This window comes from Aulonocara sp. 'chitande type north' Nkhata Bay, linkage group LG15 (genome assembly GCF_057382095.1).
Source record: "Aulonocara sp. 'chitande type north' Nkhata Bay isolate Kocher_YH1m ecotype deep benthic linkage group LG15, A_spYH_male_GT1.1, whole genome shotgun sequence".
Classification (NCBI taxonomy): Eukaryota; Metazoa; Chordata; class Actinopteri; order Cichliformes; family Cichlidae; genus Aulonocara; species Aulonocara sp. 'chitande type north' Nkhata Bay.
In genome coordinates, this window is record NC_141358.1 from 30,459,735 (window position 1) to 30,579,203 (window position 119,469).

At 40.5% G+C, this 119,469-nt stretch overlaps 5 protein-coding genes and 2 long non-coding RNA genes across 12 annotated transcripts; 4 read left to right on the top strand and 3 right to left on the bottom strand.

The window, feature by feature from the left end:
* Nucleotides 1–7,224: 7,224 nt before the first annotated feature.
* On the top strand, nt 7,225–10,781 carry LOC147313360 (uncharacterized). Its single transcript, XR_015124924.1, has 3 exons — nt 7,225–7,444; nt 8,570–8,704; nt 9,988–10,781. It is a non-coding gene; the product is annotated as an uncharacterized LOC147313360 (long non-coding RNA).
* Nucleotides 10,782–28,651: 17,870 nt separating this feature from the next.
* On the top strand, nt 28,652–31,774 carry LOC147313361 (uncharacterized). The gene is made up of 4 exons (XR_015124925.1): nt 28,652–29,443; nt 29,820–29,972; nt 30,334–30,423; nt 30,999–31,774. It is a non-coding gene; the product is annotated as an uncharacterized LOC147313361 (long non-coding RNA).
* Nucleotides 31,775–46,541: 14,767 nt separating this feature from the next.
* Nucleotides 46,542–50,510, top strand: rpl7l1 (ribosomal protein L7-like 1). The gene is made up of 6 exons (XM_086262843.1): nt 46,542–46,787; nt 47,399–47,507; nt 47,641–47,801; nt 47,879–48,016; nt 48,107–48,216; nt 49,865–50,510. The coding sequence occupies exons 1-6, from the start codon at nt 46,663–46,665 to the stop codon at nt 50,071–50,073; spliced, it is 852 nt and encodes a 283-aa protein (XP_086118969.1). The 5' UTR covers nt 46,542–46,662; the 3' UTR covers nt 50,074–50,510.
* A 2,410-nt stretch (nt 50,511–52,920) lies between these two features.
* slc5a6a (solute carrier family 5 member 6a) lies at nt 52,921–76,713 on the top strand. Of its 4 annotated transcripts, none has more exons than XM_086262846.1 (18): nt 52,921–53,051; nt 61,099–61,200; nt 62,614–62,856; nt 62,965–63,186; nt 63,819–63,884; nt 64,898–64,949; nt 65,050–65,117; nt 65,358–65,512; nt 65,827–65,967; nt 66,074–66,203; nt 66,327–66,415; nt 69,366–69,478; nt 70,193–70,260; nt 70,517–70,603; nt 70,819–70,988; nt 71,173–71,276; nt 72,938–73,059; nt 73,145–76,713. In XM_086262846.1, the coding sequence occupies exons 3-18, from the start codon at nt 62,731–62,733 to the stop codon at nt 73,352–73,354; spliced, it is 1,923 nt and encodes a 640-aa protein (XP_086118972.1). In that variant the 5' UTR covers nt 52,921–53,051; nt 61,099–61,200; nt 62,614–62,730; the 3' UTR covers nt 73,355–76,713. The 4 variants fall into 4 exon arrangements, with proteins under 4 accessions (XP_086118972.1, XP_086118970.1, XP_086118973.1 ...); XM_086262844.1 differs by lacking the exon at nt 52,921–53,051 and adding an exon at nt 53,709–53,833; XM_086262847.1 differs by lacking the exon at nt 52,921–53,051 and adding an exon at nt 54,097–54,120.
* Nucleotides 76,714–85,819: 9,106 nt separating this feature from the next.
* On the bottom strand, nt 85,820–90,038 carry tcf23 (transcription factor 23). The gene is made up of 4 exons (XM_086262849.1): nt 87,904–90,038; nt 87,118–87,273; nt 86,829–86,990; nt 85,820–86,366 (listed from the first exon to the last, which is right to left on the bottom strand). Exons 1-4 carry the CDS (start codon nt 88,069–88,071, stop codon nt 86,238–86,240), a joined length of 615 nt encoding a protein of 204 aa, XP_086118975.1. The 5' UTR covers nt 88,072–90,038; the 3' UTR covers nt 85,820–86,237.
* A 135-nt stretch (nt 90,039–90,173) lies between these two features.
* On the bottom strand, nt 90,174–99,638 carry ephx1 (epoxide hydrolase 1, microsomal (xenobiotic)). The gene is made up of 9 exons (XM_086262848.1): nt 99,424–99,638; nt 94,921–95,112; nt 94,634–94,814; nt 94,343–94,561; nt 93,435–93,564; nt 93,007–93,221; nt 92,718–92,826; nt 92,179–92,301; nt 90,174–91,977 (listed from the first exon to the last, which is right to left on the bottom strand). The coding sequence occupies exons 2-9, from the start codon at nt 95,101–95,103 to the stop codon at nt 91,767–91,769; spliced, it is 1,371 nt and encodes a 456-aa protein (XP_086118974.1). The 5' UTR covers nt 95,104–95,112; nt 99,424–99,638; the 3' UTR covers nt 90,174–91,766.
* A 951-nt stretch (nt 99,639–100,589) lies between these two features.
* On the bottom strand, nt 100,590–119,223 carry lbr (lamin B receptor). Of its 3 annotated transcripts, none has more exons than XM_086262853.1 (14): nt 119,067–119,223; nt 114,306–114,480; nt 113,599–113,814; nt 107,655–107,738; nt 106,719–106,905; nt 106,323–106,519; nt 106,143–106,197; nt 105,708–105,902; nt 105,504–105,607; nt 104,483–104,608; nt 104,194–104,362; nt 104,012–104,092; nt 103,474–103,596; nt 100,590–102,495 (listed from the first exon to the last, which is right to left on the bottom strand). In XM_086262853.1, exons 2-14 carry the CDS (start codon nt 114,474–114,476, stop codon nt 102,335–102,337), a joined length of 1,869 nt encoding a protein of 622 aa, XP_086118979.1. In that variant the 5' UTR covers nt 114,477–114,480; nt 119,067–119,223; the 3' UTR covers nt 100,590–102,334. The 3 variants fall into 3 exon arrangements, with proteins under 3 accessions (XP_086118979.1, XP_086118977.1, XP_086118978.1); XM_086262851.1 differs by lacking the exon at nt 119,067–119,223 and adding an exon at nt 117,490–117,605; XM_086262852.1 differs by lacking the exons at nt 107,655–107,738; nt 119,067–119,223 and adding an exon at nt 117,490–117,607.
* Nucleotides 119,224–119,469: the final 246 nt, after the last annotated feature.

Here is a 119,469-nt window from a genome sequence, read left to right on the forward strand (position 1 = left end):
AACAATACAACATTTGTAATTTATTTTATCAATTTTCCTTCTGACGATGCTGTCTGTGTTGAGCGCTCAGTGAATCTGCATTCGACTACTCCGCCTAGGCTCGACAGTGCAGCCTAGGCGGAGTAGTCGAATGCAGATTCACTGAGCCTCAACACAGACAGCATAGTCAGAAGGAAGAGCGCAGGGCAAGTTAGCGAGACAGAAGTTAAGCTCTCCTTGTAACAGGCAAATTGAACCTCATTCAGATCTGGCGTTTGGAATTATTTTGGTTTTCATGTGACGTATGACCCTGAAGGTAAGCGAGTCATGGACTAAAGTAAAACAGTATGTTGGATGTGCCATGCAATGCTCAATTACATTGGTGTGAACTAGTGTGTTAGCGCAGTTAGCTCGTTAACGTGTTGGCCGTCTAGCCCCATGCACGGAGCTATCGGCGGTAGCTCGTTAACGGAGATTTGCCGTGTTGTGGCGTTAAGGTCATTTCAACGAGATTAACCTGAAAGCACTAGTGGGAACACAACGAATATGACTGCACATTTACGCCGACATCATCCTAGTGCAAAGACAAAAACAACAAGCATGCTACTAACTTTAGCCGAGTCATTTAGACAGCTGTTAGCACATGATTCTCCTTATGCTGCTGAGAATATGGCCCAGAAGAAGCGGATAGTATAGCTTTTATTTTGGAAAGAGACATTTCTCTGTAATAAACTCTCTTTTCCAAAGATGAGTGATTCCTCAATCAGATACAGGGCTCGCAATATCGCTAGCCCGACGTCCTGGAGCTAGCGATTTTTTCAGTCGGGCTACCAAAATCTATCTCTTCCCTGCCCGTCGGGCTATTGTAGGAAAAATATATGTCAATGCTTTTGCATTCTTTCAGAAATGTAGCTGGGTAATTATGTCATTGGCATCGGTGAGCCACTGTCAATATGTGACATATTGAAATCGCGTTTGAATTTGCGCTTGTTTTTTTGCTTTCACTTTGCAATCGTGCGAACTGTGTATAGAGAGTGACAGCACTGATCTGTGAGTGATGATAATTTGTGCACCAATTCCTCTGACATCGTCTTATTAATCGTTAGCTTACTATGCAAACATGACAAGTGAAATCTCCCGCAGCAAGCTTAAACATGTGAGAGGTTGATCGCGCAGAGAATCGCTGAGCTTATGTGAGTGCGTGTGTAAAAGCATTTCAGTTCTGCTGAGCCAAATAAGACAGGTCAGGGTGAAGAAGTGACAGCCAAAGAAAAGCTTACCACAAAACGGAGAAGTTATGACAAATCAGACTATAAGGCAAAAAGAAAGTGCAGCTTTATGGTTTCATGGACAAAAGAATTTCTGTGGCTGCAATATGATGAGCTAAATAACCAGGGCTGCACATAAGTGGTCCGCAGGTGCGCATTCGCTGTCAAAATAAAAAACACGCACAAGGGTGAGGGTTAAATTTAAAAACTGTACTTTTGAGTTAAAATATATATTTATAATTTTAATAAATGACAAATAAAAAATGCATGAACATTTTTTTTGTATCGAAAAAATATCGAACCGTGACACCAAAGAACCGAACCGAACCGTGAATTTTGTGTATCGTTGCACCCCTAATATATATGTGTATATATATATATGTATATATATATATATGTGTATATATATATATATATATATATATATATATATATATATATATATATATATATATATATATATATATATATATATATATGTATGTGTGTGTATATATATATATATATATATATATATATATATATATATATATATATATGTATGTGTGTGTATATATATATATATGTGTGTGTATATATATATATATATATACCCAAGTCATTTAGACAGCCATTAGCACATGATTCTCCTTATGGGGACCTGATATGTTTAATATGCTGCTGAGAATATAGCCCAGAAGAAGCGGATAGTATAGCTTTTATTTTGGAAAGAGACATTTCTCTGTAATAAACTCTCTTTTCTAAAGATGAGATATTTGTCGATCAGATAGATTTATTTTTTTATTACTTTGTTGTTTCAGCAACATTAAATTTAAAAACTGTACTTTTGAGTTAAAATATATATTTATAATTTTAATAAATGACAAATTAAAAAGGCATGAACTTTTTTTTTAATCGAAGAAATATCGAACCGTGACACCAAAGTATCGAACCGAACCGTGAATTTTATATATCGTTGCACCCCTAATATATATTGTTATTGTGGAAACAGTAGTCAGTCAGCTTTTTATTTCTCATATTTGGATTCAGCACATAAAAATCCATAAGAAATAACACCGTTTATCTCAAAACCAGATAACCTCTTAAAACGTGTTGACAACTAAAGTCTGATGCTTTGCCTCATTTGCCCTCATAAGTAGAAACACTCTGTTCTTAATCGTATTTAGTAATTGTTTTTTGAAAAGTATATACTTACAAATTTTATATTTTATCATTTTATATTAAAACTGTGAACATAACACTGAGGCAGGATTCATTATTTTCATCAAAAGAAAACCACTGAGTAGAAAACAAACTTCAGAGAGAAGCATTTCAATACAGGTGATTAAAAGAAGGTGTGCATGAATAACAGGGATGTGCCAGAGTGTCATTTCAAATAGAAACCTGTAAATCTATTCCAAAAAGAATTATTGTGAAAAATAAAAAGGTATGCAGACAATCAAAAATGCAGCTAATCCCATTTATAATCCTACTGTGTGCAAAGACAATCCCTTCAAACTTCAAAAGAAGGCAGAGCAGCAAAAACCAAGTGCCCACAGTGACACTTCCACACAAAGAGCTGCTTTTCAGCTGTAAAAAGAAAAAAGACATCTGATTATCATTTCAAATAACTTAACTGACTAAGGTGAATCTTTTCTCTAATTAGACTTGAAAGCTGATCTAAACTTGGGGGGGGGGGGGGGGGGGGGACTGTAAGACAGATAAAGCCATTTGAAAAGTAGTCAAACTGGTTTTATCCTGCTGGGTGCCACTTACCTGAACACTCTGTCATCTCAATTTCTAGGCAATGCCCAATCCTCCTCAAGTCTAACTGCTTTGTTTTCAGCTCTTAAACAGTACAAACTTCACTATAAAAGCCTCTGCTGTACACTGTTATATAAGAACAAGGTGCCAGTCAAAGAGAATTAGTCCAGCAGTCTGTGGCCTTTCTTCCAGTGGGCTTTAAAATCTGATTTGTAGGTTCACAATTTATATACTACTGATTTCAAGACTCTCTCTGAGCTCTGAAGCAGGCAGATGAAACTATGCAGCATATGAAAGACTTGCCAGTGTGATGGTGTGGGAACACAGCCTCAGCCGTAGCAGACGGTGAAAAAAGGGTGCGAAACTCCTGGAGCTGCAAGCTCTGCAGAGTCACAGAGCACAGAGAAAAGTGGCATCTAGACATTATGGCACCTATCCATGTTTCACTGTCTGGTCTACATAGTGTGTGTGTGTGTGTGTGTGTGTGTGTGTGTGTGTGTGTGTGTGTGTGTGCGCGCGCGCGCATGTGTGTGTTCTTGCTTTATTTGTGTCCTTGTGAGAACCAACTTTTGACATTCAAAGTCAGGATAATTTTAAGCGTATTCTTATAAAAAACTGACATCCTTTTTTAGTAAAATACATGACAGAATTTATTAATAGACTCATTTAGATCATCAGATTCATTCACATGATATCACATGACTGTTGAAGAATCTTTATTAATGTAAAAGAAATATCACTTAAAGCACTTGTGGGAACACATCGGTCATAAGAACATTTTCAGCTGCATGCTTTATCTTCAAGGCAGCAGCAAAAAAAACTAATTAAAAACTTGTATTCATCTCTATGTAATTGAGTTACGAGATCACACAGTAATGAAGGACTATATAAGAAAGGTAATTGAAATACTTTAATAACCATAGCCACAAGGGTTCTTCGTGGTTTTCATCACAGTTAAAGATCTCATGCTGGCAGGGGTCACAAATCATATGCAGATATTTGATAATGAGCTTTAAAAGCAGGTTGATCATAACAAGGGCATCCATGCTATCACTTACAGTTTATGTATGGATTTATCTTTGTTTCTGTGAGTTACTGAATAGATGGAGTTTATATGAAAATGTGTTGTCTGTCAAAATGGAAAAAAAGGAACTAAATTATAAAGTATTGCCATATGTTATATACTGTGCTTTTATAAACTAAGGCTACGTTCACACTGCAGGTCTTAATGCTCAATTCCGATTTTTTGATCAAATCCGATTTTTTTGTCTGCTCGTTCACACTACAAATAAAATGCGACAGCAAACGCTCTCTAGTGTGAACGCTCAAAGCGGCCCGCATGCGCAAAAGAAGATGTCACACACAACGCGCTCTGTTTAGACCCAGAGCAACAATATTGTTTGACTGATGGCCCTTAATATAAAGACTTCGGACTTCACGTTTCCCAATTTTTGCTTTAAGTTATTTTGTTATTTACATAATAATGTAGATAACCTAATAATGATCCTTATCGCCGTTTAAGAGAGGAGCGGTGCTTCAAAGGATAGCTGTAGATTTCTGTCAGAATCTGCAGATTATACAGTACAAATAAAATGTTTATGTTGTCTTCCCAACAGTTTCACTGACATCTACACTGGATGGCCAGGAAGCGTTCGCGATGTCTTCTCGGGCGCTTCTCTGGCGCTGATAATTGGCTTCAGTCTTGTGTCGGTGACGTAAAAGGCGGATTTAATGCGACTTGACCGTTCAAACAGCAGTCGCTTTCTAAAACATCGGATATGTATCGGATTCAGTACCACATACGAAAGTGACCCAGATCGGATTTGAAAATATCGGATTTGCGCCGTTCACACTGTCATAGCATGATCGGATATGGGTCGCATAGGATCAAAAAAATCGGATTTGATGCGCTTTCGCCTGCAGTGTGAACGTAGCCTAAGATCTGTTCTGACTAGATAAATAATAATGCCAAAATATATTATTTACTTGCATTTTTTCACTTTTCTTACAAATTGGTCTTCTTATTACTGCAAAACAGGAGACCCAGTACGGTCAAAAACAGATTTCTGACAGTGCCCTATGCTCTGAGCTAAATCTACAAGAACAGAAAGACACCCACAGTGTTGGTACACTACAAAGTGTTGATGTTTGCAACTGTCACAGTTTGCCTAAACAACAAATAATAAAAATATGGATAATACAAAACTAATTCTAAACGTGCTGCCTGTGACAGAAGAGTTATAAAGAGAAACGTTTTAAGGATACATTCCCTGAATACATGTGTGCCTGCACATTCACTCATACACAATGTATTAGTTTAAATCTGTGAATAATTGGGGGTAATCTAACTCAGCTCTGCATGTGCTTCTGAAGTGTAAATGGACTGGTTATTATATAGTGGCTTTCTACTCTACCTACAACATGCTTCATTCACCCAAGCATGTTCTTTTAGGTATTTTGTATGTAGCATTCAAATTCTGATGGGTGTCTTTAGGGCCTGCTATGTTACTGGGATATTTGGCATGAAGTCTGACACAGACAGGGATCAAACCACTAACCTTCCAATTAATAGTTGCTCTATATCCTGAGGTCTGAGCTTGGAAAGGAAAGTGTCTGGACTTCTTTAAGTTTCCTTGAAGCATTTCACCTCTCATCTGAGAAGCTTCTTCAGTTCTAAAAGCAACTGGTGGAGAGTTCCAGATTTTAAGCCCTATGGGAGTGTCCCCAAGAGAGTCATGAACCCCCTGTTGATCCTCCACCTAATCACACGAACCAAGGTGTAAAAGCAGGTGTGGGTCACAATCAGCCAAGGTTTCAGGTGAACCCACTGTGAAACCTAGCCCCACCCTATCATGTGATTTATGGAGGTCAAATGGCCCAGGATGTGACTGGGAGTTAAGGCGTCTGAGAAGGATCTCAAAACTGGATTACCTCCTGAGCTACAGCCACCTGGGAAAATACGTTGGGTAGGTTGAACAGTTGTGGAGCAGGCCGAAGACCAGAGTAGACTGGGAGGCAGACTCTTCAGACACCTACTATGAAACAAGCTCCCAAAGTGGAATAAGTGGACAAACACCCTCCCTACTTTCAAGATTAAACTTCAAACGTTCCTTTTTGATAAAGCTTACAGTTGGGGCTGGGTCAGGAGACCCTGAACTGCTGCTGGGAGTTTCCTATGCATGATGCCCTGACCATTTCTTCTTCATTCATCCTTTCCCTTTCCGAATGCTTGTCTCTCCCCTGACTCCCAACCAGTGAGAGCAGATCACTGTCCCTCCCTGAGCCTCGTTCTGCCAAAGGTTTCTTCCCATTAAAAGGGAGTTTTCCTTCCCACTGTCGCCAAGTGCTTGTGTGCGTGATTGCTGCGGTTTCTTTCTTTACCTTACAATATTAAGCAGCTTTAGAGTTCTGCTCAACCAATTGGTAGAGCACATTTTCAGTCCCTATATCTAACTGAGGCTTTCACTGAAATTGCCATACCTTGTTGAGTCTTTTCTACCAATTGGTTTACATCTGTAATGCCAAAAAAGAATCCACCAGAAGGCACTGTGAATGGAAACTGTTGGCTCTTCTTATACCTCTCCAACCAGGAAGTCAGAAACAAAAAACCATCCAACATATTTTGAGTTTTTTTGATGAAACTAAGATAGGAAGATATAATTTTTTTTTATATATGATAGTGTTAGAGGACTTACTAAACAGATGTATGTCACTTGACAGCATTAAAAAAGTGAAATTAAATGTTTAAGATTTTTTTTTTTAAAAGTGCTCAACCAAACGGTTGATTTGTTCCTTTATGGTGCTACTGCTAACATAACCTAAATGTTACTAAAATTGATTATTTGCCATAAAATCAGGCCACTAGACCCATTTTGTTTATCCATTGCTATTCATAAATCACATCAAGTGTTAGCACAGCAAGAATATGCTGAAATAATTTCCTCAGTAACTCATTTTTGTAACTTTCTGAGTTAATGTTAGTAAATATTGTAAAAATCAAGAATAACACGTGGAAATCACAAATATCACAACTGATTACCTTTTAACCAAATTACAGTAGTTTTAAATTAATATTACTAAATTGTCAAAATTATAATTACTATATGTACTATATGGACGCGAAACAATTATATGGCTAAAAATCACATGGTCCTGTGGCATGATACTCATGATACCATCCATCTTCAACCACAGTGTGTTTGAGGTCATGGTTTCATACACTGTAAAAAAAATCCGTAAAAATACAGTACAATCTACTGTATAAACGTGAAGGAATTTTCCGTATTAGTCATTTACAGGTATTTTTCTGTATTTCTCAACTACTGCAATGCATTGTGGGAAAAAGAACCTGAAAAGGAGGGAAAAGTAAGCGCAAGAGCAGCCATTAGGCTTCTTTCAGGCTTCATCTGGATTTTGGATTCTGAAGTTGGAGAAACTGCCTTCAAATTTCTGTGGTAAGTATTAAAACTCATGTTTCGTTTTATTAAAATAATGTTTTTCAAAAGACTCCGTGTTTTTATTTAGAAAGAATTGTTAATTTATTTGTTAACTGGTTTCGGCTGTCTCCAGACAAGTCAGGAATATTTTGCTGACTCATTTTTTAAAATAATTGTTATTTAGGTTTAACATGACTTAAGCTTTATTTTAATTAATGTTAAAATAATTTTTACTGTGATACCACCAGTTTTGCCCTTCAGTGGCTGAACCAGTTTTCATAAATATTATAGTTAGCTGTCTGTGTCTCTCTGGGTATTACACAGCTGTGACTGCTAACTAGCTAATTAGCAAAAGTCAGCGATGTGGATAACTGGGAAAGTGAGAACTTCATGGTTCTAGAAATTATTCTAGGACTCTAATAAGTACTGTATCAATACCTGTGTTTTACAGTTGGCTCTACTGTACACTTTAAAGGGTTTCAGGCAAAGTTACACTAACCCTAGTTTAAGCCTCAGACCTTCCTGGCTGACGCTAGCAAATGCTAATGTTAGCCTCTGATTTGGGCTGCTAAAGTAAAGACTTTTAGCTAGCTGACCAGCATAGATTATTTCGGTGGTTAACAGACTGTAGTGGTAAAATTATTGAAAGTATAGTTTCACCTCAGCACATTTACAATTACAGTATGTCTATTTTGTAGCACATAGAAATGTTTAGTTAATATTTACAGACAGACACATTTTCCCTGTAACTGTGTTTTTACTCCAACATTTGTTGAAAATGTAATTTATGAAATGCTGAGCAGCATTTCTTGTATGTGGAATATTTTTGTCACCCCACTGTGCTAATGTGATTAAATACTAAAAATTATTACTAAAAAAATTCAATAATAAATCAATAATAACTATTTCTTGATTGAACTATAATGTAAGCGCAGTGCTGGTGTGCAGGGGCTCTATATGCCTTGTCTATATCAAGCTTTTAGCCAAATATAAGCAGAGATATTTGTATCTTTCTTAAAAATCCAGATCCTTACAGATTATTTGAGAAATGGATCAACAGCTATCACTACTTGAAGCACTTTAAGTCCTGCAGTGGAAAAATATCCCTTATTTCACCTTTGATCACACACTTTGGTTTTCCAGTGCAGAGCAATGGCCAAGAAAAGGAAAGACTTCCCCGAGTGAAAAAAAAGATGAAGATACAAGCTGGTGATGATCCAGAGCAGCTGGTCTCAGGAAATGAAGAAAAACCCTGATCACCTTCTCTACAAACACAAGGTGAGTTTAATGTTGTGGTTGATTTAGTTTTTCAAGGTATGTATGTTACTTTAATTATAAACTGCTTTTGTTGCAACAGAATGGTGTTATGTGTATGCAACTCTACGTGAATTATAATCCTTTGTAGGGCTGCGTGATATGACCAAAGTCTCATATCCCAATATAAGACGTATCTCTCCTGATAACGATATATATCACAAAATAGTGCATTTTCTGTAAATTCTGTGATTCTCGGGCAACTCGACTTATGTGAAATGTTTTCAGTTGGGCGTCGTGTACCAGGAGTCGAGTGTTTTGACCGATGCATGAAACTATACATTTTTAGACATGAGTTTAAATGGCCGCCATTTTCTTTCTGAGTATTTATTAGACGGCGTGCTGCAAGGAAAAGCCTGTTCTAACGTTTGAGTCTAAGGATTATTTTGAGCACCTGACGACTCTTTTTTGCTTTTCATTCGTAAACTCTCTCGAAACTCTTTCATGTGATTCTTGTGTAGGTGGTTAAAGAGGTTTGTCGTGTTCGAGTGGTGGTGGGGACCAGTTTGTGGCATAATTTGCATAGTACAGTTTTCTGGGGCGTGTCAGACTTTTCATAACCAAATCATGTCCATGCTACAGAGGTAGCCCCTCATTTAACAATAAGGTCCTCGATTTCTTTTGACTGGTCCTTCTGGTTCTGCCTCATCCTTGCTGGCCATGCTGGTATTCTCTGTGCCTTCATCTGCGTGGTGACTGTAAGCGCCATTTATAGTTACTTGATGTTTTTATTTGAGGTCATTTGTTTGATGCATATTCTGAAATTTTATGTTTGAGAATAATGTATATCATTTCAGTTTAGTTTGAAAAGTCTCAACAGAAACTTGAGCTTTATTGTGAAAGGTTTATGTGGAAAATAAACAAGCGGACGGCGGAGCCACACGATGGTTTTATCCTCATTGTTGGTAACGAGAGTACGCGTAAAAACAGTCACTTGTCCGTCCATAGTGTGGTTGTTTTAAGTATAAGAGAAGGAGAGAACTTTAAGAAATAATATAGCAACTACAGTGACCATCAAAACCATGAAAAAAATATTGCCGTAAACAGTTTATTTTGCAACACCACAAAACAAAGAATAGTGTATAATATGAAACGATAGACATTTTTATATCGTAATCTGATATATATCGTCATATCGCACAGCCCTAATCCTTTTTTTGTTTATGTTGTTTATGCTCTAGGTAAAAAAAAATTATAAAAATACAAACTTTTTAAAAATGTCTTGTTGTTTCTCTTTTTTTCCTCAGAATAAATTGCGACTAGTCTCAATGGCTGACACGGAGGAGCAACACAGCGACACGTTAACTCCGACTGCTGCAGTTCCTGTATGAACTGAGCAACTCTTAAAATCCAAGGAAAAGCTGAGTGTATTTTACTTAAAGCTCAGATGGACCTTGATGTACTAACATGCAGGCTGCATTCAGGACTTTGTCACACTGTTATATGAAGAGCGGTAACAAGACTTTGTAGTAATTTGTCTTACTATTGTCTTATTTGTTGTGATTTAGGGTCTGTGCGCACAAGCAGAGGTTTTTGTTTGTAACTGTAACCTCGTTTTCAGAGCCTTGTCTAACATTTAATGGTCATGAAATATGTCAGACTTTTTCCTCTACTTAACCAGCTTAGAGAATTTGAACACCGTGGAGAAAAAGGTGTGCATTAAGGATTTTGAACTATGATGTTTAAGTGTTGTCACTGCTGAGGATTCGTGGACACAGATCCTTATTCACTATGCTGCTGTTTACAGTTTAACTTTTCATCAGAACAAGCACTTCTAATTATACTTTGCTCCTCACTGACAAAACAAGTCCCGTAAATACACTTTTATCTTTAAGTTTGGGACAGTAATCTGTCTTAATTTATTATGTGTTGTAGTTATCATATGGGGAAAAGTCCTGTGGTTATCCATCAGTCCTGTTCGAATAAACCCAAAGTTCAGGAACATCTTCTTTAGATCTGTTCAGTTGTATTCATGTGGCACCACTTAAACAGTCAACAAATTTTGACTCAAGTATGTTATATTGTAAGGTAAAGAGCAGAGGTGTGGACTCGAGTCACATGACTTGGACTCGAGTCAGACTCGAGTCATTAATTTTATGACTTTAGACTTGACTTGAAAAAATGTTCTAAGACTTGTGACTTGACTTGGACTTTTACACCAATGACTTGGGACTTGAATTGGACTTGAACCGGTTTACTTGAAAAGACTTGATATTTCACCCCAAATATAAAATTTAACACGCATATTATATAGAGATTGAAAATGTGACGTCATTCACGGGTAGAACCGCAAAGGATTCTGGGAACTCGTGGCAAGAAGTACTAGCGCACGCAGGCTTTCAATTAAAATCAGTTACACAGAGATAAAAAGAAACACAAAAATGTCAAGAAGCTGTTGTATTATTAACTGCAATAGCCGGTCGCATGACAGCCACGGGAAGCCGACGGGTAAAGAGATCGGTTGTTATCGGATTACGACGTTTAAGAGAAATTGTTCGAGCCATGTTTCCGAAGTGACAAACAGGCGACGGATGGCCTGGATAGCAGCCATTCAAAGATCAAATATAACGTCCCAGAACACTCCAGCTCACAGGTTAGTCTGCTCCAAGCATTTCCACAAAGGTCAGTCTGCTGTTGTAGTTAATACGTCATTTTCATAACATCCATCCATCCATCCATCCATCTTCATCCGCTTATCCGAGGTCGGGTCGCGGGGGTAGCAGCCTAAGCAAAGAGGTCCAGACCTCCCTCTCCCCAGCCACCTCCTCCAGCTTGTCCGGGGGAATACCAAGGCGTTCCCAGGCCAGCCGAGAGATATAATCTCTCCAGCGTGTCCTGGGTCTGCCCCGGGGCCTCCTCCCGGTGGGACATGCCTGGAACACCTCGCCCAGGAGGCGCCCAGGGGGCATCCTTGCCAGATGCCCGAACCACCTCAGCTGGCTCCTTTCGATGTGGAGCAGCAGCTGCTCTACTCTAAGCCCCTCCCGGATGGCCGAACTTCTCACCCTATCTCTAAGGGAGAGGCCAGCCACCCTTCGGAGGAAGCTCATTTCCGCCGCTTGTATCCGCGATCTCGTTCTTTCGGTCACTACCCACAGCTCGTGGCCATAGGTGAGGGTAGGGACGTAGATCGACCGGTAAATTGAGAGCTTCGCTTTTACACTCAGCTCCCTCTTCACCACGACGGACCGGTGCAGCGTCCGCATTACTGCAGCCGCAGCCCCAATCCGTCTGTCGATCTCCAGCTCCCTTCTCCCATCACTCGCGAACAAGACCCCGAGATACTTGAACTCCTCCACTTGGGGCAGGAACTCATCCCCGACCCGGAGTGGGCACTCCACCCTTTTCCGGCTGAGAACCATGGCCTCAGATTTGGAGGTGCTGATCCTCATTCCCGCTGCGTTACACTCGGCTGCGAACCGCTCCAGTGCGAGCTGGAGGCCCTCACCCGATGAAGCCAACAGAACCACATCATCCGCAAAAATCAGAGATGAGATTCTGAGGCCACCAAAGCGAAAGCCCTCCGCCACTTGGCTGCGCCTAGAAATCCTGTCCATAAAAATTATGAACAGAACCGGAGACAAAGGGCAGCCCTGGCGGAGCCCATCACCCACCGGGAACAAGTCCGACTTATTGCCGGCAATGCGAACCAAGCTCTTGCAACGGTTGTATAGGGATTGAATGGCCCGTAGCAATGGGCCAGACACCCCATACTCGCGCAACACCTCCCACAGGACGCCCCGAGGGACACGGTCGAATGCCTTCTCCAGGTCCACAAAACACATGTAGACTGGTTGGGCAAACTCCCATGCACCCTCAAGTATCCTCGAGAGGACAAAGAGCTGGTCCAGTGTTCCGCGACCAGGACGAAAACCGCATTGTTCCTCCTGTATCCGAGGTTCGACTAGCGGACGAACCCTCCTCTCCAGCACCCTGGCATAGACTTTCCCGGGGAGGCTGAGGAGTGTGATCCCCCTGTAGTTGGAACACACCCTCCGGTCCCCCTTCTTGAAGATGGGGACCACCACCCCGGTCTGCCAGTCCACAGGTACTGCCCCTGATCTCCACGCAACATTGCAGAGACGTGTCAACCAAGACAGCCCTACAACGTCCAGAGCCTTCAGGAACTCGGGGCGGACCTCATCGACACCAGGGGCTCTGCCACCAAGGAGTTGTTTAACTGCCTCAGTGACCTCGCCCCCGGAAATCGGTGGGTCACACCCCTCATCCCCAGACTCTGCTTCCTCCCCGGAAGACGTGTCAGTGGGATTAAGGAGGTCCTCGAAGTATTCCTTCCACCGCCCGACAATTTTCTCAGTCGACGTCAACAGCGCTCCGCCAGCACTATACACAGTGCAGGTAGAGCACCGCTTTCCCCTCCTGAGACGCCTGACGGTTTGCCAGAATCTCTTCGAGGCAGTCCGAAAGTCTTTTTCCATGGCCTCTCCGAACTCCTCCCACACCCGAGTTTTTGCTTCAGCCACTGCCCGAGCCGCATTCCGCTTGGCCTGTCGATACCTGTCGGCTGCCTCCGGAGTCCCACAGGCTAACCAAGCCCGATAGGCCTCCTTCTTCAGCCTGGTGGCTCCCTTCACCTCTGGTGTCCACCATTTGGTTCGGGGATTACCACCACGGCAGGCACCAACCACCTTGCGGCCGCAGCTCAATGCAGCAGCTTCGGCAATGGAGACGCTGAACATGGTCCATTCGGACTCAATGTCCCCAGTCTCCCTCGGGATGCTGTTGAAGCTCTGCCGGAGGTGTGCGTTGAAGATCTCGCGGACTGGGGCCTCTGCTAGACGTTCCCAGCACACCCTCACTACGCGTTTAGGTGCACCAGGTCTGTCCAGCGTCCTCCCCCGCCACCTGATCCAACTCACCACCAGGTGGTGATCAGTTGACAGCTCAGCCCCTCTCTTTACCCGAGTGTCCAGAACATATGGTCGCAGGTCTGGTGATACGATTACAAAATCGATCATCGACCTACGGCCTAGAGCATCCTGGTGCCACGTGCACTTATGGACACTCTTATGTTCGAACAGGGTGTTCGTTATGGCCAAACTGTGATTAGCACAGAAGTCCAATAACAAAGCACCGCTCGGGTTCAGATCAGGGAGGCCGTTCCTCCCAATCACGCCCCTCCAGGTCTCGCTGTCGTTACCCACGTGAGCATTGAAGTCTCCCAGCAGGACAACAGAGTCTCCAGGTGGAGCACCTTCCAGCACCCCCCCCAGGGACTCTAAGAAGGCTGGGTACTCCGAACTGCCACTCGGCGCATAAGCGCAGATGACAGTCAGGACCCGTTCCCCGACCCTAAGGCGCAGGGAACAAACCCTCTCGTCCACCGGGAAAAACCCCAACGTACCGGCAGCAAGCCGAGGGGATATAAGAATACCCACCCCAGCCCGCCGCCTCTCACCAGGGGCAACTCCAGACTGAGACAGAGTCCAGCCCCTCTCCAGGAGACTGGTTCCAGAGCCCAGACAATGCGTAGAGGTGAGCCCAACTATATCTAGCCGGTACCTCTCAACCTCACGCACCAACTCAGGCTCCTTCCCCACCAGAGAGGTGACATTCCATGTCCCTATTGCCAGTCTTGGCAGCCGGGGGTCGGTCCGCCAGGGCCTCCGCTCCTGGCCGCCACCCGGCTCACAATGCACCCGACCCCTATGGCGCCTCCTGCGGGTGGTGGGCCTGCGGGAGGATGGGCCCATGTCTCCTCTTCGGGCTGTGCCCGGCCGGGCCCCATGGACTAAGGCCCGGCCACCAGACGCTCGCCCTCGGGCACCCTCCCCGGGCCTGGCTCCAGGGCGGGGCCCCGGTAACCCTATCCCGGGCAGGGTAAACTGTTCCCTCGATATTCTTTTCATGGGGGTCTTCTGAATCGCTCTTTGTCTGGTCCCTCACCCAGGACCAGTTTGCCATGGGAGACCCTACCAGGGGGCAAAAGCCCCCAGACAACATAGCCCCTGGGATCCCTGGGACACACAAACCCCTCCACCACGATAAGGTAGCGATTCAAGGAGGTGATATAGGATATAGGTTACAAGCAAGTCTGGCGCTGAACAGAAATTGTCGTGCTATGCTCCTTTGTTTATTGTGCATAAATAGTGAATTGTCCTGACACAATATTGCGTTTCGCTTCTGTTATTATGGTACATTGACAAAAACATATACTTTTATTCACAGGATAAAACAGGTTTTTTGTATCACTAATTGCCCAGTACGATTACAGCATACAGTATTATTGTCACTGCTACATTTCTGTGATGCGTACCAGAAATTATTTCCACTACTAATTAATTACCGTTGAGCTCAAAGGTCCTATTAATAAACGGTTAACGAATGTGTATTTATGAAGACGATTTGTGAGACTGGTAAACTTATATGATACGTACGATGGTCTTTCGTTCTACACGGTGCGTTTCAAGGTCCTGTACCCATCCGGCGGTAAACTGTACCTGGGCTTGTTGCAGTGACCGGAAGTTACTAAACTTCATGAGTGTATGCACTCACTCCAAGAACCGTATGCTTATAAATATGCATATAAATATGAGATAGCTGACTTCATCTAACTAGCAAATGTTTTCCAGGCTACGTTGGTGATGCAGTTTTTTTTTAATGTGTGTGATATTTTTGTCATGCGATTTTAAAGCCGGTCCTACAACCGCATCCAAGAATAACATGCAGCTTATCTCAGAACTGTCGGTGAAAATTATTCTTGGAGCTAGGTTTAATTGAGCTGCATTCTAAAGAGGTGCAATTTCACAATTTGTGTATATTTTCTAAGTTCACTATTTTGTCATGTGTTGAGAAAAACACAGATTTAAAAATTACATGGTCTAATATTTACATTTAGCATAACTGCAACATGCTTTTTTTCGTTTTTTTTAATGACTCGAAAGGACTTGAAATTCAAAATTTCAGACTTGTGACTTGACTCGGACTTTTACACCAGTGACTTGAGACTCGACTCTGACTTGCCTGACATTACTTGAGACTTGACTTGAGACTTGAGGATAAAGACTTGAGACTTACTTGAGACTTGCAAAACAATGACTTGGTCCCACCTCTGGTAAAGAGCCCAAAGAGTTAATCTCAGACAAATGTTCACACAAATGTGAATTACATTCACTTCATTAATGAAGTGAATGCAATTCAGTAATCAAAGGTGTTTGGCTATAACTGACTACATGTGTATACTGTATCATAAGTGGACAGAGATGGATGTAAACCACACCTTAACCATTTGGCTGAGGCAAAACTACCACAAGGCAGTGATTCTAACTAAAAGGTACTCTGGATATTATTAAATGTGAACATGTCGTTAAATATGACATTTTTTGTTTGTCAGGTGTCCTGTTTGAAGAAAACACTTGGTAGCCACTTGAATGAATGTAAATAAACACATTTACATGAGGGCAACCTGATTTCAAGGAAATAAAAATGCTCAAATTTGAAAGCTTGTGAGTTATTTTGTTCATGTATCAGCTGTTTAGTAGTTTTATGACAAGATGGATGCTGTCATTATATTTAAGTATAGTGTTTGAGTTAAGGAGAATAAAAGAATATTTAACATTAATTGTACCAATGTTGTTGTGTACGAAGCACAAATTAATTTAAGTTTTAATTTATGAATTTTTGAGTACATGGTGTACTAGGTTGTAATTGCATAGAAATGTACGTTTAAGGATATAAAGAACTATATTTAATGAGTTACAGTGAAAAGAAGTGCTTGGAAATAGTAATATAAACAGAAATTTCAATTTTTCTATTAACGGAAAATATCAGTTAATGATACAGAAAATATACTGTGAATAAATGGAATTTTCTGTTTTATAGCTGAAGGAAATGTCCGTAAATAGTACAGAGAGTATACTGTAAATCTACAGAATTTTCCGTTTTATCATTTACAGAAAGGTCCGTCAAACCTCCGTAAAAAAACAGAAAATGTACTGGCAGAAAATTACCAGGACATTTTCTGTTTTTCTACGGAATATTTTTTTACAGTGTATGAAGCCAACAAGGCTGGCACTCTCCACCAATATATTGCCAACAAACCAGATGAGTGGGGCTTTAAATTGTTCTGCCAAGCAAGTTCATCTGGCATCATCCACGACTTGCTGTGTATCAAAGGGGATCTACATTCTTCAATGCTCCCCTCAGTGAAAAAGAACAGAAGCTACCTCTAGGGGCCAAAGTTGTAAAAAAAACTGTGTGCAAACCCATAAAAGAACCTCAGCTCTTCACAAGTTTCAGCTTGGTCCAGAACTTGCACACCTCCTTGGGTGTCAGGTCCATTGGTACTGTATGACCAAACAGCACCGTGGAGCTCCCCTGATGGCAGACAAAGACCTGATGAAGAAGGGCCATGGAGCCTGTTATTACAGGTCTGATGAAGGTCTGAGTGCAATAAAATGGTTTGACAAGAAATGTGTCAACCTTCTAAACAATGCCTGTGGGTTCATGCCTCTTTCATCAGTCAAACGGTAGAGCAAAGAGTCCAATGCAAAGATCACCATTCCATGCCCATCACTCATCCCTGTATATAATTAGCATATGGGAGAAATGACGCTTTCTGATATGCTATTACACCTGTATAAGGCAAGTTATAAGTTACAAGTTAAGGAGATGGCATATTCCACTGTTCGGCTACATCCTTGACTTGAATACCTGGTCTACAAGAGAGACTGTGCCCTACTGGACCAGTAACCGATGGCTCTCAAAAGGTTTCCACCTGGCTGTGTCTGAACCAAGTTAACAAGCCAGCACCTAGAGTTGGACAACCATGATTCAACTCTCCAAGACTACAGAATAAATGCTACACCCTAACACCCCAACGATCAAAACCACAAGCAGCTGTGCTTGATTTGCACTGTTTTAGGTTTTTATTTTTAAAACAAACATGATTTTGCACAGTAGAATTCAATCACAAGTGGCCTGAATGTGAGTATTTTGTGCTGTTACACATTTTTCACATTTGCAGATTTAAAAAATATGCATTTTGTTGTTTGATAGAATACTTTCTTTTGATGGAATGAAAACAGCAATGTTCACTGGCATGCTACTAGAAATAAACTGTATCCAATGCCCTGGATAGTTTTTGTTATTAATTTAATTATAATTTGGCCCTTTATTTGATTTTTTCAACTGTATTATCTAATGTACTTGTATTTGCATGACATTTCATACTTTTACCATTAAGTGACATCTCAACCATTTGGTAGAGATTAACATTTTAAAAACTACAGGGTCTATTGAAAAAAAATTATTGATTGTGGTTATTACTCACACAAATCAATAAGAAATGCAAGCAAAAATGTTTCCATTGTTTATTTTCTTGGTGTGGATCTCAAAGGGTTAAGGCAACTGCTGTTGTGAATTTGGGCTATATAAAAAGAACTGATTTTAACTGAGTTTACACACAGAAAAGTTTGAATTATTAGCATTGGTATTTCCAAATATAGCATTACAGTAAGGATGAGGATGTTTTCAGAGAGAACTAAAATCATGTAGGAGAACAGTTTCTGTGTAGATATATGTTTTCTCAGTGTCTTCTGTCTCACAAACAGGAATGATTGGATTAAATGCTGGGACTCTTTTGCCAACTGCCATAATACTGTGCTGTATTTACAGAATTGATATCATGCGATGACAACAGGACAGTCAGGTATTTTGAACATCCTTTGCTGTGACAGTTAGTGACACAACTGGTGCCTCAGCCATGTGTATGAGGCAGCTGCTGCACATGGAAGTAGGTCAGGACAGTAATTCCTTATGAGAGGAGAAAGCAGAAAAACTGCCAAACATGTCACTCTCTGTTACACAGCAATGAAAAGACTAAGGACTGAGGGTAGAGAGGAGAAGGGAGGGGGACAGAAACAGAGAAGGAGAAAAAAGAGAGAAACAGAAGGGAAATGGAGAAGATGGGAGAAAACAATGATGGAGCAGAAGGCAAGAGGCAAGAGAGCAAGCCAGTGAGGGAGTGGGAGGAGAATGCGAGGATCAGAGTGAGAGGAAAGAGAATATGACTGTACGAGAAGAAACCATTGCAGAAGAGTGATAGGTTAAGAAAGCGAGAATAAATAGAGCGGTGGGGGAGAGCACGGGCCAATGCTGAGCCGTGCAGCACGACATTAGGATTAATCGAGACTGTGGAAAAGAGGAAGCAGATGGACAGCTGTGCTGACTGGACTGATTCCTTTGTCAGAGAAAGAAGAAGATGAAAGATCTTTTTCAAACCTGGCCAGCACGCACACGCACACACACCACAGTAGGCGAGCCATCTGGAATAGTGTCATTAGCCAATCACAGAGATAGAGACGGAGACAAAGCAGATAGGAGGAGAAGCAGAGAGGTGAGAAGGGAAAGAGCAGTACTGTGTGTGTCTGAGTGGGTGTGTAATACAAGGGCACAGAGGCAGCTTATACAGCAAACAAAGATATAACCAGTGAGAGAAGTTAGTTCAAGCTGATTTTTCCAACTCATAAGCCAATAATGATTTGAGTTTTTAATTATGGGTTATGGGTTTTTTGGGGGTTTTTTTTGGCATATCCAGAGCTTTTGCTAGAAAAGTCCAGTGGTCTGAGATCTGTTATAGTGGAAATACAAGTGTTATCAATAACATTTACAATTACTTTGTTCTATTCAGATATTCCAATAATTCAATGAGAGCTTGATCCATGAACAAACCCTGAGGTACCCCTGAGCAAGGTACCGTCCCTACACGCTGCTTCCCGGGCAACCAATGGCTGCCCACTGCTTCACTGAGTGAATGAGTTAAATGCAGAGAGGAATTTCCCCACGGGGATCAATAAAGTATAAAGTATACATTAAAGACACAGAAACAGAAGCACAAATGCACATAGTGTGTGAGTATGTATGAGTTTTTGGACTGCAATGGACTGTGGACTGTGATGGTCACTATATTTGGTTGAGAAGGAGCCATGCTAAGTTATCAACTAATGCTAACAAGTGTGGTTAGCAAGCTGCAGCCATAAAATGTATAATACACAGACATACGTCTCTGATCATTACTATTAAATAATAAAATACAAGAATTCACTCCCTGGAGGGCAAACTTCTTGGATGCTCTGTAAAACACAGCAGGCCATGTTATCTGTGAGACACTTCTACTAAAATGTTCCAAAAAGACCAGGAGTACAAACAAACCATTAAACAGCAGTCGAGATATTTCACAACCAGAACGTAATGGCATAGTAGCTCATGCCAGCTCAAACTAACACATAAACTAATAAGAAATCCACAAATGTGTCCGTTACCCTAAGAAAATGTGGGGGAAGACCCATTAGGTCAGACCTTCCCAAAGTGTGGGGCCCACCCCCTAGGGGGGGCGCAGAGCCATTGCAGGGGGGCACGGCATGAAAAGGGAAAAAAAAACAAAAAAAACAAAGCTTGGACACTGCTAGCACGGGCTCCCACACAAACGCAAAGCAGGAGATGAAGCATTGCTGAATATGTTTCCAAACCAACTTCATTCTAAGCCAAAGACTAGAAAATATGGTGAAGCATATCTGCCCTTTGGCTTCACCTGCACAAGTGCCAAGGTAGGTCTCCCCGGCAGAATTGGTTTTCCCTTCGTCAGGAGCACGCACTGGGCTCTCCAAATCAGGGACAAACAGTATCCTACATTCTTGATTTTTAGTTCACAAACACTTCTTGTAATAACTAACTACTCCTGACATTTTAGAGATGTTAGCTCTTTATACAGTAAAGTTACAGCAGGATAAAAAAAATAATATCAGGCTGTTCCTGCCACAATTTGTTCCCCCTGTCTAAATGCCGGTATGGGAAACAGTATGTTTATGTTTTTAAACCCATTTTGCACAGAGAGGCATTTTTTTAAAAAGGTATTGATAGCAATGTTGAATATTATTACACAGGAAAAAAAAACAATTACATGCAAAATAATTACACTGTGATGCCTCTGCCTTTCTAAATGGAGGGACAGTAATTGCATGTGTATGTGTAAAAGCGTGTAAAACCTGACGATAGAGACAAAATACTGTTAATCTGACTATCTGCTATTCTGCAATTCATCTCATGTAAACAATAACGTGGCGCACAGCGTGACTTGAAAGAAGGCACACTGTTAGCCTTTGCAGTAATTTCCATAGCTTAGTACTGCAAAATCAACGGTAAAAAACTCTAAAGGATGTTAGCAGTTTAGTACTGTAATTTGCATGTAATTGTGGGAAAATTCCATGCGATTACATTATTTTTACGGTAACTCACCGTACTCATGGAAACAGCTGTAAAATACAGCAAATGTAACAATTGGTGATGTTACTGAGATTATACTATTACACCATCCAGATTTCTGTTGTTTTCTACTGTAGATCTAAGAGTAATTACTTAAATCCTCATTCAGAGTGTATTACTATAAAATGTGATTCACTGTGAAAGTAGTATAACATATAAACTACAATATACAGCATCATTTTTAACTTAAGGAGTAAGTTGCAGCCACACTAAAATTTAATTCCTTGAACTGAATGGAACCTCATATATTAATAAATGTATTTGTTTAGTCAAACAATGTGAAACATTAGTAATACTATTAGTTAATAGTATACTTGTACGGTTAGTATTGTGATAGTCGAGTATATTTTAATTATACTCTTGTAGACATTATGACATTATGCTAGTACAATTATGGTGAACAAAAAGTACATCTAAAAGTTAATTTCAAGAATACTGTTATGTACTAAAATGGGGGCCAATATAGTCCCAAGAAGCATTATTAGTATATGTACTAGGTAAGGTATACTTGGGAAATATAATTGAAGTATACTTATTTTTTGTATGGCCAGTAGGGCTGGGCGATATATCGAGTTTTTTAAAAATATCGATATATTTTTATACGAGATATAAGATGTGACAATATCTTTTATATCGATATAGTCTATGTTACGTTATAATTGTGGAGCCACAAGTTTGCCTCTCTTTCGTCCGCTTTTGTCTTTACACAACGTTACTCGGCCTCGCCTCTCCTTCACTGAACACAGCTCCCCCTCCTCCCCCATTGCTTCACCTGCAGGCAGCAACAAGATGGACACGGCAAATCTCCCTTAACGTGTTACTGCGCATCGCCCCGTGCGTGGGGCTGGACGGCGTCAACGTGTTAACGAGCTAACCACGCTAATGAGCTAACCACGCTAACGCCATGCACGGCCTGAAATCCTTTCATTTTCTCAAAAATCGACAGCGCGCCCTATGTATGAATCTGGTTGTGCTTGATGACCGCGAACCGATTTTATGTGGAACACGGCGCTCAGCAATCTGTCAAAAGATGTTTTAGTACGACTTTGCTAAGCTACGGAGCTGCACCGGCTTGATGGATTGTTGGAGCATTACGGGTACCGAGGAGCCTTGCGGACAGTGTTGCCAACTCCTCAGTAAGGAAAATCGCTATTGGTTGTCCTAAAAGTCGCTAGAAGTCGCTAAATGACGTCATCGCTTAATTTGCATAATTGGTCATGCTAATCTAATTGTAACCTATGTTGTTGGAGAGAGAAATAACATTGTGGAAGAGACATAAAGTGAGTAAAAAACGTCCTAAATGCATTTAGAGTTTATTTAGAACTACAAATTAAATTTCTTTTAGCAATTATTGTTTTTTTAATCTCACAATTCCAACCCTGCTCCTTTACCCGGGCTTGGACCGGCAAAAGTGACCCGAAATAGGCACTCTGGTGGAGTTACTTTGTGTGTGTGTGTCTATAAGTAGTTTTAAACCTTGTGATCCACAAAACAGCATAAGAGTAAAAGAAGAACTGACTGCGTTACAGCACCCGCTGCTTGTTGAGAGTAAAAGCAATACGCGCTTTCACGTCTTTTTTTAGCGACTTTTTTTCTAAAAAAAAGTCGCTAAGGGGTCTGAAAACTCGCTAAATATAGCAACAAAGTCGCTAAGTTGGCAACACTGCTCGCGGAGTGATACGTACTGTGCTTCAACGTAATATTACCGTATTGTGTGACAGGTGCGATAGCCGACACCACACCTTCACCTGATGTACAATGTGACGTATGACGCACACGTCGGGTATTCACTTTCTAAACAACAATGGGGATAGAAAATATTGCTCGAGGTGGTTAATGCTCCTTTCGCTGGTTGCCAACCACCATTAAATAAGAAACAAGAAGAAAATATTGATCTGCTTCTTCTAGTTTTACACGTTTAAGACGCAATTCAGACTCAAACAAAGCTGCAAAGCAGGAGAACAACATGACCATCAACTATTCTGTGCCACAGATCCAGTTCACTGCAGCACAGAGTGATGATGAGACCGTTAACATGTGCAACTTAGAAGTGGTCAGAGGTAACTGGATGTTCAATCGGATTAAATGAAAGGTTGAATGGATTATATCTGAAGATCATATGCTATTCGTGATAACTCTGCTAGACTCCAAATTGCTCATCCATGCAGGAGTATCTCAAAATTAAATGAAACCACTTAACACTTTTTCCCTAAAAAGGACTGACATGGGACACATTAAAGTTGGATCGGAACCAGTTAATCAGTCTGAAGGTAAGTGTGTTTTTCACTCATTCGAGAGAAGTCCGAAATGCGTTCTTATTACTGTTTGTTTTGACTTTTAAGCTACCCTACCAGGATATTTTCATTCAAATGCTAAGACAAAATGTCAATAGCTATGAATGTGGAGACTCAAAAGACTAGTTAGGTAATAGTTGCCGATGGATTTATGAGACTTGATAGAAACTTGGACGTTTGCAACAGGTGAATCGGTGAACTACCGAGGTTGCGCCCAAATGCTTAAAGCTGTTAGCTGGTCAGTGTTTTCAGGTGTGCTTGTACTACCTGTACGGTGCGGAGTGCTGACTAAGTCATGTTAAACCCATTAAAGCGTCGAGCTCAAATATCTTTTCATTTTTGTGCACTGTTCTCTTGTAGGAACACATTTTCTGTTTATTGAAGCCTTTTGTGAATAATTTTGATCATGTAAAAACTGGGAATTGGTCCCTATTGACAATACTCTTATTTTTTTGCATTGCATATGTCATTCAGGAAAGGTAATTGGTCACTTGTGGCGGACCACCAGGTGGCTCCACTCACACCCAAGTTGAAGGGAAGTGTTGGGGTGGAGATTTTGACGCTCAATATATGTGAAGTTCTGAGAGAGTTAATAAAGTTGGAGTGAGACACTGAGACCTCTCCTGTCGTTATTACATTACCTCCACACACTGAACTTTTTCCAACTATGTGTATTTCTAAATTTTGTGGCTTCAGTGCACGCAAATTTATATTGTTCAGTTTGCATGTTAAAAGCTTGCCAAGCACCCCAAGGCTGATTATGCTTGGTAAGAAGTCATTTATGAAATAGAGCTGATTAGACCATATTAAAATTTCTGTTTGGCACAGGAGCTTTTCGTGGACACGGGTATCCAGTCTCTGTTTTGTTAGCTCAAATTTCTGTAATTTCCTTTATAAACCAAGGTTGTTGGACATGTGTCTCAGTGAATCCAGCAAAGTAACAATATCAAATTTCACATTACATATTATTGATCAACATAGTAGTCTAGCTACACCAACAGCAAAAATACTGAAGTCAATACTGTAAAGTTTAACAGCAGCACAAACTATAAACTCCAAAATAACCATACAGTTGATTCATCTCCGGTAATTTAATTGGTCTGACTCTTTGCTAGGTGTGTTTAATGTAATTCCCAATTATGTACAATTATAATATGTTAAAACGGACTTATGTACATAAGGCCATTAATAATTAACTGTACATAGCTATTTGCTTTATGACTATCTAGACAGTGTGAAGAAGTGAAGTATTGAAATTATTTTATGTTGCATAATGACAACATGTTGCCCCTATACATTTAAGGACAAAGTTCAATGACCGCCACCTGCTGGATGGTGAGTGCAGAGGGGCGTGTAATTGTTGAGCTGGACAAAGAGAACATCTTTGCTGATGCAATGTCAGTCTTCTTTGGTTCATTCTATGTATTGAACCTGGAATACCAGGAGTCAGCGTGTGCAAGGTTTTTTGTAAGGATAAACCCTGAAGAGGGAACAAAATGTACCTCCAAGGTTGGGATGAGCAGAAAGACTGCACTCAGAAAAATAAAGGTGCCAACTGGAACCAAAAGTGGTTCTTTAGACTGATGCCATAGAGGAACCTTTTTTGGTGCCACAAAGAACCTTTCAAACAATGGTTCTTTGAAGAACCATTTCTTTCAGTGGTTCATTGAAGAACCTTTAAAGGTGTCCCAAAGAACCATCAAGAAATGGTTCTTTGGGACACCTTTAATGGTTTTTCAAAGAACCTTTTTAAAAATGGTTCTTAAAGAACCATTTTTAAAAAGATCCTTCAAATGGTTCTTTAAAAAAAACATTTTAAATCTTTCAAAATAAAATGTATCACAAATTGAATTTGAGTAGGGTAAAATAAATACGAGCACAGCATAGACATATATTAATGGTTTATTGTCATTTTGTAGTTACCAAAAGACAAAAAGGCATTTTAACACTCAGCACAACATCACTACTAATACATGTCACATATTAGTGTTTTAAACAGTAATAATTAAACATTTTTACTATACTATAAATAAATATATATAAATACTGTATCTATAGATAACACAATTAATACATGTATTGTTTAATTAATAAAACATCAGAAAGTGATAAAACACATTAGAAATAGCAATAGCTTCATAACAGACCAATAAATCAACACATTTTCATCAGCAGATGCTTGCATGTTCAATAAAAATATTTCAACAAGTTTATGATTAAAATGATCAATGAACTTCAGCCTTACGCCATGTAATGTACGTTTCATGTTGTACTCATGGTCCTTTGTTAGTCCAGTTTAGGATAATGTCTCTGACGTATGTATCATATCAAATATATGTCATATCAAAACAAGCCCACACCTGCAGTTGTTTCAGTTTTTCACTGGTGTTTCCTGTCAGCTGGTCAACCTCACTCAGGCGGACATCCATATCAGCCAACCAAACGACAAGTTCCTCCCTTTGTGCTTCAAATCCCTCCCACTCTGAGACAAGGAGCTGAAAGAGAGAGAAAAGAGTCAATTATAAAGAAGAGAGAAAAGTGAAACCCTCCTCAGAAGGTCTGACTCGCATACCTGCAGTTGACCTGTGATGGACCAGTTGGATGTTCACGTCATCCCTCGCCAATGCCAACAGCCGAGTCTGCAGGGTGCCCTGGAAGAGCTGAGTTAATGTTCGACTCCTCCTGGTCAGGCTCTCCAGCTGGATGAGCCGAGGTCTCCCCTCTTGCCGCTGCCTCTGAACACAGAAACACAAATTGCATCTGAAGCAGGAGGTGCAGATTTTTTGTGTTATTCTTTTCTAAATCCAGGCTAGATCACGTGGAGGTATTTGGAAAACTTTTTTGGCCAGTGGACGACTGTTGTCTTGCAGAAAGTCAAATCAAACATATGCGATACACAATCAATTCAGAAGAACACATTATAAAAAACAAGTCCAGTTCTTGCCTGATTTCAAATGAATTCTGCATCAAAACAGGGTAAAACGAGTGTTTGCAGCAAATATGAGCACAAAGCCTCACTTTGTACAAGCCTGCTATTAAAGTTCTCCTCTATGCAGACGACTTTCCTGTTTTCAAGGCACAACTTGGATCTGCTGTACGAATCTTATGGATACACACTAAATGAAACAATAGCGTGCATGACTCCAGATTCTGATCCCTCATCCTAATATGGTCCCAACATAGCAACAGCAATAAAGCAAATGTTGAGGCTTCAAAATACAAAGTCCATAAACCAATGGCTGACATGGGTTTTATCATAAGGGTGATAAATATACAGATTTCAGTCTGTCTTAGAGATTTGATGTTCATTTAACTGCAGATGCACTACACGTACCTGCTCCATGGTTTTTCACAACATTTTGCACATCACTATTTAATACAGGAAATAGGTGAACTAAAACAAGTCATCTTTCTTTGTGAGAGGACCATGTTAATGAAACAAACCTCAATGACATCATAGGGATCTCTAAAGATGCTCCTGCTGCTTCTCTTCTTCCTCATCCTAAGCTTCCTTCTCCTTGTCCTCGCCTTCCATCCAATTGTAATTCAACCTAATTGTGTTTCTCCCCCTCCTCTTCCTCATTTTGTTGGAGCTGTGAACACAATGTGAATCTGGATTAATTTGTGCAAACAAGAAAAATCTACAGCTTTTTGGTCAGAGGTGCTCTTGTGATTTAAGCCGGGTAGAGTAGATTTATGTGTTGATGCTACCTGCTTCAGCTCTGGCTGCTGAGTGATATTTACACCCTGGCTGGATTACAAACTTTAACCATGTGCTGAACTTTGGCCCGGCGTTGATACCTCTTGTTAGTATAACGACCTCTTCTTAGCTTGTATGTATGATGTATGATGGTGGATAAATGAAATATACAAAGAAAATTTAACTATATTACAAAAGAACATCTATCTTGGAAACATCAAATGACCGGAGCATAACTTGTCAACTAGTCCAAAAATAAGTTATGCAGGAACAGTCAAAGACACACCTTCTCATGTCACATTTCTATTCATTTCTATATTAGACAATAAAGAGTTATCTAATCTAATTATTCATTCAAAACACTTATGCATAGCTGTATTTTATACAGCTCATACAGAATTCAAAGTACAGGTTCATGTGAGTATTTAATGTACGGCTCAGATCTACAGAATTTCAGAGTTTCTAGAGCAGACACAGAGCTCACATCACAACAGGCTTCAGGCGCCATTTTAGTGACTTTAACAATATATTACATTTTAATTTCGGTCTAGCTGACATTAGGTTATGTACGCAGCACGCAATTGAACCACATATTTTAGAACCTTTCGCTTCACATGGGACCACTGTGAAGCGAAAGGTTGTTCACATTAACCCTCATGTCACAACTTTCCTCCAGTGGCTTACTGAATTTGAGTGGAGAACTTCAAATTAGGTAACTGTTTTTGCCATTTTTAGTGAATTTCTTGTATAATTTAAGTGACCAATGTGTTGTTACCCATGTCTCCACAGATGATCCATGGCTCATGCTTTCTGGACATTTACACAAGACGAGCAACAACGAAGACAAGCTCTCTTGCCATCTTGCAAGACGCTGTCTCTGTCCAATAGGTTTTTTGAGTGCAACAGTTTTGATTTTTTTCCCTTCTTTTACCCGTTTGTTAAAAATTATTTCAGCTACTTACACTTTAATTGTCACATGTATTGGCTCACCCTACAAATCAATGAACTCAGTTCACAAAGCAAGATCAGGGTTCAGTGCAGGTCAGTCAAGTTCCTTCACACCACACACGCTCATCCATGTCCTTGTGGACCCTGTTTTGTGCATTGATTTGGTGGTGTGAGCCAGTATTTTGGACAAAGTGTATATAAAGGCAGAAGTGTGGGGCTTGATATTGTATTCATTACAATTCAGTTTATTTGTATGGTGCCAACGAAATGAATGCCAAGGCACTTCACATTGTAGGTTTAAGACCCTACAAAATATAACTAAGAAAACCCAACACTTGAGCATGTTGTCTGCCATGATATGGATATGACATAATATCATTATTGTTTGTACAACCATATGAGAAAATAATGGATTACATGGTTTAGTAAAAACAAGTGCTTCCTCAATGAAAATATGTTTTCAGTTCTTTTCAGTTTTTGATTTTGGAAATGTGTATTTCAGCAGGGAAAAATCAGAATTGAAATAAAGTGGTGTAAAGCACATGAATTATATTTTGTGTGTGTGTCTATCTACCTATCCATCCATCCATGCATCCATCTAGCCATCCAATTTTTTTGGAACCCTCCAGTCTCTTACAGTATGTTACTGTTAATTGAAATTACAGTAAATTACGACCTGTTAAACAGTAAATGACCGCCTGTTGCACTGAAAAAAAGGGACTGGCCATCTCTTGGATTTATGTAAGCATCTTGCATGTATTTAACACAATTGCCTCATGTTTTAAAGATAAATGTAACTATATAGTGTAAAAACTACATGATATGCAGAAAGGGTGTATTAAATTGTTCATATCATGTTCAGGTGAAGTAAGTCAATAAGATAGCAACGTTAAATCTCGTGAAACCACGCGTGATTTCATCTCGCGGGCTTTGGATCGTGGTTTAAAAAATGCATCCATCTCAGTCAAGTCAAGCAGCCAACTCTACGTTTTTTGGTATGTCTTGATTTTTTGAATTAATGTTTACCATATTTCAGCCAAATGTAGTTAAACGTCTAAAGTGCCGCCATGTAACATGCTAAAAAAGAGCCGTTAGCTTATTTGCTGTTTTATCTGTTGTCAAAGAATTGGCGCTTTTTCATTTGAATTTGTCTTTGGCACAAGAGCCGTAATATCACATTAAACCTAATTGCGAGGCACTCATAACATAATTTGGTTTTCTGTGTGAATAGATTTGTCAACTGACTCTTCAGTTACATTGTGTATTTACTGCACCGTGGTGTTAGTGAGATTTTGGACATTGAACAGCTTTAGCTAATATCATCAGCGGTATTATGCTAGCTTACATCCCTACCCCTCCTGCCCTCACCTGCTGTCCTTTTGTTTTTGTTTTTGTTTTTGTTGATGCACATTGAGAGACCACATCTATTCTGCATTTCACCAGGAGTCAGCTGATGGATTGTGGGTTCAAGGTGTTATGGTAAGAAAGTATATTCTATTTTCGCTTAAGGTTTCTGTAACTTAATTATAATAGGTTTTTTATAATTATTAGGTGCATGCATACTCAAATAGACCACCCTATTAATACAACTGAGAAATCCAAAATCTGCCATAGGTTTAACTTATACCTGTATGTATTGTCAGAAAGGTGATTACTGGACTCACATTAATGCACACTTGAACTAAAATGAGGTTGTAACTTGTGGGTTCTTGGGTTGCAAATCAGAAATAAACATCTTTGGATTTTTTTAATCCCATAAGATCTGGAAACACAGTTTTTATTCAACAAAACATTACTGATTATTAACCAAGCACAGTGCCTGCTGTTATTTCAAAATAATTTTATGTCATTTCAGATGAAATGCAGCATTCCAGTGCATCCCAACCATGCCTTTACAGTCAAGGTTTCTGACGGAGCTGAGTTTCTCTCTGACAGTCTGCTGAAAGTGTTTGCAAAGTGATCGGGGGAACAGGGCACAAAGCTAAAGGATGTAGCTGCCATAATGACAGTAAGAACTTTAAAATTCTTTAACTACAAAGTGTATATGTATTGCATTAGGTCAGTAAAAGATTTTTATGCTGCATCCATTGAAACAGTCAACTATTACCTGTGAGTACTGATTCCACCGAAAGGATGCCATAATTTTCGTCATGCATTTACTGGCCCACTGAGAAAAATTGATCTTTTTAAAAAAATAAATGTTCTGGAAACTATATATCCATAAAGTTGATGTCAAACAGGAACTTTTGATATTGCTTTGTAGATGCTGGTGTTGCATGTTGACTGGTTTAAGTTTTTGTCTGGGATCATTTTCTTCTGTGCTACTGAAAAGTTCACAAATCTCTGTTTTCTTTGTTATAATACTTTAGGATGACATTAATGCTCGAAGGGAGTCCCTCATCAAAGTGCTCCGCATCTGTGTGAAAGACAATTGCAACATCTTGGTGCAGGAGTTCATGGTGAGTGTTTTATGAGTAGATTGTGGCTTTGCAACATTTAAAAATGCATTTAGTTATCCACTTGATCCTCATTGGACTGGTTAGGACCAGTAGTCCTCTTTAATAATTTGAAGTTCACATGAGGCCTAGTAGTGAACTCGGCCACCGGCCCTTGAGGCCCCACCCCTGTATTAGGGGTCACATCAGTGTGAAAAAACTTTAAATTTGTCATTCTAGTGAACAAAGGAAAATCCCACCAATATTTACATTAGCTTTTGTTTGAAAAAAAAAAAAAAGACCAACAGCTAACCAAATTGTGGGGCTGAAAGTCTAAATTCTAACATCTTCTGAGTGACAAAACCTGGATTTCTGATGGGCCGGTGTCTTTCTAACAAAAACTAATGTAAAATTATGTTTTTCACCCTCTCTTAGAAACTCTGTTAGACCATGAATGGCAGCATGGCAGGCCACTCTTTGGCTATAGCTATTTACTATGTTGCTTGCATTGGTTTAAATTACTCTAACATTAGAACTGGTAGATTCAAAAGAGATGAGTTTAAAAGGGAATCTTAAAAAAATGTTTTGTGTTTAACCAGGACTTGACTGAGGCCACTGCACAGATTGAGAAAACCACAATGAACATCTGTCTCCAGAGGATGCACCAGGCAATGACTTTTCTGATGTTGGCATCATCATCGAGGGTATAGTAGTTCTTCAAGATCTGGATAACGTGACCTTTGCAGTAGCCATGCTGTTTGGACCTTTTTTATTCCTTCAATATGAGTTACCCATCACAACTCTGCTACACTTTTGAGGTGATTCAAAGGGTGGTAATGGAGTTGGAAGCAACTCAGCTCTCAAGAAAAGTTCACAACTAAGACAAAACTGCTCCTGCAACGAAAGCTCACTGTTATGCATGTGAGGTGACCAGCTCTAGGTGAGAAGACATTTAAATCTCACACTTGTTCTGCTGCATTTTTGAAGCTCAATTCCAGGAACAGATCGCAGGGTTCATTTTTATATACACTGCAACTGCCATGAGGACGAGCCGTTTTTTTGTTGTTGTTGTTGTTTGTTTTTCCTTTTGCTCTGTACAAGTTCTGTTTGGCAGCATTTTTAAATTTCTCTTTGTATTTTTTCTTTCTTTTACTAGTGAAGAGATGTAGCATGAACAGTTATGCAGTCTAAATAGCCCATATGGGCCGTGTGAAATGGTATTTTCAGTTTCATTCAGTTGAAGTAAGGAACGTTGAATATTTCTAAGTGTGCTGTTTTGAACCAAGATGTCACAGTATGATCAGTGCTGTAATTTTTGACAGTCACTGTATCAATGTTATTTTTGCATCTCTTGAATAAAGGTTTTGACCTGCAAGTGCTAATTTCTTTAGTTATTGGGGTAAAATGGGTAATGTTAATAGGAAGGTGTTTGCCAATTCAGTAACCTAATTTAATGTTAATGGAAACTAACATTACCTCAAATTGTTTAGTTATAATTGTTGTTTAACTGAATCTTGACGTCAGAGGCCTTAAATAGAATGTTTTGATTTGTTCTTTCCCAACATTTTTCAAAAGAAAGAGTCTAATTTCTTTGCTGTGATTGATTCCAGAGAACACGGAAGAACTGACATTATTTAACTGTTGATTTATGTAGATTCAGTAGTGGAGTAATGTCAGTTTAATTCTTTACCTACTGTCAATGCAGTGAAATTAGACATTTTGTTTTGAAAGGTTACTGGTGGATGCCAGCAACCATCTTGGAAGAGGACAATATAATCTGTTATAAGGCCTCCATTTGAAAATTGTGTATTTGATACTAGAATATAATAGCAAAATGTAATTTGAAGATAACATGTAGTATTTAAGTGACCAAGTAGTATTGGGTAAAAGTTATTGAATGGTGTTGGGATAAAGTGAGAAAATTGTGAAGGATTAAAATATTTCAAGAGCTCAAATTACTTCATCAAAACATGTTTAAGTCACATTTTATCAACACAAATTGCACAGGTTTATTGAACATGAATAAATTGTGTTAATTTAACTCAATTGTTTAAGTTGCTGCCAAAGCAAAACATCTGTGTGCAACAAATGTCCACCATTGAATTAAGTAAATCCAACAACATATTTTTTTCAGTGTGGGACACAGTATCCTCTAGCAGAGATGAATATTTTTGGTACTGATGATGCGTGATAACGGTAAGTTACTGGTTAATATATTGCAGTTTATTACCTTGCAGCGGGCTTACAGTGACATATCGTGAATAAACGGTAGTATACCAATTTCTTAATCACAGTATGATGTTACTTTGTTGACGTAATTTATGACATAACGGTATCTCACTGGCGTCACTGTCGCCAGTGAGATACCGTAAAAAAGGCTACAGTGCGTTACCATAATTTGTCCAAGAGTATTATACCATACCAGCAAAAAACGGTATCATCCTGCAGAACGGTAAGCTACCGTAACACAGCGTCACGGTATGAGCTGGCAACAGTGACGCCAGTATGTTACCGTAAAGTGGCGATGAAAAGTCTAACAGTGCACATAGCTTTAACATTGCATGAAGAACTCTGTATTCCTTGTCCACACATAAACGCAAAGAAGGTTTAAAAAATCTCCGTTTTCAGTGATTCGAAACGCCGTTTACGTGTGGACGAAACAGCTGCGTTTTCAAAAATACCCGTGTAGGTGCGGACGCAGCGTAAAAGAGTTAGTCGTTTATTTTATTACTACCTGCAGATTACTTGTATTTGCTTAATTGTTTACTAAATGTTTGAGGTGTGAAATAAACCGCAATGGAGCAAAATATGGGTGTGTGTGGTTGGAGGATGTGTTAGTGCGTGCGTGTGTGCGCGCGAGGGGGGCGCGAACATTTTTCCTGTAAAACAAAGGGGGGCCTAGCGAAAAAGGTTTGGGAACCACTGCATTAGGTGTACACTCTAGGAGGAAAAGTGATTCTTGTGAATTGTGGAAGGCCAAATGTGTCGCCACGGCGTGAGCTCACCGGACCTTGAGCTAAAAATAAAATCTTTTACATTCAGATATTAGGCTTCATTAGGTTGATGACTAATAATACTGCAAGGGTGCTAGATACAGTAGCTATCCATATAGTATTTGTCAAGATGATTAAGTGTGGAAAACGTGATGGCCCAATTACTGCTAAAAATAATCAACATACATCAGCCACTTGCAATTCCTTAAACTGCAATCTAGTAATTTAAATAGTAGCTTTTTTTTCTGCTTTATATATAATGTTACAGCAGTGCAGCAGGGGATATTGATATTAAACATGGCAAACAGTTTTTAAAAATGTGCTACTATTTGTGCAAATCCCTGTGAGCCAAAATCTCATACACTTTGTTCAACTCTGTGTATGATGTCAAAGAACGTGGCTATCCATTATTTGTTACCACTTAGAGACATCTCACTTTAAGTGACTCAAGTAAATACAAAAATGAATTTATGGATCTACAAAGACGCATGATGGGTCCACTCTAAACAGCATTGGTCACAAAGGTAAAGTCCAAGGACAGTCTGGGTAAGTCAGAGTGAAAAATAGATAAATAATAGAGTCAATAAAGAAAGTAAAGAGTAGCAGCAGCCTTCTTCTTCAAATTCCAAATAATTAGTATAATTTTGGCAGTACTTTCCATAACTGCAAAATTCAGCTGTTGTTCTCGTTTATCGACACAAATCAATGGGGGAAAAAACATGCCCAAAATGGCTACTGTAAAAATATAAAAATGGAACACTGTAAAGTTGGAAAAGAAGTGACAGACCAAGGAAAACAATTAAAGAGAAGCTGGAAGGAAGGGTTGAGGGAAGAGCAAACACACAGTGCTGATGATGGCTGGCTGGTAAATGCCTCCCTCTCTCTCCACGCAGCCATCTGAAGCTGTTTACAGCCACTCAACCCACAGCACATGGCCATTCGTTTTGTATGGCGAGCTTCCAGTCGAAGCGTTTCTTAACAATGGCCCAATGCCATCAGATTAAACCTAACAGTGATCAGATGGCATTTTTATGGAGGAGCCCATCATTTGAGGTGGCTTCCGAAAGCATCGCTGTCAATAACTGGCTGCTGAAAGAGGAATGGATGCACCGAGTGCTTATTGATGAAACGACTTGACTTTACAGAGTCAATACGCTACAAATGGCGACAGTAAGTAATTGCCTTCTGGAGCACACTCCCTCAACATCAAAGCCATGGAGCTCATGAATTTATAAGGTAGTGCTCAGGTTTCTGACAAACCGCCCAACATACATGAACATGAATGATGCTCTCCCCGTGTCGGGAGGCAGGTCATAAGGGAGCAGTAAAGTTTTTAATTTGTAGTCTAAAACCACGCTAAACATCATTATTGCAGGAAAATGCCAGAAGGGGCTATGACTGCACCAACGGGAGAAACTCTGAGGATAGTATCTTGTTAGTAAAAGCTTCAAATGAGGTCTACAGTCAGAGTCAAATGTCACCACTGCAACGTATGAGGTTTAAAATAACTTGCACTGAAAGCAAGCGCCAAGGGAAAAATTACTCCAACAGTGCATTTGGTTTGTGTCGCTATCACTAAAAGAGGAGTGAAGGAATGCAGCTCTTATACACATATATGAAATATGTAGCAATATTAATATTCTGCCCTACGCTATCATCTCTTTTTCATATATTTAGGTAGCACCATTCAGTGAATGTCAGAATTTGAACAAAGATCTTCAGGGACACTGCAGCAAGGTCAGGACTGGCGCTGAGAAAGGCAGATAATGTGAAAAACAGCCAGAGCTCCGAAGCTCCGACTTCCTTTTTTTACCCGCAGCTAAACACAACATGGATATGAAGACACACAGAAAAATGACAAGCAACATGGAAAGGAAAGGAAAAGGAAGCCATGTTTTTTAATGTGCTGTTTTGCAGTTTAAGGAATTAAAAATGATCATGTAACCAGACACATTATAAGACAAAGGCGTGGCCCTCAAATCAAAAGATGTGCATGTTAGGTTAACTGGTGATTCTGAATTGACCAACAATGTGACATAAACATAAAGTATTTGAAAAAGATACACTATATGAATGCAAAGATAAACAGCACTGACTTGTAGTTTAAAGTGCTTTGAGTGGTCAGTGACACTAAAAAAGTGTCATGTAAAAGCAGGTATATTACAAAGGGGTGTCTGGGTTAGGTGACTAGCGGTAACCACGGAAAGTCAGTGAATGAAAAAACTTCTGTTAACACAAAGTGGAGTGTCTGAATCAACTGGATTACTGAGAGCGGAGGATACTGTTGATTGACACATCACACTGTGACAAAAACCTGAAAAGTTGTATTGACGTATATTTTTGGATGCTTATTATAGTCATTGGTATGGAATTTCTAATCTAGACATCAATGAGAAAGCTCACAAGTGAATTTATTAGCATTAGCATGATAGAAAGGTTGCATATGATTGCATTTGTAGGCAATATACCCTACCACGCTAGCTACCAAGTTAACAAGCTTCGTATATTAAAACGTACAACAGAAATGTTGATGTGTGGATGAGGTTGTAGCAGGTAAACAGATTGCTGTAATTAAGCTTAGTATTTCTAGTTTTTCTTAAATTCTTGGATGTTAAAATTTGTAGTTTTCTGCTTGAACTGGCAGTGGGGGGTGGAAAAGATGCATGTATATTTGCTAAAAATTAATGTGTCTTAAATCATTGGTGCTTTTTCATTCTTATTCTCTTCTAACTGCAGTTCGGACTTAAACTCCTAAGATGTCAGCGCATGCATTCTCTGATAAGATGATTTGGGTGCTAACACCAGGTCTTCTGGGCAGGTTTCATATGGACAGATGTTGACCATAATGACACTCGAGCAAGCATGGTCAACCTAATTGCCTATTCCCCTATTGAACACCGGCTCAAATGATGAGTCGAATCAACCATTGCCTATTTAAACAAGGACCCTAATTGTTCCCTGCAGGCTAATGGCTCATCACACATTAGACTCCTGAGCTCTGCTACCTCCCAGGTTAAAAGTCTGGGACCACTGAGTCTGCGGGGCACAGTAATGAATACATATCATCACCAAGGTAATGGGAAGCCCTGTGTTCAACGTGGGTCTCCAGCATCCCCTACTGGAAGTTGGTGTTTAGTGCTTCACACCCTGGTTTCAGGGGATTTGAACACTTTTCATAGGTTGTAAAATGAGATGCTGTGACCATGGCAGAAGCACCTGGCGGCCTTTTGCACTGCAGTCTGAGTTTCAGCTTTGTGCCTTGTTTTGTGAGCAGAAAGGTTTCCGTACATGTGCAAAACAGGAGCATTTCAGTTTAAGATTTTACTAACCCTGCTGATACTGGCAACTCCAGGAATTTTCAATAGATAATACATTTCAAATAAGGTCTCATAGATTCATTTTGGCATTATAGTTTATTTTTTGTTTGGTCCAAATAGGTACAAATTTTAACCTAATGTAAGAGGTTAACAAATTAGCATTTAAAACGTTTTAACTCCTGCTCTTTTGAATCTCCATTAATAAAAAATATTTTTTAAAACCGGCTTACCTGAGCTAGTCTTATTTTGACACCCTGCATTACTTGTTGTTTTTTATTTATTATTTCCTGTTACCCCTTCATTAATATAATATATATTATTTTAGAAACTGACGGTTTGAACATCAGATGGCTGCAGCTGCTCTGCTCACAGGCAGAAAAGTGTACCTGTGATGACTACAATAGTGATATCCATTCTCACTGACATCATATATAGCCAAGAGTAAAACGAAACTGTAGATCAGTCTGGCTCATGGTAATTAGTCATACATTCAACATCTCAAAATGTGGCCATAGTTGTGAACGTTTTACTTACATTTTGTAATTACAGTTAACTTACCTGAACACTATTGTTATATCATAAAGCTTATTATCATTATTTCTTAAAAACTATTCCAGTAACAGATTAGCAAGCTTCTGTGTGGTTGGTGCTTGCTTACACAGCCGTTAGCACAGATTGCTGCATAAATAAAAAGGAAAATCAGGCCATGCTGCATATTATGTAATAAATGTGTCCATCAAATACCTCATTATAGTTTGACTCATTCTTGTGAAATCATTCAGTGCTATCCACCATGCTGACGCCTCATATCTTCAAAAGGCACATGTGACGAACAGCCTGATTGTCCCATCTGCTGCGTGTGCATGAAGGAAATATGCAAAAAGAGAGCCCGAATGTATATAGCTGTGTGTGTATGTGCAAGTGCGTGTGCACATACACAAAACGTGCTGTACCTGTGTGTATGTGATTTAACACCAGGGAAGGCCTTTTTGCATCGTGTCAAAGCTGTTTGCTTGCACCGCCTGTCACTGTGCTGTCTCTGGCAGTCATACACAAACATCTCTGAGCTCAGTGACTCATCCTACTGCCAAGAAATGGAAAAGATCATATTTTCAATATCCTTTTTTTAAGTTGGCTCTAAAAGTGAGTGAGTCCCTATAGGCTCCTATTTTAAGATACTTTAGCATAGAAAAAACACATTTACCACCACAAATGTATTTATTTATTTAGTCTCTATTCAGGATAAAACCATTTGATGTTAACTTACCTGCCATTTTGAATGTGTGACATCACATAAATGGCAGACCTATAGATATCTTTACAATGGCTTTGGTTGCCCAATTTTGAATGGGCAATTTTTAGTACCATTTCTCTAGTATCTAGCAAGTATTTGCTGACAAGTCGGTATCTTCCATGGAAACCACAGGTGATACAACAATCTGGGAATGGGCAAAGCAATTACAAGCAGGTTTTTGGTGCAGCACTATGGAATTACATCTATGTTGAAAATTCAACAATTAAATTAAATTAAATTAAATTTCTCTTGCATAATTTTAAAAACCCACGCACGTAGAACTCAGAAGCCACGCACACAAAGAAACCATCGTGTACGCAAGAGTGACAACGGACAACTGTTGTTTAACAGCATCCTATTGGCTAACAACTTCTCAAACATATTTTCAGGAGATGGCTGCCCCTCCCTAAGCCTGGTTCTGCCAGAGGTTTCTTCCTGTGAAAAGGTTTTTCCTTCCCACTGTTGCCAAGTTCTTGCTGATGGGTGTCATCTGATTGTTGAGGTTTTCTCTCTGTTATCTTTATATAACAGTATAAAGCCCATTGAGATGAACTGAATTTGGACAAGAAAAAAGACAAAGAGTATAACAAGAAATCAAGGTCACCTGACCAGGTGGCTGAATTGCGCCTGTTCACATTGTCATGGCTTAAAAAGATGTTTGAATAGAACAAAACCACTGTTAATGTGAACAGTAGCAACTGTGATTTTCTTTTTATCACAAGTCAAAATATCTGCTCTATATTGTTTTGAAAATTTATTCTGCACATATAAATATGGGGTACTTTTCATATGGATTATATTGAATATAACTGTTTTAAATGTTAAGTGGTGAGAATTGTATTATCAGTTATTAAGCAGGACTTCATAAACCACTGTTAACAGCACCTATTGTCCGTACAATGTCATTCAAACTTCACATTTTCATTCATTGTTCCATAAGTCATGTTGCCACTGATTGTCAATCGAGTTAATGTGTAATTTAGCTTAGCTCAGCCTTTTCGCTTGGTTTCCTTCCTTAAGATTGACTTCCAGTTGCTCTCAGGCTTCAGCGAGCAGTACATGGATCAACCCAAGGTGTCATGGTCCCGGGTGTCCCAGTCTTTATATTTTTGATGATTAATATTCTGTGATTTAGTGGTTTTTCATGGTTTAGTCTTTTGTATTTCTAGGTCCATTAGTTATTCATTAGTATTTTGGTGATTTCTAGTCTTTAGGGTTTGTTACTGCGCCTCCCCTGTGTTCCTTGTGTTGCATCTAGTTATCCTGGTTTCTATGTTCGTGTATTTCCTGTTTTACTTTGACAGTCCCATGTCCTGTGTTAGAGTATTCTGTTTTGCTTCCTCCCTGTCTCGTGTGTGTGATTAGTCCCAGCTGTGTTTCCCTCCTGTTCCTCATTCCCGCGTTACCCTCTTGTGTATTTAGTTCTCTGTCTTCCTCTGTCTGTTGTCGGCTTGTCTGCGTTTTTCACCCCGTGTTTCCAGGTTTCTAGTTTTATGCAGTGTTTTGTATTTAGTTTTTCCAGTATAGGTTTCATTAGCTCCATTCTAGTCTTTCTTTGCTTTTTGTTTGTACTTTTGCTCAGCCAAATAAAAGGCTTATTATTTGTTCATCACCTCACTCTGCCTCCATTGTCTGCTTTTGGGTCCATATTATCCTCACTCCACCCCGTCTGCCTCTGCAGATGTGACACAAGGGTCAAATACATCTTAGGTCCTGGGTCATCTCTTTGTTATATTATATCCTATAGCCCAAAGATATCATTTTCAGATAAGGTTCATCTACTTTAGAGAGCTTTCTAGGCCTGACACTTATGGACAGCTTTGTGGCTTTGGCTCAGGAGGTAGAGCAGGTCATCTACTGGTGTTTCAGACTCTGGTTGTTCTAGTCTGTATCCCAAAGTATCCTTGGCCAAGATACAGAACTCCCAAGTTCTCCAGTTCTTTCACTGCAAACCACTTAGGTGTAGAAACACATGAATGGGTGAATAAGACATGTTGTATGAAGCACTTTGAGTGCTGAAATAGAAAACTATACAATAATAATTCCATTTACCACAACTTTTTAGGACACTCAGCACACCATGCAGATATATAGCCAGTTTTTAGCTTAGGAATCACCTGGAGTAGATTTTTATATACCATTCAAACTCTACTTAATTATATATCTTTGTGACAAGCTGTTAGTTTAAAAGTGCCTAAAGACACTATTTAAAATGGGTTCTTTGCATTCTTTGCTCAAGACCACTTTAAAAATACAACAAAGTCTGGTTCCTTTGAAGCAAATTACAAACTGAGGGTGGCTCGAGACTTTCACACAGTAATGCATGTGCATCTATGCCTGTGAGAGGGAGAGCACAAAAAATAATCAATAAAAAATAATGTGTTATGCTTCACACACTCCTGACTTCAAAGGGACTTTAAAATCAATTAGCCTTGTCATAACCACCTCCGCCTCCCATCTATCGCTCTCTGTCCCCCACCCTAGAACCCCCACCCCAAACCACTCTGAATATATGCACAGACCTTAACCTGAATATTGTGATAAAGTACAAACACAGCCAGATGCAGGCTCAGCAGTGGTAGAGCCGCTTCTCTTTGAAGTCTGATTAAAGTGACTATTGTGCTGCATAATGAGACTTGCGCTGACCTTTGTGGAATAATTTGGCTTTATTAATTCAAAAACAAAAATTATCTGAGACTTTGTAGTGTGTGTAGGGGGTGTGCATACATAGTGTGTCTGGGATTTGAATAACACAGTAAATGCATATTGCCATGGGAACCATCTGACAGTTTACCTAGGGCAGCTTCTCTGTCCTTACAAAAGGTAATATGATACGGTGGGACTGCACTCCATTTGTCCAACCATTTCAAACTGTCCCATTTACTTGACATATTCAGAATATGTGATGTGCGACACATCATAGTTCATAATTTGAAAAAACTCCTTATTCCTGGTCAACAAATATTGGTGATTACTCTCTTTCAAAGCTGGAGTAGTCAAAATGTTCCTGCTAAAAAAAGATAAATGTGTGCGCACAGACCCACAGAGCATTATAGTATCACATCTTCATGTCCCCTTAGTGACTTTTAGCTCAGTGTTTTTGCAAAGAGCTGTGCATACATAACGATGAAGCATGCTAAAATGACTAATTGCTGCTGTTAAAAAATATTTTTTCTTGTATTCCGTCTTAATCTCAATCATATGAGCTTTAGTGGCAAATACAAGTTAGAAAAATGTGCACACGTCCACATCAAAAAAGTGAAGTGGGCCAAAAAGCATGAAAGTAAAAAACTAAGCATCTCACTACAGTTTTACCTTTTTATTGCATATACTGCATGAACTGCCACAGTTCGTGCAGAAATCCCAGCTTAGCAGAGAATGTTGATGACTACTCAGGTTTTTACCCTTTATCTCCAGCTGGGGTTCTAGGTTTGATCAAGTCAGCTAAGGCAAAGAAGGCCTAAGAACCTAAGAAGTACAAAGAACTACTTTTGTCTTCTCTGTGACTGCTGCTACGCAGCACAAACTCAGGCAGTAGCAATCCACATCATCAGATGAGCCATATGCATTTCTGCGTTCTGATTAAAGAACAGAGTGTTTAACACCTACAGATTACCAATCTACCACAATGCCAGTCACTTAAGGGTTGGTGGCATTCCCTTAAGTGACTGGAATTTATTTATTTATTTTTTTGTAATAATACACCATTGCTGTATACATCTGACTCTGATTTTTCAAAGGGACAGTCCAAAAAAAATTTGGACTGACTGAATTTTAAAGGTGAATCAATGCAACCAAATTTTATGTATATATGTGGTTATGTTGTGTATTGCTTTAGCTCACCAGTTGCCCAAGAGATCATACATAAGATTAAGTGTAGTAGCCTGGGTTCAATTCCAACCTGAGTCTCTTTGTTGTGTGGCTTCCCTTGAATTCCTTCTTCTTCATTATTCTCATCAGATTAAGGCAAAAAATAAAAAATGTTGGTGTATTAACAGCATATATCAGCAATTAGTTTTTGAGTGTGTATAGGATGAAAAATAACTTTCAAAATTAACTGTGCAAACCAGCAAAAGTGAAGATCAGAAAAACAATCAACCACCTTAAGAACAGAAAGATACCAGAGACAGAAAAGAACCAACATCTTCTGAGCATGTCTCTGTATGTGAACACAATACAACTCCAGCATGGATACTGACTTACACAACACCTCGTGGAAAAAGCAGTTGTTGCTAATATTGCTATTGTTTTTCCATTGAATAATACAATGCCAAAATCCCAATTCCAGTTTACGGAGCCGTGGCTCAGGCAACAGACTGGGTTATCTACCAATCAGAAGGTCTGTGATTCGCTTCCCTGCTCCTCCAGCACTATCAGAGGTTAGCAGGCGTTCTGGCAAAGATTTGTTGAGAGCACTGGTCTTAAAGGCTGATGAGGCTCCACCTAGAGGTGGAAACCGAGAGCTAATAGAAAAACAGCCACTCACATGGACCATGACACAATCCTTCATACCCTCTCCATGACACGCTGGATAGTCGGAACACTTTCAGCCTCAAACTCTCCCTGTGACACTTGGACTATTTTCACTATTTTCACTTTCACATATCTTGTTTACATTGTATACAGCATAACTTTAGAGTACATATTTAACATGTTGCATCTTCAACAGAGTACCTTATTTTTATTTTTCTATCTTTCATATTTATAATTTAATTCAGTGTATGTAGCAAAGCAAATTCTGATGCTGATCTGAATCAAAAGCATTGTAGGGCAGGCAGAACTTTGTAAATTTTATGTAGATTTTTTTAAAAGTAAGTAAGTGTCTTTTGTCGAAGAAAATAAATAAATAAAGAGGAATGACCTCCGTGATCAGGTTATAGCCGCATCAAACTTTCTGAGCAGTGCCAGAGAGAAGGTGTTGTGTTACTCATACTTGCCCAATAAAGCTGATACAGATGTGTGCAGAATATCTCTGTTGTTGCTGTACTTTATAAAAAAAAAATTTAAAAAAAACTAAGCAGTAGGGGAGACCGGGGATAGTTGTAACATTTTTGACATTTCTGTCTGTAAATTGGAGCTCTGTTAAGGTAGTGGATTCAAAATGTAATGCAAAGTATTTACATGTCTCTGCTATTAAATAGTGCAGCTATTTTCTCTGCAGCACAATTACCCATTGCATGGTATGGTCTCAAACACAAAGAGTGAAATGTTACAATTAACCCCATAGTCTGGGTTAGTTGTAACATATCCTGGGGTGAAATGTAACACAATGAAATAAGGGTACTAACAAAACATTAACATGTAATCTTTGTTTATTCAACACATGAATGCACTTAGAGCCATTTATGTAGCTGTGTGTGTGTGTGTGTGTGTGTGTGTGACAGAATGCCGAAATCTAGCTTTTGAACATATTCCAACCCCCCAAAAAAGACAAATTATGGAATTTTCTGCAACTGAATATTTCATTAATTTTGGTTGGTCTTCCTAGAGTTTGGCCTCATTGGCTCAGTGGGCATTATAACCTACAACTCTTGCACAAATTTTGAACATAACAATGAAGCTGAAAAAATGTAGTTGTTCACCAGCATCGCAATTCCATTACTTTTTATCATGGCTTACCTTGGTGTGGTTTTCAAAGTGCTTCAGAAAGATGAGGAAATCTGTTTCTTGCACCCATTTCCACTACCAGTACTTCCTACTGGTCCATCTCTGACACAGAGGTCTGCATAATGTATGTGTGGGAACACAAACAGTGGAGGAATTGTGTTGCCAATGGCATTAACCACATATACAAATGCGACCAGTGAACCTCTCTCTGCTGATGTCGTTGCCCCAACTTGTTTAATATAAGTTAAAGTAATAGTGTGGTAAGTTTTAACATCTGCGTTATTGTTACAACTGACCCAGACTGTTGCTGTTACAACTGACCCAGACTCCTATAGCCATGAACTAGCTAACATTACAGCCAACGGCTAAAACATTAGCACTGAAGACCTACACAGAATATATCCCCATAGACATACAAATAACATAATTTAAGTTTGATGAGTTTCGCTGCAAAGCAGATAATGCTATTAGAAATTGAAATAAATGGGAAAAACGTACTTTTTGGCATACAAATTACTTTTTTTCGTGTTAAATTGTCTGTGTTCGACAAAATGTGCTGATTTTCCACATGTGATAGCAGAACTGAGTTGGGCATGCACAGGATGAGTCACATCATTTGAAACTTAGCCCTGATTGGAGAAATTGAAAGTGTTACAACTGACCCATGTTGCAACTATCCCCGGTCTCCCCTATTCAGGTCACTTTAAGCAATGCTTAAGATGGCTCACTAGATGGAGCAACACGCTCAGACCTGAAACTGCACATATTCAAAAAGTAGTTCAGTTCAGTTATTTCAGTCAATTATCAGGGAGAAATTAAACTGAAGGAAATCACAGTGCTGACACAGTCATACGAGTTTTGAACACAAAAAAGTGTGTCTTAATGTGTGAGCCAAGGTTATTATAGTTAACTTAAACTAAATAAAAACATTTAGTTTTTATTTTTATTTTAGTTCAATCAAACTTAAAGAAGTTCACTTTTGAACCTATATAAAAAGGTTTGGTTAACTAATTGATCCACAGTCAATACAGAACATAATAAAGTAACCTCTATCATCTTCTTGATGTCACTTTGAGACACAGTGAGTCTCTCTGCTACCATAGTTACTCTACCTGTACAGGGACTGTCCAGCACATAACAGCAGGGTACAAGATTCTAACATGCACGGCATACATGGAAGACCATATACAAGTGGCTGGCACACTGTATAAAATACAGGAACATCTATGTTGAGTATGGGATATACATGGACAAAATGGGATATACCCCACAGGGTGGTTGACAATGACCAGGCTAAGATCCTGCAGACTTACTGATACAGAATAAAAAAATATTTTATTCAAAGACATTTTTGGTAAAAAAAAATGTAGGCCCTACTGTAGACCCATCGCCCACAGGAGGCATAGTAGGAGTCTGTTGCAATGTATGCCAGGTAGCAGCCAAGAGCAGTGACTCTGCCAGACAGATCTCCAGCTACCCAGAATGGTTCTTGGGATATGGAATGTCACCTCTCTGAATGGGAATAGCCTGAGCTAGTATGTGAGGTTGAGCGAAACTGACTATAGTCAAGCTCGACTCAGTGCACGACTTGGGCTCTGGAACCAGTCCCCCGGAGAGGGGCTGGACTCTGTTCCAGTCTGAAGTTGGCCATGCTGAGAGGTGGTGGGCTGGGGTGGGTATCCTTGTATCCCCTTGGCCTGACGCCTATATTTTGGAGTTTTCATCATTCGACAATAGGGTCATTTCCCATTTCCCATTCAGGTCCTGAATGCCGTTTATACTTATGCCATATTTTTTAAGTGATTTCATGGACTTTGCTACAGTGAAAGAATTAGGAAAATAATTTGTGTCATCTTTTCATTTGATTTTATGTGATGTGTTATGTGTTAAGTGTTCATCCTTCTTAGAGTATTTGTACAACCTTTCCACAGTATAGCAGCTTTAGAGTTTAAAGCCCGAAAATGTGACACGTAGTGCTAAAATGCATCTTAAAGCACGTGTTTTGGATGCCTACACCACAGCTCTGTCTTGTCCTAGGTCTGAAGCAGTTTTTCTGAACAGTTTAACCCTGGAGAACCCATGGGGTCAAATTTGACCCCATGGTTTCCCTAGTAAACCAATGGGGTCGGATCTGACCCCATGGGTTCTCCAGGGTTAAAATATTTTCTGAAAACTGATTATTCAAACTGATATCAAGGCATTTGGAAAGATGTACTGTATGTCTCTTTACAAGTGATATAAAGAGAATATCCTCTTTTTAGAGTGTCTTTGAATTCAACCTATGTAGGTTAATTATTCTCATTTCCACGTGATATCCTTTTGTTCCTAAGACATTACCAGGTCCATATCAGTATAGATATCCTTCTCTTTTTTTTGAGCAGTGTATAAAACACTGAAACCAAAATGGTGTGTGGGAACAGAGAGGCATGGCTGAATAAGAGACAGTGTATGCTTTATTCACACTGACTAAATAACTCAAACGATTAATATATGAAAATTCAAAAGAACTTTATTTTAGACTTTCATGCAAGGAAGGCAAACCTTAAGTGGTCCTGATAAAAATATTTGTGTAACCCTAGGTCATGCTTGGTGTTAAAAAAATCTTTTACTGTCAGATTTGCATAGATGCAAAGTGAGACAAATGTTTGTGTGGGTTCTCAGCCATCCAGGTGATGGCAGCATTGAGAGAGATCTTGACGAAGGAAACTGGACTTATAAGAAGACTTATCTCATCCAAGAGGCTTCTTCGGTTCTAAAAACAAAAGGTGGAGAGTCCCGGGAATTTAAACCCTAGTGGGGATTGTCCCATTTGGAGGCGGGTGCCTTCCTTCTTGCAACCAATCTGCAGCGGCACAACACGCCAAGTTACAAAAATTAAACCCGGAAAAGAGTAAGATGTGGGCGGATCGATCGAAATGCCGACAGCATCGATACTAGCATGATGGAATGGATGCTTTAGCTTCGTATTTTGAGGCATGTCTGTGCAAACGGCCGTGGCGTCGTCATCACCCCCAAAGTGTGGCTTGTGCCATCTTGTGGCATCACCTTAAAAATGTCAGATCTACACATGATGCCATCACCCCCAAACATCGGCAGTGGGAAACGCTGTGGCAGGTCGAGGCACCATCTGCTGACGTCATTTGTCCGCGACGAGGAATCTACGATGGCCGAATCAGAGTATGTGTTTGATTTTATAATCGTATCTAAGTCCATCCGTTCGGTTTCCTATGTGTAGATGTGCTGATTGTGCTTTTTCCTTTAAGTACGAATCTTAAAGATTCGATTAAGGTATCTATTTAGAAGGATGATGGGTGAAAAAGGCGTATCTTGAGGAGCTTACTTTCACATGGAGCTAAGTGTATACCGTCGGTGACTCGAAGGTAGCTCCGAACTGAATAAGTATACCCATGGCCTCCCGACCTGGCGTCACCCCTAAAATTTCTGGGTCAAGCTATTTGAATTTGTGTCAGACAATTCTGTTCTCCCGGCTGTCCTAATACAAGGACGCAAGAAAAGCCTTGGGACCTCAGGCTAACTAGGTCCTCATAAACACTATGTGTTTTTGGCGAATCAGTCTTAAACAGACCTATTATACCTGTCATACCCCAGTAACAAGTAACCTACCGTGGTAACACTGAAAAACCAAGTTTTAGGTGATTCCTAACAAGTTTTAGGGTTACACCTGAAGCTACTCAAAGCCTCCAGTTCTCCACAGCACAATCCTGTGACTGAGCCACGTTTATTTAGTTTGTCCAAAGCTTTCTTCTCTTACTTTTTGTTCTCTTCAGGACAAAAAAGGCAATCAAGTTGGTTCCAGAGTATCTTCTGAAAAAGAGGAAGGCATACCAGGCAATCAAAGCCACGCAAGCCAAACTCGCACTGCTCGAGAAGAGAAGGGTAAGCACTGATGCCCATATTACATATATACAATACAATATATCCAAACGTCATGACCGTGCTTTGTAGTTAAAAGCTGTATGGAATTTATGTACTGTTGTGCATTCATGTGTGTATTTCTGTAATGCTGTAGGTGACTAAAGGGAAAATCAAGTTCAAGCGTTTGGAAGATTTCTTAAAGGAAAGCCACACACAGCATCGGGATGACACCCGCATCCAAAGGGTCAAACAGAGACCAGCTGAACCACTGCCTCCAGCCAAGAACAAGCTTGCCTTCGCCGTCCGCATTAGACAGTAAGTACTGGAAAGCAGACACAGGCTTCCAGAACCGGCCGACAGTTTGTTTAACCCGACTGGTTCTCTCCTGCTAGGACTAAAGGTGTCAGCCCTAAAGTGATGAAAGTGATCCAGATGATGAGGCTGAGGAAGATCTTCAGTGGGAGCTTTGTCAAAGTTAACAAGACCTCCATCGCCATGATGAAGATGGTGGAGCCTTATGTGGCGTGGGGGTGAGTGCGTGAAACACAGTGTGCTTTAGAGGGTAATGCTGGCTTGAATTTGTGTTCAATCCTCTACATACTGGGCTGTGTGTCGGACAGATTTCCCAACCTGAAGTCGGTTCGTGAGCTCATTCTGAAGAGAGGTCAGACCAGGATAGGCAGAAGGAGAGTTCCCCTCACAGATAACACCTTCATCGAGGAGCACATGGGTGAGTCACTCACACTACACTCCCTCCCCACTCACCTGCAGTCGCAGTGCACTTCATTTCAGCTGTGCACTCTCTCTCTCTTTCCATCCCTTCCTCTTTCTCTTCCTCTCTTTCTCCCTCTCTCTCATGTTTTCTTTTTATCTCCCTGTCTCTTCCTCCTCCCACTCCCTCTGTCATACTCCATCTTTCTTTCAAGTGTTATGTAAAATAAAATACATGGTTCTATTTTTACTTCTTAAATTATCTTTAAGATTGTTTTTTGTAGCCATTTCCCTCAATGCCGGGTTTCGTGGCGGTTTTAATTTTCATGAATAAGACGCTCTCAGGACTCATCGAGTGACGCCACTGACCAGCCAGTGGGCTGTATGCAGTCTGACAGCATCACATTTTAGTACCTGGTCAGATCGCTTGGAACCCCGGGCAAGCAGGTGGCAAACCGTGCTGAGTTGATCCAATTAGGTACTAACAGAAAAGGGGCTATGATGTCCTCTAGAGGGCAGATGAACATAGTTGTGTGTATCAAGGTTTTGCACTCATGATCAATAACAACGTAATGTTAGCTTTCCTACTATCACATGTGATAATTAGAAAGGTCCATGACCATCTGGTAACCACCAGGTGAGTATATCCCAACCAGTTTTGAGTGGTTGATGGAAGTTGCTGGGGAGATGATGGCTAAAGCCCCAGTCACACATGCCTACATATGGTCAGTGACTCCCTGGAAACCATCTGTGTCTATATAATAAATGGGTACTTCAGGTCCAGTTAGGGAAAATCTCCTTGTGATCTTGTGATTGCTTTGGTTGGCAGCATATTGCTCTGATCGCAGTTTGAATAGAAGTGGTGGACTTGTCTACAAACAGCATCTAGCTGTAGTGAAACAGCTCCGGAAATGGAGAAGGTCCTTAGAAACATGTTTACTGTAACACTGAGACACAGCTTTCACTTTGAGATGAACCATGTCTATTTCTGGTTTGCATTCCACTTTTTCAAATTTTACTACTACCATGCTTGGAATTGGGAAGTATTTGCTGACAAACATGAGATATTACTGGCAACCATGGCATTCTCCTAGCAACCGGAGAAATTAGTACAAGGTTCTTGGTGCCGCACCATGTTTGTAACTGATTTCACCCAGCAACAGTGGCTGTCTGTAGTACTGTCATGCAAGGACGTGAGTTGTCAAAAAGCTGTATGTAATTGGCTTTGCAATTAAAAAAGTGTGTAGCCGCAGCCTTTTATCACGATACACATAATTGCCCACTCATTTCGTTCCTGCCCATCTCAATGGAAAGTTGCTTATTTTTTATTAGTTACCCTTTCTTGAAGCCGGGCCCATTTTGCCCACTGCTCATTGTTTTTATTCACAGATATTGTTTTTATTGTGCTAACAATAAAGCACACAACCTTTTTCTGCTTTTGACTCTAATGGTAATCAGAATTTGCAAAATACAGATATTATGGATGAAAGATTATAGCTAGCGGCTACGTCTCTCTTTTAGGTACAGTCTGTGGGATATAGCTGCTACACAGGCTATTTTGGGTTTTTTTGTTTTTTTTGTTTTTTTTGTTCATGTTGGCTGAATATGAGTTCAAATTCTGCAGGAATCGGCTTTAATGAGCTTTCTCTGCTCCTCTCGGCCCACAGGTAAACACGGAATTATCTGCTTGGAGGACCTGATTCACGAGATCTACTCTGTTGGGAAGAACTTTCGAGCTGCCAATAACTTCCTATTGCCGTTCAGGCTGTCAGTGGCTCGTCACTCCATCAAAGACAAAGCTGGGCTCCTGAAGGACCTGGGAAACCCAGGGTACCGTGGCACAGATATCAATGTAATCATCAGACAGCTGAACTGAGGGGGAGCACGTGCAGGATGGACACTGGGTTGGACATCAGTTTCAGAGACACTGTACCTGTTGAGGAGCAGTTGTCACTTCTTTGGCAGAGAAGGTCTTATTACTCGTTCTGTGGAGGCTCTTGCCTTATCCTGTATGAATTATGTTAAAATATTAAAGTTAACACATACATTAAGATTCCTCAGGTTCTCTGAGGAACAGTCAATACTTGCTACTTACGCAAGGTTATTAATGAAATGATCTAGGAGGGCTGTTCTCCATGCTGAAGCCAGCAGCCCACCTGCTATAAACTCTTATGGGGTCTGTAACCTCCAGTGTCAATAGGTTTAATGTGTGCAGCATGCTCACAAAACTGATTGCTGTTATTGAAGAGGGTGATGGATGGTATTGATTTATGTTATAATACTTTGTTTTACAATTAAAAAAACTAAACTAAATGACTGTTCGTGTGATGTTTGTTGAGGTGTTTAACGCACACGTTAAACGTTAAACAGAAGCTTGCACCACACAAGGGAAAAGAAAAAGACAAGTTTTTGTGTGACGAAACTGAAAAGGTGTCTGAGGAGGAACATTTTTTTTGCAGTGTTTTCTAACAAGTGGCGAACAATTTAGAGGCTCAACCACCCCAGTTAGTCCAGATATGTCATCTGGACTAACTGCCTTTCCACTTTTCAGTGTCTTCATAAACTTATACCGTCGTATACCTTCACCTTTTAAAGCCAGCATACTGTAAACCATCATTAGCTACAATCATATTGCAATTTCTCCAGATATAGTAGTTTTTCTAGACAGCTTGACCATCATTTGTGCAAACTCATGGTCTGAGATGAATTTTTATATTTTTGGGGGTTTATATAAATGCATTCAGGTCAAATCTGAGCAATTTGAATAAAAGAAAAAAAATAAGCTTAACACAATAAGGAAAATTTACAACAAGGAAAAAACCAATTATTCCTTTGTTGTAACAGTGTTTCAATTCAGTTTTATTTATACAGCACCAAATCACAACAACAGTCGCCTCAAGGCACCATAAGTATCTGTTTAGATACCGTATTTCTAGGAACTTTAGGGCAAAGTACAATATGTTAGTACAATAACCTCATTTTTATCTGAATTTAGAAGCAGAAAGTTAGAGTTCCCCCAGGTCTTTATGTCTTTAAGACATCCCTGCAGTTTAACTAACTGGTGTGTGTTGTCTGGATTCATACATAAATAAAGTTGGGTGTCATCTGCATAGCAGTGAAAATGTCTGCTATACCTTCTGATGATACTGCCTAAGGGAACCATGTATAATGTAAACAGAGGAATGGGGTCTAAAAGACACGTTGACAGTTTGGAAGAAGTAATTACTGAAGTTAACTCAGAAAGATCAATTGGAGAAAAAGAGTAAATGAATATCAATGGTATTGAAAGTAGCTGTACATAATGTTACATCTGTGAGATAATGAGTATTTTTTCTCTAATGGTTCAATTTTTATTTGTGAAGAAGTTCATGAAATCATTACTAGTTAACTTTAAAGGAATGGGTGGCTCAACAGTGTTCTGACTTTTTGTGAGCCTGGCTACAGTGCTGAGGAGAAACCTGGGTGATGATGAATAGTAAAAACTTCTAGCTTTATGAAGGGCTTTTTTTTATAAAGCAGCAAACTATTTCTCCAGGCTAAATGATAATCTTCTAAATTTGTGATACGCCATTTCCTCTCCAGCTTACGAGTTATCTGCTTTAGGTATGCATTTGAGAGTTATACTAGGGAGTCAAGTACTTCTGATTTGAGGCTGTCTTTTTCACAGGAGCTACAGTATCCAGAGTCATACATAGAGAAGAGGTAAAATTATTAAGAACATAATCGACTTTTCTTGGAGTAGTTCTTGGTAGAACTCTCCCAGGTAGCTGCTGTGCTCTGTGTTGGTACAAGACATGATGATAACAGTGGGTGAAATGTATTCTTAAAGTTAGTTACAGCACTATTAGAAAGTGGCAGAAATGTTCCTGGTAATAAATCGCATACTGTTTAAAGTTGTTTATTTCTCCTTAAATGCTGCCACATATGTAAGAAAAATTACATTTGTGGGTTGCACCTGTGACAAACTTGCCAAATCTTCTCTGCCAATGAAAAACAGCTTCATCTGCTACTGATTGTGTAGGTCACACTGACATGAACAGCACACTCAAGCTGATCTCACATGTGTTCAGTGGGATTGAGGTCAGCATTGTTATGTTGCCGACACCAGAGCAACAGCAGTTTGTCGAATGTACTGGCTCACTCCTAATAACCCTGCAACTTTGTTTTGCAGAACACCAGCTTTAAGTTTTCCTATGGTACAGTCCCTATCCAGGTCAGTCAGATGTGGTATTCTTGGAGCAGACACTGACCCTGTAGCAGACACTGACCCTGTAGCAGGGTCCATGTTCACAGGTGTTGCCAGCTCGGCTAACCTGATTGTCATCACCTGGGATACCCGAAGCTCAGAACAAGAGTCAATATCAGAATAAGCTGTTTGGCATTGGCAGAAAAGACTTGGCTACCTTTGCATGGGAGCAACCTACAAATGTGTTTTCCTTACATGTGGGGCACCATTTAAGAGGAAATAAACAGGCTAAAACATAATGAACCAAACACAAATTTCCTTGCTTTTAAATTTTTGTGCTAAGTTTATCTTTTCGTGCCTGTGTTTGAAGCCAAGGGAATAAAGCAATCAGTTGATGTTATGTACCCTGACTTTCTACAGTATCATCCCTCCTCTGTAGTGCCACCGTTAATTCAGTGAGGCGCATGAGTCACCAGCCGGAAGAGGGGACAGAGATGTGTGCAGCTGCGTATTTACCAATGCGCACTGGGAGCAGTGAAGGATGTCATGGGGTCCGTTTTGATGAATGTCAATAATGCATTGTCTGAACTCGGAGCGAGCGTGTGTCATCGGGGGTATGAATACTGAGAAAATGTCTTCATACTAGCTTTGGATATGGAAAAAGACAGGTAGGATACAACCGTGTGCGTGTGCTCTGTGGGGTGAACGAGGGATATGTCAATGAGTCGGCAAAATCAATCAGCTGCCATTGCCATGGTGATCAATTACCAGCGATGATGACGTGCCCCGGTTCCCCGGTACTGTTGCGGCTGCTCACTGGCATCACGACAAACATCGTCATCATGCCCGAAATGACTGCAACAGTTACAGTGCTCCCATGTTCTGTTGCCTCAATTCATTCCAGGTGGAAAACTAGAGCTCTCAAATCATAGTCTAATATTTAAAGATTTCTAGAGTGCCAGAGCAATCTATTCCCTTCACAGATTTTAGAAAGACTAGTTGTATTGGATTTGGGAAAGGGAAAGAATGGGCTGTGAACGTATTTCAAATAATTGCAAACCATTCATTAGCATTCTGATTTATTCTTCACATTATTAAAGAATTCTTTGGGTTGTGTCTCAGTGGTTTAAATAAAGTTGCCACTGCCAAAGATCTTTATAAGAGCGGCGTCAACAAATTAGCAGGATCTTGTATTTAAGTACCGTTAAGTACAAAGTTGACATGGAGTATTTCAATTTTATGAAACTACTTGTGTAACATATTTAGTAGATACCCGGCAGTAATTTAAACCCAATGAAATATATGGAGGTGGTTAGGTTTAATTTTAGTTTACGGGGAGCACGTGAAGGCATCTAGTGTCAAGGATAATGGGAGGTCCTACTCATGAAGTGGCTTCAACCCAGTGATGTGTTGCAATTAGAGCAGGCTGCCAGCGAAGACTCGTCCACAGGTAAGCATGCTGAGCTAATAAATTCACTCAAGAGGAAATATTATCAAGGGGGACTGGTATTCGCTTGTTTAGCTGTCGCCGAGGGCTCTGACAGAGCCGGCTATCAGATTAGTTTCACGTTGGTGCACGCGGTACCAATGTGAAGTTTAGGTCAGGGTGACTGGGAAACAAGACCATGTGGGCGCACTGATCAATATTTACCTGGCTTCGTCTGCTCGTGCTTCTTTAGGGTTAAGTAATGTCTCTTATAGCTATCCTGAAAACAGAACTGCAGCTACGTAGCAAAGGTGAGCCGATTTGGCTAGCTGTGTGGCAGGCAGCTGGAATGAATAAGCGCGTGGGGAGTCTGTAGCCTGCTAATGTGTCCGTGTTTGCGTTTCCAGGTTAATGTTCCTTACTCTGCTGGGAGCAGCATTAAGTGGAAGGTTTTACGTGTGTTTTTATGTTTCACACTTAGCATAACAATACAGCAACCAGCAATTCCACTCAATGTACTGCTTACGGTGGCTTAATTACCCTGTGACGTTCACGTCACTATTAACGTATTCTGAAAATTGTCCGCTCTCAGGTACTCAGAGATAAGTACGGCGAATAATTGTGTTAACGGAGCCTGTCTCTTAATCACAATTTTTATAAGTCAACTACAACATCATAAAATATTACATTACAAGAGATCCCTGAACTGGAATTTGATAACTCTGCATTTTTGTTGGGTCTAGGGTAATGGATGTGTGACAACCGTTGTGATTTGACGCTGTATAAATAAAGTTCATTTGTAACGTATTTATTTAAGGACATTCTTCTTTTGCTGCCACATTTAAAGTGTCGTCCAATCTAAGGGTCCGGTTTTCTCAGCTTATCTGTTCTGCTGCCAGTGAGAAACTACACCATACTCTGCAAGCCAGCGTTCCGACACCTCTGGCGTTACGTTACCAGTTATCGCTAAATAATAGCACACTGTCATCATTCACTACAACAACAACACTTGTATTTTCATAACAAAGCTCATTAAGTGGTGATATCAGGGTTGGGGTGTAAAACAATCACTGGTGATTGCTTTATACTCCACATTGCACTATGCACTTTATCTTTGTTGCTTATAAAAAAACAAATCCACTGTCTCCAGTCTCCGCCCACCCCCTCTTACCTTGATATCTGTGCTGGTGGTGATTCTTTTACAGAGCAGATCAGGCTGTGGCTCAAGGTTTAATGATTACTCACATTATTGGGCTTTTAGGGTAACTGAGATACAAACTCAGCTGGAGACTGTGGCTGCACAAATTCCAGAGATGATGACAGTAGACCAGCTGTGCCTGTGTGTAAACATGGAGCTTGAACATGTACAGTGTCTCTGAAAGTGATGTATTTTTTTTAATGGTCAGTATATACAGTAGTTGTGGATTACCTAATTTCTTATTGTCATAACCTCATATAACTCATGGTCCAGTAGACAAAAGAAGTTAAATATATTTACCAGAACACGCCATTTTTATCCACGAGTCATTTTTCTTATTAAGTTGAGGAATCCTGTGACCTTTGTGCCACTTTTACAACTGACTTTTATATCAAGTGACACACTCAACTAGGTTTGATCACTAACAGCAATGGTGATTTGGATGGTGACTTGGGCAATATACTTAACCTCGAGTTGCTCCCTTTGCGTTCACTGAATTTTCAATTTCAAATTTATATTGCGTCAAATCACAACAACAGTTGCCTCAAGGTACTTTATATTGTAAGATTGTAGATTGTAAAAACCCAATGATACTACAAAGAAAGCCCCAGCAATCTGATGATTAAAACTAACATACCCAAATCTTATTTAGCCTGTCCGCAGTTGCTACTCCTATACAAGCCACTTTGCAACCCATTTCTGCTCCACAGTTCGTCCTTTTTGTCCTGTGTCCGATTTAATAAATGTTGATCTTTTGTATGCTGGTGTCTTGATGCTAGTTTCACCACCTCCAGCATTTCATTTAATAGGGGCAGAGGTCTTGGAACATGTCAGGAAATGGAAATCGGTGTTTTCTCTTCACTGAAATGGTCCTCACTGTCCAGATAAGTATAAATTTAGAAAGTCACTTGGAAAGGACAAGTTGCACTGAGTTTGGTCAGACTGTCCTTGGAATTGCCTGAAATCAAATTTAAAAAAAAAAAAAAAAATCTGTTGGATGAACAATCAGTCGGATTTTTCTATTGGAGATTATGTATCTGAATTTCAGGAGCGGGACCACGCCTCCAAACACGCTCCTTCCAGTTGCCATCTATATAGGTTCCCCCCAGTTCTGCAAACTGTTGATTCTCGTTTACGTACCCCACCCTTCCTCTGTCCTTGTTCTCAATTCTTTAACTTCTTCACTTCTATTTAGTAGATTTGGATTTGCCAGGCCCGGGAGCCGTTGCCAGTCCCCTTCGAGGCCTTCCCCAAACCGCAGCTCAATTCATGTCCAAGCATTCACCTTTACCTACTAAAACACTGTCAATCCTAAAATGAGGACATGGGCCCAGCTAGTGAATTACACTACAAAGGATAATAGGACATTGGTAGTATTCTTCCCATTTGCCCTGTAGTCCCTATTCTTAATATCCTGTGAAACCTAAGTTGCTTTAAGAGGAATGTTTGTGTTGAACTCTGTCTGATGAGGAGAATGAAAGCGCGTGGGTTGCTTTTAAACGGATTGTACAAAGCATTGGCCCTATTCAGGCGTTGCTCCTGTACAGATGCAAACCTTCCCAGGCTCACCCTTCCTCGCACCACCAAAAAGCAGGTTTCCTTTTTTTTTCTCTACAATTCACACACTACACAAGGATGATGCCACCAGCTCTGCTTAGACTACCTCACGTAATGTACAATCGTTGTCCCATTGTTGCTAGGCAACCACGACCTCCATGACCTCGTTGTGGTGTTTTGCGTAAGATGGCACAGCCACCGCTGAAAATGCACAGGCACACAGAGCATGGTCTGTAAATGGCCTGTATTTATAAAGCGCTTTACTAGTCCCTAAAGCATGGCTAAATAAATAAGTTTGCGAGATAAGTTCACTGAGACCGTGTACACCATATAAAGGAATTTTCCCATTTTGAAGTAAGTAGGTGAAATAGGCGTTAGCCAACTGGTGCAGAAGTAAATTTCTTGCCATGAGTCTTCCTTCCTATTGAGAAAGCCATTAACTGTACACTATTCAGACTGGAGTAGCATGTGGGGTTGCTGTCAAGTGTCCGGTTAGAGGCCACATAAAGTGAACGTTCTGAGACCCACACAGCATAATTGCAGATGGACATGCAAATGGTTGTCCACGCAGAACTTGCGTAACTCAAAAAGTGTGCACAAGTGTAGTCATCAATTTCTAGTGAACTCACGGACAGGAAAAGTACAGTACTGTGCAAAACTCTTGAACCAGCCCTCATTTCTTTATATTTTACTTCCAAGGACCTAGACCTTCTTGTATTTTCATTTTTTTTAAGCACTGGTGTGGACAATAATTCTTCGGTCTTTCGAGCTTTTTCTTTGGACATTGGCTGCTTTTTCAGTCATTTTCAAACCACTCAAAGAATGAACCAGCATTGGCAAAGAACCAATTTTAAATAGTATCTTTCGGCTTTTTATTAGCAGTCTGCTACAAAAGGACATAATTTATTCCAATTTCTTTGGTTGAAAAATCCCACAGATAACAGATGAGCATAAAGTAGTCTTGGACCAATAAGACGATTCTGAAAAACTATTAGTCCAAAATTTGGTAATCTCAGCCCAAAAAAAGAAAAAATGGAGAGAGAGCTGAGGATAAAAGTAGCACCAGGCCTAGAAAAACTATCCACAGCATCTGATAGTCATATCCTAAAGACATGACTTAAGGACTGGAGAAATGCTGAAAATTGAGTTGAAGCTGTGTGGGATCATCTCGACAATGTACAGAACAAAAGACCGCCAACATTCAAAGAAGAGCCTAATATAAAGACCTGAGGGGTGGCTTTAAACTTTGCACATTACTGTGTAATTTAGGCTTTGCGGTGGTTCAGCTGGTGTTTATCACAGAGATTCCTTCCTGGTTTCCTTTGGTGACTCTCCATTGTCTTTTCTCTTCGTCTTCTCCCTCTGATTTCTTCTCCCACTAGGTCTGTATTCAGACCTAGTGATAGCTGTGCTGCTCCTCTCTTGGACTTGGGCCTACTGTGGCTGAATAACAACCCCGGAGTAACTAACCTTGGCTACTGTTTGTCAAACTTAAATGTGATTTTTAAACTAAATCAGCAGATTAGCTGTTCTTAAAGCTGTTTTGTTTTTGTTTTTTTATCATTCAGGGTTTTTTTTTATCATTTTTATTCAAGATCAAATATGTCTTATCTTTTACAGTTTTTTGAATATCTTATTCATGCTTTTATCACAACTTGCTTGAACCACTTTGCATGGGCCGTACCAATGCTTCACTCACATGCCTCAGTCATTTCCCACATCCTGGCCTCCTGCCACTGGCTCTTCATTTTTTTAGGGTCCATTTTAAGATTTCATTTGGTTTTAAAACTTTTAAAGGCTCAGTTACAACTTGCATTTCTGAGCTGTTGACTCTGTACATCCCCTTGAGGTTGCAGAGGTCCTTAGACCAGCAGCTCCTGGTAATTCCCAAAAGCTTGATTTAAAAAAACAAAAAAACAAACAAGCTGACCAGGCTTTTTCAGGTGTAGCCTTTAAACTTTATAACCATCTTCCTGCCCATGTTGGAGTGCCTCACTCTTAAAACTCATTTTCACTCTTTGGCTTCTAACTCAGAATGACAGCACTGGTTACTACCTTGTAGTTTTTGTTTTTATTGTTTTAGTGTTTTGCCATTTGGTATTTTTGTGTTATGCTTTGTCATGCAAAATAAAACTGGATTGGATCATGTATGGGAAAAGCCTGGTATTTTGCACATTGTAAGCTCAGTTGATAGCAAGCACTAAATCTGTGCCGTAAAGGTCATTTCATGTGGATTCGGGTACTCTGATGTGAGACATTTGGATAGCCCCTGCTCATGTCCCATATGGAAAAGAGGTAGAGAGAGATCTCTCTATCTCATATAAAATATCGTTTCTACTGTATCAATAGAATCACTACTTAAAACCTTTTAAAACTGCATCTACTAACTGCCTGGTGGGCATTTGAATTTGCAAACCAGGATGAACTGTTACGACAGATCTTTATTGCTGTCATGAGTTATTCTGCTCTGTTTTTATACTTGTACCTTTGGTGAGTAGCTTTGCATGATTCCAGTTCAAAATGATCCTCGTTATACTGAGCCTTCTTGAAACCCCTCATTCACTGATTTGAACAAGCCGTCAACAAGGTTGTTGCCCTCGTTTTGCCTCTTGCAATCAGAAGAGCTGTGCAGCTGAGATGAGCATATAAGCAATATTTGCTTTCTGTGATATCATGACTGCAGCTTTCTTTCTTGCTGTGCAGATTGCTGAGGAACAGTATAGCTTTATCAGTTCTTCATTTGCTCAGAGTTGCCCTCAAGCTTGCAGCAGATCTCCAGAGCAGAGCAAGGGCTGCTGTCACCAGCTGTTGTGCCAGACAGTAGAGTTGGAGTTTGACTGCAGTGTGAGAGATTGGAGACAATGGAATAACAAGCACAATAGAAACCTGTCCAGCCTTCCCATAGGGAAACAGAAGAACAAAGGTAGCTGTTTACAAGCTACTTAAAAACAAGAGCGCAATAGTGAGCTAATCATGTTACTGTCCTGAGCAGATGAAGAAATAAAAATAAAAAAATATTCTTGGGTGGCCTGCATGTGGGCAACACTGATATAAAAGTGACCCATTTTGTGTTGTGACATTAAACAGCAGCACTGTAACTCTGCTCTGCGTTATGAGGCCTTTTGAATGAAACCAGCTACACTGGCAGCTGCTTCTGTTCCCAACCTGTCACAGCTGTGTATATTAGACATAATGAGCCACTGGGATATAAGTGGGATTTAAGAACATGTTTTATTGGCCAGTGTTTGATCAAACCAGCTGAGACTATTACACAGACGTGTGAGTGTGAGTGAGTGAGTGAGTGAGTGAGTGAGAGAGAGACTGGACTGACACACACACACCTTCATACACCAAGATGCTTTCTGCACAATGCTCAGTCTTTTGCACATTTCTATTGCACTTATGTGTCTGCACTGTCTTTGTTTTGTTTGCAATTTTTGCACATTGCACTTTATATAAACCTGTGTTGATTGTCTGTTATGTCATATGTAACACCACAGTCTTGGAGGAATGTTGTTTATTTTCATTGTGTACTGTACCACTGCACATGGTTGGAATGACAATAAAGCCACTTGACTTGACTTGATCTTTAAAGACATTCTCACACATCTAGTGTCACTCCTGCTAATCCTTCCCGAGCTTGTCTTTTAAAAGTTGCTAGAATGGAAACAAACAAGCGCTCCAGCCATGAAAAACTCAGTAGCCCCATCTAGATCTTTCACTACTTGTCATTTGAAACATTTGAACTTCAGGTGCCATTTACTGCTGCCAACATATGAAGATGTATCAAGTAGCTTTCTGAAGAGCAGCTGAGCAGGTGTCCATGTGAAAGTGGTATTTGTGTAAAGGCAGACAGTGACATTCCAGATGGAAATCTCATAATCCTTGAAAAGCAGTCGGTGTCAACAATGCTGGCAGTTTCCTAAAGCACCACTTTTTCTTCTCCTTTTTTTTTTTTTTTTTCTTTTAGTAAGTTGCTCTCACACATTCTTTACTATCTGATCAGACAGTTAACCTTTGATCAGCTGTTGGGTGACACATTAGACACAAACAAACTGATGTTTCCACACAGCAGGACCTCATGGTTAAACTAAGTAATTGAGACTGACAAAGTCTCGCTCTTTGCTCTGTGTTCTTAGCCCGACCTTTTTGCAATCAGCTGCCCTTCAGCTTTTTCTTGTCATAAGAAGTGTGGGATAGTGCAGCTCAACACGCTGTGAGAAAGCAACAGCAAGAAAGAAAAGCTGGTTTAATATGTAGAGGAGAGGGAGGAATATTTTCAGTTGAGCGCTGCATGGAGTGAAAATGCAGGGGGAGGAACAATGGGAGAATCATTTTTTCAGCATTAAACAAAGTACAGGGAACACGATTGTGTGTCTTGTTAAAGCATAATAACATGTTGGATTTTATTTGGTGAAATTAATCCTTATATATTGAATCCTTTGTAATAATATTGTGCGAGATCATTTGTCTTACTTGCTTCACAGGGGCTGCTTTTTTAAAAACATACAGAGTTTCTCCTCTGTCTTCACAGTTCTCATGTTTGACTGCTGTGACAAGGCAGGATACGTCCTCCAGTAAACCTTAAGTGAGGGTGTTGAGTGTCTGTCAGCCTGCAGCAGCTCAGTCTCAATAGGTACAGTCATTTCTTCTTTTCCCATAATTTTGTTTGTGGTATTTGTTTGTTTGGTTTTTTTTTTTGATACCTAAGAATTGCATTAAGACTGACACAGAAACGGTTACATCATGATGCATAGATATTAAATCTTAGCAGACGAATAGAAACCACTCGTGTCATATGTAACTCAGCAGGTTAAACTGTCATAATGAGTATATATCAGGCATTTATTTGCACCATAGATGGTATAAAAAGATAGCTATATAACTTCCAGATCTGAAAAGTTAAACCAAAGCACAATTGCCTAAAACCTGCTGTTCTTAGTGGGCACCAGGAGATGATTACTGTTGATGCAAATGGATTTATGGGAAAATGGGCCTCTGTCCTGACCTCTGTAAATATCTCACTGTTGTGTGACTGAGCCCATGATAAACTCATTTCTGCTCCTGTTGAATAAAATATTAGGTGCATTTAATAAATTTTGCTATTTCTTAGTGTCATAAAGGAGCATATTGAGGTACCATATGCTCATTGGTGAATAACTTGTGATTAATTAGTTGCCAGTGAGTGTGGTCTTACATCCATCTTTTTTTTATTTATGGTTGATGCACACCCTCGACGGAGAGGCCAAAATGTTTCTGGAGAAGTGCTTGAGAGATATGTGAGGAGATCTCATAAGAAATTCCAGCAAGCCCAAAGCTGGCCCTACTCAGGCTTCTGTGCAGAAGATTATGATTCAAAGAAAACTGAAGAAATGTTAATGAATTTCAATCCTTTAAATTCCAGAAAGCTAATAACAACTTTGAGTGAGGGAGAGTGTGGGGACTCAGTGGAATAAGTATTACACACTAGATGAGACAGTATCCTTTCACTAGCAAGAGCAACTAGTTATTGAATGACTAACCTGAACTGTGTCTTAATGGAAACTTTCCAGACCAGATTCTCCAAAAAGTTTGTTTGTAAAAAAAAAAAAAAAAAAAAAAATTATAATAATAATAATAATAATAATAATTATAATTATAATAATAAATAAAAAATAAAAATGTAAAAGCACCAGACAGCAGAGCATCTGGAAATTTGAATGGTAATTATAGGCAGTGGATCATCTCTGTATCAGCATGGATGAGTGTTAGAGCTGGCAGTAATGCTGGAGTCTTATTTTGAGATTTGTTAGTCGCACCAAAGCGAAACATCTGTATACACGGTTTTTGCAAAATTTTTACAAACCACGCACTCCTGTTTCTGTTCAAACCCCAACTCTTTGTTACCAAACTCACAAAAACTGTCCCTTCAGATTTGTTATTTTTGCATACAACATCTCGATGCCTCTGCTGCCTCAGTATATTTCTGAGCTGCTGCCCATGCTTCCTCCAGGTTTCAAGTTGGATAAATAACTTTACATCCTTTCCTACTTCCTCTTGTTTTCTCCAGCTCTCAGCAGGTCTCCCTTTGGGTGAGGTGTTCTCTCTGACATTGTCATCTCAGCCTCTCAGAGGCTGTGCTTCCAAAGGCCTTCACTCTCTCAGCCCCTCCACGTCTGTGCTCATCATGGGGGAGGTGGTGCAGATGCACTTCACCACGGTGGACTATGTAATTTTTGCCTTGCTGCTGGTGGCCTCAGCTGGCATTGGCCTCTTTTATGCCTTCTCTGGGGGACGCCAGCGCACAACACAAGTATGATTTTTTTTTTTTTTTTTTTTTTTTTTTATTGAAAGAGTACAAAGTCAATTTTCCTTTTTAAATGTTAATAAAGATTTGTGACGCCTGTGCTGTTTGCCACAGGAGTTCCTGATGGCTGACCGCTCGATGAGCTGCCTGCCTGTGTCCCTCTCCCTGCTGGCCACGTTTCAGTCAGCTGTGGCCATCCTGGGTGCTCCATCTGAGGTGTACACATTTGGGACAGAGTACTGGTTTCTGGGATGCTCCTATTTCCTGGGTCTTCTCATTCCAGCTCATGTATTCATACCAGTCTTTTACAGACTGCGACTGTCCAGTGCTTACGAGGTATTCACAAGAACAGTTAACATGATTACACACCTGTATCTGGCCTTTACTGTTTGTGTTGTCTTGTTTTTGCTTTGTCATTGTCGTAAGTTTCCTTGGGTTAATCTCTTATCTCTCACACACACTGTAAACAAGACAATGAACAACCATCAGGCACTTGTAGTTTGACCTGACTTGGTCTCTGTTTTCTAAAATGATTATTAATTGTAATCTTTTTTTTCCTCTGCATTTTTCAGTTTTGCACTCTCTCAGCACACTTTTTTTTTCTATTTTTGCCTTTCTCAAGTATGATCTCAGAGCTTAACATTCTTATCTGTCTTATCTGTGTTACCCCTGACACATTCACATCAGAGAAACAAATGTCCTTGCCTCAAGAATCTACGTCTCTCTTTATCTAAACTCCACTCACTGTTCCTCTATTGAGGCTTCTGGTGCTTCACTACAAATTAACTGGACAAATGACTGATGTCTAAGCCGAAGATCAGAACTTAAACAACCATTTCTGATCCTCAGTAAACATCTAATGTGCTGAATGCATATTACAGGCTGTCTCTGAGATGATATGTGGTTAGATTTTTGATTTTGCTCTTTTTTTTTTCTTTTTTTTTTCTTTTACATTCTTTCTTCGACAGTATCTGGAACTGCGATTTAACAAGACTGTTCGCATATGTGGGACTGCGACCTTCATCTTTCAGATGGTATTTTTATGGTTTATTTGTGAATCCTTATGAATAAGTGATGTTTTAATGTGCAATAGATACCCAGTGAAAGCTTAAATCATCTGAAACAGAGATCATATATTGCAGATTATTCTACATTTATATATCTACAGTAACTAGTAAACCGGTATTACAGTTGTCTTTAAATCAGTCTTATTGCTTTGAGCTGTTTTTAGTCACATCATCATGAGAATTTCCAGATGCAATGCAAAATCTTTACCCACCCACTGCACTGGATCACACAGCACAATCAGTTAACACTGGGCTTCACAGTTCAACTTTATGTGCTATTTAACACCGGTAGCTTGTGCCAACAATTAATAAGGAAAAAATAAATAAAAATTCTAAAAACTCCCAACAGACCCATGGTGAGTTAGTTGAGTCTGGGGATGCGTTAGAGTAAAGGTGTTGTGGTTGTGACACCAGTGCTCGCTGTACTGTGAGATAATCATTAGTCTCTGTGTACGGCAACATCAGGCTCCACATAAAACATTGTTTTCCTAACTTTGTATAATCTAACAAAATTCAAGAATAGATCTCTGATAATGGAATTTGTTAGTAAAACAATAAATGAAAAGCGGACCAAAATAAACAAGAACCACTCCAAGAGTTCAAACCTCCACCGAGGCAGCTCACTCTCTAGGCGGCGTAATATTAGATATTGATTTGTGAATTTGACTGGCTCATTGCAACACCTTGATACTTTACTTTTCCAATCGTTTTTTTCCCCAACAATTTTTCCAAATAAACAAAACGCATAAGAACAGAATACATGAAGAATAGTTTTCTTTGTCTTTTCTTCAGATCATGTACAGACCTTTAGAGTGTAAGACCATATCGTTTATCTTTTAAAAGATGACCCAGGCTGATAAGCCTGCCCTGTACAGTGTATTTAAAAGAGCTTTATCAGTGAACTCCAAAATATGACCTCTGAACTGTGTTCTTTTTCTGGGAGCCTTACTCTTCTATATTGTTGGTTTCTTCCTCTGCAGGTCATTTATATGGGAGTAGTCTTATATGCTCCAGCACTAGCTCTTAATGCAGGTAATGCATGGGCCATTACTTCATTTTTCATGTTAGGTCACACCTAGAAGGTTGGACAACCTGTTGCAGTGTTCAATGTTTTCGTTCTGTTCAAATGCAGTGACAGGATTTGACCTATGGGGGGCAGTGCTGGCTATGGGATTGGTGTGCACTCTGTATACTGCTTTGGTAAGTCTAAATTCACCAATCTTAAGACACATTTATCAGTTTGTCATTTTGACAAAACAAGTCTTTTAAAAGATTTTCTCCAGCTGCAGCTTATATATTTCATAAGAACAAATCCTTACTAAGCAAGGGAGTGAAAAACACTGGAAAAAGCTTAGGCAAACTTAGGAAGTTCAGATGAGATTACTTGTAATGATGAACATTATGGTCCGATGTTAATCTGCTACTGTTCCTGTCTCCCAGGGGGGGCTGAAAGCAGTGATGTGGACCGACGTGTTCCAGACGGTGGTCATGTTTGCGGGCCAACTGGCAGTCATCGTGGTGGGGACTAGTCAGGCAGGAGGAATAGCAGAGGTCTGGAGGAAAGCCATCAACGGTAGCCGTATTTCTGGACTAGAGTAAGTAGTTTGCATATTTGAAAGGCAACTAAATTAAAGGAGTTCTGCTTCACTCAATGACACCAGGTAGAAAACAGGAGGTAAAAATGGAATTCACTGATTCGCAAATGTCACAAGTCCATATTTTATTTACAGCGGAACATAGAAAGACAAAAAAGAATGAGCTGGAGTCAATAATCGCATGATCGGGTATAAAAAGAGCTTCTTAGAGAGGCAGAGTTTCTCAGAGGTTCACCAATCTGCCAAAAGTACTGCCTTTACATATTTTGGAACTACTTCTTGCAAAGGAGCTCTTTCACTCTCTACCTTTGTAGCCTGAACCCCAACCCTCTGGAGCGCCACACCTTCTGGACACTTGGTGTTGGGGGGGTCTTCCTGATGTTGGCTCTGTACGGTGTGAACCAAGCCCAGGTCCAGAGATACCTCAGTTCCCGCACAGAGAAAGAAGCTGTCATGTGAGTAACATGAAGTTGTCAGAAAAAGCTTTGCTAACGCCTTCTGTTTAAAAACCACTAAACCCTATTGATAACCATCTGTTTGTCACCCATCGTGCCTTTCCAGGTCCTGCTACATAGTCTTTCCATGCCAGCAGGTTGTCCTGTGTTTAGGATGTCTCATGGGTCTGGTCATGTTTGCTCGCTATGGAGAAGACAGCCCTCTGGATAAGGGTTACGTCACGACTAATGATCAGGTGAGCTCTTATTTCATCTTTAAAAGTATCAGTAAATTATTATTAATGTTTTAGATCTAATGTTAAGTTTCTTTTTCTTTTTTTTTCTTCTTCTTCTTTTTTTTTTTTTTTTTCTTTTTTTAGATGGTGCTGTACTTTGTGATGGATGTGTTCAGAGATCTGCCTGGGCTTCCGGGGCTGTTTGTGGCCTGCCTCTTCAGTGGAGCACTCAGGTGATTAACCCAAGAACCACGACTGATGGTCGGGATTCACACACCCTTACACACTCTGTGTTATGACTGATTTAAGGTATTGTCATCTATTATCTCTTAATGTTAAAAATCATAGGTTACAGAGCACATCACATGTTGTGTGAATCCACGTTGTATTCACTTTAGCAATTAAGCTAACAGAATATATAACAGGACATTTGATTCATGGAGAGATTGTTTGGTTTCTGGGATTAAATCAGAACTTCAGCTATCTGTCCCTGGTGTTTACCAGATGTTTATTCAAACTAATTTGGTAGCCTTTTTGACTATGTTCATGAGACTACTCACAAAAATCGAGATTAACCACTACCAGATGGGTGCAGAATAGCCATAGTACAGCAAGCTGGCTAACCTAATCTTACTTGCTAACATCCATAGCAAAATCATGTGTCTGTGGAAATTCTAGTTGGCTAAACTACTAGAATAGTGTGATCCTTGAGATTAACTATATATGATGTACAAAGGTATATTGACTGCAGTTCACTATGTTATTAATTGCACTGGTGTCATTATTAACAGTTGTTTCCTGGAAGTTTTTCAGAGCACTTTAAATAGAGGTCGTGTTTCTTGGATTCGTCTATTTATTCGTGGCACTGATGACACTGCATACAGGGCTAGATTTTTGTGGCATTCTGCTGTGAAAATGGTATAAATGTATTTATTTTTTTAAGTCTTAAATTGTGTTTTTAAAAAGTGTTCTGCAAACTTAAAAGTAGATGACCGCTGAAAACTTGGTCGCAATCCTTCCTGTATCAGCTTTTATAGCTGGTTACTACCTTACCACCCAGGCAGAACTACAAATGGTGTTTTAACTTATTCATGTTATTTATACAGTGGGGCAAAAAAGTATTTAGTCAGCCACCGACTGTGCAAGTTCCCCCACTTAAAATGATGACAGAGGTCAGTAATTTGCACCAGAGGTACACTTCAACTGTGAGAGACAGAATGTGAAAAAAAAAATCCATGAATCCACATGGTAGGATTTGTAAAGAATTTATTCGTAAATCAGGGTGGAAAATAAGTATTTGGTCAATAACAAAAATACAACTCAATACTTTGTTATTGCCAACAAAGGTTATGTTACAGAGGTCAAACGTTTACTATAGGTCTTTACCGGGTTTGCACACACAGTAGCTGGTATTTTGGCCCATTCCTCCATGCAGATCTTCTCGAGAGCAGTGATGTTTTGGGGCTGTCGCCGAGCAACACGGACTTTCAACTCCCGCCACAGATTTTCTATGGGGTTGAGGTCTGGAGACTGGCTAGGCCACTCCAGGACTTTCAAATACTTCTTACGGAGCCACTCCTTTGTTGCCCGGGCGGTGTGTTTTGGATCATTGTCATGTTGGAAGACCCAGCCTCGTTTCATCTTCAAAGTTCTCACTGATGGAAGGAGGTTTTGGCCAAAATCTCACGATACATGGCCCCATTCACTCTGTCCTTAACACGGATCAGTCGTCCTGTCCCCTTGGCAGAAAAACAGCCCCATAGCATGATGTTTCTACCCCCATGCTTCACAGTAGGTATGGTGTTCTTGGGATGCAACTCAGTATTCTTCTTCCTCCAAACACGACGAGTTGAGTTTATACCAAAAAGTTCTACTTTGGTTTCATCTGACCACATGACATTCTCCCAATCCTCTGCTGTATCATCCATGTGCTCTCTGGCAAACTTCAGACAGGCCTGGACATGCACTGGCTTCAGCAGCGGAACACGTCTGGCACTGCGGGATTTGATTCCCTGCCGTTGTAGTGTGTTACTGATGGTGACCTTTGTTACTTTGGTCCCAGCTCTCTGCAGGTCATTCACCAGGTCCCCCCGTGTGGTTCTGGGATCTTTGCTCACCGTTCTCATGATCATTTTGACCCCACGGGATGAGATCTTGCGTGGAGCCCCACATCGAGGGAGATTATCAGTGGTCTTTTATGTCTTCCATTTTCTGATGATTGCTCCCACAGTTGATTTTTTTCACACCAAGCTGCTTGCCTATTGTAGATTCACTCTTCCCAGTCTGGTGCAGGTCTACAATACTTTTCCTGGTGTCCTTCGAAAGCTCTTTGGTCTTGGCCATGGCGGATTTTGGAGTCTGACTGTTTGAGGCTGTGGACAGGTGTCTTTTATACAGATGATGAGTTCAAACAGGTGCCATTCATACAGGTAACGAGTGGGGGACAGAAAAGCTTCTTACAGAAGACGTTACAGGTCTGTGAGGGCCAGAGATTTTCCTTGTTTGAGGTGACCAAATACTTATTTTCCACCCTGATTTACGAATAAATTCTTTACAAATCCTACCATGTGGATTCATGGATTTTTTTTTTTTCACATTCTGTCTCTCACAGTTGAAGTGTACCTCTGGTGCGAATTACTGACCTCTGTCATCATTTTAAGTGGGGGAACTTGCACAATCGGTGGCTGACTAAATACTTTTTTGCCCCACTGTAACCCTCGGGCTGAACCCAGTACTTTTTTTTTTTTTTTTTTAAATTACGAGTTTTGGCAATAACAAGTCAGGCTGGCAAAGGCTATGCTGCTTTATCAAAATGTCAAGCAGCTGTTATTCATTGTGTGTGTGTGTGTGTGTGTGTGTGTGTGTTGTACTTGTAGCACTCAATCACAAGGCATGTCATTACCCTTTTAAGTTGGTTATTAAACAATAAAATCTAGTATATAAAAACATATTGAGTCCATGTTAACACTTTTACATGCATAGTTATCAGCTTTACTTTGATGTGCAGCCCAAAAAAATGAGTATCAGCAACTCTCACCTGAATAGATCTCACTGTAAAAGTCAGGCGTATGAGATGATGGCGTTCTGGTTCCTGGAGGCTTGTGCAGTGCAGATGTGTTTAAGCCACCCTTAACTTTCACTTAAACCGGTTTGTTTGTTTGATTGTTTGTTTTCTTCTTCTAGCACTATTTCGTCAGCCTTCAATTCCTTAGCAACGGTAACTATGGAGGACCTGATTAAACCTCATTTTCCAAATATGACTGAAAGCAAGGCCACGCTGCTGTCCAAAGGACTCGGTGAGACAAGTGGTGGAGTTTGTTTTCTCATCTTTGCTCTAAACATGCAGTTATGTTGGAGTTCAAGTACTGTTGTGTGACTTTAATCTGGGATTGTGTTTTTGTTTGGGGTAAAGAATAATTCACATTTTACTTGCATGCTTAATGGATTCGAGCGAATATAGCCCTTTTCTACTCTACTGCAAGCCTCGTTCATTCAAGTGCTTTTATCTAACATTGACACTCCCGTGGACACATCAGGTCTGACCCCCCCACTACCTTCTGAGCCAAATGCTTTTATTCTGGTATTAGTAGTAGATGTTTTCATTTTACTTGAGTGTACTGGTGTTGTTTTATTATCTTAATGTCGGCGTATTCTACTCCATATTTTTAGAGTAGGGTATCTAGGTCAAGAAATCCTTATTTATTCTTAACTAGGGTTTGGTGTAGGCCCTCATTCACGGTCTAAAACGAGTATCAAGTCTTTCCCTGTTCTAGACAAAGCTGCTGTGCTCATAGCCAGAATTGTGCTATCAAACAATAAAAATCATAGCAGAGAACAGACTCAGTCTGCAGCAATCTGAAGTCTGATCTAGCAATTCACATAAGTATGTGTGTGTGTCTTTACCAGAGTAAAGATGCCATACAGTCCATGCTTTGCTTTTTACTTGTGGTTCTAAATACTTGAAGTTGGAGGTGTAACCACTGTGTGCTTGTTTTTCATCTGCTCCACAGCCCTGGGTTATGGTCTGGTGTGTCTGGCTATGGCCTACATTGCTTCTATAATGGGATCTATGCTGCAGGTAACTGTTCATCAAAAAGTTTGAAAATGCTTTATTACATTTAAGTGAATTGAGAAGTTTTGGAAAGTGAATGGTGGTAATCATGGCACTGGTTTAAAAAAAAAAAAAAAAGACTATTCATACAAGACAGTTGTCAACTTTCTGCAGAATATTAAAAGCAACAACACAGAGACACTAAGTATTTAGTATTCATTATTGTGATTTGACCTACAGTTTGTTTGTTTGTTTTTAATTAGTTCTTCTTGTGTGTCCTCAGGCAGCTTTCAGTATCTTTGGCATGGTTGGCGGACCCCTGCTGGGACTCTTCTGTTTGGGAATGTTCTTCCCCTGGGCAAACCCCATTGTGAGTCCTGTTTTAACTTGGGGCTACTAATAATTCAGTGTCTGTGAAGGTTCTCAGTCATCCAGGTCATCGTAGTCTAAGGAGCTTGGAAAGAAAAGTGTCTGGACTTCTTTTGGTTGCTTGAAAAGACTACTAATAAGTCAGTGTTTGAAACGGCTTTTGTTGTTATTTTTGTGGTCACACATAAATTGACACTGCTTCTGTCCTCCTGTCAGGGTGCAGTGGTTGGGTTGGTATCGGGCCTTGTCATGGCTTTCTGGATCGGCATCGGGAGCTTTGTGATGCGCATGTCTGTTCCCACGCCAGCACCTGCACTCAACGCCACTGCTCTGCCACTGTTTGATAACATAACTACCACTGTCATGAACACCACAGCCAAGTCAGGGTAACACATTTCATCTCAAGATAAACCACTTTAAATATGGTTTAGTAGTGTTGAGTGCTGGTTGATTGTACAGATGACCAAAGTTTGATGTTATAAATATCAGTCAGCATGGACAGTAGGGCCAGCAAGAGGGAGGTCATTTAAACTGTTGTTTTTTTGTGTGTCTCTTTATTCCCTCTCTCAGGTCAGCTGGTGTGAAGGCACTCTACTCATTGTCCTACATGTGGTACAGCGCTCATAACTCAGCCACTGTGGTGGTGGTGGGACTGATAGTTAGCCTGCTAACAGGTATACACAAGTAGCTGTAGTCTGTGTCACAAATGGTTTACATCGTCTGTTATATAACCTTATTGTTTCTTTCCTCTTTTCCACTAACCCAGTGGACACCTTGATTCCCCAGCCAACTTGGCCAATATAATGACTCTGCCATTAATGTTAGAGAATTGGCTCCATTTACAGGATATGACTAGCTAGGAAAACTTTAGCATTAGCCACTTTTGTGTTACAACTCTAATCATAAATTATTATTCTGCGTCATTATATTTAAACCAAAAACTGATTTTGACCAGTACTAATTAATAATTTAACATTAACTTTGGGATTTTTTTTGACCTGTGAAATGACCAATACACTCATAACTCTCACATATAGGTGTGATGTGCTGTTGACTAAATGTTGTCTTAGCTAGCGTAGCATAATGGAATTGCGTATTCATTGCACCATGTTGGCATTCTGGTCATATAGCTAATGTGTACACTATAAGAACCTTTGCCCATAAAGCATATGGATGCTAGTGTTGGAAAGGTTACTTTCAACACTACAGATTACAGAATACATGCCCCAAAATGTATTTTGTAACGTATTCCGTTATGTTACTCAATGAGAGTAATGTATTCTGAATACTTTGATAATATAATAGGTAATCCATTTTTTTTAAACTACGTGAACGTACTATTGCTGTGTGAATTATTACTTTTACTGAAGGTTACTCGCCATACCAACACCGACTAGATTTTTAAATCTTAATATAAAATGAGTAACAGTAGGGTGGACGGCTACAGTAAGGCTGCACTTTTTGCAGCGCTCTCGTATAGAAAACTGTTTCACGCGTATATAAAACATGTCCGTAGTAAAGGGACCTCTGGCTAATACGTCGGGCTCGTAGCCGAAAACTAGCTTTACTTTTTTTTCTGGGTCAACTTTGCTAGCGAGAGACAGAGAGAGGTGTTGAAAGGCTGCTTCAACAAAACTTATTGTTTCAGAGAAAAACACCAAAAAAAAGTGTACAGTCGAGTCTTAATAGCTTACTTACAACTGGGCTCGTCAGGCACTCTTTTTGGCTGCAGTGGTTATTATTATATTTGCATACTTCCATCTCCCGCTTCTGGTCGATGACAACTCGTACTTTTCGACTCTCCTTTTTCTCCCTCCTCGCGCTCACAAACACATAACGAGTATGGCAGTCCATTCTCCCTGCAGCACGGACTACACTGCCCATTCTTTAGATAGCCCTAAAGAATGCAGCTTCTATTGCCTTCATATTAAATCATTTTTGTGAATAATTCTTTAAAATATTTCAAGTAATATGCCGCAAGTAGGGGTGACATGGGCCACGAGATTGAGACACAGGCATTAGAGCCTCTTAATGCATGTTTTGTTTGGGGCGTGGAAACCAAAAATAGAGAGGGCATAGTCGAACATATGAAACAGGAAAATACAGCCGTGTAATCCCTTTATTTCAGCAAAGTAACTGTATTCTGAATACCACCTTTTTAAATGGTAACTGTAATGGAGTTACTCATATTTTGTATTTTAAATACCTAACACCAGTACATTTATTCCATTACTCCCCAACATTGTTTATGGGTTACAGAAACTGTGTGATTTCTTCTGATAAGGTCCAGTCAGCCTCTTCTGCACATATCACCCTGTTACTGTCATCATACTAGGGCCTATGAAAGAGAAGGAGCTGACCCCGGGCACAGTGTACCCCGTCCTGGGCACGCTGCTCTTTTTTCTGCCCGACCGCTACAGAGAAAAGCTTTGCTGTATCACTCCTCTGGCTCAGAAGGTAACCTCATATTTCCACTTGTTTCCACTTTTGTTCGTCTTTCAGTATTTGTGCTTTCAATAGTGTGTTTACCCTTGTTGGCCAGCCCACACAAAGCAAGACACAGCCTTATCAAATGGCCCAAAAGGACCGCAACGGAGAAGCTTATTCCAAAGAAGACACTGTCACAGAGGAGAAGGAGATGGAGAGCGACAGAGCACAGACGGAGGAGGACGACTCGGAGGATTCGAGGGCTTGGCCCTCGTGCCGGCTGACGGCTCACACGGTTCACACGGTTCAGGAGACAGCCTTGTGATCCTCTTTTTCTTTTTTGATGCACAAATACACTTTCAGACCAACTGCTACTCTGTGCAGTCTCTCTCTCTTGGTGAGAAGTGCAACAGATTAAAAAAAAAAAAAAAAAAATCAGCAATGATTCTGTGGCACTAAATTTGAGTGTTGCTACTCACAATTATTTTTCTTAAACAACTTCAAATGAGCTTCTGCCAGGCTGGAACTGAGCTTTGGAAGCACAGGCATCAGCAGAACTCCACCGGTTATTCTCCATTTGTAACAGGCTTTTTAGACATGTCCCCACAGGTTCAGTCTGAAGTAACAGACTGGGCGGCTTTCATGTTTGTGCTCGACAAAAAACAGAGAATCAGCTAGTTAACAGATACTTAATATAAAATGTGTTATTTTTATAGAGATGCTGGAAGCACAAATTCTAGAACATGTACAAGAGAAAATAATAAAAGTAAAACAGACTGAACTTTAACAGAGGGCATGATAGGTTTGTGCTTCTATGATAGTGTAGTGTCTTAACAGGACCTCTGTTTGAATAGTCACCTTCTAGCTGCTAATGTAGATGTCTAAATATAAGTCCGTTAAAGTAGAGCTGCGAACTCTGATGAGGGCAGAGAGGGAGTCTCCAGCTGGCAGTGAAATTGGATGGAGCTCAGTAAATCCTTAACTTTACTCCAGTATTCCTACACTGGGACAATATAACCTGCTCAGCGTATTTAAAAGAGCCCAATATCATCCATAACCTTCACACATTTAGCACTACTTTTATGTTCCAGTTTAAAATCCCAGTCAGTAAATGCACTGAATACTAATAGTAAGTAGTCGTTGTGCTCTGCTGCGTCAGATACACAAAACTGCACAAACACTCCCAGCATCCTTTTCTGATGAGCTGCTTGAAGAGATGCTGATAAATATAAACAGTAGTTCAGTTTTTTTTCCACAGTTTTAATATGAACTTTAATCTTGTCCAGAGAAGACTTTAAATTTAAAAATTTTAATGTTTTGAATTTGATACCAGCAACCAACTGACAAAAGACTGGAAAGCTTGTGTGATGCGTGAAGAAAAACACAAACACGCACACCTCTAGCAGAACACCTCACAGTTATCCATCCATTTTCTCCAATTACTGTGGAGGGACTGGAGCCTAGTTGCCATAGGGCTAGAGGCAGAGCACACCCTGGACATGTTGTCAGTTTGTTGCAGAGCTAACAAAAAAACGACAGACTATTTCGTATCCTGCTGAGCTGCTATGATGGTAACTTGGTTTGGTTTCATTTTGTGTAGTTTTCCGGTGAGTGTGATTGCACATATCCAGGTTTATCTGTCAGGATCTGTTGGAGTCCTGCTAAAGTGCCTCACTGAGCGAATGTTTTAGCTGAACTCCTGTTAGCTGTGTTTCCATGAGCTTTGCATGTTTAAGCACAAGTAGCTCAGTGTAGTCCATTACAGGAACTGTGGACAGTTCTCACAGTTGCTTATAGATTCACCTCTGCCCCCATCTGATGGCAGTATCGCTCCAAAGCCATCATGGACCACAAGAGAGTAACGTAATGTATTTAAAACTGATGGGGTCGCTGCTTAGAACATTGTGTCGAGCTTCTTTTAAGTGCCCGTTCTTTTAAATTCAGGTTGCTGTCGTTGACAGTGTGTGATTAACATGAGTAATATTGTGTATAGTTGAATATTTTCATTATCGATGAAACTTTTTGGAATCCCAGAATTCTTGGCCATCATCATTTAAGTGTTTGAAGTCATGTCCTGGTGTTAGATGTCTTTGCGTGTCCAATGATTCTCAGTCAGTACCGTCTGTGCTCTTCCAAATGGACACAAGTTCATTTATTTGCCATGTTTGCTCGGCCAAAGTAGTCTGGCATGTTTCCAGAGAGTTCACTTGAAGCATGTCTACACTGTTTACCCACATCCCATTTCAGTAGTCCAGAACTAAGACTTGGATGTCTTGGTTGCCTTAGAAAATCCTGGAGTTAGTCCAACAAATGATTAGACAAAGGTTAGAGACTCAAGACCACCGTAACTCCTGTCTGATGGAACTCTGGCCCCTTGTAAGCAGCTGTCCGTTTACAGAACCAGCATGTTTGTACCATCATCCCGAGACTTGAATACCTCGATTTATCCAAAGCATATAGAATATGAATTCATTCTTTCTGATTTGTTTTCCGTTTTGTTTGTTGTTGTTTTTTACCAGAACATGTATTTGAGGTCATGTTTGTATATTTTTGTAATTTCACACAAAGCCTATCCACATTTCTTGACGTGAAATGTGGAATTCTATATGCAAGAACCATAAAAAGGTTTTTGTGAATGTTCGGCAGAAGTGGGATGTAAAATACATGTTGGTTTGTTTTATGGGAACAAATGATGTTTGTCACGCTGTTTGTTGTTGGTGTGTGTGTGTTTCTGCATGTGTTTGTGTGCACTGCTTCCCAAATTCTGCCAGATTCGCAACAATTTAAAACTTTTTTAATGGTTCCTATAATTGTAGAACTACTTGATGACGTATAGTTTCTTTATGATTGCGTAGTATCAAATCCTCCTTCATACCTGAAATTACTTGAAGTGTGTGCCTGGAGTAATAAACGCCCTTTATGATGTGAGGGATCAAAGTTCAAGTGTTGGTGTGCTGTATTATTATTATTATTAATGCTGTTAAATGTGTCATTTCTAGGCCTGGACAGGGTACAGCACTGTGATTATAATAAATACTAACATGTCTAATAAAGCACAAGAAGTCAGTAGTTCTGCTACTTCAAATGTGAGCCTGCAGCTATCAAGCCACGTGAAACGGGTTGGAGGCAGCGTTTGTAGTTCTGGAGATTGAGTTTAAAACTGAAAATGTCGATGTGCGCTCCTCTCTGGCCTTTTTCCAGTGAAACGGCAATGGCACTTAGTAATTTCCTGAAACAATAAATATTGTTTGGAACAATATTTATTACATTTGTTTTCCCATCAACAAGAATTCTTCCTCTTGTGTATTCCAAAAAAGAGAGAACCTCCATAAGCACTGGAGCCCACATAACTCCTCTGCTTTGGCTGTGCCTTCATTTGTGATAAAGTTTTGTTTTTTTCCAACTCAATGTATTCTTCATGAATTTAGCAGGATTCTACCATATTGCAGTCTGTACTCAAACATCTGTCCAGGAGTGGACCAAAGTCTGCGTATTGCAGAAGTGAATTTGATCGAAGAACAGACGGCTGCTGTCAACAGCAGGAGTGTGATGCTAAACAGACTTTTTTATTATTATTATTAAACCTGTTGTCGTGATTCACTGTTTTTCAGATGTATGATTATTAGATTTCTGATTGAACTGAGATGGCATAAAAAAATGATAAATTAAAGAATGTTCATGGTTGTGTCTGTCAACTTCATTGCTGTGAAAATTAACCTAATTTTAGTGGCACTAATGCAAAACCTCATCTTCTTTCTCTAGTAATTAACACACCTGTTGAAATGGAAGGATTTGTAGCTTCAGCTTACCTGTGTTTTGTTATTTAACTATACACATTGAAAATACAAAGACATTATTTATATGCACTGCTAAATACAACAAGGGAACTATTGAATCAAAGTGTATTGAGTCAATAAAACTTGTAGGGTGTGGTCAGAAAAGTATCAGAGGGGTTGTTAATCAGTGTTAGTGAAATGAACAACAGGTGCGCTAGAGCAACGGTCCCCAACCTTTTTTGCGCCACGGACTGGTTAAAGCGCAATATTTTCACGGACCGGCCTTTAACCCTTCAAAGCCGGTCCCGGTAGCACTGCAACCACATAAGCTAGCGCAATAATTTTTTTTGCATATGAAACCGGATTTGTTGTACTTACATCTGATGCCATCAGCTTGTCCTAGGTCACAGTTTCCTTCCACATATAGCTTTGCAAAAACTGCAAAGCTTGCAGCAACAAAAACATAATATTCCAGAAACACGCTTTGCCATCCGATCAGCTGTTTGTAACACTTCCTACGTCCATCAGCGAGAACTATCGTGTCATCCATGTCCTGCCCGAAACCGGAAGTGATGTCATTTTGCGGAAATGTAGTTTTTTACTATCAAGGCCTTATGAGCCTATACTGGTATTTTTAAAAGTTATGTTTGACTTTATGACTTTGTGTGTCGTTTCTGGGATGCTTAGGACTCATATTGCACTGCTGGAAACTGTTTATTTTGATGCATATGCTGCTTTTTTTGCAAATTTGCATTATTATATTTATTTTCGTTTTTCCTGCAGTGTATAAAAATTGGTGTATTTCAAAAATAAAACTATGAAGACACTTAAAATAAATTTCCTGTGATGGGAAACTATTTTGTGCAACTTTTTTGTATTTACAGTTTTGAGGGATAAGCCTCTTAAATTTCTCTAACTAGAAATATATGTTAAAGCTCTGGCTTAATGACCTTGCAAATACATTACATGTGGAACAAATATGAGATACTCTTTCTGACAGACTCTCCTCTTTCAGTAAAATTTGAGCACCTCTACATTTCTGCAGCTATAACCATGTTATAGTTTTTTGGCTTCTCATTATGACAAACTAGCTGGGACTGGGGTTGTGGGCGCGTGGGAGGGTATTGTATCATATTAAGTCATGTTTTGTTATATTTTGTTATGCTATGTAATCTTAATGTACAAAATATACAAAATAACAGAGCTACTATCTGATTCTGTAAATTCCATTGTCATACAAATGTGAACTGCTCAATAAATATATCTTGAAAAGAACATTTATAACATTGAGTGAAACAAAAGTATGAAATCTCTAAACTTTGCACATATGTTCTGTTTCATAGAGCTGAACATGACAATTTGCGTTGAGTATGAAAGAAATGAAATTACATACAGATACAGCCTTTGGGTATGGAACTGGCTGCACATAAAAACAAAAGCTTTAATTTACAGCTCCAGCTCTCTCAGACTGGGCACAAAGAAATATAGCCTGTTGTTCTGCAGCTGCATGCCTCTTTTAGTTCAGCAGCTTCCAGGAAACTCTTCCAAGATGCCATATCTTTGCTGGTGTGTGGATTCATCAAACAACAATAAAAAAGTCTCTTGGCACACTGACACACAGGACTCTCCTTACACAAAGTATGAACAGGGCACACTTTCTGTTCAGAGCAGCTCGTATGTAGTTGGCTAAAATTATTGTGTAATGCGAGTAAGCTTGGTGATTTGGCCTGCTTTCGACTCATGGTTTACTAAGTTGTCTGGTGTTGGCTTAGTTGCTTATTACATGGTCTAAGTCAGCGGTCTCCAACCTTTTTTGCGCCACAGACCGGTTTATGCCCGACAATATTTTCATGGACCGGCCTTTATTAAGGTGTCGCGGATAAATACAGCAAAATAAAACTAGTACCGGTACCGAAAAAAAGCAGATTTATTCATAACACATGTGAAAAGACCCAGGAAAACAGAGTTAACGATAAAAACGATAACAAAATAACGCTGAAAACCGATAAAAACCCTGAAAACCAAACATTTCACACCTGAGCCTCAACTCTCGCGGCCCGGTACCGGTCCGAGGCCCGGGGGTTGGGGACCGCTGGTCTAAGTATTGCTATGTGATAGGCGTTTTTCTGGATCTCATTATCTCAGCTGATATTAAGCCTCATTAAGCCATAAAGTTTAGCTGCAGCTCTTAGTTTGATAAGGCTTATACTCTCAGTACTTACTGACATGCCTTACTGAGCCTTTCAGCTTAAAGGTACAGTCTGTAATTTGGGAGGTTATTTGGTAGAAAAAACCCAGTTTGCAGTTTGTGGAAGCTGATGTGCTCCCCCACTGCATTTCAATATAGTGGCTGGGGAGGACATCTGTATCCTGACTAATTGCATTTTATGTACGTGGCTAGAAAAAAACAGCACTGACAGAAATGTTAAGCTTATCCTTAAAAACTGAGAATGCATCAAGAAGATCCTGAGGTGAATCATCTCCAAAAGTTGATTCTGTTCATCTGGACGTAACGTTTTCAGTGGGAGAAATGTTTCGTCACTCATCCAAGTGACTTCTTCAACCTCAGCTGACTGCAGGTTTTGCCAATCTTATAAACAGTACATTTGCATAATGACTGAAACCAGCCCACTGAAAGAACAATGGGCTGGGAGGTCAGTTCCTTCAACATGATTATGCAAATTCTCACGATCATTGATCAACAACCACTGACCAAAGACCACTGATCAATGGCCATAAGTGTCAGCTGAGACTGAAGAAGTCACTTGAATGAGTGACGAAGCGTTTCTCCCCCTGAAAACGCTACGTCCAGACGAACAGAATCATCTTTTGGAGATTTACTTACCTGGATGATTGAGAATGCATCAAGACATTTTAACCCACTTTGGCAAGGACTGCCTAAAGCTTGTACGTCAGTATGAGCAAACAGCATGTAAGAATGTGGATTGCAGAAACCACCTGAGATTCAGCCTCAGATGCAGACAATACAGGATTACTCCTAAAAGTCTGCAAATGAGCTCTTCAGTTAAAGGCTTCCGGGCAACAAAAATCCTCCAGAGGGCACAGCACCAGCTGCTTAATCTCACGAGGAGTGGATCTGACAAAGACTTACGATTCTTCTAGATGAAAGTACTCTTAAAAAGGTGTTTGATTTCACTGAGAAGGCTCGTCTAGCACAGCACAAAAAGTCTAAAACCAGGCAACAAAGGAAGTTTGACTTACTTGTTGTACGTCAGGAACCACAGCAAAATACAGAGAGTGTCCTCAATGGCCAGAAGAGAGAAGGATGCGACACCGAGGATGTGAACAAGTGGGTGAAGAATTTGTCTGACAGACAGCTCACCCAAACAGAGAAAAACATCCTTGCTAAAGGGCTGAATTTTGCTGTCACGCCAAGACAAATCCCGCTAGTGGAACTGATCACAGCCACAGAAACAGCAATTTGAAACAACAATATTGCAGAAGTGGAAGCAGAGCAACTACGGACAAAGGTTTTGGCCTGTCTCAGCAATGCAAAGCCCCCAGCATCCAACATCATGGAGAAGAGGAAGACACTCACATCACTTAGTAATAACAACAACATTATCATCCTTCCGACAGACAAGGGTGGGTGCACAGTATTGCTAAACCAGAAAGACTATCATGAGAAAATGTTGTCACTGCTCAGTGATGAAAATACTGAAACAATACCCAGGAAGTGGTTACAGGAAGAGGGTGATATATTGTCTGAAACAGTTAGAACGAGACAATGCTATTGACCGGACCTCGTACCACAGGCTATACCCAGGGGAATCTACACCAAGTCTGTATGGTTTACTGAAGATACATAAACATAAAAGTACATGAAAATACATCAAACACCCTGGATTTCATTGAGAAGGTGAGAGATGTCATTATGGAGGCAAATGAAACAATTGTTTCGTACGCCGTTACATCTCTCTTCACTTGCATCCCAGTCACAGAAGTGTTGGAGGTAGTTTGTAAGAGATTACAGGATGACCCCATCCTCAGCAACAGGACCACTCTCAGCATCGACTAAGTGTGTTTGCTTGTGGAACTGTGTCTTCGTTCAACCTACTTCACAAACAGGGGTCAGTACTACAGGCAGAAACATGGGTGTGCCCCAGTTTCACCCATCGTGGCCAATTTGTACATGGAAGAAGTGGAAAAAAGGGTTCTGTTGTCCTACCCTGGAAAATCACCAAGTCACTGGTTCAGGTATGTGGATGACACCTGGGTGAAAATCAAATCTCACGACGTACCACAATTCACGGATCACATTAACTCGGTGGATCAACACATCAAATTCACCAGGGAGGATATGAAAAGTGGCAGGTTAGCCTTTTTAGACTGTGAGATTTCCATCAGTAATGGGGGACATCTAAAAGTTGATGTGTACTGGAAACCTACGCATACGGATCAGTATTTAAGGTCTGACTCTCATCATCCACTGGAGCATAAACTGGGTGTCATCAGGACGCTACAACATAGAGCGAACACCATCCCCACAGACACAGCGGCCAGGGAAGCAGAAGAACAGCACATCAAGAAGGCCCTGAGTAAATGTGGTTATCCCAGCTGGACTTTTGTCAAAGCTGGGAAGGCTCCAAAAGAAAGCTCCAGCCGATCCAGGAGAGAAGGACCAGCGCTGACTAAGCGAAAACCTGTAGTGATCCCGTACGTGTCAGGAGTATCGGAACAGTTGAGACGCATTTTTTCCAAACACCGCATCTCAGTGGCTGTTAAACCCCAAAACACGTTGCGCCAAAAATTGGTCCACCCCAAGGATCGGGTCCCTCGACACAAACAGAGTAACATAGTGTACGCTGGTAAGTGCCAGGAGGATTGCCAGGATTCATACATCAGGGAAACCAAACAACCTCTGGATGGCGAAGCGGATGGCACAACACAGAAGAGCTACCTCCTCAGGCCAGGACTCTGCAGTCTATTTACACCTACAGGCCAGTCGACACTCTTTCAGTGATGAGGATGTAACATCCTGGACAGGGAGGAACGCTGGTTTGAGCGCAGAAAAACTCTGCGGAAGTTAAAAGCACAGTTAAATATAAAATTAAAGAGAATGAAAGATGTCCTGTTAATTATTAGATCATGTATCCAGGATTAATCCTGCAAGTTTAGCTTGGTGATAATTCACTTATGCTCAATTGTAAGCATAACTTTGAGTTGAGCATTGTGTTATCTGAGACTGATCAAATGTGATCCAGAAGCAGACGCTGAAGCAAAAAAGAATAATTGCAGAGCATCATGCTTTTCTTCTACTACCCCCCCCCCCCCCCCCCCAAATCTCCCTGTCTTATTATTTCCTATCCATTTTTTTTTTTGCTCTCTTCTCCTGTCCTTTGTTCTTGTTCTGTATTTATCTTTTATCCCACTCTCTCTACTCTCACACTCTTCTCCTCTACCCTCCCTTCTACTCCATCATCCTCCTCTCCACTCATCTTCTTCCTCCTCCTGCTCATTGTGATCTCCCTGGACTTCCATACAGTTCCAGCAGAGGTCCAGCCAAAGTAAAGGGGAGTGTGGCCTCAGAGCTTCATAAATCGAGCCCGTAATCAGCATGTACCGGCCATAATGAGCACAAGATAGTAAAAATATGTCTATTATCTCCCAGCATGAGGCGGTGAGGGGGTAGACACTTTGGATACACACTTTGTTGAAGCTCTTCCAATGGCATAAATAGCTGTCTTTAGAAGGAAGCATGGACAAACACACACACACACACATACAGAGTGTACTTTAAGGGCTCTCACTGGCCTGTACATGGAGTTGTTCCATCGAGTGTAGGCGTTCTGATGCAGTGTATGTATTACTTTAAGTACACCTAAGATAAAACCACCATCAGAAGAGATGGGACACCATCTAAACTCACACATAATAAATGAACAGAATCCAATAAAATTATTTTAGCCCCATCTGTCCATACTTAAGAGAAAATATTGTAAAACCAAAAAATCTAATTATGAGTTTGACGCTCATTCTGATATTGATAACAGCAACACATTTTTAAAATGGTCAGACAGAGATGGCAAAAAACAAGACAGCAGTTGGAACATCTCACCTTTTTTAATAATAATATAGCAAACAATCTGTGGACGCCATCATCTACAGCACGTAGTCTAAAAAAGAATCAAATTACAGAGGCAATTTCTTGTACACACTGCAAAAGGCCCAAAGCCAGGGATGAATGGACTGAAGAGATGTAGGAAAACTGTCCTCTGGGCTAACCAGCTACACTCTGAGTTCATCTTTGGAAATAATGGGCATGTCCTTCGGGCTAGAGGAGAGAAAGACCACCCAGCTCGTTGCCAGGGCACAGTTCAAAGCCTATGGTTTTATGGGGGTTATTAGTGCATATGGTTCTGGTAACTTGCTAATCTGTGAAGGCCTCAATAATAATGAAATGCTGTTTTTTCAGGGAAGGCCTTGCTTATTTCTGAGGGATAATGCCAAATAGTCTTCTGCACATATTACAATTTTTTATTTTTTATTTTTTAAACTACAGCAAGTTATTTACTACATGTCCAAACATTTACAGGGTGTTGGTGAAAGAAAGGGTGGCAAACTGGTACATTTCCCCTTAACTTTTGTGAAGAACTTCTCTCAAGATATTTATGGACAGGCAAGCCTAGAACACAACACCTCCATCACGGTGGAGTAACAACAACTAGAACAGACTGCATTTAGGAAACTTTAGAAGTTATGAACCGGTCACCGCAGATGGCCGCCCCTCCCTGAGCCTGGTTCTGTCGGAGAATTCTTATTGTTAAAAGGGAGTTTTTCCTCCCCACTGTCGCCAATGTGCTTGCTTATAGGGGGTTATGTGATTGTTGGGTTTTTCTCTGCATGTATTATTGTGGGGTATACCTTACAGTATAAAGTGCCTTGAGGCAACTGTTGTTGTGATTTGGCGCTGTATAAATAAAATTGAATTGAATTGAATGAAGCAGTGGTTAAAATATAAATTCTGAAATAGATGACATTTAAGTGCAAGCACTGATATATGTTGTTGGGTCACTTTGGATGTGGTCAGTGGAAGTGAAAATCCTGAAAGTAGTTGAAGAAGTTCAGGTGGAAATGACATTGTGGAGGTCTTGGTTCAACTCACTGGGTTGAGCCACAGGTTGTAAGGCTAATGCAGAGGCTCACTTGCTGTGTGTCTTCCCCTGGTCTTCCTTTGAGCTCGCGCTCTTCTTTCTATTATCCTGCACCAATAAAGGCTAAAAACTTTAGCCTTTATTTATTTTTTACAAAAAAATTAAATAAACTACATCATGCATCAAACAAGTTAACAGTGGGTTTAAAAAAAAAAAACTTATAAAATTAGACTTTTGACATTTTCAGAGCTGTGGTCCATGTCCTTTAAAGAGAAAAGGAAGTGTTGATGTCGGTTGATAGAAAAACTTTCCTACAACAGCATGAGCATGTCATTATTCACTGTTTCCAGGCTAACTTAAATAAAACATTTCAAGGGTTTGAGTTTGTTTTTTGACTTTTTTGCACACTCACAGACTCACGTTGTTGTTGCTTTACCAAATAGTCCAGCTTGCCCCTCTATAACCTCTGATGTAGTAGTCAGAATGCGGCAGCTCCAAATTAGTCATCGCTACACATGGGAAATCGAGGAGACCCCCCCCCCAGCCAGCCCCAGACAGATTTATAGAAGTAGCCTTGAACGTTGGGCTGTTGCTTGTGGAGCTGAGCCCATTTTGTTCAAGGGGGAGACGCTTCCAGTTAGTCTTGTCTCCCATCTGTACTACACCCGACAAACATATCCACGTGACTTACTGGTTCAGGTTCTTATTTTTAAAATGACATCGTGATCATTCAGCACAAATATGAGTCAGTGAAATATGACTTGAGTGGGAAAAAAGTGGGGAGTGTTTTTATCTCAAAGCGTTGTTCAATCACAGCACACTAATGTCAGGGGAGGTTGTTTTTTTTAATGGGAGAATGTCTTTGGATATCATACGATTGGGTTTTAGTCAGAAATAAAGTTATTATAATTGCACACAGAGTATATGATGCTGAATCTCCAGAGTAAAAGATCCAAAACGTCCATAAACGATTCTGAAATTTCACCTTCCTTTTTTTAGCTGCATTTGTTTTGTTTTGTTTTTTCTGGGGGGGGGGTTCAAGGCGCAAACAGATATACAACATCTGCTTCTCTCTTACCAAACGTCTTTTTTTAACTGTGTGATGACCCCAGTGCACTTGTCACTGCTTACAACAGACTGGAATGATTTAGTTTGAAGTAAGTCCAGCTGTGCATGAACCTGAACAGATCACCAGTTGCTAAAGTCTCCAAATAGGAGCTTCCCAGAAACAACTTATTTATATTTGAAACTGTAATTGGTAGTTGTCACATTTCGTCACATGAACAGAGGACTGTTGGATTTGTCTTTGCAGTATTGTACAACTGTGTCGATCAGACTGTGGGTGGGCCTCACTGGTGGGGCAGCTGGATAGGGGTGGGGAGAAATAAAAGTGAATTCATGTGATTTTTGTAGCAAAAACATATAATAAATAGAACTTTATTTCACTTCTATTCAACCTGGATCCTTTTCCATCGTTACTGTTTACTGCAGTCTTAAGAACTCTTAAAACTTAAAAGTTGAGGGATGGAAGGTCGGTGAACAAGCTGCTGGTGGGGGTCTGGTGGCACTCTGGACATTTTGAGTGATATTCACTTTACTGCTCAGTAACTCTACAGGCTCAAAAACACCACAGAGCTATTCTGGAGTGATTTCTGATAATTACAATCGCTGTGTTTTTATGTTACAAGGAGATCATCTGGGGTAGGTCGAGCATGGATGGGATGAGTTGTATAGGAGGTCTTACGCTACACATTATTGAACCTGCGTGAACCGTTAAGAGTCGCTGCTGTCCTAGTGCAAGTAAACGGTTACATTCTGTGGCACTGCTGTAATGAACACTCAGTGATCAGACCCCCCCACGCACACACACACATTCAAATAATAAAGTAGGAAAACCTCACAAACGTAGACTTTATTTTTTTTAAAAAGAAAAAAAAAAAAAGCAAACAGGTGACTCTTCCTTGCAGGGAGAATATGATTTTTTTTCCACAAACACATTTTATTTTCTGTTTAAGACACATGACCACATTTAATTTAAAAGAAAGAAATCCAACACCAGAAAGTAAAAACTTAGCTGCAGGTTCATTAAAGTTCATTTAACTTCCGCATTTAGATTAAAAAAAGTAATTTGACAAAAACATCATTGTTTATATGTAACATAAAAATGTCTGCCTTGCTCGTCTTTAAGCCCACGTCAGCAGCGGTGCACCACATCCTTTGAAATTTGCCCATCTCTGCACATGAGTGTCTTTTGATGTCTCCTTTGCTACCAATAGCTGGTTACGATTAAAGATATAAAACAGCATAAAACAGGCTTTCACTCATCGTCTCCTTCTAAGGTAGGGCTCAGTGGGTGTGTCCTGTCCTGTCCAGGTGGAGTCATCTGACTGGCTGACAGCAGCTCTCCCACACTCCCACAGTAGAGCAGAGAACGCATGGGCCATTTCTGAGAAGAGACACACATTTATCCAGAGTCATGCTGGACGTCTGATCACAGGCTTAATCTAAGAACAGCTACACATTCTGAAATTCTGTACATTCTATATTTGAAACAGCTCATTACACTCAATGTGTGAACAAGCCACACTTGTTCAGTCTTACGGAGACAAACGTTAACATTTAACATGCTAACTGATGCCTGGAGATTCTGAGGTATAGCTCTTACTTCGTGGTACTGTGTTAACAAACACCTGAATTTTTTAACAAGCGCTAAAGGTGCATCTAGGAACTGCAGAGAATCCTGTGAAAACCTCTTTTACTCGACTGTAGCTAAAAGTATTTTGCGCAGGCACAGTGAACAGATTATTGACTAGTGATGGCCAATTAGCAAGTCTTCAAGTTGTATAATATATGTGATTAAGACAATAATGGGCATAGCATGGAAGGCAGTGAGCTGTCACTTTCTAACCTTAACAGGATGCAGGTATCCACCCGGCCTTGAGGCCGTGTGCTCCGTTAGCATCCCTCCTTGGTCTAGGGTCTCTGTCAGGTGAGCTATGTAGTTAGTAGCCAGAACCAGAACATCCAACTTTGAGAGCTTGGTGTCAGGTGGGACTGAAGGTAGAGCTGCCTGCAAAGAAGGGAGAAGCTGCTGTGACAGCCTCTTTTTCAGCCGTCACCAAAGACGGGCGTACAGCAGAACTACTGAGAGTGCAGTGTAACGTAACAGCTCTGAGGCAAGTGTGTGTGTTTTGTACCTGCAGAGTGTGAAAGGCCTGCCGCAGGTTGCGTACTCTGCTCCTCTCTCGGGCTGCGTTTTCCGGGGAGTGCTGAGCCCTCAGCGCCCTGTTCAGGACCGCGGACCCACAACCAGAACCGGGGTTTGACCTGGACCCGCACACTGATTGTACCTGCTGCAAAGAGCACGCCGAGAACCTGACATTTCTGCAGACTGATTATCAAGTATTACTAAAAGAAACAAAAGCGTTCTGATTTTGTGACTGCATTATTGCTGCTCTGACAGTGTACAAAACACTGCTGCTCTCTCTTTAAGTTCTGCATTAATGGAGAAGAAAACAGGTCAACCTGCAGGACAGACCCAAGCAGTCACAAATATTTCATCAGCACACATCCACACATGATCGCTGCCGCTCGCATGTAAGTCAACAAGGTTACACAGTGACTACTTTGTTTGTTCTCCAAGCGCCCTTCTCTAATTGTCTGGGTTTCTCTGCGTTTCCATGTCACTACGGTTAATACAAACTGATTGAACCAGACCTCAGAAGAGGGAAGCTCCTCCACACATTGTATGAGGCTGTGCCACAGCTGAGAAAAATACTGACTATATTTGGCTACTTTAAATAAACACATATTTTAGATGTTCTCATGAAATTCTTCATATCATGCAAGAAAGGTTTTGCACTCTCCCACCAGCTGCTGGAAGTGATCAATCACTGCATTGCATAATTTGTCTGCAAAATCAGGGTCATGTTTGAATTTGAGAAGAGGAAAAAAAAAAACCTGGAGCATTATTTCAAACTCACCCACTTCTTGGACTCCCGACTGCTGCGTACGCTCAGCTTGTGTCCATGCGGGGAGGCTGGGCTCTGGGACGAAAGAGGCTGCCGGCTCTGCGGCTCGGCTGCACAACCAGAAACCAGCCGGTGGTTTTCTGCAACCAACATGAGACCTTCCAGAGGATTCGCTGCCATGAGTGCTGCCAAAGTGCTGCAGTAGATTCCCTTCAAGTCTCGAGAAATTAAATTACATTCAGTGTGTTTTCATTGGACGGATGAAGCTTTATTTTCCAGTGCTGGAGATTGCTATGAGAGATACTTTCTTTTCCTAGGTACTTTGCTGGACCCAAAAGAAAACAGAATCTGAGGTCATCCCTTCATCTAGTGTGAGCACATTTTTGAAGTCAAATCTGGATATGAGATGTGACTAGTTAAGTGAAGAACAGCAGAAATGCTCATCTGATCTCATGAAGTTATTAATGAGATGATTTCCCGCTGCGGGCAGCTCCAAGCTCCTCTGGAGAGTTCATGAGACTTCTGTGGGACACCAGTTCCACCCAGACCCTTAAACAAGGGCTGCTTCTCTGCGAATCACCATCCACCCAGAGACATCCTCCCAAGTCTGACCGTCTCTATCCCTCTCTCACTCTGGCTTTCCGTGAATCTCTGCTCGTTTCCTTATCGGGTGAGGTAATGTGGGGAACTTCATGTGGTCCTTATCTCAGCCGCCCGGTCATCCTGATCCTCCCATGGCTGCTTGGTTGCCAAGAGTTCCAGGCAGGCAGGCAGTCAGGCCTGGGGGAGTATTGCTCTGGGAGGGTGTCCTGAGCCAGGGCACTGTGGGGGCCTTGGGAACCTCAAAGCTGTGCTAACAGCTGGAAACAGAATTCTGGGGCAGCGCGACATGGGATGTAACGGAGCAGTGAGAAATACATTTATGGCCTTGGAGTACTTTTGACTTGAACAGTCATGAATCTGATTTTGTGGCAAGCTAATGCTGTACATCACACCAGCAAGTGTTTAGGATTAGCAAGGTAGTCAGAGCTGTCAAATCCAAAATCTTGGGCAACCCTAGTAGTGAGGCTCAGCTTCCTATTCCATGTAAGAAACGGAGAACTGAGCCTGAAATCAAAATCTGCCTTCGAGGCTTTTTGCTCAAAGGTTTTATTCTCACAGAGAAGCACGTGACACGCAGCAAAGGTCACCCAAGCTGGTTAGCAAGAACAGACACAGCAGGCATGTGGAGCATTTCAGCCCTCGTCTGGATTACTGAAACTCAGAACTGGATAAGCTTTTTAATAATGCAAAGCTGGACAAGCACATCTGCATAACTCACTTATTAGATCCCACAAACACAAAAGACTGTTTAAGAAAGCGGATTACATAATCTGATCATTTTACATTAGAAAATGATGTGAATGGAAATGAAAAGTTAGAAAGCTTTCTGCTGAAACTCACTCAAGCTGGTGAATACAGGCCTCAGACAAACACACTATAACTACGATAAAACGTTTCAATACAAAGAAATATACTGAACACACAAACTCATGCACAGAGGCTGGAGGAACACCTTTTGGCAGCACAGAAAGATTAAAATATTTTCTGAAGAGGTCAGAGTGACTTGTGAAAAAAAAAAACATTCCACTAGAGCCAAAGACATTTGGACTTGGGTTGCTTACTGAAGAACACAATTATAATTACAACAAACAATGAAGCTCAGTGTTAGCCAAAAAGCACGGATTTGGAATAAAACAAAACAATCTGGGCTACTTGTTTTCCCATTGTTGACAACTAAATATATAATTTAGTCTGATATCTGGAGGTATCAGACTTTTGAGTTTGTTTGCAAACTGTTAAATATTTAATCCCAGGTTGCAGTTTTCAGGCTTCACATCTTAACCAAAGACCACCTTGAATAACAGCTTTTTAAAGGCCCTCCAACTTGTTAAATAATAAAATCTTATGCACAATTACAATAAAGTTAATTTTGGACAAAGTGGTAATGTAACCAACACTCCCATTAGCTACCATTTCCAACCACAACTTGAATTATCACACGTCCAGACTGTGTAGACATGTGGGACATTTTAAACATTGTCTGAATTACAGAATCCTAGAACTGCAAAATGAGCTGCAGACTGGGAGCCAGTTTGGGTCTGTGGCTTTCGTACATTTCTACACAGAAGAAACTTCAGAAACGTGCAAACACACAGTAAAGTTTACACATACTTCTCAGAATGAGTCTTTAGCAGTGGAGCTGTGTCAGAGAGTCAAAAACTGAAACTGAAATACAGAAATTTAAAGCAGCGTCAGTTTTATTGGGTTTAAAATGCAGCCAGAGGTCAGTCTGGTGATTTTGGAAAGGCAACATACACAAAATTGCAACTTACTGTTCTGAATTTGACATCTTTATTGACTTTTAAAGGCAACAGCAGATATACAAGGAAACTCTTAAAGAGACATCAGGAGCTCTGATTGTGATTTAACTCGTTTTGCAGCACTGTCACTATATTGTTAGGCCTCGAATGAGGAATTTCTAGTCATGATAGTAAAATATATATTTTAAATTAACTTGCACCAACATCAAGGTGGGGTAAACTGCCGCCAATCAAAAGCTAACTGACACAAGATGTAAATCTGATGCACGTTACAGACCCTGGCAAGTAACTCCAAGGCAGTAAAGGATCATCTGCGTAAGAAGTTGTGGAATGTCGCAACAGACGTCTGACTTCAAAGGTTTTCAACTTCCAAGTTAGTTTTAAATGACTCTGAAAAAAAAAATTAAAACATAACCTGAAGCTTTAAGGCAATCAAGTGTTATTATTGTTGTGGCTTAAGTGCAGAGGTTTCGTGCTATCAGTCAGAGGAATGCCTGGCACCTTGTTTATGCTGTCAACACAATCCCACCATGTGCCCCCTAACCTCCCATCTGCAGCTGCTTAGAAACTGTTCTAACAACTACGAGGCTGAGAAATGCTGTAAGGAAGTTAGAAACTAGTGAACGGACCCCTGGATTCATGGAGTGGGAAGTTGCAGAAAGACGCTTTTCTTTCCAAGCTCCTTAGACTACGATGACCTGGACGACTGAGACATCACAGACATTAAAGATGGATCCAACCACTGTCACATCACCCACTACTTTGTAGCTATTTTAAACCTTGACTTCAACCTCGCAACTATTGCCATCTTGGTGTTTTTAAACCAGACATCATGGGGCAGGGTAAATCTGACTGAGAAACTGAGAGACTCTGCACAATCATTATTGCAGCTGTGCGATTTTACCTTGTTTTGTTACCTACTTTACTCCAAGTAGATCAAAGAGAATGCAAAGATGCTATCATTTTATATTTAACAAGACATGAAACCTTCAGTTGACACCAAAAGCCTATCAGTAAAGTTTTTACTGAGTGCATGTATCAAGTGACAAGCTGTGCGGTTTTTCCATAGACTTCTATACAACCAGGATCATTTCTTTAATCAGATTTGCCACCCCCTGCTGGCCTTTAGCAAGAATGCAGGTTTAAGCTCTAGTTTTCACCAGAGACTACATCCAACTTTTCCATAAATTTCATAAAAATAAACTGCAAGTTTAAGAATGAAAGGTGTAGCCTTAAATTCTAAACAGTAGATTGAAAACAAGCTGTGATTTTCATAGTAACCCAACCTCTCAACAAATTTTCAATTTCAGCCACCACTCATTATTTCACCATTAACACTGTATATGACTTTATCATAGTGTCACTTAGAGAGCTATCCTATCTTACAGAATCCACTTCAGATAAGAAATACAAAGCTTAGACTCTGATTCTAGATGAACTATGTCCACTTACTGCTCAGAACTTTGTCCCAGCTGATGTCTATTCATACTTCTGTATTTGTCAGTCCACCCTCTACTCTTTCACCTTCCCTTCCACAATCTTTGTGAACTTCTGGATGTCCTCTGCCATCAGCTGGGGCTCTTCCATAGCAGCAAAATGACCACCGCGGTCCATGGGAGTAAAGGTCACAAGTTTACGGTACTTCTGTTTGACCCACAGCCTGGGCGTGTGCATCAACTCGTTGGGGAAGCAGGCGAAACCCGTGGGGACATAGACTGGTATCCTGGGAGGAGACGGTGACAGTTGTGAATCAGCATTAGATTTTACTAAACAAGTAAGTCATTCTGAATATTTCAAAATTAGGTTTTTAAATGACAAAGTTGGGTGGCACAGAGCTGTTAAAGACTGTTAACAACAAACACCTTTCAACCAATAAGATGTTGCTGATGTGCTTTATGGGAATTTGGCATTTGTTCTCACTTACTTTGCATGTGGAGCATCAAGACCTTGGCCAAAGTTTTCCTTGTAGAACCTCATGGAGGAGATAATGCAGCCAGAGGTCCAATAGATCATGACGTTTGTCAGCAGGTCATCTAGAGAGAACTTCCTGCAACACATGACCCCACTGATATAAGACTACTGACAACTGAAAAACTAAGGAAACAAGCCTATTTCAGAATAGACAGCACTGCTAATACGCATGCTACTACTCAAGTTCACAACTTCTTATAACCTTCAATCCAATTTTATTTATACAGCACCAAATCACAACACCAGTCGCCTCAAGGTGCTTTATTTTGTAAGGTAGACCCTACAATAATACATACAGAGAAAACGCCAACAATCAGACGACCCCCTATGAGCAAGCACTTTGGCAACAGTGGGAAGGAAAAGCTCCCTTTTAACAGGAAGAAAACTCCAGCACAACCAGGCTCAGGTGAGGGGCAACCATCTGCTCCCACCAGTTGGGGTGGGGTTCCACTAATATTAGTGGGACATATTCTAATATTCTGCTGTATTCACCGTGTGAGTCCTCCGTCATCCAGGTTCCTGAAGTCATGGCTCGTCCATGTGGAGAACTTCTCCAGAATGTAGGCAGCTAGACCCACTGGAGAGTCATTCAGCCCTCGACCTCAAGGGTCAGAAAGTAAAATATAATTCAATGTACACAAAATATTTTAGGAATCTTGAGCAAATAAAATAATTTGAAGGGAGATTAGAAGTATATTAAGTAAAGGAAAATGCAACCAAGCTCCCCAGTCAGACTTGAACTGGGTTATGCTGCTTGAAACCATCTTCTCCAAGTTCTTACCCACAGTGTCAGGCTTGGTGGCCTGGATATGCATGTAGCCAGTCTCTTTGATGGATTCTACCACCAGTTTCTCCATGCAGGGAAATAATCGCTGAATATCAAAGTCAGTGAAGCCAAACAGCTTAGGGAAGTGCCGGCCAAGCATCATGGACAAAGCCATGGACAGCCCTGGCTTGGAGGGCGGGGCAAAGTTCAAATGCAAGCCTTTGACAGTTCTGGGGGCGAAGCAAAAAAAAAAAACAACAAAAAACTGCTTACAAAAAAGATGTCCAGAAATACAAAAATGTTTGCATGCCTCACAGAGGTCTACTGTTCTTTGAACAAGTATACTACAGAAAACTATCGCCATGCTCAGAATTTGGTGTAATATTTCTCAATAAGACGTCATTTATACCCAGTACATTTGGTGTAGCTCTTGTATCACATACTTGGGTTCCAGCTGAGCCATGTTGGTGGTGACCAACCAGCCCCAGTCTCCAGCGTGAGTGTAGTACTGCTGGAAACCCAGACGCTTCATCAGTTTGTGGAAGATACGAGCCGCGCATACCGAATCAAAACCTGTTCACATGGAGGCAGAGTTAGAAAACGCAGCATTCTTGCATTTCCTTCACACTGACTTTACTAACGGTGAATTCCAACATTTATTTTAGTGCTGCTAACCACTGACCATCCTGTTTTCTCTACCAGCTGGCTCACTGGCCAGGTCTCTCTGATCTAATCGTGATAACTGATATGAATCAGCTGAGAGGATCTCATCCTTACAGTCAGACCAACTGCAACATTTAACATCTGGAGCTCAGCTGTGAGCTAAAGGGCAACTCCAATCTAGCTGTGCAAGAGGTTCATGAGGCACTACACTAAAATTGGCGAGTACTGCTGCCACCATCTGCAGTCCAACCACTACAGTTGAGAGACACAGTGGAGAAGCAGCTAATTATGTTGCTCATTTATAAAAAGTGCATGTGTGCACATATGAAAAAGTGCCTGATTTCTGATTTCTTATTTTTTCACTCTGCGACCTCTCCAGGGTCTGGGATAGGAAGATGATGAAGGTCCCTTCTTTCTTACTTAGCTTATTAGGGTCAACCTGGATTTACGCTGTTTTGTGTATTTAATGTCCTTTGTACACTTTGTGACTGCTTAGGGTTTACCAATTAACAAAAATACTACCCTGCACCCAACTTGTATTAACAAGTTGGGTGCAGGGTAGTTTTTTTTATTTCCCCTTCAACAAATATGGTTATTTTAAAGTCTTTGACCATGATAAAAGACTCTAGTCATACTGTTACAACAGTGATGATGGGATGTGGCCAAAGTAAAGAAATCCCAGGCTCACCTTTCTTATGTGGTGCTTCAGAGAAGCCATACCCTGGAATGGAGGGACACACCACCTCAAACACGAGGTTGTGTGGGTTTGACAGGTCTGTGAGCAGAGGGATCAATCCATAGAACTCATAGAAGGAGCCAGGCCAGCCATGGACCATAATCAGTGGAACAGCACTCGTCCCTTCTGGCACCTTTTTGGGTTTCACATGCAGGTAATGGATATCAATGCCTGGACAGATTTTTAACAGGTTAGAGACAACCAACAGTATTCTTCTTCATGAATGTGGCAGCTTAGTCTCACCCTCAATCTTGGTTTTGAAGTGAGGGTACTGGTTGAGCTTGTCGACCTGCTTCCTCCAGTCAAACTCATTTCTCCAGTAAGACACCACCTTCTGCAGGTACTGCGAGTTGAAGCCATAATTAAACTGGCTGTCCTCCAGTGAGGGAAAAGGACGAGTCAGATCAATCCTCCTGTAGAGGTCCTGACAAGAAATAAGAGAAGATGTACAAGTCTATTTGTGCGAGGTGGAATTTCTCAGCAGCAAATGCACCATCTATCCTGTGTGACCAACTGAGAGGAAAACTAACCTCCAGCTCTTGATCGCTGGTGGTTACCCTGAAGGAGCGGATAGTGTCGTCCTCCCCAGCATCACGGGGTGCTCCAGAACCCCACCAGCCATCCTCTGTTGTTAGGACCTGATTCTTACTCCTCTGAACCAGGAAGTAGATCAGTCCACCAATCACCAGAGCAAGTAGGACCTCTGTGAACATGATGAGAGTCTGCAAGAATGAATGACAGACAGGACAGAGGAAAAAAATGAAACAACATCTACACCCAGGCATCATTTAAGGTAGTAGCCATGAATCTGTCATCTATAGACTGTACTATGCTGTACCTGTATTTTGTCACTTTGTCCAAAAATAGATAATTCTTTTTTAAAAAGAAGTAGTTTGCATCCATCCACGTTAAAAATGTGATCAATTTACTACTGCACAACCCCCTTACTCTTATTTTGAATTGAATTAAATTGATATACCTTTATTAGTCCCACAAGGGGAAATTTCATAAGGCTGCCGACCTATTGCATGCAATGGCGGCACCATCTTACCCTCCAACCATACATACATTACACAAAACATCACATGGGAAAGACAGGTCAGAGAGGTATAACAATGGAAAATGCACCACATGAGGAAAGATAAGGAGAAAAAAATAACTCCCCCCAGACTGAGCTCCAACAGGGAGATCAGTTTGAGAACAGAAAAAAAAAAACACCTCTGCACAAAGCACATGAAAAAACTCTTAATACACCAAAGAAACACATGACAAGCAACAGGGGTGGGTAAAGGGTGCAGCATCAGAAGGGAATAAGTGTCGAAGGCGTTTGGAAAGGGAGGGGGGATGAGTGTGTGCATATCAGTGTATATGTATGTGTGTGCATGTCCAGAGTTCAGCTGAGACAGTGTCCTTCGCCCTGCTAGGCTAAGTAAACAGTCTTCCAGCCAACCCAGGTGGCCTTGCATGGAATGAGAAGGAACAGACTCAACACAGTCGTTATCAGGGAAAGTTCAGTCACTGCTGAATTAGTCCAAATCCTGAACTTTGGTTCATAAGGATTACCTGCACCAATGCTGACCCCATTATTGACAACTTTGGCCGGGTTCATTATCAGAATCAGAATCGTGTTTATTGGCCAAGTATATGTGCAGACACATACAGGGAATTTGGTTCCGGTAGATGGTGGCTCTCAAGCACAGCAATGTAAATCACACACACACACACACACACACACACACACACACACACACACACACACACACACACACACACACGTGTCTATATATACACATTACACATACATACACAAAGCTGTGTAAACAAACTATAAATAACGAATCTAACTTACATACATAAAATACAGAAATGAATGAGGTGGAATGAATACTACAAAATGTACATAAGGTGCAGTTGCAGTCTGGCAGTGGGAGCAGTGTGACAGGTCAACTGTTAAGAAGGGAGATGGTGAGGGGAAAGAAACTGTTCCTGTGTCGGGTGGTCCTGGTCTGCAGGCTTCTGTACCGTCTGCCCGTTTCCTGGTTCTTGAGAGGTACAGATCCTGGATGGAGGGCAGGGGGGTGCCGATGATCCTTTCTGCTGCCCTTACAGTCCGCTGCAGTCTGCTCCTGTCCTGTTTAGTGGCTGCACCATACCAGACTGTGATGGAGGAGCACAGGACAGACTCAATGACTGCAGTGTAGAACTGGATCAGCAGCTCCTGTGGGAGACTGTACTTCCCCAGTTGTCTCAGGAAGTACATCCTCTGCTGGGTCTTTTTGAGGATGGAGTTGATGTTGGTCTCCCACTTCAGGTCCTGGGAGATGGTTGTACCCAGGAACTTGAAGGTCTTCACAGTTGACACAGGGCTGTCTGATATGGTGAGGGGGAGCAGAGTTGAGGGATGTCTCCTGAAGTCCACTGTCATCTCTACAGTCTTAAGAGTGTTCAGCTCCAGATTGTGCTGACTGCACCAGAGTACCAGCCGCTCAACTTCTTGCCGGTATGCAGACTCATCACCATCTTGAATGAGGCCAATGACAGTGGTGTCATCTGCAAACTTTAGGAGTTTGACAGCCGAGTTCTCTAACAATATACAGCATTGTACCACTCCTTGGATCCTTATATTTTTCAAGGAAAATTGGAAGTGGGTGCGTTGATTTGTTCATGTGCAAATTAGCATACCTCAGCCTTTTCTCCCTTTTTCCTTTTCTTAAGAATGGCTGTATGACAGCCGCCCTTCTAATGAGACCAGTTCTGATGAGGCTTCAGTAAACAATAGATGGATCAACTGAAGGCCCAGATGCATCTCTCATCTCTCAGGTCCTGTCTCAGGTCTTTGCTAGATTTACTTACTATGAGCACGATTTTCAGATACCTCTTACCTACTGTAGAGTGTCTTGTGACTTCTTATTTTATTGTATACTTATCCAGTTTCCTCAGATTTTTTAAAGGACTAAGTGCACATGTGCCAAGACTTGTAGCTCTTTAGGAATCACCTTGTTGGTGGAAAAATACTATGTCTGTCAACTGTGGCATCGTTGACAATTTTTATAGATTTAACTGAAGAAATGGGAATAAATTATGTGTCTTTTGAACAAGATGCTGGGAACAATGTGCTAATGATGCCATTTAAAATTGCTCTTTGCCAAATTAGGTGTCTTTTTTGGCAATTAACTCCATTTACAGTGGTTTAACACAAAACAGCAGAAAATGTCCACAGAACTTTGAAAGATCTTCACTTAGTGGTGTGCGATACTGCATATTTTGGTATCGATCCTATACCAAGTAAATTCGGGCCAGTATCGCCGATACCAATACCGATACTTTTCAATAAATAAGGTGTATGGCTCATTGAATTGCTAAATCGCAATTAATTTTCATAACCTTAAGTGTTTTTTGTGATGTTTCCTTTGGTATTACTAATTAGTTAAAACCCAGGACATAATTAGGAGAAATAATTTATTTATAATTAAATAAAAAACGTTTTATTATTGTGGCAGCTCGTGGTCTGCGATGCTGCTGCAGGTGAGATGGACTCACCTTCACTGCATCTACAATGATGCCTCGCCGGCTTAAAACCTGTGCGCTGCTTGTGCTGTTGTTGTTTTTGGTGTTGATGTGTACAGCTGGCAGCAGGAGGGCTGCAGCCATTGAATGTAGGCTACTGTTACAGCAACCGTGTGGACAGCGCGCGGCTAGGGGTGAGCAGGAGGCTGGCGCGCCAGCGGGACCTGCCTAGCTGGAGACAGAGGTCGAGGTGCGCGGGGGTCCTGCCACGCCTGCTGCGGCGCCGCTGCTGCTTGTCATGGGTGGTCATCAGGTCAGCTCCGGGGCTTCCGCTGGAGGCGCGGGCGACCGCCAGAGTGGACACTTCCCCGTCGCTGGGCTGGGGCATGGGGCGCCGATGGTCCGGGCCAATTCCCTCGCCTGCTCGCGGGGTGAGGTGAAGTGGGCGAGGAGGGTATGTGGCAGGGCATGTTCTGCGATGCTGCTGCAGGTTTGGTGGTGGTGATGTGTACGGCTGCTAGCGGGAGAGCTGAAGCCGTTGAATGTACTGTTACAACAACCGTGTGATTATTGTAAGAATAAATGATGCTGCGAAGCATGAAAATGCCATCGGGTCTGCCGTGGTGGCGATCTTTTTTTTTTTAATCTTAAGTGCACGCAAACCAGTAAACAAATTAAAACAAATACTGTTGTTAAACTAATACAAAAATTACAATTAAAATTCTCAACAACAAAAACAAAAAATATAATTAATATGTAAACAACTTAACAACCCCCAAAGTGTCTAAGTCACATCACGTGTCAGTGCAACACCGAAACATAAGAGTGGGGGAGAGGGAGCAAAGTGTGCCTGCTCTCCGCTGACACAGGAGCGGTGAGTCCAGCGACCTGGTTGTTTAGTTTTTGCCGAAAGCACAGCGTTGTAAGTGAGCAGAACTCAAAGTAAAGAATCGATATCACCAGGCTAGTATCGATCCGATACCAATGCCGACTTGGGATCGATACTATCGATATTTGGATCGATCCGCCCACCACTACCGGACACATCAGTGGCAGCTAACACGGGCCAGACTGCAATCCACTGGTGGAAAAGTCTGGACTGAGACCCTGTTTGCGTGTGTATTCATTCAAAGAGGATACACTGTATAAAGTTCAGCATCCCTGGTGGCTGTTAGCCCTTTTAGTCAAATGAAATAGGTCTGTTTTCTCGAACAAACTGCCCCATTCACACGAACACTGCAGCCAGAAATGCATCTGCCGCTCTAGATCCATCCAAAAACGCTACAGTGTGGTCAAGCTACGAACACAGATTAATGACTATTTTTTAATATTTTTAAAAATAGATAAACAAAATAAATGATACAACTTGTTTATATATGATATTTGATATTTTGCTCACAGGTATTATCATAAAGCTATAAGTCACTAACAAAAACTGACGACACAGTGGGAGCTTTCCCACGCACTATTTATGTCAAAGTTAATCTCGTCGAGCTCTTTACTGGAGGTATGCGAGGTGGCCGTACCTTTTAGGTTGTTGGTCGCTTCTTCTTCTGCTCATAAAATCAAAACAATTCAGCAGTCAGGAAAAGTAACATAGCTCTTCGCAGTTTTACTATTAAAGGTCCGGTCCAGAAGGCTGCTCGCTGCTGGCGGCGCTTTTCTGCTCCACTGCGAAACCAGCGTTTTTTCCCCGCCCTTGTATCCCTGAACTGAACCAGAGCTGAACGCAGCAACAGCACGAAGCGGGAGCAGGCAAGAACTGACTTTTGTCCTAGAAACCAAATGCATGTGGGGATATCAGGAAGGGATCATGGGAGTTGTAGTATTTTATGGGGAAAATGTTTTTAAATTGGTTGGGAAATAAAAAGCAGGGGGAAATGGAATCCGGGGTTATGATAGTCAACTGAAACAATGTTCCCACTTTGCTGCACAACAGGAATAATTCGTGCTTTCAAAACTGAAATTAAATGACATTTTAATTCCATTCAAGGCAATTCTTGTCTGTGATCAGGACAGTGGAGCCTTCCGGTGTCTCAATATAACAAGTTCTAGGGCTCTCATCTTTTCTCATCTCTTCCCCAGAAGATGGCAGGCATGAGGGGGCAGGGAGCTTGGATTAAATGGGAGAATCCAATAAAATGAAGGCTCACGGTTTGTTAGTTTTTGTTTTTTTGCCCTTTATCACTGTTCCTCTTCCCCGCTGTTTTTCTTTCTCCCTTTTCTTTCCCTCAGTCATGTCTGTCCTGTGAGTAGCAAGTGAAAATAAAATAAAAAATTAAAACAAAGGTGAATCAAATAGACCAATACGGCAAGGCTGGGATGGTCCATTTGGTAAAGTAAATCCGTTGGGAATCTTTCTTTGCCTTTAGACAATAATTGTGATGGCAAAAGAACCAAACGGGACAGGTGAAGAAAAAAAAAAAAAAAAAAAAAAAAAGGCTCACTTGGACAGATATCCAATGCAGAGCCCTAGGACGTCAAATGTCTAATCCAAGCTGTATGTGACATCTCACCCAGCCATACAAACCTCCCGATATGGAGCAAGGCTGAAACACCTTCCTGTCCAGTCTGTTCTGGGAGAGAGACACTCACTTATGTCTCATTAAAGCCAGCCACCAACATTTCTGTTAATATTGCAGATGCCCTCTTTTCAAATGAAATAAACAAATACAGACAAGAAAATGAAATACTGTAATTCTTTATTTCATGCCGCAACATTTGTACAGATTAGCTTTGTCCCAGTTGCTGTCACAGAACTGATAGGCAGCTTCCTGGACTAGTTAATATTCTTATTTATTGCTGTCATATATCAAAATACATCCAAAGTATTGCTCACCAGTCACAGTCAAAGCAAACAAGTTTTGTATTACCACAATGGGTCCTGGAGCAAAGAGAATGGTCAACGTCTCAAGGATCAGACTTAATTGTTTTCCCCTCTCTAATCAGGTGAAGAGTATATACACCTTTCTAAAACCCTTTACTCAATTCTGAATTTTGTCTAGAACCATGGCAGATCTAAGTGTGGAAACAGTGGCCTACAGTGGTCAAAATTAAAAAGCAACATTAAATATCTAATGAGAAACATTACTGGCATTACTACTTTTACTTACTTTAATTAAAACATGATTAAAAAATATTTACATGGTATTCAGTCAGAACAGCATTTAAAAAAAAAAAAAAAAAAAAAAAAAAAAAGCTACCCAATGGAGTTATCTATTGCTACTTGTATTATCGCCTACAGTTGCACAGGCATAAAAATACTTAATTTGGATTTGAAAATGCACAGGTTACAAATGCTTACACAGTCGACTGCTCCTCATGTTGTCACAGTATAAACTTCACTAAGTGGTCACTGTCAGCTGACCTGGCAAGTTAAAGCTTGAAAAGATAAAAACACCAAATTGATGTGACACTGCAGAGAAATCATCACCCAGAACACGATGAGGCAAACATCTAGAAATAACTGTGGGAAATGTGGGGAGGTGAAAAAAAAAACAAACAAAGTTCCATCACCTGTGATGTGGACACTTGCCACATGTTCATATTAGAAAATTACATATTCACAAGTTTATGTCATGTAGCTGTGACATTACACTCATAATTACACACACTGCCTCCCAGAGAGCACCAAGGAGGAAGAAGTGGACAGTGAGTGAATCTGAGGTAGCAAAGCCAAATTTAAACACTTTGGAAGTGATCACGCAAAAAGAAAGAAAGAAAAAAAAATATGCTTTGACGCATTAGTGCATTTTTCTCAAAGCCTCTAATACCATTTTTACAATTTCAAATCAAAACTAGATCTCTCTATAAAAGTATTCACATCAAAATTAAGACAAAACTTTTCTAATCTGACTTTCTGACAACATCCCTGGTCCTGAGAAGAAACACGAGTCCTAGTTCCACTGTACAGCTTATCAGAGAGGGGTAGCATGTTTCCATCCCATCCTTCACAATATGCACAAGCCACAGAATTCCTAACAGGAAGCCATACTTACAAAATCATCTGTATTAGCCAAGCTGATGCTGTAAAATTTTTAGAATTGGGGCACAGTAACATGTCCCAAAAACATAAGCATAAGCATGTGGTGTGTTATTCTTTAAGTATAAAAACAAAATATGTATATACAAAAATATACATCCTAACAAGACATTCCTAGCAGAGGCGTTTCATTTTTCCCCTCGTTTTGTAAACTTTTATGTATACATTTTAATTTTTTTTAATTATAAAAAAGGCAATTTTCAAAAACTCAATATCATGATCATCAAAAATTCAGTCCTCCTTCAGTTCAGAATTAAGCAATCAAAAAAATAAAAAGTACAAAAGGTCAAATCGGTCAATCCATTCATATTTTGGGAGCCTTCACACAGCTGTTTATACTGGGTTTAAAACAAACAAAAAATGTCCTCAGCTCTGAGTGTCCAGGGTCGATTTCCTCAGTAGACGCGGGGGATGATCCGGTAGCGGACAGTTCTGCAGTACTCGTCCCATGCCGAGCCGTACTTCCTCCTGCACTCGCTCATGTCACGCGAGTCTCGGTGTACAAGCAGGATGATGAAGTAGATCATGTAGTACCACGGCAGGAGGTGGCTGAAACCTGCAGTGACAAAACATCGCTTTAGCCTGACTGTACTCCAGAACATTTTTTTCCCAAGTTAATATCAGAAACATTAGAGAGACACTCAAGACAAATGGAAACATTCACAGATTAACTACGACGTCCAGGGAAAAGTTAAAAAACTTTTGGAGCAGAATTGAGTCTTTAAACCAGATTACACCATGGCAATGTGCAGTTTTTATGTCCCTGTGAGGATTCAAACTAGTACCAAACATCACATTGTGTTCACCTGAGGGCAAACCAACACAATGAGAGACTGAACTACTTACATGGGCACATTAATTTCAACATGAGATTTTCCCTTTGCACACATCACAAAATGAACAACTGAAATAAATAATAAACACAGAATTTCAAAACTATTGAATAGATATTTGATGCCATGAGTCTCTTGAAGAAGTCTTCTTCAAGAGAAAAAACACTGACAGAGCTACCAGATAAACAGGTAAAGCTTTGAACTCTGTGGTGCAGGAAGTAAAGATGGATGGCAGTGGAGCTGCTTTGTTTTCCCACTTAAAAATTATTAGTTGGATTGTTGCAAAACAAATATGTAATCAAATTTACTGACAGCCCACTATGTAAAGGAGCTGCAGTTTACCATTAGTTTACAGATCACCCCCACACAATGGTCACCCCTCTCTGGGCTTGGTTCTGCAGGAGGTTTCTTCCTGTTAAAAGGGACTGCTTCCCTCCTATTGTAACAAAAGTGCTGGCTCACAGGGGGGCTGTCTGATTGTTAGCGTTTTCTGTTTTATTGTTGGGTCTTTACCTTACAATATAAAGCACCTTAAGGCGACTTGTTTTGATTTGGTGCTATATAAAAATGACATGAACTTAAAAATAATAGGGTGCTTCTGTGCTGCTACAAACTCCTCTGCCTGTCCTGCTCTCGACTTGTTTTGTATTTAGCATCCTACATTCTTTATTACATTAACTGTAAATGCCAAGCAAACTCACCACAGGGTAGGGACCAGGCCAGAGCCATGATGAGGTCTCCCAAATAGTTAGGGTGGCGAACCACTCCCCACCAGCCAGAGACCAGCAGACTTTTCCCTGTAGCTGTAGGGATCGTTTTCAAATCTGGAGAGACAACAAGAATAAAAAGATGACTGAATAGTACCAACATGTACTGAGAAACATGCAATAACTCATTTGTGTTTCATTTCATTTTCTCTTTATGTAATGTTGATAATTAAGATTTAGGCCATTCTAACACTGCATGAGATTGCTGTTTAGACTGACGAGTATTATAAACTGAATGAAAAAAAAAAGGACTGGGTACCATGTGGGCAATAGAACCCCATCAGCCTTCAACAGCTGAGGGGTTAATTTAAAAAAAACAAAAAACACAATCAGAAAAAAAAATGTGTATTTAGTGGACCATTTCATCTTAGTACTATTACCTCAGACAATAAAGAATGTTCATCAGGAAAAGAAACATGAGCCTGTTGCATAAACGAGACTTAATTTGGGATAAGCCCACAGGAGAACTTACGGGACAGTTTAGGGTTGGATGGGTTTCTCCTGAAGGCATTCTTCTCAGAGTTAGATTTTCTGAAGATATAGAAGCCAATCACTGAAATACAGAGAGAAAGGACACAAACACCAGAATGACTCAGCAAAATATTAAAAACATATGAAGAGGGTGAGTGAATTCAGTTTCATGCTCTCCCTCACATTTGAGTGTGACGATGGCTATGACTGCTGGCAGGCTCAGGGCGTTGGGATGGAGGACCAGGTAATACGCTTGCAAGGTGTACGTAAAAGGAACCCACACCAGATCACCAAAAGCCAACATGAAGCCAAAACCATCATGCATCAAGTCCATGGTGGTCAGGATAGCCTCCTGGGAAACAAACACATTCATTTGGTCTGAACAACAGATAGACTGGCAAGTTTACAACCTGTGAACCTGACCAGTTACTTCGTGTAAAATTGGCATAGAAAAATACTCTGCTGAGCTTACCTCATTCCAGAGGCCGTCCACCACGTAGAGCAGCTGGAACAGGTTCACTAGGATCATGGCATATGATGGAGCATCAAGATTGTGCTTCTTCATCTCAGCCAACGCCATGGCAAAGTTGATCAAACACTGCACACATAAAACACACAGAACTAAAATTATTAGGAAAGATTCCTGATCACCCGTAATGCAGAACTGCCATTTGTGGAGAACGCAAAAAATGTTAAAATGTGTGGGAAAACCTAATGCTGAGGCAGCATCAAAGCAGCATACTTTAAACTACTGAGGTTTTGTAGACACATGACCACCAACCAAGTGACATTAACTTTAGCTGCCATTTTGGACATGTAACAACAAAGGATGACATGAATAAGGCCATATTCACGCAGGTGTGACCAGTCAGGGATACCCCTGAGATACAATATTATACCAGTTTTCCTACCAACCAGTGGTTGCTACACATCCAATACGCCCAACAACTCTTGAGTCACTTGCGAAACCACAAAAGTCCACTGTTCTGTCTCTCCCTACCCATCTCACCTCATATCTCCATAAGTGTCATCAAGATTAACAACCTTTCCACTCCTTGTACTCTTTATAGCTGCCCTCACTTCTTCATTCACTAACTGTCGTTTATCGGTCTCTTATGTATCATTTTCTTTATTCATGAACTCCTCAAAGGACTCATTCCATCTTCTTAACACACTTTACTTAGTCAGTAGTACATTTCTATCACTTTCCCTAACCATCCTAACCTAAACTTAAAAAAATAAATAAATAAATTTAAACGATTCAAAGATATTCAGCTCAATATAGAAGGAACGTCTTTCTTCTTTAAATCAAATCTAAACTGATGCTCTAATTTAACCCTACAGCAGCAGACAGACACAAGGAACTCTTTTAGTAATATCAGATGACTTAAATTTAAAAGGTATTTCCCTGGATGGCCAGCAGAGAGCGCAATGTGTGCTTCAGACTAATTTTAAACAGATGAAGCAGAACTAATGAAACAAAGACAACCCACCCAGCCAATGAGTCCAGGGCGCATCTCACAGAAGAATTTCAGATCAAAGTTTTTGATGCGGGGATTAAGTTCACGTCCTTTGAAAAAGTCATAAACCACATTGCCTGGAGAAAAGACAGAAGCAAACTCAAGGTCTGCTGATTTACATAAACTGGCAAATTAAACAGATGAAGGGGCACAACAGAATGTACCCAATCTTCTTACCCGAGTTTCCCCCCAGTGCCAGCTCTTCTGAGGCGGCATAGCGAGAGCGAACATACAGGTAGATGCTGAGCAGGACGGAGATGATGAAGGTGGCAGTCGCCAGCTGGAGGAAGTGGCTGTGGATGTAGGTAAGATCAGCACCCTGGTGCACTGCTACTGCCACCACTATAGCACTCACCATTATGGCAAAGAAACCTGGAGGTACACACAGAGGCCGAAAAAAATATACTGAAGACCACAACTAGAATAATAATAAATATCATGACACAAATAAATGACTATAGTTCTTTACTATAAACAGTGTAGCACAAAAAAAAAAAAAAAAAGGACAGAGACATTTATTGGTTCAGATGAAGCTACAGTTACAAATGAGTGATCGTCAATGACGTGACTTAGTAGTATGTTCTTATTGGGAGTGGCTTCACACAGACTCACCATTGGTTCTGTACTTCAGCCTCACTCCAGACCTCAGTGGCATGCCCTCACTCAGCTAGAGAAAAAGAGACAAACACCAGCAGCACTTTAGTGGAGCCACTTGGAAAAAGACAGATTGAAGTTGAAAGCCAAACATCAACTTAGGGTTTCTATTTAAAAATTTCAGATCTTCTCACTCACTTTTCCAACTGGCAGGATGTAAAGCAGTGCCTGAAATAAGATCCAGAGGATGACAAAGCAAAGAGCCTGGGCATCCCAGAAGGTGTCAAGTGGAGGCAGAGGAGGGGGGGCGTTGATCAGACTGGGGTCCGTTAGGTTGCCTTGAAGTATTACAAAGAGAACCCAGGCTGGCAAGAAGAGCAGCCAGAAGTACGCTCCTGTAGGCAAGACAAGAAACAGCAGGAATATTAACAATATCAGTTTGGTCAGGTTCAGCTTTTCCTCGGCATCTCTACCACCATGCTCCGATAGATAGTTAATTTTTTGTGTGTCTAACTGATTACAAATACACAGAGTTCGTACAAGCTCACAGAAGTGAGGCTGTGGCATGAAAATGCATTTTTCCTATCCTCCTACCCATCTTCCCTCCAAAGTCGAGTGGGGCGGAGGGGATGGTGGACGGGGCTGCAGCCTCCTTAGCCTTTTTTTCTGGCTGATCTGGTTTGGCTTCAGCTGGTTTGGCATCTCCGTCAGCCTTCCTACGGCGTAGATTATAAGGGCCTTGGTTTTTCTCAGACTCTGCCTCCACCTTAGCTTCAGACTTCTGGAATAAGATTTTGGGTTATTTAGAATTGGACACAAGTCAACAATTCATATTAATACAACTCAAAAGCATAACAATTTCAGCCAATCAGTAGGATAATGCAATCCAACCATTTGCATCTCATACAGAGGAAATCGATAGAACAAGAAACAAAGTTACTAATATCGAAATATCACAACACAAAACTGCCTACACCTACAAGCCTACACTACTACCTACACTGACAAAATACATGAATGAAATAATTAGGAGATTAAGTGTCTTAGCCCAATAAAGATCATTGCCATTTGCTGCTATGAAAAGAACATCTTTTTTCCAGCCAGAAAACAACAAATAAACTGTCAGAAATCTGCAGTAAATAAACATTAAAGTCAAAGAAGAAAAAGTTTTATATCTTAACTTAAATGCAGCACAGATTACTGCACACAGGACTTTAGACTGTCAGAAACAGGCACAGTAAAGAGGCAGCACATGCTAGTGCAACATGTGACTAGTTAAATGAAGTACAGTCTTGTGAGAGGAGCCCCCCCTCAGAAAACATACATGGGCCCCCGACGTGCATGCATCATGACATTCCATCAGCTGCAACTTACCTCAGAGCCTTTTAGTTCTGTTTAAAACCTTTTCACTTGGAGTGGTCTGCACAAATGTTCTTCTATGAGCCAATTATTTTGAGACACTTGAACCTTTTTAAATAAAAGTTTTGACACGTTTTTTGGTTTTTTTTTAAATTGCAAGACAAAACTCACCTCAATCACTTTGCTAGCAGTGTTATTCTCCTCTTTCTTTTCATGCTTATTGTTGCTACTGTTCTCTGCTGCCTTTGTCTGTTCCTGCTCAGCAAACAATGGAGGGTGATTGATGGAAATGACAGAGACAAAAACAAAAAAAAAATAAAAAACAATGTGAGGAACATACAGAGGGAGTGTGATTGTGTTATGGTCAAACACCAGAATGAATGACTCACAATTTCCCCACAAGGACAAGGTACTGATGAATTAGGACATTTGATAATGGACTGGATCTTGCCAGAAATCTGTGGGCTATTTCACAGTTAATGGGACAACTTCTGTACCGCACACATTTTTTAAAATGTATTTTGGGTAGGGATGTTCCTGGCAACAAATCTACAGTTGTCTAAACGAGGGGAAAAACCCAAACATTTGCATTAGTCCAGTCATCACGTTCCTTGTTAACCAAATCATGTTTTAAGTGTAACTGAAATGTGTGTCACCTGAATTTCCATTCTAGTATTTCACACCCTGGTGCATAATTTGGCCAAATCTGTGGGCACTATAATGTCTTTGAACCGGTAACTTGTGTTGTACATTAATAAACTAAGAATATTTTTATCTGTCTGGCATTAGCAATGGCAGCAATGTTTACATATCTAGTTTTGCACATCCTTTGTACAAGGAGAATCCACAGTACACATTACAATCTCATGCTATGGCACACTAAGTAGCACTCTCCACAAAAAAGAAATATATAAATAAATAAATCACTACAAGTGAAATAATATACTCATGTGGCAAAGTGAAATAGCAGAACTTCATTAAGCACACAAGCACTATCAACAAAAAAAATTTAAAAAAAAAAAAAAAAAAAAAAAAAAAAAAAATGAACCCATTGGTCCAGGACCTTATGAAAGATTACTATAACTGAAACTGAAAGCAATGTAGACAAGTGCTGCTCTTAGCGTGGAGACGACTGTCATCTAGTCACAGTTCACTTTTATCGTTGCAAGCGTCTCATGAAGTACTTAGTGCGTCCTTAGCTTTCTGCTTCTTAATTCTTCAATTTCCAACTCCAAATATTATCTGGACACATTTTTGACTGATTGCATCGTTTGATGGGTGTCAAGTTTTATGAAGGGTGACTTTGACAAGACTATGTCTGTATAAGCAACCCACTGGCAAACGGCATTGCAGTGAAATGATTGATATAATGATGATAATAATAATAATAATACATTTTATTTATAGGCACCTTTCAAGACCTTCAAGGTCACCTTACATTAATACAAAATAATTAAAAACAAAAGGTAAAGACAACAAAAAACAACTATAAAAGCTAATTAAAGTAAAAAACAGAATAAGACTGAGGCATGATGAAGTGTATGCAATTCTGAATAGATGGGTTTTAAGATGTGATTTAAAAGTAGAGAGAGGGAGTTTGTAGTCCAGAAATCTGGTGGATGTGTTCTAAAGTCTCACGGCAGAACAACTAAAGGCTCTGAGTCCCATGGTAGTCAGGCGAACAGGTGGAACAGACAGAAGGGACTATATAACACTGATATAGTCAGGTAACTAAAGAAGAGACTCTCTATATGTAGTGTGTCTTCATTATAACAGTTACCTGCATTTATACGCTTTCTGCTGGCATTCTTCAACTTCTCCTTATCATGTTTTTGACAATCACTAATATTCTATAGTGCTCCTCCCCTTTGTGAGTGTGGACGCTTCATCTCTTTGCTCTTGAATGCTTTGCTTCTTATATTGATTTTTATGCTGATTTTTTCCCTTTTTTTTTTTATTATTAATACTGCTATTACAGTATTATTAAATACTGTAAACTCTCTGAATGCAGCTGTATTCATCAGTGGACCTGTACCGCCGGTCAGAGGAGGAGACGAGAGATTCAGCAGGTTGTTTACACTGAATAAATGGCTTATATCAGCATGTGCTGACCACTCAGTGCACTTTATCGACAACTTTAATATTTTTTGGGAACGCAGGCATCTGTTCAAAGCAAATGGATTTAATTTTAACAAGTCAGGGGTGAAACTGTTCACCTCCAACTTGTTTTATTCCATACGTCATCCATCCGTGCTTGGTGCCAAGGCTGAGATAAACGAGGAGTTATCTCATAAAGAGGAACAAACAGTACTCCAAGAACAGACAAAGCCCAGCAGAAACCTTGAGGAGGAGCTCCATTTGCCCCCACCCGGGAAGAGCCTCAGAAAGGAGAGACATCCATGGCATCTGAGGAAGAGCCTCAGAAAGGAGAGACATCTAAGGCAAGAAGAGGGGTCCCTATTTGCCTCCAACTCTCTCAACAACACCAACGACCAGGACAAGGGACCACAACCTTCCCCAGTCCCCCAAACCCCTGACAGGCCATCACCCTCCTCCCCCTCCCTTTCTCCCTCCTCCCCACACCTGAAATTCACTGAGGAGATGATGGAGCGGGTCAATGCTGGGCTCAGATCTACCCCCCGTCCCAATCCCTTTTTGTCCCCCATAAACCCCCCACCAGAGCGGCCAAAGGTTCGCCATCGAGCCCCACCCTCAACAGAGCAATCGAAGTCACATTGCCCAGCCTCGCCCCCCTTAGTTCCTCTTCATGCCCTGTCTCCGCAGTCTGATGTGTGATGTGTGAAGGGTCCGGGCTGTGAGGATTATGGCAGTGATGACTTTTCCCAGGAGAAGCTGGGACCCTGTTTACTAGAAGGTTTTAAAATTTCTGTACTTTTAGGTGACAGGAGACATGTCTGGTCAAAACACAGAGAGCTGCACTCTAAAAGATCTTTAAACATAGTAAACATACCTTGTGTGCCACAGACTGCTCCCAAACACGAGGGGACAAGTAATACCTCTAAAACACTTAAGTTGGCTTTATTAAACATTAGATCTCTAGCTGGGAAAACATTTTTAATTAATGATTTAATCACTGAGCACAGCCTTGATTTTATGTTTTTAACTGAAACTTGGTTGGACCAAAGTAACAGTGGAGCTGTTCTCATCGAGACGACCCCTCCTAACTACAGTTTTATCAGTGAGGTCAGGGCGAGCAGGAGAGGAGGAGGGGTTGCTGTCTTATTTAATGAATCATTTCAATGTAAGCAGCTATCTCCTGGAAGTTTTCAGTCTTTTGAATATGTGGCTTTACAGCTGAAGGCCCCATCCAAAGTTGTGTTTCTTAATGTTTACAGGCCTCCCAAATACTGCACAGACCTTTTTTAATGACCTCAGTGAACTGCTGTCTGTGATCTGTGTTGATTTTGACTGTGTAATTATTGCTGGGGATTTTAACATTCATGTGGACAACCCTCAGGACAAAGGGACTAAAGACCTGAGTAACACTCTGGGCAACTTTGGGCTGACTCAGCATGTAACAGAGGCCACACATAATAGAGGACACACTCTTGACCTACTGATCTCCAAAGGCCTGAGCATTTCAAAGGTTACTGTGTCTGATGTGGGCCTGTCTGATCATTACTGTGTTTTCTTTGAAAGTAAAATCTCAGCCCACACAAATATATCAACAACAGTGATCACAAAACGGTGTATAACTGAACACAGTAGTGCAATTTTTAACCAGGTCTTCCCATTAACACCTGACCTGCCCAGAGGGTCAGTCAATGAGCTCGTCAATAGCTTCAATGCTAACATGTTAAATGTAATGGACACTATTGCTCCCATTAAGGTGAAGGTTATCTCTGGAAGGAAAAAGTCTCCATGGAGAAACTCCACACTGGTGAAAAATGAAAAAAGAGAGTGTAGGAAAGCTGAGCACAGATGGAGAAAAACAAACCTCCAGGTTCATTATGACATTTATAAAGAGAAACTTCACAATTATAATTTACAACTGAGGAATGCAAGGAGGTCCTACTTCTCTGACATCATCACTAAAAACAGCCATAATGCTCGGGTCTTATTTTCTACAGTTGACAGGCTAACAAACCCCCCTGTGTCAGTGGCAGCTGAACTTCATTCGACCATGGCCTGCAATGACTTTGCCAAATTCTTCACTGAAAAAATCCAAAAAATTAGACAAGCAATTGGTACATCAACAGCAGATCCAGGATATGTACTGTGTCCACCAAAAAACTGTTTAAACACCATGAAACAGTTTCAACCTATTAACAGCAAAGACCTGGAGGACATCTTAGGTCAACTGAACTCCTCCTCCTGCTGTTTAGATGTCCTGCCAACAAGTTTTTTCAAAAAGGTCTCAAAGACTTTAGAGTCAGACCTGTTACAGATCGTCAACTTTTCTTTATTATCAGGTGTGTTTCCAGAATCACTAAAAACTGCTGTAATCAAACCTATACTGAAAAAGGACAATCTTGACAAGACACAAATGAACAACTACAGGCCGATCTCAAATCTCCCGTTTTTAAGTAAGATCATTGAAAAAGCAGTTTCTCAACAGCTCAGTTACTTCTTAAAACAGAATAATTGCTACGATGCCTTCCAGTCAGGTTTTAGACAGAACCACAGCACTGAAACCGCTCTGACCAAAGTGTTTAATGACATATGTCTGAATACAGACAGTGGAAAAATGTCAGTCCTAGTTTTACTGGATCTCAGTGCAGCATTTGATACAGTTGACCACAACATATTACTCGACTGGAGAACTGGACAGGTCTTTCAGGAACTGTACTAAACTGGTTCAAAACATACGTAGAAAACAGGAAATACTTTGTATCAATAGGTAACTTCACATCTGAGCAGACAAGTATCACATGTGGAGTTCCCCAAGGTTCCATCTTGGGACCCCTTCTGTTTAACATCTACATGCTCCCACTGGCACAGATTATAAACAACAACAAAATAAACTATCACAGCTATGCAGATGACACACAAATATATATCACAATGTCACCAGGAGACCGAGGCCCTGTACAGGCTCTTGGTAAATGCATTGAGGAAATCAATGACTGGTTGTGCCACAATTTTCTCCAGCTAAACAAAAACAAAACTGAGGTAATAGTCTTTGGCGCCAAAGAAAAACGATTACAGGTCACCAGAGAACTTCAATCTATACATCTAAAAACCACAAACCAGGCGAGAAATTTGGGTGTAGTGATGGATGCAGACCTAAACTTAGAAAAACACATTAAGACAATAACAAAGTCAGCTTACTATCACCTCAAGAATATATCAAGGATAAAAGATCTGATGTCTCAACAGGACCTGGAAAAACTAGTCCATGCATTCATCTTTAGTAGGCTTGATTACTGTAACAGCATCTTTACAGGTCTACCTAAAAAAATCAGTCAGACAACTACAGCTCATTCAGAACTCTGCTGCTCGAGTCCTCACTAAGACCAAAAAAGTGGACCACATCAGTCCAGCTCTGAGGTCCTTACACTGGCTGCCTGTTCGTCAGAGGATAGACTTTAAAGTTCTGATGCTGGCCTATAAAGCTCTGAATGGTTTAGGACCAAAATACATCAATGACCTCCTGACCCAGTATGAACCATCCAGATCCCTCAGGTCATCTGGATCCGGTCTTTTATCAGTTCCCAGAGTCAGAACCAGACACGGAGAAGCTGCATTCAGCTTTTATGCTCCTTATATCTGGAACAAACTCCCAGAAAGCCTCAGATCAGCTGAAACACTCAGTTTATTTAAATCCAGGTTGAAGACTCACCTGTTCTCAGCTGCATTTGAATAAAGCACCAAATCCACACTTTAAGCTTAAATTTCAAAACTTACATTTAACTACTGATTTTATCTACTGTTCTGATTTTATCTGTTTTGATTTTATATACTGTTGTTTGTTTGTTTGTTAACTAGTTAGTTTATTTGCTTGTTTTATTCAATTTTAAATCATGCTTTTAATTTGTTCTTGTTTCTAATGTCTCTGTAAAGCACTTTGAATCACCTTGTTGTTGAATTGTGCTATACAAATAAACTTGCCTTGCCTATAATCAGACAATGACAAGGCAGCATAAGCACTTACCACAGGGCTGAGCCTCACTTCCACTGTATCCTTCAGTCTGGTATCTCTGCGAGAAGACGGTGTACTCTCTGTGATTGCTGTTGCAGCGACAGCTGCCGCTGTACGAGATGACGAACGACGTGTGGTCCTTGCCGGGGAGCGTGAACGGCTGCGACGGCGGGCTGGTGAGCGGGAACGAGAGCGAGAACGGGAGCGGGTCTGGAAACCAGTGACGCTCTGAGGGAAAATAACAATCGGGAGGAGAAAAAAAAACTGAAAGGGGACTGCTATACGTTTATCATTTAAAAAATGTTGCAAAGATTAAAAACTGAGGCTGAATTTTCACAGAGCATCATCTTACAGTTGAAATATATTCCTGACCATACCCACGACAGTTCTAAAACGTAACTATTAGTAGAATGCTACAGACATTACAGCTACAGTGATCCCTTTTACATGACTTAATAACTGCATACCAGTATCATCACTGATTAACAATCCAGTCTGTGTTTTCTCTTTTATCTTTCCTTTAGAACAAAAATATAACTAATTTAAAGCATTAGCGCTTCATGGTTTGAACCTACACCAACAGTGGTTAATGTGCAGATCTGACTTCAATGTTGAGAAAAGAAAAAAGAAAAAGAAAAAAAGAATTCACAATAAAGCACTCAGTGAAACCGAGTGAAGAGTCAGCTGCAGTTCACAAGAGCACGTGACTCTGATCCTACCTTAATGTCTTGCTCCTTGAGCTCCAGCTCTGTACCATCTTTGTAGATGACAGTGTAGAGCTGGCTTTTGGAATCAAAGCCCAGCACCTTGACCTGATAGTACAGGCTGCTGCCGGGCCAGCGGCCCATCACAGTGTCCCCTTTCTGGTACTTCACAGTAGGCATCTTCATTGACCTGACAAGGAGTTAATCAAAACAGAGCACGAGTTCAGTACAGAAGGAAGTACAACAAGCAGGGGAGAAAGTGGCTGAAAGTGAAACAGAGAGGACAAGAGAGAGGAGCAAAGAGACTTGACCAAACTGATAGGAGATATCAGGAAAAGCAGAGCAGGACTAACTTGTTAAATAATAATTAATTTAAACCTGCCACTGGTATTTACAGTAAGGCTCAATCATTTGAAGGAAAAAAAAAAAAAAAAAAAAAAAAAATGGCCTCGTCACTGCAGGCGGCCCCTTCTGTCTCCTTTCGTACCACTGAAGCACAGCATATGAAAGACAACGAAGCTTGAAAGACAACAATAGCAGCATCTCAACATCTCAGTGCTTTCACTTTTACTTGACAGCTTTGGCAGTAACTTTGAACTTTTGATAAAGTGCAACGGTGGCCAGGCAATACATCTGTAGTGACTGATCTTAAGTATCGTTAGTCATCTTAAGTTACTCTGATGCACCACAGTATGACAACGGTCTCAAAAACTTGAACATTCTCACAGAATGTGCTTTGCAAACACAGAATGGAGCAGCAGCAGCAGCATCGTGTTAGTGAGGTCCTGTTATGAAGCAGAATATTTTCACATAACCATCTTAACATTCTGAAGGCAAGAATGACAAGCCGATTTGCTGGATCCAACCAACAAATCAGACATTGTACATGACCGGTAAGCAACCTGTCATCCATCTACATGCAGTGTTTTTTGCTCCCTCTGTGTTTATTTTTTTATCCAAATTCTATAAACCACACTAAATGCTCAGCAGAAAAACACACCTAAAATACAGCATTATTACTAGTTACTCAGCTGAAAAGAAGACTTTTAGATCATCACTGCACTTATCAGTCTTACATTTCTCATGACCAAATATCAAGCAGATGTGAGAATAATGATAACACTGTCACATGGAGGAAAAACAATGAAGAATGTGGATTTTATAACCTAGTAATAAAAAGTTCTTAAAATGTGCTCTTAAAATGAGAATACGAGCTCTTCCAGTGTAAAAAAGACAGCCTGTGGACACAGAGTGTAACCAGCTTTATCATCTTTCTGGACACTAGACCAGAATTTACAACATTAACAGGGTGATATATTCAATTAATCCTGTAACTAGCATTTAAAACCAGAAACCCAGCACTAAAGTGTCTACTGAAGTGACAGCAAACTTCCGTAAAACCACTGATTTCTCTCCCCCAGACAGAGTCACTGCCCCCTGCTGGATTTACAAAGAATCCAGGTTTGAGGCTTTTCTGCACCAGAAGCTTAGACCATCTTTTATATACAGCCTATGTTTGCAAAGTACTGCAGGAAATATAATTCATAATGTAACTGCACAGTGCAATTGTATTGAGAAAATATTTAAACCAAAGATGGAGAAGATGTTGCTTAGAGCCGTGAGTCTAAACACGAACTTAATTAGAGGACGAAAAATAAAATTCCACTATAACTACAACCTGACCAGAGATAACTAGCCTGCTGTGGCCACTCACCAAAGATTTATGCTTCAAAAGAATTAAGGCAAAACATATCTAACCTGAGGACATCATAATACAAGGCTACATCCAAAGTTAAGGCTAAAACCCCAAACTACACAGGAATACAAAAAGTCCACCCTGTCATCACTTCTGGGGTTTTTTTGTTTTTGTTTTTTTGGCAGATGTGTGAAACCATCTTGGCAGAACAGGGGTGGTGCAGCAGCTTTCTGAGGTCATCCTCATATACAGAGGTTAAATGCCATTTTTGGCAACCAACTGTCAAGCTTGTTTCCTGTGTCTCCATTTATCCACCCAGTGATGTTATAGATATTCAGTTTACAATTTCACAATTGTATTAACTAACACTACGGAATGGCAAAATCCAACAGGAGTGCTCATCACTGGACACAAAGAGGAGGGCCAGGCAAAGTCAGCATTATAGAACATCAGTGACCTGGGAGGCTCAGTGTCTAGAAAACCAACACACTACTGCAGAATTGCTGACAAGTCTGTCCCTGCGAGGTTTATCCAGAGCTGTCTGTCCCAGTGGGTCGCTCCATTCAAGTCACAGCAACAGGCAAGGAATTTCACACAAACTGTCTCTGTATTCATGAATTTACTACTTTTGACCTGAACACGTATTCACTGGTTTACCTTTGCTGATAACCTCTTTAGGCAGCAAATTATCAGAATGCAGTTTAACTCTGTGACTTCTAATATTTAAATACTTATTTTATGGAAATAAAGCGTTTTAAATTGTTTATTTTCCTTTGGTAGAAGTCAAGATATTTTACAATTGCAAATAAATAAAAACATTTTTTTAAATCCTGGTTTCCCTTTCTCATTAACCATTTTCTTGATAATAGTCTAGTACTGAAATGTTGAAAATTGCATATATTTCTACAACAGAATAATGGATCAGTACTTTAATAACCACATGAAAGGAATGCCAGACTTTACAGCATTCAAGAAGAGTTTTGGTTTCAAGCTTTAATCCCGATCTGTTCTGATAATAGTTTCAAACCACATACCCCAATGACAGCCAATGACAGCCAATGTCAGCAGTGATGCTAATTAAAATTCCATACTCCAGTAAATGGCATGTAGGATGTGCTTTGAGTTATTTTTGTTTTGTTTTTTTAACTTTACACAACATTTACTGAGATGTGACTGTCTCTATTGGTATATTATTGTATTGTTCTGAATGTCCTAATCTTACAATCTGAAACTAAAAAGTGAAACTAATAAAAACTGAATTAAAACCTTTGTAAATATTACAAATTAAATTGAAACAAGTACATTCACCAGGAATCTATCTGAAAGCAAAAAGTCAAACTATAGTGAAATGAAAATTAAAATATAAAATATAATAACTCTTTGAAAGTTGTACTTTCTACCATCAAACGTCAGAAATTAAGCATGGTGTACCCATCAATGAAATACTTTTTCTTCAACTTGACAATTAGTCTCTTGTTTGCCTCCGTAACTCCACTAACTTACAAAGGCTCCAACTGTCCAATCACCACCGTTATAACAAAAAAAAGCAGGAAAAGTGATAAATTTCCACTGCTAACTGATCGAATCTTCGAAAAACACAAAACCCCACAGCATCTGCGCAAACACCCCATCTCACAACAGGACACACCCAAAGTATGTCCCAATGCTGCTTTCCTGGCTCGCGTGCAGGCTTCCATATGGGATATGTGGTGTCTCCTGACTGAGGAGAGTTCCCCCTCAGATCCCCCCTTTGGGCTGATGAAAGGATATGGCTATAACGTGGGTGGGGTTTAAAATAGAAGACAGGCAGCCACCCTATCCACCCCTCAGCTTTGTGCTGAAAACTGCCCCACCTGGTACGCAGTCCATTTGAAATGTAACATGCGAGTCAAGTTGTAAACTCACACCAAAAAGTTAGATAAGTCATCTAAAAGGACAAAGGGTATGTACTCGAGCATCTCTAGAGTAGGACAAACCGAACCGTTTTATTTTGGTCCACATAAAAGGAAAGGCAGATAACCCACAGCAGCACAAACTTTACTCGGACTATTAAGGCGCCATCAAATGTCATGTTACTGCAGTGTGTAGACATACTGTAGTTCACACAGTCTTATACTGGTAAAAAGAATACTGAGTATAAACCGTATCACGACCGCACTCATGTGGCTTCAAATGTTAAAAAAGGCGCACTTTTGTATGCATTTTCCTCCTTTTTCACTCCCTTTAAATATATGCATTATACAATTATATACATATGTGTATGTGAGATATGACATACATGTGAATAACTGTCAAAGCGCCGCTTTTACTGATTGCTTTAACTGCAGTTTTTGCGCTTGGGCTAGTGGGGTAAGCGACACTTTTCACGTACCCTCAGATAACATAATGGTTTTTGCCAAAGTGCAGGAGCTGTTTCTTTAACGAAATACGCTAGCTTAGTTAGCTTCGAGATAGCGCGGATGCAACTACAAGCGACAGAAAAGGAAAGGAGGGAAAACGTCATGCATTCAAATACTTCTGGCGAAGAAAGCAAAAGCACCCGCCATAGAAACAATACGTGGGCACGCATGAATAAGTTCGGCAAAGCTAAACTCGCTGACGATAACGCAACAAACCCTTTAAAAAAGGACACACAGGCAGCTGAAATTACGACTGAGTTAAACGTTCACGTTACGATCGCTTAAAGACTATGTTTCACTACCGGGCACCGTCTAATTTCTGAACTGTCTATCGTTAATCTGCTTGTTGGCGAATAGCCCGAACAGAGGTGGGTAGTTAAATTCGCAGTTCCGCTTACCGAAACCGACAAACTCTAATAAAAACTTGACCTATCGAAGAGCAAGGTTACCACCACACGTTAAAACAAATTCGTCCAACTAATTTTTTTGGTTGTGGGTTTTTTTTCCCCACTTCAACCAACAGAAACAAGATAACCTTTCAGAAATTAGCCAAAGCCTACAACGCCGTTATACGACCAGCTTGAGTTAGCTTCGGCTAAGCCCCAGTTTCCCAACAAAGAGAAACGTAAAGAGTAGTTGCTCTTTGCATTGCCAACACATGCAATTGGAAGACGGACTTACCTTAATATTGTGCGAATAATTCCAGTAAGTACAACTGCTTAAAATATCCCGATCACGACGACGAATTAATAAATTAAGCTTAATATTTTTAAAAACGAACTTTGCTAACGTTTGACGTAGAACTCGTTCTCCCTCCCTCTTCGGGCAAAACCCACCAGTGACTTCAAAGGCGCGAAGGCTTTCGATTGGTTAGTCCAGCGTTCATTTCAAACGACTCTGCGATTTCATTGGCTGTCGGTGGATTTTAACTGTGTTGGGATTGGCTTTGAGAGAGTCACGACTACTTTGTTTACCGGTATTAAATTACTGTCAGACAAAACAGCGGTATTGACAATAATATCCCAAATTAAACTGTGTATGTATAATATGAATACTTTTTGCTTCATAAACGCGAACATTCTGG

Excerpts from the sequence above, each read along its gene's own strand:
- rpl7l1 (XM_086262843.1), top strand. The coding sequence starts at position 46,663 with ATGTCAGATCTACACATGATGCCATCACCCCCAAACATCGGCAGTGGG. Across the intron at positions 46,788-47,398 it reads TCTACGATGGCCGAATCAGA|GACAAAAAAGGCAATCAAGT; the intron begins GTATGTGTTTGA and ends TGTTCTCTTCAG. Across the intron at positions 48,217-49,864 it reads CTTCATCGAGGAGCACATGG|GTAAACACGGAATTATCTGC; the intron begins GTGAGTCACTCA and ends CTCGGCCCACAG.
- slc5a6a (XM_086262846.1), top strand. The coding sequence starts at position 62,731 with ATGGGGGAGGTGGTGCAGATGCACTTCACCACGGTGGACTATGTAATT. Across the intron at positions 65,118-65,357 it reads GCACTCTGTATACTGCTTTG|GGGGGGCTGAAAGCAGTGAT; the intron begins GTAAGTCTAAAT and ends CCTGTCTCCCAG. Across the intron at positions 70,261-70,516 it reads TAATGGGATCTATGCTGCAG|GCAGCTTTCAGTATCTTTGG; the intron begins GTAACTGTTCAT and ends GTGTGTCCTCAG.
- tcf23 (XM_086262849.1), bottom strand. The coding sequence starts at position 88,071 with ATGGCAGCGAATCCTCTGGAAGGTCTCATGTTGGTTGCAGAAAACCAC. Across the intron at positions 87,274-87,903 it reads GTCGGGAGTCCAAGAAGTGG|CAGGTACAATCAGTGTGCGG; the intron begins GTGAGTTTGAAA and ends TGCTCTTTGCAG. Across the intron at positions 86,991-87,117 it reads AGGCCTTTCACACTCTGCAG|GCAGCTCTACCTTCAGTCCC; the intron begins GTACAAAACACA and ends CCTTCTTTGCAG.
- ephx1 (XM_086262848.1), bottom strand. The coding sequence starts at position 95,103 with ATGTTCACAGAGGTCCTACTTGCTCTGGTGATTGGTGGACTGATCTAC. Across the intron at positions 94,562-94,633 it reads CTTCAAAACCAAGATTGAGG|GCATTGATATCCATTACCTG; the intron begins GTGAGACTAAGC and ends AAATCTGTCCAG. Across the intron at positions 92,827-93,006 it reads CACCAAGCCTGACACTGTGG|GTCGAGGGCTGAATGACTCT; the intron begins GTAAGAACTTGG and ends CTGACCCTTGAG.
- lbr (XM_086262853.1), bottom strand. The coding sequence starts at position 114,476 with ATGAAGATGCCTACTGTGAAGTACCAGAAAGGGGACACTGTGATGGGC. Across the intron at positions 105,903-106,142 it reads GCTGAAGTACAGAACCAATG|GTTTCTTTGCCATAATGGTG; the intron begins GTGAGTCTGTGT and ends GTGTACCTCCAG. Across the intron at positions 103,597-104,011 it reads ATCCAACCCTAAACTGTCCC|ATTTGAAAACGATCCCTACA; the intron begins GTAAGTTCTCCT and ends TTGTCTCTCCAG.